Source organism: Leucoraja erinacea, chromosome 24 (genome assembly GCF_028641065.1).
Source record: "Leucoraja erinacea ecotype New England chromosome 24, Leri_hhj_1, whole genome shotgun sequence".
NCBI classification, from domain to species: domain Eukaryota; kingdom Metazoa; phylum Chordata; class Chondrichthyes; order Rajiformes; family Rajidae; genus Leucoraja; species Leucoraja erinaceus.
In genome coordinates, this window is record NC_073400.1 from 31,172,017 (window position 1) to 31,316,195 (window position 144,179).

At 47.6% G+C, this 144,179-nt stretch overlaps 3 protein-coding genes across 8 annotated transcripts in view; 2 read left to right on the forward strand and 1 right to left on the reverse strand.

The window, feature by feature from the left end:
- Window positions 1–30,534: 30,534 nt before the first annotated feature.
- On the forward strand, window positions 30,535–46,128 carry taf8 (TAF8 RNA polymerase II, TATA box binding protein (TBP)-associated factor). Its single transcript, XM_055654982.1, has 9 exons — window positions 30,535–30,681; window positions 33,201–33,292; window positions 35,391–35,550; window positions 36,820–36,918; window positions 37,458–37,520; window positions 40,236–40,360; window positions 42,019–42,166; window positions 44,088–44,230; window positions 45,534–46,128. Exons 2-9 carry the CDS (start codon window positions 33,221–33,223, stop codon window positions 45,672–45,674), a joined length of 951 nt encoding a protein of 316 aa, XP_055510957.1. The 5' UTR covers window positions 30,535–30,681; window positions 33,201–33,220; the 3' UTR covers window positions 45,675–46,128.
- A 1,779-nt stretch (window positions 46,129–47,907) lies between these two features.
- mdm4 (MDM4 regulator of p53) lies at window positions 47,908–82,198 on the forward strand. 6 transcript variants are annotated; one of them, XM_055654984.1, is made up of 11 exons: window positions 47,908–48,083; window positions 55,136–55,229; window positions 56,565–56,639; window positions 58,390–58,523; window positions 60,514–60,563; window positions 65,772–65,839; window positions 68,072–68,165; window positions 69,795–69,955; window positions 72,058–72,225; window positions 73,136–73,240; window positions 75,265–78,098. In XM_055654984.1, exons 2-11 carry the CDS (start codon window positions 55,152–55,154, stop codon window positions 75,841–75,843), a joined length of 1,512 nt encoding a protein of 503 aa, XP_055510959.1. In that variant the 5' UTR covers window positions 47,908–48,083; window positions 55,136–55,151; the 3' UTR covers window positions 75,844–78,098. The 6 variants fall into 6 exon arrangements, with proteins under 6 accessions (XP_055510959.1, XP_055510958.1, XP_055510960.1 ...); XM_055654983.1 differs by having other exon boundaries at window positions 47,908–48,079; XM_055654985.1 differs by lacking the exons at window positions 73,136–73,240; window positions 75,265–78,098 and adding an exon at window positions 81,881–82,198 and having other exon boundaries at window positions 47,908–48,079.
- A 9,777-nt stretch (window positions 82,199–91,975) lies between these two features.
- Window positions 91,976–144,179, reverse strand: part of LOC129708921 (plasma membrane calcium-transporting ATPase 1-like) — a 203,098-nt gene continuing 150,894 nt past the window's right edge. Inside the window, exons 9-23 of the mRNA XM_055654990.1 lie at window positions 142,917–143,078; window positions 141,684–141,898; window positions 137,514–137,756; window positions 134,664–134,905; window positions 131,692–131,920; window positions 125,611–125,790; window positions 122,992–123,079; window positions 118,705–118,811; window positions 117,322–117,513; window positions 116,192–116,405; window positions 111,322–111,533; window positions 110,028–110,135; window positions 107,705–107,887; window positions 105,878–105,991; window positions 91,976–92,340 (exon numbers count right to left, since the gene is read on the reverse strand). Of these exons, the coding sequence (XP_055510965.1) occupies window positions 92,020–92,340; window positions 105,878–105,991; window positions 107,705–107,887; window positions 110,028–110,135; window positions 111,322–111,533; window positions 116,192–116,405; window positions 117,322–117,513; window positions 118,705–118,811; window positions 122,992–123,079; window positions 125,611–125,790; window positions 131,692–131,920; window positions 134,664–134,905; window positions 137,514–137,756; window positions 141,684–141,898; window positions 142,917–143,078 (2,810 nt within the window). The 3' untranslated portion in view covers window positions 91,976–92,019. The remainder of the gene's footprint in view (window positions 92,341–105,877; window positions 105,992–107,704; window positions 107,888–110,027; window positions 110,136–111,321; window positions 111,534–116,191; window positions 116,406–117,321; window positions 117,514–118,704; window positions 118,812–122,991; window positions 123,080–125,610; window positions 125,791–131,691; window positions 131,921–134,663; window positions 134,906–137,513; window positions 137,757–141,683; window positions 141,899–142,916; window positions 143,079–144,179) is intronic.

The window sequence follows — 144,179 nt, forward strand, 5'->3', positions numbered from 1 at the left end:
TGCTTTCAAGAGAGAGCTAGATAGGGCTCTTAAAGATTGCGGAGTCAGGGGATATGGGGAGAAGGCAGGAACGGGGTACTGATTGGGGATGATCAGCCATGAACACATTGAATGGTGGTGCTGGCAAGAAGGGCCAAATGGCCTACTCCTGCACCTATTGTCTATTGTCTCTATGGAGTTAGTACCTTTTCCCCGTGACCAGCGTGGGTTTTTCCCCCGAGATCTCCGGTTTCCTCCCACACACCAAAGACGTACAGGTTTGTAGGTTAATTGGCTTGGTATAAATGTGTTTTTTTAATTGTGGGAGGGTCGCTGGTCAGAGCGGACGCGGTGGGCTGAAGGGCCTGCTTCTGCGCTGTAGTTCTAAACTAAACGAACAGACAGGAAGCACCATTTATGTTGCTTCCACTTGACAATCCTGACAATGCACCATCCTGACAACACAGTAGACAATAGACAATAAACATTAGGTACAGGAGTAGGCCATTCGGCCCTTCGAGCCAGCACCGCCATTCAATGTGATCATGGCTGATCATCCCCAATCAGTACCCCGTTCCTGCCTTCTCCCCATATCCCCTGACTCCGCTATCTTTAAGAGCCCTATCTAGCTCTCTCTTGAAAGTGCCCAGAGAACCGGCCTCCACTGAGGCAGAGAATTCCACAGAATAAATGTAAATACAGTTGGTCCTGCATTGTTACTTGAATCCTGGAAGTCCATCCAACAAGACCACGGAGGCTCATTCAGCCTCTTGCGCTTGCACAAGGTTCCACCATGACTGTTTGACACCACCTACTGCTGGGGATTTGTGGGGCAGGCAAGAGATACTGGCTTTGCCACTAACACCCACATCCCATGAATGAAATTTGTTTTCAACCCCCTCATATTATTCATATTCTATTTAAAGGTACGCAGCCCACACAGAGGATGTTCCACTCAATTTGCATCAGGTGCAAATCTTCAAGGTCCCTCTCTCTTATTTCCTTCTCAAATCGTCCCTCTCTTTAATTCTGTAGAAACGAAAGCATCACGATATTTGATTCCTTAAAAGGGCAGGTGATTTCTTTCATTCTTCAAAAAACCCCCCACACCTCCATGGGCGGTCACGGTGGCGCAGCGGTAGAGTCGCTGCCTCACAGCGAATGCAGCGGCGGAGACCCGGGTTCGGTCCCGACTACGGGTGCTGTCTGTACGGAGTTTGCACGTTCTCCCCGTGACCCGCGTGGGTTTTTCTCCGGGATCTCCGGTTTCCTCCCACACTCCAAAGACGTGCAGGTTTGTAGGTTCATCGTGTGCAGGAGGAACTCGGCGTGTCAGGGATGCATTTGTGGAGGGAAGGGACAGGCAACGTTCCGGGTTGGGACCCTTCTTCAGATCGTTCCTGAGACGTCCCAATGCGAAACTTTGCCTGTCCATTCCCTCCACACATGCTGCCTGTCCACAAACGTACTGCAGTAAGTAACTCAGTGGGTCAGGCAGCATCTGTGGAAGGAATGGTTAGGTGATGTTCTGGGTTGGAACACTTCTTCAGATTGAAGAAGGACCCTGACCAGAAACGTCAACTGGCCATTTCCTCCACAGATGCTGCCTGTTCTGCTGAGTTCCTCCAGCACTTTTTGTGCTTTTCTCGAAATGAACATGATGCTTTGTATTCCATTATTGGCTAATAATGAGTAACTAGACATATAATATTCACCCTAAACATTATATACAGATTTCACTTTCAATGCAGTCCTTCTGCAGTTGTATATTCTACTGCAGTTGTATAGGGCTCTGGTGAGGCCACATCTGGAGTATTGTGTACAGTTTTGGTCTCTTAATTTGAGGAAGGACATCCTTGTGATTGAGACAGTGCAGCGTAGGTTCACGAGATTGATCGCTGGGATGGCGGGACTGTCATATGAGGAAAGATTGAAAAGGCTAGGCTTGTATTCACTGGAGTTTAGAAGGATGAGGGGGGGCATCTTATAGAAACATATAAAATTATAAAAGGACTGGACAAGCTAGATGCAGGAAAAATGTTCCCAATGTTGGGCGAGTCCAGAACCAGGGGCCACACACAGTCTTAGAATAAAGGGGAGGCCATTTAAGACTGAGGTGAGAAAAAAAACGTTTTCACCCAGAGAGTTGTGTGAATTTGTGGAATTCCCTGCCACAGAGGGCAGTGGAGGCCAAATCACTCGATGGATTTAAGAGAGAGTTAGATAGAGGCTAGTGGAATCAAGGGATATGGGGAGAAGGCAGGCATGGCTTATTGATTGGGGACGATCGCAATGAATGGCGGTGCTGGCTCAAAGGGCCGAATGGCCGCCTCCTGCACCTATTTTCTATATCTATGTCTATGACTCTTCGGAAGATACAAGGTACAGGGCCTACTCCTGCACCTATTGTCTACATTTCTATGTATCTGGATCTGGATGCAACAGCTCCAGGTAGAGCATCACTCAGCACTATGATGGTGCTGGACATCTATGCATCAGGGGTTATGGGAAGAAGGGTTATTGATAGGGGACGATCAGCCATGATCACAATGAAAGGCGGTGCTGGCTCGAAGGGCTGAATGGCCTCTTCCTATTTTCTATGTTTCTAATGCAAAATGCTTATGCCTATCATATATTATAAATTAACTTTGCATGCAGTTCACACAGTTTGAGATTGGATATTCTTTTCTAGCGAGGGTTCCGGCTATTATAGGAGGATTATTGGATTCCATTGTTTGTCTTGTAGCTACAGGGTTCAGGAGGAAATATTATCTTTGAATGAAAAGGGTTAGATTTATTTTTTTGTGTTGGGAGACCAGGCAAGATGCCAAAGCCTATAGTGCGGGAGGCAACCGAGGTTGAAAACAGTACAACAGATCAAAGGGTCTGAATTTGAGAAATGTGTCCTCAGAAACATAGAAACATAGAAAATAGGTGCAGGAGGAGGCCATTCGGCCCTTCGAGCCAGCACCGCCATTCAATATGATCATGGCTGATCGTCCCCTATCAATAACCCGTGCCTGCCTTCTCCCCATATCCCTTGACTCCACTAGCCCCCAGAGCTCTATCTAACTCTCTCTTAAATCCATCCAGTGACTTGGCCTCCACTGTGGCAGGGAATTCCACAAATTCACAACTCTCGGGGCGAAAAAGTTTTTACTCACCTCAGTCTTAAATGACCTCCCCTTTATTCTAAGACTGTGTGTGGCCCTTGGTTCTGGACTCGCCCAACATTGGGAACATTGACTCCATCTACACCTCACGCTGCCTCGGCAAGGCCAGCAGCATCATCATGGGCCAGTCGCACCCCGGCCACTCCCTCTTCTCCCCATCGGGCAAGAGGTACAGAAGTGTGAAAACGCACACCTCCAGATTCAGGGACAGTTTCTTCCCGGCTGTTATCAGGCAACTGAACCATCCTACCACAAACCAGAGAGCGGTCCTGAACTACTATCTACCTCATTGGTGACCCTCGGACTATCCTTGATCGGATTTTGCTGGCTTTACCTTGCACTGAATGTGATTCCCTTATCCTGTATCTGTACACTGTGGACGGCTCGATTGTAATCATGTATTGTCTTTCCGCTGACTGGTTAGCACGCAACAAAAACGCTTTTCACTGCACCACGGCACAGAAGAAGGAGAAACCAACTGTTTAGGGTGATCAATGCACCCCCTCCCTCCACCCACAGCAAGAGTCCCATCACCCACGGCTCCCAGCCTTCACCTGCTGAATAGTGGCCATTGGTCAGTGTGGACTCGATGGACCGAAGGGTCTGCATCTCCAAATTAAACTAAACTAGTTATTTATTTATTTATTTATTTTATTTATTCCGAACAAGTAAAGACATTAAAGACATTAATAGTAACAACATCGAAATTATCAAACAGTTGGACATTACAATCAATATTTACAAGCAATGAAAAGAACAAAAAGCAAATTTCCAATGTCCAACTCTGTGTCTGTACAAGCTCGAAAAGGCGTGAGAAGAAGAATAACTTATTAAATCTCACCCCTTTCCCCCAACACTTCTACCATATTTAAAAATCAATTAATTAATAATATTACTCCAGGCAATTTCCCATAATACCTACAGACATATATGGAGAGAAGGCAGGTACGGGATACTGAGTTGGATGATCAGCCATGATCATATTGAATGGCGGTGCAGGCTCGAAGGGCCGAATGGCCTACTCCTGCACCTAATTTCTATGTTTCTATATATACATACAACTATTATACACATACAAACTTCATATATGAAGTAACCAAACATAAGTAAACAATTGTAAAGCAATAGATAAACATTGCAACAGATAAAGGAAATACTGAATATTATTCTGAATATTATACTGAATCTCTGCCTCAGAGGGCGGTGGAGGCCGGTTCTCTGGATGCTTTCAAGAGAGAGCTGGATAAGGGCTCTTAACAATAGCGGAGTCAGGGGATATGGGGGGAAGGCAGGAACGGGGTACTGATTGGGGATGATCAGCCATGATCACATCGAATGGCGGTGCTGGCTCGTAGGGCCGAATGGCCTACTCCTGCACCTATTGTCTATTGTCTATTAAATCTAGTCGACATGGTTTTGACAAAAGATAGAAACACAGACAATAGGTGCAGGAAGCCATTTGGCCCTTCGAGCCAGCACCGCCATTCAATATGATCATGGCTGATCATCCACGATCAGAACTCCGTTGGTAGACAAAAGTGCTGGAGAAACTCAGCGGGTGCAGCAGCATCTATGGAGCGAAGGAAACAGGCAACGTGTCTGAAGAAGGGTTTCGGCCCGAAACGTCACCTATTCCTTCTCTCCATAGATGCTGCCTCACCCGCTGAGTTTCTCCAGCATTTTTGTCTACCTCTGAATTACTCCAGCACTTTTGTGCCTATCTTTGGTCTAAAGCCACACCTATAGTTCCTTATTCATTGGATGTTGGTTAGTTTCCATGGCTCGTTCAAATGTAATTTTTCAGTGAACAGATGGAAATATAGTTGGTTTTCCTCTCGACCAAAGATAATCTATTAATTGCCGACAGCTTCCAATGTTATTGTCAAGTGCCGCGAAGTCAACATAATTGAATCCGCCTTTATTCCCCATTCATTCACAGGATGTGGGCTAACATTTAATACCCCATCCCGATCAGCCCCCAAGAAGCCGGCTAAGAACCACTTTGTTGATCCGATCCATTCGCCCTGGGGAGGGGTGCATTTTTACATAGAATTCTCCTCCTGGAGATTAAAAATCTGGGTACAATCCAAGTTAAGGAGGATTGTGCTTAACTTGTAGAACGGGTTTGGCGAGATGGAAGCGATTTGGTTGCGGTGCCTCGTTCAGTCACTTGGCCAGCTTTAAGTTAACGAGAACCAACTCAGCAGGATTTGTCATTTTGATCAAGAAACACCTCCTTGCAAATTTGTGCCTTTACTAACTTCACCATCGAGGCCAAGACATTGGTCCTTGTTAAAGTGGAGATGTCTGAAGAAGGGTCTCGACCCGAAACGTCACCCATTCCTTCGCTCCATAGACGCTGCCTCACCCACTGAGTTTCTCCAGCATTTTTGTCTACCTTCGATTTTTCCTGCATCTGCAGTTCCTTCTTAAACAAATGTAACTATATCTCTTTTCACTGTATTTACTAGGGACAATAGACAATAGACAACAGGTGCAGGAGTCGGCCATTCAGCCCTTCGAGCCAGCACCACCATTCAATATGCTCATGGCTGATCATCCCCAATCAGTACCCCGTTCCTGCCTTCTCCCCATGTCCCCTGACTCCGCTATCTTTAAGAGCCCTTTAAGCATCCAGAGAACTGGCCTCTACCGCCCTCCGAGGCAGAGAATTCCACAGACTCACCACTCTCTGTGTGAAAAAATGTTTCCTCGTCTCCGTTCTAAATGGCTTGCCCCTTATTCTTAAACTGCGTGGCCCCTGGTTCTGGACTCCCCCAACATCGGGAACATGTTTCCTGCCTCGAGCATGTCCAAACCCTTAACAATCTTATATGTTTTAATAAGATGCCCTCTCATCCGAAACTCCAGTGAATATAAGCCTAGTCTTTCCAATTGTTCCTCATGACAGTCCCGCCATCCCAGGAATTAACTAAGAGAGTTAGATTTAGCTCTGAGGGCTAACGGAATCAAGGGATGTGGGGAGAAAGCAGGAACGGAGTACTGATGTTTCAGAAGGAACTGCAGATGCTGGAAAATCGAAGGTAGACAAAAGTGCTGGAGAAACTCAGAGGGTGCAGCAGCATCTATGGAGCGAAGGAAATAGGCAACGTTTCGTCCCGAAACGTTGCCTATTTCCTTCGCTCCATAGATGCTGCTGCACCCGCTGAGTTTCTCCAGCACTTTTGTCTACCAACGGAGTACTGATCGTGGATGATCAGCCATGATCATATTGAATGGTGGTGCTGGCTCGAAGGGCCGAATGGCCTACTCCTGCATCTATTGTCTATTGTCCATTGTGATATCCAGGTCTGCAGACACAAAAAGCCAGAGTAACTCAGCGGGACTGGCAGCATTTCTAGAGAGAAGGAATGGGTGACGTTTCGGGTCGAGACCCTTCTTCAGACTGGGGTGAGGGACAAGAGAAAATCAGGTCTGTTTCTGTTGCACCTCCCTCATTGACAGGGGTGTTTTGCCACCTAGAGGTTCACACGCGTATATTGTTGTATATTATCTGACGGGGGGGGGGGGGGGCGGGGTCACGGCAAGAAAGTCCCTGGTACCCAGGGACAGTCCCAGTTCATCTCCGATCTCCCCTTCCGTATCTGCTGACTTATTTTTCACCATTTGAAAAAATATGAGCAATCAGATTGTTCAGATTCCATCAAAGGCAGAGCCTTCCCTCTGAACACACTTCCAGGAAGCCTGGAGTCAGATTAATCTCTAGACTCAGTGGGAGTATCGTTGACACTGTGACAAGTGATAGCAAATTATCAGGAGGTGCTGGAGAGACTCAGCGGGTGCAGCAGCATCTATGGAGCGAAGGAAATAGGCAACGTTTCGGGACGAAACCCGGAAGGGTTTCGTCCCGAAACGTTACCTATTTCCTATTTCCTTCGCCCTTGGTTTTGGCCCGTTCCAGTGAACTAGTTTCAGTCTGAAGAAGGGTTTCGGCCTATTTCCTTCGCTCCAAAGATGCTGCTGCACCCGCTGAGTTTCTCCAGCACTTTTGTCTACCTTCGATTTTCCAGCATCTGCAGTTCCTTCTTAAACAATAGCAAATTATCAGCGTCTTTTACACCTCGTCACCTCTCTATTTCCAGTAGCTGCCAGCGGAAACTGGTGTCTCCAGGAGAGGGGGAAGTCTCGGACTAGAGGACACAAAGGGGGTTTGGGAACAGCTCCATCCAAGACCGCAGGTAGACAAAAGTGCTGGAGAAACTCAGCGGGTGAGGCAGCATCTCTGGAGCGAAGGAATTACCCCTCGGGTTCCTATTAAATCTAAATTTAATAGCTTTGGTAGTTTACACCCCAGCGGTATGAACATTAATAATAACAATAATAACACATTTTATTTTTGGCCTTTCAAAAATCTCAATTCTGGACATCTTACAGAGATTAACAAGAATAATAAAACATATAGTCGGAATAAAATTACCAACTGCCTTACCAACTGCATCAACAGTGCTCTGTCTCCGACTTGAAGGCATTGCAGAGAATGGTGAAAATTGCCCAACGCATCACCGGTTCCACGCTCCCCTCCATTGAGTCTGTCCAAAGCAAGCGCTGTCTGCGGAGGGCGCTCAGCATCGCCAAGGCTGCTCTCACCCCAACCATGGACTGTTTACCCTCCTACCATCCGGGAGGCGCTACAGGTCTCTCCGTTGCCGAACCAGCAGGTCGAGGAACAGCTTCTTTCCGGCGGCTGTCACTCTACTCAACAACGTACCTCGGTGACTGCCAATCACCCCCCCCCCCCCGGACCCTTATTATTTTTTTTATTCAAATCGTTTGCTATGTCGCTCTTCCAGGGAGATGCTAAATGCATTTCGTTGTCTCTGTACTGTACACTGACAATGACAATTAAAATTGAATCTGAATCTGAATCTGAAAATAAATAATAAAGACATCACAAAAACACAAATTAAAAACAGAATTCAGTCCAAAGACAAAAAATAAAATAAAAAACACAATGTGAAGAGAGAGCAGCGGCAGCTAAAGCGCGCCAGTGTCCACTCTCCCGTCCGACAGCCATCGTGGACACAGGCTAACATGTTTACTTACAGACAAAAAAATCATCCTCCCACAATGGTCACCACTGTGGGGGAAGGCACAATGTCCAGTCCCCAGCCCCAGTTCACCCAAAGTCAGGTGTATCGAGGCCACCGCAGTTGCCTCTACGGAGACCCGATGTTCATGGCCGTTCTCCCCGGGTGCTGTTGCCCCGGCGTCGGGAGAGCCCTCTCAGCGGCTGGGCCACCTGGAACGGCCGCTTCCTGACTGGGGACCGCAGCTTCCGAAGCCGACAAGGCCGCGCCGGTTTGGAGCTCCCAGGAACATTGACTTCTCTAACTTCAGGTAGCCCTTGCACTTCCCTCTCACTCCATCCCTCCCCCTTCCCAGTTCCCCCACCAGTCTTACTGTCTCCGACTACATTCTATCTTTGTCCCGCCCTCTCCCCTGACGTCAGTTTTGAAGAAGGGTCTCGACCCAAAACGTCATCAAAGGTCAATAGACAATAGGTGCAGACCATTCGGCCCTTCGAGCCAGCACCGCCATTCAATGCGATCATGGCTGATCATCCCCAATCAGTACCCCGTTCCTGCCTTCTCCCCATATCCCCTGACACCGCTATCTTTAAGAGCCCTATCTAGCTCTCTCTTGAAAGCATCCAGAGAACCAGCCTCCACCGCCCTCTGAGGCAGAGAATTCCACAGACTCACAACTCTCTGTGAGAAAAAGTGTTTCCTCGTCTCTGTTCTAAATGGCTTATCCCTTATTCTTAAACTGTGTGGCCCCTGGTTCTGGACTCCCCCCAACATCGGGAACATGTTTCCTGCCTCTAGAGTGTCCAAGCCCTTAACAATCTTATATGTTTCAATGAGATTCCCTCTCATCCTTCTAAACTCCAGAGAGTACAAGCCCAGCTGCCCCATTCTCTCAGCATATGCAATGACAGAGAGTGGTGGACACTGCCCGGTCTGTCACGGGTACTGACTGACCTCCCCACCATCGAAGTGATCTACAGGAGTCACTGCCTCAAATAAGCAGCCAGCATCATCAGAGACCCACACCATCCTGGCCACGCTCTCATTTCACCCTGCCATCAGGAAGAAGGTACAGGAGCCTGAAAACTAACGTCCAGGTTCAGGAACAGCCACTTCCCCACAACCATCAGGTTCTTGAACACTAAGAACTCCAACTAAACTCCGAACAAACGTCATTGTTCTATCTGTGACACATGACCATAAAACACTCTTGTTTAAGAAAGAACTGCAGATGCTTGAAAAATCGAAGGTGGACAAAAATTGCTGGAGAAACTCAGCGGTTAGAAACATAGAAACATAGAAATTAGGTGCAGGAGTAGGCCATTCGGCCCTTCGAGCCTGCACCGCCATTCAATATGATCATGGCTGATCATCCAACTCAGTATCCCGTACCTGCCTTCTCTCCATACCCCCTGATCCCCTTAGCCACAAGGGCCACATCTAACTCCCTCTTAAATATAGCCAATGAACTGGCCTCAACTACCCTCTGTGGCAGAGAGTTCCAGAGATTCACCACTCTCTGTGTGAAAAAAGTTCTTCTCATCTCGGTTTTAAAGGATTTCCCCCTTATCCTTAAGCTGTGACCCCTTGTCCTGGACTTCCCCAACATCGGGAACATCGGTTCCTGCATCTAGCCTGTCCAACCATTTAAGAATTTTGTAAATTTCTATAAGATCCCCTCTCAATCTTCTAAATTCTAGAGAGTTGAGGCAGCATATCTGGAGAGAAGGGGTGGGTGACGTTTCGGGTCGAGACCCTTCTTCAGACTGAGAGCCGGGGGAGAGGGAAACTCGAGATATGGAAGGGTAAGGTGTGAAAACGACAGATCAAGGCAGGCAATGATCGGTTTCGGTACATATGACGGTAAAACACTCTTGAGGTGGAATGAATGCTCCCTCTTGTGGGAGAGTGCAGAACAAGGGGCGATCACTCCCCATTAAAGAGAGACGAGACGGTTCCTATGAGGGTTGTGAATCTTTCTCAAAGGGAAATGTTTTTAAGGCAGAGGTAGACCACAACTTGAGAGCACCTCAGTGGGGCAGGCAGCATCTCTGTAGAGAAGGAATGGACAAGGGTCACAAAAAGGTCTCAACCCGAATCGTCACCCATTCCTTCTCTCCAGAGATGCTGCCTGTCCTGATGGGTTACTCCATTCTTTGTTTCTATAGAAACATAGAAGATAAGTACAGGAGTAGGCCATTCAGCCCTTCGAGCCTGCACCGCGATTCAATATGATCATGGCTGATCATCCAACTCAGTATCCTGTACCTGCCTTCTCTCCATACCCCCTGATCCCTTTAGCCACAAGGACCACATCTAACTCCCTCTTAAATATAGCCAATGAACTGGCCTCAACTACCCTCAACTATCTGAAGAAGGGTTTCGGCCCGAAACGTTGCCTATTTCCTTCGCTCCATAGATGCTGCTGCACCCGCTGAGTCTCCATAGATGCTGCTGCACCCAGCAGATGCTGGAAAATCGAAGGTGGACGAAAGTGCTGGAGAAACTCAGCGGGTGCAGCAGCATCTATGGAGCGAAGGAAATAGGCAACGTTTCGGGACGAAACCCTTCCGGGTTTCGGCCCGAAACGTTGCCTATTTCCTTCAGGGTTTCGACCCGAAGCGTTGCCTATTCCTTTGCTCCATAGATGCTGCTGCACCCGCTGAGTTTCTCCAGCTTTTTTGTGTACCTTCGATTCTCCAGCATCTGCAGTTCCTTCTTAAATACCCTCAACTATCTTTGGTTTAAACCAGCATCCTTCCTATACAACCAGAGAGCAGCTCTGAACAACTATCTACCTCATTGGTGACCCTCAGACTATCTTTGATCGTACTTTGTGTGTAGGAGGGAACTGCAGATGCTGGTTTAAAATGAAGATAGACACAAAATGCTGGAGTAACTCAGCGGGACAGGCAGCATCTTTGATCGGACTTTACTGGCTTCACCTTGAACTAAACGTTGTTCCCATATCACGTATCCATGCATTCTAAACGGCTCGATTGTAATCACGTGTTGTCTTTCCGCTGACTGGTTTAGCACGCAACAACAGCTTTTCACTGTACCTCGGTACACCTGACAATAAACTAAACTGAAACTGGTCCTGGATAGATTCTTGTGTAGGAAGGAATTGCAGATAGAAACATAGAAACATAGAAATTAGGTGCAGGAGTAGAGGCCATTCGGTCCTTCGAGCCTGCACCGCCATTCAATATGATCATGGCTGATCATCCAACTCAGTATCCCGTACCTGCCTTCTCTCCATACCCCCTGATCCCCTTAGCCACAAGGGCCACATCTAACTCCCTCTTAAATATAGCCAATTAACTGGCCTCAACTACCCTCTGTGGCAGTGAAAAAAGTTCTTCTCATCTCGGTTTTAAAGGATTTCCCCTTTATCCTTAAGGGGGATAAGACGCTGGTTTATACCAAAGATTTAAACCAGGGTCAGGCAACATCTCAAGAGAACATGGATAGACAATAGACAATAGACAATAGACAATAGGTGCAGGAGTATGCCCTTTGTGCCAGCACCATCATTCAATGTGTTCATGGCTGATCATCCCCAATCAGTACCCCGTTCCTGCCTTCTCCCCATATCCCCTGACTCCGCTATTTTTAAGAGCCCTATCTACAGTAGCTTTCTCTTGAAAGTATCCAGAGAACCGGCCTCCACTGCCCTCACCGCGGATAGGTACAAAGTGCTGGAGTAACTCAGCAGGTCAGGCAGCATCTCTGGAGAACATGGATAGGTGACGTTTGGTGTCGAGACCCTTCTTCACACTTCCCCTATCCATGTTCTCTAGAGATGCTGCCTGAACTGTTGAGTTGCTCCAGCACTTGTGTCCTTTAGTGTATTAACCAGCATCTGCAATTCCTTGTTTCCACAGCTTCTTCCCCTCTGCTATCAGGCTTCTGAACGGCCCTTCCATAAGCTAGGGTACTGTCCGATTCACCTCTACCCCATTGCGGACATTGGACTTTGTCTCTGGAACTGATGCGCTACGATGCTGAGAACTATATTCTGCACTCTGTATCTTCCCCTTTGCTCCACCTATTTGAGTTTGTCTGCAGATCATGGATTGGTGACGTTTCAGCTTGACACCCTTCTTCACGCCAAATCCAAAGCACCCAAGCTGAAATGCCACCTTTTCATGCTCCCCAGAGATGCTGACTGCCCCAACCGAGTTACTCCGGCACTTTGTCAGGACTGTCCTATGAAGAAAGACTGGATAGACTTGCTTTATACTCTCTAGAATTTAGGAGATTGCGAGGGGATCTTATAGAAACTTACAAAATTCTTAAGGGGTTGGACAGGCTAGATGCAGGAAGATTGTTCCCGATGTTGGGGAAGTCCAGGACAAGGGGTCACAGCTTAAGGATAAGGGGGAAATCCTTTAAAACCGAGATGAGGAGAACTTTTTTCACACAGAGAGTGGTGAATCTCTGGAACTCTCTGCCACAGAGGGTAGTTGAGGCCAGTTCATTGGCTATATTAAAGAGGGAGTTAGATGTGGTCCTTGTGGCCAAGGGGATCAGAGGGTATGGAGAGAAGGCAGGTACGGGATACTGAGTTGGATGATCAGCCATGATCATATTAAATGGCGGTGCAGGCTCGAAGGGCCGAATGGCCTACTCCTGCACCTAATTTCTATGTCTATGTTTCTATGTTTGTGTCTTTGTTTGTAAACTAGGATCTGCAGTTCCTTGTACTCACATTGTACTTGAATTTGACTCGATCGTATTTATGTGTAGTATTATCTGATGTGATTGACTAGCATGCAAAACAAAACGCTTCACTGTACCTCGGTACATGTGATATCAATAAGCCTAAACCAAAACCTCATATTTGCGTACATCAGTCTGAATAAAGGTTCCGATACGATATGTGATCTAAACTAATCCCATTTGCCTGCATTTTGCCCACATTTACGTGGGTTTTCTCCGGGCGCTCCGGATTCCTCTCACATCCCAAAGACATGCGGTTTTGTAGACAGCGCCCGTAGTCGGGATCGAACCCGTGTCTGTGCCACTGGAAGCGGTGTAAGGCAGTAACTCTACCGCGCCTCGAGGTGGCTGAGAAAGTGGGATAACATACGACTAGTGTGATGGTTGGTGTGGACTCAGTGGAGATCATCTCTAACGCAAGCGATTTATTGAAGAGTGGAAAATAATTTGGAACTACCCCTCCACTAGATGGCGACCTCTGCTGCCAGAGAGCCTCACATTCTACCAAGGTTTAATTTACTAATTTTAGGTAATTAACCTACAAACAAATTCTCACCTTTACATCATTCCCTGTGCCCCACCTGAATGCGCACACATTTCTCTCCCCCCCCCCCCCCACACTAGTCCCACCTGCCCGTGTTTGGCCCTCTAAACCTGTCCTATCCATGTACAACAGTTGTGAACCTGGGTTTTAGGATGGACAGTGACTTTAAATTAGATCGCCAAATATGCGCGGTGGTTAAGTCCAGCTTCTTTCACCTAAGGAAGCTGGCGAAGGTGAAGCCCATTCTCGAGCGGCAGCATTTTGAGACAGTAATCCATGCCTTTATTACATCTAGGCTGGATTACTGTAACGCGCTCTATTTTGGTGTTGCTCGTTCTTCACTGGCTCGTCTCCAGATGGTTCAGAATGCTGCTGCTCGCCTTTTAACAGGGACTCGAAAGAGGGAGCACATATCGCCAATTCTGGCCTCCCTACACTGGCTCCCGGTGCACTTTCGGGTTCATTTTAAGATACTGTTATTTGTTTTTAAATCTCTGAATGGGCTCGCCCCGCCTTACCTCTCTGAGCTGCTCCACCCATACGCTCCTGCCCGGTCCTTCAGGTCAGCTGGACAGCTGCTCCTGGAGGTACCGAGGTCTAGTCGGAGGCTCAGAGGGGATAGAGCCTTCTCTGTTGCTGCTCCGGCACTCTGGAACACCCTGCCGTTGCACATCAGACAGGCCCCCTCACTGTCCATCTTCAAATCCAGTGTTAAAACGCATTTGTACTCCCTGGCTTTTGACCATGCCTGAGGCTTTGCTTCTGTTTGTGGTGTTTTTGATGTTTCTTTATTTTACATGTCTTTTCCTACTATTTCTTTTGATTGTTATTTTTGGTGTGTATTAACTTTTTTGTCAATGATTAGTGATGTACAGCACTTTGTTGCAGCTATGTTTGTTTTTAAAGTGCTCTATAAATAAAATTATTATTATTATTATTAATAGGATAGGATAGAATAGAATCTGTATTTGCCACGCAACCAGGGTTGGTGGTATGTGGGTACGGTACATGATGGTACACTGCTTTAGTTACATACCACTAATAACACAGATCACCGTAATAAAGTGCATCCATACCACATCACAAATCACAAATCTCACCAACAATACATAATGCAAAAGAACAAACAAAGACCATAGACAAGACACTGTATACTGTACCTGACCAAATATCCCTTAAATGCTGTTATAGTGCCAGCCTCAACTACCTCCTCTGACGGCTCGTTCCATACACCCACCACCCTCTGTGTGAAAAAGCTGCCTCTCGGATTCTCCTACTAAATTTTTCCCCTCTCATCTTAAACCGAAGTCCTCGGGTTCTTGATTCCCCCACCCTGGGTAAAAGACTCTGTCCATTCTTGATATCAATCACCTCCAGTTTAAATTCCATTTGGAATATTTTGGAGGACCAAGAAATCAAGGACCCCTCGTGATCTTATAGTGTGGCACGGTGGTGCAGCGGGTAGAGTTGCTGCCTCACAGCGCCAGAGACCCGGGTTCCATCCTGACTACGGGTGCTGTCTGTACGGAGTTTGTACGGGCATCGGACCGTGGGCAGCAGCGACTGCGGAGTGTCCAACAGCCCCGACCACGGGTGAACAAAGAGGAACATTTTCCCCTTTCCATCACAGGTGAGGATTGTGGATTCCGCTGTGGTGGATCTTTATGTGAAACTTTATTTTATGTGCGGTTGCGTGTAACTTAGTATGGCTGTATGGTAACTCAAATATCACTGTACCTCAATTGGTGCATGTGACAATAAATTTGAACTTGAACTTGAGCGCCTGGGTTTTCTTTGGGTGCTCCGGTCTCCTCCAAAGACGTGCGGGTTTGTAGGTTAATTGGCTCCTGCAAATAGTCCTGAGTATACGGGTGATTGTGGTTGGCACGGACAGGGCGGGCCGAAGGGACTGTTTCCACGCTGCATCCCATAAAAAGCCTCTATAAGATCACCTCTCATCCTCTTGCCCTCCAAATCATGATGTCCCAGCCCACCTGCTCCCTATAGCTCAGGCCATCAAGCCCTGACATCATCCTCATAAATCTTCCCCGCACTCTTAACGAGTTAATGGCATCCTTTCTGTAGCAGGGTAGAAACATAGAAATTAGGTGCAGGAGTAGGCCATTCGTCCGTTCGAGCCTGCACCGCCATTCAATATGATCATGGCTGATCATCCAGCTCAGTAGTGCAGCAGTAGCTATGGAGCGAAGGAAATAGGCAACGTTTCGGGCCGAATCCCGAAGGGGTTCGGCCCGAAACGTTACCTATTTCCTATGCCCTAGCTTTCATAGAAACATAGAAAATAGGTGCAGGAGTAGGCCATTCGGCCCATCGAGCCTGCACCATTCGCCATTCAATGTGATCACGGCTGATCATCCAACTCAGTATCCCATCCCTGCCTTCTCTCCATACCCCCTGATCCCTTTAGCCACAAGGGCCACATCTAACTCCCTCTTAAATATAGCCAATGAACTGTAGCCTCAATTACCTTCTGTGGCAGAGAATTCCACAGATTCACCACTCTCTGTGTGAAAAATATTTTCCTCATCTCGGTCCTAAAAGATTTCCCCCTTATCCTTAAACTGTGTGACCCCTTGTTCTGGACTTCCCCAACATCGGGAACAATCTTCCTGCATCTAGCCTGTCCAACCCCTTAAGAATTTTGTAAGTTTCCATAAGATCCCCCCTCAATCTTCTAAATTCATCCTCTTGCCCTCCAAATCATGAAGTCCCAGCCCACACACTGCTCCCTATAGCTCAGGCCATCAAGCCCTGACATCATCCTCATAAATCTTCCCCGCACTCTTAACGAGTTAATGGCATCCTTTCTATAGCAGGGTGTGGGTGCATCTAATGAGTCTGTCAATCTGCAGCAAGCATGAATTTAATTGTTCCCCTTCATCTCCTCAGGAACACAGCAACTCTGGCAGTATCTCGTCGTGCCATGGACCCAGATCACCTCCTCCATCCGGCTATCAGCAGAGAGCAGAGGCCACCCCGACTGAAGATTGTTAAGGATTTGGACACGCTAGAGGCAGGAAACATGTTCCCGATGTTGGACCAGGGGGTCACAGTTTAAGAATAAGGGGTAAGCCATTTAGAACGGAGACGAGGAAACACGTTTTCTCACAGAGAGTGGTGAGTCTGTGGAATTCTCTGCCTCAGAGGGCGGTGGAGGCAGATTCTCTGGATGCTTTCAAGAGAGAGCTAGATAGGGCTCTTAAAGATAGCGGAGTCAGGGGGTATGGGGAGAAGGCAGGAACGGGGTACTGATTGTGGATGATCAGCCATGATCACGTTGAATGGCGGTGCTGGCTCGAAGGGCCGAATGGTCTACTCCTGCACCTATTGTCTATTGGGTGAGTGAGTAAGTGGGTGGGTCAGTGAGTGAGTGAGTGAGTGAGTGAGTGAGGGAGTAATTGCGTGTGGGTGAGTGGGTAAGTCATCTGACGATAATTTAAATGCCCTTGTCTACAGCTGAGAAGTCAGGCTGACACATACACAAACACACACACAAACACATCCTGTTTTTGAAGATTCACCGCACACAAACATCAGATGTGCTGTGGTTCCCTCTGCTAGTTTTGCTGCATTGGATTGCTGATGACATTGCAAGAGGAAGATGTGTTTCGATACGATCAGCGGGAACCTGCGGTGCTCGGAATCTTTTGTTGACAATACTGTTGCTTTGTTTTATAGACAATAGACGATAGATGCAGGAGTCGGCCATTCGCCCCTTCGAGCCAGCACAGCCGTTCAATGTGATCATGGCTGATCATCCCCAGTCAGTACCCCGTTCCTGCCTTCTCCCCATATCCCCTGACTCCGCTATTTTCTTGGTTTCTTGGTCCTCCAAAATATTCCTCCAAATGGAATTTAAACTGGAGTGTGGGTGAGTGAGTGAGTGAGTGAGTGAGTGAGTGAGTGAACTTTAAGAGCCTCATCTAGCTCTCTCTTGAAAGCATCCAGAGAACCTGCCTCCACCGCCCTGCAGAGAATTCCACAGACTCACCACTCTCTGTGAGAAAAAGTGTTTCCTCATCTCCGTTCTAAATGACTTACCCCTTATTCTTAAACTGTGAGGGACATTGCGCCGCGCTAGGGTCTTGGGCCTGTTCCACTTTGGCCGTCAGTTACGTGACAGGCCGGTGGTACGCGAAGATTTTTTCGTGCAGGACGAAATCCACACTCCTCCACGCCACTCCATGCGGCCGTCCCGTGCTACCCACGTGCTACCCACCCACGCTAGCAGGTCGCATAGAGGGTGTGCGAATGACAGCCAAGTGGGACAGGCCGTTAATTCGCTTCTAAATCCATCCAGTAACTTGGCCTCCACTGTCCTCTGTGGCAGAGAATTCCACAAATTCACAACTCTCTGGGTGAAAACGTTTTTTCTCATCTCAGTTTTAAATGGCCTCCCCTTTATTCTTAGATTGTGGTCCCTGGTTCTGGGCTCCCCCAACATTGGGAACATTTTACCTGCATCTAGCTTGTCCAGTCCTTTTATACTTTTATATGTTTCTATAAGATCCCCTCATCCTTCTAAATTCCAGTGAATACAAGCCCAGTCTTTCCTGATATGACAGTCCCGCCATCCCGGGGATTAACCTCGTGAACCTACACGCGCCTCAATAGCAAGGATGCCCTTCCTCAAATTAGGAGACCAAAACCGTACACAATACTCCAGATGTGGTCTCACCAGGCCCCTGTACAACTGCAGAGGGACCTCTTTACTGCTCCTATACTCAAATTCTTTCTATGAAGTGCGTGGTGAGTGAGTGAGTAAGTGAGTTAATGAACGAGTCAATTTTTTCACTGCCTGCTGTACCTGCATGTTTACTTTCAGAGTGACTGGTGTACAAGGGCACCCAGGTCCCGTTGCACTTCCCTTTTTCCTAATCTGACACCATTGGGATAGTAACCTACCTCCTTGTTCTTGCTGCCAAAGTGGATAACCTCACATTTATGTACATTACAATACAATACAATACAATACCGTTTATTTGTCATTTGAACCTCACATGAAGTTCAAATGAAATGTGGTTTCTGCAGCCGTACAAGAAAAGAACCAAGACACACAACCAACACAATTTACACAAACATCCATCACAGTGAATCTCCTCCTCACTGTGATGGAAGGCAAAGTCTTGTCTCTCCCCTGCTCTCCATTCCTCTCCCGAAGTCAAAGTCAAAGCCCCCGGCGGGCGCTAGCAAGTCCCACGGCCACTTAAAGCCGCGACGGGCGATGTAAGGCCCTGCCGCGGGTCTTGATGTTGGGACCCCCGGTGGGTTGGTGGCGCGACCGCCATCGCAGCGGCCTCTGCAGTCCGTCTGTCTTTTTTAATTTTATTGTCCTGTTGAGTGTGTAGTTTGTGGTGGGTTTTTGACTGTGTATGTGTGGGGGGTGGGGGAAACTTTTAGATCTCTTCCCTGTACGGGGACCTGACCTTTACCCTGTCGGGTCTCCGTTGCCGTTGGGGCCTAGCACCGTGGAGCGGCCTGCAACCGGAAGGCACTGAGGGCTCAAGTCACGGAGCCGGCGGAGCTGCGGACCTACCATTGTGGAGCTGGCCGGCTTCGGAGCGTGGAGAGCTGCTGCGACCCGACTCCGGTGGATGGTGACACCGGGAGCTCGCCGGTCCCCGGTGGGAGACCGCTTTGCGGGGCACCGGCAACGGCGACTTCTCCCGCTCGAATTGCGGGGTTGAGAGTGACCTGGAGCGGAGCCTTACATCGCCCGGCGCGGCTTTAAATGGCCGCGGACTTGCTAGCGCCCGCCGGGGGCTCCAACATCGGGCACCGGAGCAGGGCCTTACATCGCCCGGCGCGGTTTTAAGTGGCCGTGGGACTTGCTGCATCTGCATGCATCTGCCCACTCACTCAACTTGTCCAAGTCACCCTGCAACCTCCTAGCATCCTCTTCGCAGTTCACAATACCACCAAGTTTTGTGTCATCTGCAAATTTGCTAATGTAACTTTTAATCCCATCATCTTAATCATTGATATATTAATATATTGTAAATATATATATATATGTTTAGTTTAGTTTCTGTGCTCTATAGCTCCAAGAATGACTCCTCTTACTTTACAGCATGGGAACAGACCCTTCGGCCCATCGAGTCCATGCTGACCATCGATCACCCCTTCACCCCAGTTCTACATTATCCCACTTTATCCTCCCTTATTGAAGCAACGACCAAGAATGCACACCAACGCCTCTACTTCCTAAGAAGGATTAGGAAGTCTCGACCCGAAACGTCATCTATTCCTTCGCTCCATAGAAGCTGCCTCACCCGCTGAATTTCTCCAGCATTTTTGTCTACCTTTGCTCATAATCATGTATTGTCTTTCCGCTGACTGGACAGCACGCAACAGAAGCTATTCACTGTCCCTCGGTCCATGTGACAATAAACTAAACTGAACTGAAAACTGAAACTGCCAATTAAAGGGCCAATTATCCTACAAACCCACACGTCTTTGGGACGTGGGAGGAAACTAGAGCACATGGAGGAAAGCCATGTGGTCACAGGGAGAACGTGCAAACTCCACACAGACAGCACCCGAGGTCAGGATCGAACCTGGGTCTCTGGCGCTGTGAGGCAGTGTCATTGTGTCATCTTGCATTGATTAGTCCATTTTAGGAAGGATTCCCATCGTTGTTGGAAAGGCACCAACATCATGGTTTAATGGTTTAATGGTACTTTGTTCAATTATGTACCACACGGTAAATTTCATTTTGCAAAGATCACACAAGTCATCATATTTAGCCGCCATTTTCAAAAAAAGACCAGTCCGTTATCTTGGCTTTTCCAACATTCACTGCCCCTCAGCACTACCCTACACACTGGGGACAATTTAGAATTTACAGAAGCCAATTAAGCTACAGACACGCAGGTATTTGGAATGTGGGAGGAAACTGGAGCACCCGGAGAAAACCCACGCGGTTACAGGGAGAGCGTACAAACTCAGTCGAGACAGCACCCGTAGTCAGGATCGAACTGGGGACTCTGGCGCCGTGAGGAAGCAACTCTACCGCCGCGCCACCGTGCCGCCCGGCATTCCCTGCGCCGGGAAAGGGAAATGGGATGAGCTAAAGCTTCGTCTTTTTGATCTTGTGTCCAATAAATCCAGTCTTGAGCAAGGAGGAACCGCGGATGCTGGTTTAAACCAAAGGTAGACACAAACAACTGGTGTAACTCAGCGGGACAGGCGGCATCTTTGGAGAGAAGGAATGGGTGACGTTTCGGATCTGGCCTTGTGCACGTTCCTTGGTTCTTTAGGTGCCTGTTAATGGGATGCCGGTTTGGCCATGAGGGCAGTACGTTCACAACCCCAGTTGGAGTCAGCACTCCGTTACTAGTTCACAGGTTACAGGAGTAGAATTAAGCCATTCGGCCCATCGAGTCCATTCCGCCATTCAATCATGGCTGATGGCATGTTGGCCTTTATAACACGACAAATCGAATATAGGAGCAAAGAGGTCCTTCTGCAGTTGTATAGAGCCTTAGTGAGGCCACACAAGGAGTATTGTGTGCAGTTTTGGTCCCCTAATTTGAGGAAGGACATTCTTGCTATTGAGGGAGTGCAGCGTAGGTTTACAAGGTTAATTCCCGAGATGTCGGGACTGTCATATGCTGAGAGAATGGAGCAGTTGGGCTTGTACACTCTGGAGTTTAGAAAGATGAGAGGGGATCTCATTGAAACATATAAGATTGGTAAAGGTTTGGACACACTAGAGGCAGGAAACATGTTCCCGATGTTGGGGGAGTCCAGAAACAGGGGCCACAGTTTAAGAATAAGGAGTAAGCCATTTAGAACGGAGACGAGGAAACACTTTTTCTCACAGAGAGTGGTGAGTCTGTGGAATTCTCTGCTTCAGAGGGCAGTGGAGGCCGGTTCTCTGGATGCTTTCAAAAGAGAGCTAGATAGGGCTCTTAAAAATAGCGGGGTTAGGGGATATGGGGAGAAGGCAGGAACCGGGATACTGATTGGGGATGATCAGCCGTTATTGAATGGCGGTGCTGGCTCGAAGGGCCGAATGGCCTACTCCAGCACCTATTGTCTATTGTCTATTGTCCCCATAACCCTTGACGTCCGCTCTAATCACGAACCTAATATAATCGTAGTTACCTTTAGATGCTCTACGAGGAAGCACAGAGCAGATCAGAAACCCCCCTGAAAGAGAAAGATAAGTTGTCGATAGTGCCTGTCACCTCACACACCAAGCACTCCGCAGCTTACTTGAGAGAGTTCCAGATCCACCGCCTCTTTTGATTTAGGATTGTCTTTCAAAACATGCCTGACAATGTTTCGTTTTAGTGTTTAAGAAGGAACTGCAGATGCTGGAAAATCGAAGGTGGACGAAAGTGCTGGAGAAACTCAGCGGGTGCAGCAGCATCTATGGAGCGAAGGAAATAGGCAACGTTTCGGGACGAAACCCTTCCGGGTTTCGGCCCGAAACGTTGCCTATTTCCTTCAGCGTTTCGACCCGAAGCGTTGCCTATTTCCTTTGCTCCATAGATGCTGCTGCACCCGCTGAGTTTCTCCAGCACTTTTGTCTACCTTCAATGTTTAGTTTAGTTTGGTTTAGTTTAGGCTAGAGATACAGTGTGGAAACAGGCCCTTCGGCCCGCCAAGTCCATGCCGACCAGCGATCACCCCGCACACTAGTTCTATCCTCCAGCTTTACTTTACTTTGTATTGTATTGTATTGTATTCAAATTTATTGTCATTGTCTCAATTTGAGACAACAAAATGAATTTCCCTTACAGACAGTATCATAAAAAAAAAAATCACAATCAATAAATAAATAAATAAATAAATAAATAGATAGATAGATAGATAGATAGATAGATAGATAGATAGATAGATAGATAGATAGATAGATAGATAGATAGATAGATAGTCAAGTCAAGTCAAGTTTATTTGTCACATACACATACGAGATGTGCAGTGAAATGAAAGTGGCAATGCTCGCGGAACAACAAAGCAACCAAACAAATTATAAACACAATCATAACACATATTATTTTACATAATAAATAATAGAAGGAAAAACGTTCTGTACAGTTAGTCCCTGGTGAACGTTTTTCCTTCTATTAGATAGAATAGAATTAGATTAGACTGAATTTCCTATCTATATAGATAGATAGATAGATAAATAATAAATAAATAATAAAACATATTTAAAAATAAAATTGAAATTGAATTTAAAAAAAAAAAAAAAAAAAAGCCGAGAGAGATACAGCGAGCAACCAAGCCTTTCGGCCCACCGGGTCCGCGCCGACCAGCGATCACCCCGTACACTAGCGCCATCCTACACACTTGGGATCATTTCCCGAAGCCAATTAACCTGTCAACCTGCGTGTCTCTGGATTGTGGGAGGAAACCGGAGCACCTGGAAAAAAATCCAGCAGTCACAGGTAGAACGTGCAAACTCCGTACAGACAGCACCCTTGGTCAGGATCGAACCCGGGTCTCTGGCGCTGTGAGACAACAACTCTACCACTGCGCCACCGTGCCTTGCCCATAGGATGCACCGACACTTGTTGCCCGTTCCTTAAAGCCCCCCTGAACTGAGGCCAGTTAAGTGTTGAGGAAGGTACAGGAGCCTGAAAACTACCACCACCAGGTTCCTGAACAGCTTCTTCACAACAACCATCAGTGCTCTTGAAGTATAAAATTACCTGGTCCTCCAACACGTCAGCTCCCGAGTCTCCCAGACGACTTCCATCCATTTTCTTCACAGCCTCTTGAGATTCACGAGACAAGTCAGACCACGGGGAGCTCAGTTACCAACTGCGGCCAAGGAGGTCCATTAAACAAACGGATAAAGCAATCTGTTCTCGCCCCTCACCCCCGCGCTGTTGCAGAGGTGATATCACGCTTTGTTGAGCGGGATGAGGATGAATCTTGTTCGTTCCTGGCTCGCCGATCTGCGTTGAAACCTTTAAACGCCAACGTGTTGATTGTTTACTCTCCTGGCCCCTCGATTCTCATTCGCGAGCCGCTGATGCCGGAACTGGTGCATTTCCTCTCACGCCTCTCTGGCAGTTTTATGTCAGAGCATGGCAGATTAAAACGACAGAAATGCCTTTGACAACATAATGGTGGCTTGCAACGCCAAGCTCCTGCTGCCACCAAAACTACGCAGTGTTGCCAGAGACAGGAAGTCATTAATTTCACGTGCAAAATTTTTTTTTACTGAATCTGAATTCTTCCAAAATCACCTTCTGGGCTTTACCTGAAAGGAAAAAAAAGTTGCTTTACAAACCACCTCCATTTTGTGTGTCTTACTCGATCACAGATAATGCAACAGTACAGTGGGCAGCACTGTGTGGTAGAGTTGCTGCCTCACAGCGCCAGAGACCCCGGTTCGATCCCGACTACAGGTGCTGTCTGTATGGAGTTTGCACGTTCTCCCCGTGACCTGCGTAGGTTTCCTCCGAGATCTTCGGTTTCCCCCCACGCTCCCAAGATGTACAGGTTTGTAGGTTAATTAGCTTGGTATGAGAATATATGAATGTAAGTTGTCCCTAGTGTGTGTAGGATAGTGCTATGGGCCTGTCCCACTAAGGCGATTTTTTTGGCGACTGTCATAGTCATTGCAGGTCTCCGAAAAACCGGTGACTGGACTCCCTTATGACAATGTCTACAACAACCTTCCACCTAGTCGACGGCAAGCTACCGACAACCCATTAGGACGTCAACCTACGACCACGCCTACCACAACCTGCGTCCACCCGCGACACCCTGTCGGCGACAAGTGAAGACAACTGAAGCCAATTCAGTCGCCGGTACCTGTCGCCGGTACCTGTCGCCGGTTGTCGTCGGTAGTCTCCAATGGAATTGACTGAAGCCAGCACTGGCACCAACCTATGACAGCACCTACGTCGGGAGAAGTCGAGCTACGCTCATTGGCGTCAAGCCCACCGTCGCCGAAAAGTTTTGAACATTTCAAAATCCAGCGGCGACCAGAAAAACGTTACGACTATTTGGACGACTTGAGGAGACGACTTCACGACCATACAGGCGTTACCCAGCAACCATGTGGTGACAGCCTAGTCGCCTGTAGTCACCTAATAAATCACCTAAGTGGGACATGCCCATTAACGTACAGGGATCGCTGGTCGGTGCGGACTTGGTTGGCCGAAGGGCCTGTTTCTGTGCTGTATCTGTAAACTAACCTAAAGTACAGCACAGGAACAGGCCCATCGGCACACAATGTCTGTGCCGAACATGATGCTAAGATCAACTCTCGTTAGCCCAACATGTGATCCATATCCCTCCACTGCCTGCATATCCATGTGCCTATACAAAAGTCTCTTAAATGCCACTATTGTGTCTGCCACCACCCCCGGCAGCATGTTCCAGGCACTCAGCATCCTCTGTGTAAAAAAACCCGCCCTGCACATCTCCTTCAAACTTTGCCTCTCTCACCATAAAGCAATGCCTGCTAGTACTTGATAATAGACAACAGATGCAGGAGTAGGCCATTCGGCCCTTCAAGCCAGCACCGCCATTCACTGTGATCATGGCTGACCATCCCCAATCAGGCCTTCTCCCCATATCCACGGACTCCGTTATCTTTAAGAGCTCTATATAACACTCTCTTGAAAGCATCCAGAGAATTGGTCTCCACTGCTTTCTGAGGCAGAGAATTCCACAGACTCACAACTCTCTGTATGAAAAAGTTTTTCCTCATCTCCGTTCTAAATGGCTTACTCCTTATTCTTAAACTGTGGCCCCTGGTTCTGGACTCCCCCAACATCAGGAACATGTTTCCTGCCTCTAGCGCGTCCAAACCTTTAATAATCTTATATGTTTCAATAGGATCCCCCCCATCCTTCTAAATTCCAGAGTATACAAGCCCTGCCGCTCCATTTTATCAACATATGACAGTCCCATCATCCCGGGAATTAACCTCGTGAACCTATACTGCACTCCCTCAGTAACAAGAATATTGCCACACACAAAGTGCTGGTGGATCAGGCAGCATCTCTGGAGAACATGGATAGGTGACGTTTCAGGTCTCAGTCTGAAGGGCCCCGACCCAAAATGTCATCTATCCATGATGACAATGTCTTGGATGTCTTTTGACAATCCAAAATGTCTGAAGAAGGGTTTCGGCCCGAAACGTTGCCTATTTTCTTCGCTCCATAGATGCTGCTGCACCCGCTGAGTTTCTCCAGCTTTTTTGTGTAACCTTGTCATCTATCCATGTTCTCCAGAGATGCTGCCTGATCCGCTGAGTTACTACAGCATTTTGTGCCTTTTTCTGTCAAACAACAACTGCAGTTCCTTCATTCAACATTTGATATTTCCACCCTGAGAAAAAGGTTCAGTTTAGTTAAGTCAAGTCAAGTCACTTTTATTTATATAGCACATTTAAAAAACAACTCTCGTTGGCCAAAGTGCTTTACATTGCTACAAGAATAGTATAACATTAAATACATACATCACTACATACATATAGCCCTCGCTCAGAGGAGGTCAAGAAAGGCTTGAGAGTAAAGATTAGTTTATAGTCTCGACTTAAAGGAGTCGATGGAGGGGACAGTGCTGATGGGAAGAGGGATGCTGTTCTACAGTCTAGGAGATACAGTTTAGTTTAGAGATACAACATGGAAACTGGCCCTTCGGCCCGCCGAGTCCATGCCGACCAGCAATCACCCGTTCACACTATTTCTATCCCACACACTAGGAACAACTTGCAGAAAATAAATAACATACAAACCAGGGTTAGATACATAAAGCTGGAGTAACTGAGCGGGTCAGGCAGCATCTCTGGATAAAAGAAAGCAGGCGAAAAGTGTCCTTTCTCCAGAGATGCTGACTGACCCGCTGAGTTACTCCAGCTTTTTGTGTCTAGTGCCAGGTTTAAACCAGCATCTGCCGTTCCGCCCTTCACAATTTAAAAACCTGCACGTCTTTGGAGTGCGGGAGGAAATCGGAGCACCCAGAGAAAACCCACGCAGGTCACGGGGAGAACGTACAAACTCCGTACAGACAGCACCCATAGTCAGGATCGAACCAGGGTCTCTGGCGCTGTGAGGCAGCAACTCTACCGCTGCGCCACCGTGCCACCCTAACTTGATTCCACCCTAGCTATGCCTCTCATAATTGTATGTACTTGTATTTAGTTATTTGGTTCTTCATTCCTTATTTTTATTCCTGATCATAAGGGATAGGAGCAAATTAGGCCACTTGGCCCATTAAGTCCACTCACCATTCAATCATGGCTGATCTATCTTTCCCTCTCAATCCCATTCTCCTGCCTTCTCCCCATATCCCCTGACACCCGTACTAATCAAGAATCTATCTATCTTGGCCTTTAAAAAATATCCAATTACGTAGCCTACACAGCCGTCTGTGACAATGAATTCCACAGATTCACCATCTCTGGCTCACCTCATCTCTTTCCTAAAGGAACGTCCTTTAATTCTGAGGCTGTGACCTCTAGTCCCAGACTCTCCCACTAGTGGAAACATCCTCTCCACATAGGACTCCACATGTTCCCGATGTTGGGGGAGTCCAGAGCCAGGGGCCACAGTTTATGAATAAGGAGTAAGCCATTTGGAACAGAGACAAGGAAACACTTTTTCTCACAGAGAGTGGTGAGTCTGTGAAATTCTCTGCCTCAGAGGGCAGTGGAGGCCGGTTCTCTGGATGCTTTCAAGAGAGAGCTAGATAGGGCCCTTAAAGATAGCGGAGTCAGGGGATATGGGGAGAAAGCAGGAACGGGGTACTGATTGGGGATGATCAGCCATTAGCACATTGAATGGCGGTGCTGACTCGAAGGGCCAAATGGCCTACTCCTGCACCTATTGTCTATTGTCTATTGACTCTTGCTATTGTACTATTTACCTGTGAGCGAGGATGTGCTTCAAACAAAACACCCCCCACCCCTCCGTCACTATCCCACAGGATGTGGGTGTCACTGACAAGGCAAATATCTATTGTTTGTCCGCATTTATTCTCGGATTGAACAGTTAACCTAGTAATGAAACTCGGTAAATAAACTGCAGATGCCAAAAACGTGAAACAAAAAGAGGAAATGGTAGAAGTTCTCAACTGGTCAGGCAGCATCCGTAGAGAGATGATCAGACTTAACAGTGCAGACTGAAGACCCTACATCAGAATTCACTCTACCCTGATTCTCAATGCAATCCTCAGAGTTCTTGGGGCATTTAGACAGGTACATCATTCAGGGAGTGGAGGAGTATGGATGTGTAGGAAGCAACTGCAGATGTGTGTAGGAAAGAACTGCAGATGCTGGTTTAAATTGAAGGTAAACCCAAAATGCTGGAGTAACTCTGTCCAGGAACAGAAAAGACTACAAAAAGTAGTAAACACTGCCCAGTCCATCATCGGCTCTGACCTCCCTACCATCGAGGGGATCTATCGCAGTCGCTGCCTCAAAAAGGCTGGCAGCATCATCAAGGACCCACACCATCCTGGTCACACACTCATCTCCCCGCTACCTTCGGGTAGAAGGTACAGGAGCCTGAAGACTGCAACGACCAGGTTCAGAGACAGCTTCTTCCCCACAGTCATCAGGCTACTGAACTCAACTCAAACAAAACTCTGAACATTAATAGCCCATTATATGTTTAATCGCACTTTATCTGTTTTATTTATTCATGTGTGCATATATTTGTACAATGGTATATGGACACACTGATCTGTGCCTACTATGTTCTGTTGTGCTGAAGCGAAGCAAGAATTTCATTGTCCTATCTGGGACACATGACAATAAACTCTCTTGAATCTTGAACAAAGGGTCTCGACTCGTAACGTCACCCATTCCTTCTCTCCAGAGATGCTGCCTGTCCCGCTGAGTTACTCCGGCTTTTTGTGCCTCCCAAGCAACTGCAGATGCTGGTTTAAACCAAAGATAGACACAAAATGCTGGAGTAACTCAGGGGGGCAGGCAGCATCTCTGGAGAGAAGGAATGGGTGACGTTTCGAGTCGAGACCCTTCTTCAGACTAGTTAGAGAAAGGGGAATCGAGAGGTGTAGGCGATGTTATAGAGAGACAATGAAAAATGATTGAAAGATGTGCAAAAAAGTAACGATGATAAAGGAAACAGGCCATTGTTAGTTGGGATATGGATCATGTACAGGCAGATGGGATTAGTTATAACTTCATTGTATACGAGTGGAAGTAGGCCCAGCGTACTGGTCCAATCCAAGTCCTTAGTGAACCACATTAGTTTTTGCAACAATCTGGTGGTTTTTAATGGTTGCAATTACAGAGACAGGAACATATACAGCACAAGAACAAGCCCTTTAGCACAAAATGTCATAAGTTTATAGGAGCAGAATTAGGCCATTCGGCCCATCGTGTCCACTTTGTCATTCAATCTTGGCTGACCTATCTTTCCCACCCAACCCCATTTTCCTGCTTTCTCCCCATAATCCCTGACTCCCATACTAAGCAGGTTAGATTGGCATAATTTTGGGCACAGACAGTGTGGGCCGAATGGCCTGTTTCTGAGCTGTTATGTCCTAATGTCTATATACATCGGTATTTCTCTCGACGTAAGGAACTGCTGATGCTGGTTTACAAAAAAAGACACAAAGTGCTGGAGTAACTCAGCGGGTCAGGCAGCATCTCTGGAGAACATGGACAGGTGACGTTTCAGGTCGGGACCCTCCTTCAGATGTCACCCATCCATGTTCTCCAGAGATGCCCCCAGGCCCGCTGAGTTCATAAGTCATGGGAACAGAATTAGGCCATTCGGCCCATCGATCATGGCCAATCTATCCCTCTCAACCCCATTCTCCAACGCCTTCTCTGTGGCGGAGAATCCCACAGATTCACAACTCTCTTTGAATGAAGACGTTGCTCCTCATCTAAGTTTATTCTTTATTCTTTAAACTGTGTGTGACCCCTGGTTCTGGACCCCCCCCCCCCCCCCCCCCCCCCCCCCCCCAAGATGTTTTTTTCACACAGAGAGTGGTGAATCTCTGGAGGTCTCTGCCACAGAGGGTAGTTGAGGCCACACAGTTCATTGGCTATATTTAAGAGGGAGTTAGATGTGGCCCTTGTGGCTAAAGGGATCAGGGGGTATGGAGAGAAGGCAGGTACGGGATACTGAGTTGGATGATTGGCCATGATCATAACATGATCATGGCCTAATCCTGCACCTATTTTCTATGTTTCTATGAAAGCTAGGGCATAGGAAATAGGTAACGTTTCGGGCCGAACCCCTTCGGGATTCGGCCCGAAACGTTGCCTATTTCCTTCGCTCCATAGCTACTGCTGTACTACTGAGTTGGATGATCAGCCATGATCATATTGAATGGTGGTGCAGGCTCGAAGGGCCGAATGGCCTCTACTCCTGCACCTATTTTCTATGTTTCTCCAGCACTTTTGTCTACCTTCGATTTTTCCAGCATCTGCAGTTCTTTCTTAAACAGATTATTGGTGATAGATCACCTGTTACATAATCCATATTATTCTATGTTTCTATGTTTCCTGCATCTAACCTGTACAATCCTGTGTAAAGCTGGATAAGAAGGATGACGTTTCAGGGTGGAGAGGCCTTGTTGAGAATGGGGGTTTAGATCGGCCATGATGGAATGGCGGAGTAGACTCGACTCGATGGGCCTGAATGGCCTCAGGGACCCGGAGGTGACGCAATTGAGGGGCGGCTGGCGGACCGGAAGTGACAGCATTGCGGGGAGCAGTGAGGCACGGATGACGGGTGGGCGCCTGGGGGGCCCGGAAGTGACAACATTGCGGGGCGGCTGGCGGACCGGAAGTGACAGCATTGCGGGGAGCAGTGAGGCACGCATGACGGGTGGGCGACTGGGGGGCCCGGAAGTGACAACATTGCGGGGCGGCTGGCGGACCGGAAGTGACAGCATTGCGGGGAACAGTATGACGGGTGTGCGCCTGGGGGCCCGGAAGTGACAACATTGCGGGGCGGTTGGCGGACCGGAAGTGACAGCTTTACGGGGAGCAGCGCTGCACGCATGAGGCTGGCGAGGGGCGGAAATGACGGAACATAAGGGAGGGGGAGGCGTCGGCTGGCCCGCTGGCATGCAGGAAGTGACGGTGGTGCGGGGCGGCCGGCGGGCCGGAAGTGACAACAGTGCGGGGCCTAGGAGCGGCGGCAGTGCGGGGCTTCGCCATCGCCGTGTGTGTGTGTGTGTGTGTGTGAGAGACTCTCTCCCTCTCGGACCGCCCTGGGACCCGGCCAGGGTAAGTGTGGGACCGGGGTCGGGGGCCCGGTGTTAGGCCCAGGTGTAAGGCCCAGGGCTTCCTCCCACTCCCTTCCCCCTCCCCCTGGAAGGTGGGGGTGGGGCGAGAAGAGCTGCATTCCCCTAGCGCCCCCTCCATCCCGGCCTTGGGGAGAGCACAGCAGGATCCCAGTAATGTGGACACAGGGCAGCAGGGGGAGTCCAGAACCAGGGGTCACACACAGTTTAAGAATAAGAGGTATAAGGCCATTTAGGGCTGAGATGAGGAAAAACTTTTCCACACAGAGAGTGGTGAATCTGTGGAATTCTCTGCCACAGAAGGTAGTTGAGGCCACAGTTCATTGGCTATATTTAAGAGGGAGTTAGATGTGGCCCTTGTGGCTAAAGGGATCAGAGGGTATGGAGAGAAGGCAGGTACGGGATACTGAGTTGGATGATCATATTGAATGGTGGTGCAGGCTTGAAGGGCTGAATGGCCTCTACTCCTGCACCTATTTTCTATGTTTCTATGATATGGGGGGGGAAAAGCAGGAACGGGGTACTGATTGTGGATGATCAGCCATGTTCATATAGAATGGTGGTGCTGGCTCGAAGGGCCGAATGGTGGTCATGGTGGCGCAGCGGTGGTGTTGCTGCCTTACAGCAAAATGCAGCGCCGGAGACCCGGGTTTGATCCCGTCTAAGGGTGCTGTCTGTACGGAGTTCGCACACTCTCCCCGTGACCTGCGTTTCCTCCCGCATGCCATAAGACGTGCAGGTTTGTAGGTTAATTGGCTTGGTAAATATAAAAATTGTCCCGTATAAAACTGTTCAACTTCCAGGACAGTGAAGAAAGCTAATGGAGTGTTGGCCTTCATAACAATAGGATTTCAGTATAGGAGTAGAGAGGTTCTTCTGCAGATGTATAGGGCTCTGGTAAGACCACATCTGGAGTATTGCGTACAGTTTTGATCTCTTGTGATTGAGGCAGTTCAGTGTAGGTTCACGAGATTGATCCCTGCGATGGCTCGACTGTCATATGAGGAAAGATTGTATTCACTGGAGTTTAGAAGGATGAGGGGAGGGATCTTATAGAGACATATAAAATTATAAAAGGACTGGACTAGCTAGATACAGGAAAAATGTTCCCAATGTTGGGCGAGTCCAGAACCAGGGGCCACTGTCTTAGACTAAAGGGGACGCCATTTAAAACTGAGGTGAGAAAAAACTTTTTCACCCAGAGAGTTGTGAATTTGTGGAATTCCCTGCCACAGAGGGCAGTGGAGGCCAACTCACTGGATGGATTTAAGAGAGAGTTAGATAGAGCTCAAGGGGCTAGTGGAGTCAAGGGATATGGGGAGAAGGCAGGCACGGGTTATTGATTGGGGACGATCACAATGAATGGCGGTGCTGGCTCAAAGGGCCGAATGGCCGCCTCCTGCACCTATTTTCTATATCTATGTCTATGACTCTTCGGAAGACACAAGGTACAGGGCCTACTCCTGCACCTATTGTCTACGTTTCTATGTATCTGGATCTGGATGCAACTACTCCAGGTAGAGCATCACTCAGCACTATGATGGTGCTGGACATCTATGCATCAGGGGTTACGGGAAGAAGGTATGCAAAGAGACGCCACATAAAGGATGCTGACAAAACTCACAAGTATCCCATTTTAACACAGACAATTTTTAACACCTTCTATTTGTCGTTCCTCCCCCCTTGGTTTTCTCGGTGGGTCCCATCCCTCCCCTCTCCCTCCCTCCATGCTGGACCTTCCTTAGTTCACCCCCTCAAAAGCAGATGGAGTAGCGGGCTTACGGGGAGAAGGCAGGAGAATGGGGGTTAGGAGGCAGAGATAGAACAGCCGTGATTGAATGGCGGAGTAGACTTGATGGGTCGAATGGCCTAATTCTGATCATATGAACTTTATGGAATAAGATTAAGGAATGGGGAAAATAACCAAATACTAGGACATATAATTATGAGGGGCGTGGAATCCGTGCAGGGTGGCGCAGTGGTTGAGTTGCTGCCTTATACAGAAGGCACATCAGTGACTCTACTTCCTGAGGAGTTTCGGCATGTCAAAGAGGATTCTCCTAAACTTCTACAGGTGCACGGTAGAGGGCATTCTGACTGGTTACGTCGTGGCCTGGTTCGGCAACTTGACTGTCCAAGGAGCAAAAGTTGTGACCACTGCCCAATCCATTACTGGCTTTGACCTCCCCATCGTCGAAGGGATCTATCGTAGTCGCTGCCTCAAAAAGGCAGCCAAAATCATCAAAGATCCACACCATCCTGGCCACACTCTCATCACCAATGCCATCGGGAAGAAGGTACAGGAGCCTGAAAACTGTAACGTCCAGGTTCAGGAATAGCTACTTCCCTACAGCCGTCAGGACTTTATCCTACACTGAATTATATGCCTATTACATTGTGGATGCATTGATTGTAATAATGTATAATCTTGTGGTTAGCTGCATAGTATGCAATGAAAAATGCTTTTCACTACCAATGACTGTTCATCTCTTTTTATTTCAGACAACCACCTAGTTGCCAAAATGGCGACTGTCTCTGACATATATTCATCGACTGATGCTACTTGTCGAGTCTCAGTGGAGAATGTTTCCCAGGTAAGGTGACAGGTCAGATTGCATTGGATTGTCGGCATGTTGAAAGCTGAAAGTGCTGGTGGTTATAGAGTCTTAGAGTGATACCGTGTGGAAACGGGCCCTTCGGCCCAACTTGCCCACACCGGCCAACCTGTCCCATTAAATCTTTTCCCCTTCACCTTAAACCTAAGTCCTATGGTCCTCGCTGGTGCTTCTGCTATAACACGATAGTTTGATTCCAGAAGAGGTTTACGAGAATGATTCCAGGAATGAGTGAGACAGCGTATGATGAGCGTTTGACGGCACTGGGCCTGTAGTTGCTGGAGTTTAGAAGGTTGAGGGGAGACCTCATTGAAACTTACAGAATAATGAAAGGCATACAGTGGCTTGCAAAAGTATTCATACCCCTTGAACATTTCCACATTTTGTCACGTTACAACCACAAACGTAAATGTATTTTATTGGGATTTTATGTGATAGACCAACACTAAATGGCGCATAATTGTGAAGTGGAAGGAAAATGATATATGTTTTTCAAATTTTTTTACAAATAAAAAACTGAAAAGTGTGGCGTGCAAAAGTATTCAGCCTCCCTGAGTCAATACTTTGTAGAACCACCTTTCGCTGCAATTACAGCTGCAAGTCTTTTGGGGTATGTCTCCACCAGCTTTGCCCATCTAGAGACTGAAATTTTTGCCCATTCTTTGCAAAATAGCTCGAGCTCAGTCAGATTGGATGGAGAGCGTCTGTGAACAGCAATTTTCAAGTCTTGCCAGAGATTCTCAATTGGATTTAGGTCTGGACTGTGAGGAGAAACTTCTTTAGTCAGAGCGTAGTTAATTTGTGAAATTCATTGCCACAGAGGGTTGCGGAGCCTAAGTCAGCGGATATTTTAAAGTCAGAGATAGACAGGTTCTTGATTAGAACGGGTGTCGAGAGTTATGGGGAGAAGGCCGGAAAATGGGATTAGGAGGCAGAAATCAGCCATGATTGAAGGGCGGAGTGGACTCGATGTGCTGAATGACTTAATTCTACTCCTACAACTTAAGGAAGGGGGTGGGGTGGGGGGGGGCGCAGAAACCTAAGGGGGACCACAAATGAAATGTGTTAACAATTATTTGTGTTAAAATCGGATACGTGTGACTTTATTGGCGCTCTTGATGTGGTGACCCTTTGCATACCTCTTCTGCTCCTCAAATCTAGGAATGTGGGTAAAAAAAAAAAATCTTAATTTATCTTGATTTATTTTGATTACAAAAACTTTCTTATTTAATCAAATTAGGTTTTGAAGATCTTATGGAAGCATAAATTTGTACAAAGTTTTTTGCGTTTTCATTTTTAATTGTTGCATTTAATAGTTCCTCCTTGTGGAAGAAGGGTTTCGGCCCGAAGCGTCGCCTATTTCCTTCGCTCCATAGATGCTGCCGCACCCGCTGAGTTTCTCCAGCACTTTTGTCTACCTCCTCTTTGTGGGTATTGTTTTGGCACAATTTTTAAGTTTAGATATCAAATATAGAACAGTGTAGTACAGGAACAGGCCCCTCGGTCCATAACGTCCTTTCCCATTGTTAAGATTGCTAAGGGCTTGGACACGCTAGAGGCAGGAAACATGGTCCTGATGTTGGGGGAGTCCACAACCAGGGGCCACAGTTTAAGAAGAAGGATTAAGCCATTTAGAACGGAGACGAGGAAACACTTTTTCTCACTGGGAGTGGTGAGTCTGTGGAATTCTCTGCCTCAGAGGGTGGTGGAGGCCGGTTCTCTGGGTGCTTTCAAGAGAGCTAGATAGGCCTCTTAAAGATCGCGGAGTCAGGGGATATGGGGAGAAGGCAGGAACGGGGTACTGGTTGGGGATGATCAGCCATGGTCACATTGAATGGCGGTGCTGGCTCGAAGGGCTGAATGGCCTACTCCTGCACCTATTGTCTATTGTCTGAAGAATTATCTATCAGTCTGAAGAAGGGTTTTGGCCCGAAACGTTGCCTATTCCCTGCGCTCCATAGATGCTGCCTGCACCCACTGAGTTTCTCCAGCTTTTTTGTGTAACCTATTGTCTATTGTTCTGTTTCAAACACTGGGAAACCAATGTCTGCTCATTTTGGGACGTTTTGTTTTTCAGAAGTCGTCGGGTTCGAAGGTGTCGACGTCTCCATCTGACAATTACTACCTGGCCCGCAGGCGAACACTACAGGTGGTGGTTAGTTCCCTGCTCACTGAAGCGGGCTTCGAGGCTGCTGAGAAGGCTGCCGTGGAAACGCTGACAGAAATGCTGCAGAGTTGTAAGAAATAGTTGGGTCCATTCAATAATGTTCACGTCTTGTCAATGCAGATCGGCATAGCGGTGGAGGAGTGCCCCCCCCCCCCCCCCCCCCCCCCCCCCACACCCCTTCACACGGATCAAAAATCATATTTACATTTATTAATATTGTACTTGGAATAAGTTGGTCCTTGGGGAGTCTTTCCTCTGGGGATAAACAAATTAATTTGCGGAAGAACATTTTCCAAAACATTTAAATCCAACTCAGTATCCCGTGCCATTAGACACCACATCTAACTCCCTCTTAAATATAGCCAATAATGGCACAATTTTTTTGGAATCATGTTTGGAATAAGTTGGTCCTTGGGGAGTCTTTCCTCTGGGGATAAACAAATTAATTTGCGGAAGAACATTTCCAAAACATTTAAATTGTGCCATTAGACACGTCTAATGGCACAATTTAAATGTTTTGGAAATGTTGAAAATGTCGGGTTCTTATCTGGGTAACTGCATCATTTTACAAGCAGGCACAGTTACACAGCGGTGGAGTTACTGTCTCCATACCGCCACTTTCCCGGGTTGGAGCATGACCTCGGGTGCTGTCTGTGTGGAGTTTGCTTGTTCTCCCTGTGACCACGTGGGTGCTCTCTTGGTGTTCTGGTAGCGGCATGCAGGTTTGAGGTTAATTGGTCCGAGTGTGTAAGTGAAGGTGCTTTCGTGTACTGTGGGTTAAAGAGTTTGGGGGAATTTAACAGTGGCACTGCTGGCAGAGCTGCTGCCTCCGTGCTAGAGACACGGGTTCGATCCTGACCTCGCGTGTGTGTGTGTGTGGAGTTTGTACGTTCTCCCCTTAAAACCGAGATGAGAAGAACTTTTTTCACACAGACAGTGGTGAATCTCTGGAACTCTCTGCCACAGAGGGTAGTTGAGGCCAGTTCATTGGCTATATTTAAGAGGGAGTTAGATGTGGCCCTTGTGGCTAAGGGGATCAGGGGGTATGGAGAGAAAGCAGGTACGGGATACTGAGTTGGATGATCAGCCATGATCATATTGAATGGCGGTGCAGGCTCGAAGGGCCGAATGGCCTACTCCTGCACCTAATTTCTATGTTTCTATGTTTCTAACTGTGTGTGGGTTTCCTCCGGGTGCTCCGGTTTCCTCTCACATCCCAACGACGTGTCGTCTTGAAGGTTTTGCCATTTTGCCAGCATCTGCAGTTCCTTCTTAAACGTTTCTTTAACGATATGTCATGATACTTTCCAACATAAACTTTTTTTTGTTTCCTGCCTAGATCTTTCTGAAATTGGTCGCAGTGCTAAAGTTTATTGTGAACATTCGGCAAGAACGCAGCCGACCTTGGCAGATGTGGTGGTCACTCTGGCAGAAATGGGTACGTGTCCTTTTGGGTTCATGCAAGTCAAGAAGTCGTCAAGAGAGTTTATTGTCATGTGTCCCTGATAGGACATTGAAATTCTTGCTTTGCTTCAGCACAACAGAACATAGTAGGAATGAATACAGAACAGATCAGTGTGTCCATATACCATTATATACGTAAATACACACATGAATAAATAAACTGATAAAGTGCAAATAACAGATAATGGGCTATTAATGTTCAGAGTTTTGTTCGAGCCAAGTTTAATAGCCTGATGGCTGTGGGGAAGTAGCTATTCCTGAACCTGGTCGTTGCAGTCTTCAGGCTCCTGTACCTTCTACCTGAAGGTAGCAGGGAGATGAGTGTGTGGCCAGGATGGTGTGGGTCCTTGATGATATTGCCAGCCTTTTTTGAGGCAGCGACTGCGATAGATCCCCTCGATTGAGCTGATTTAGTGGCTGCCATCCCAGAGATGTTACAACATCTATGTTGTAATGTCGATGGAGTCAAACACAGGGAAATATTTTGCTGATCATTGTGCTGCTTGTCTCTAGGTTTCAACGTGGATAATATTCAAGCTTACGCCAAGCGTTCACAGAGGATGGTGATCACTGCTCGTAAGTAATGAACATTGACTTCTCCAATTTCAGGTAGTCCCTGCTTTCTCCTTCTTTCCCCTCCCCTTCCCAGCTCCCCCACCGTCCACTGTCTCATCCTCTTCTTGGTTCTTGGTTTCTTGGTCCTCCAAAATATTCCAAATGGAATTTAAACTTCTTTCCCCCCCCCCCCCCACAGCAGTTCGAGAAGGGTCTCGACCCGAAAAGTCGCCTATTTCCTTCACTCCATAGATGCTGCCTCACCAGCTTGAGGCAGCATCTATGGAGCAAAGAAATAGGCGTCATTTCGGGTTGAGGCCTTTCTTCTGTAGACAATGCTGGAGAAACTCAGCGAGTGAGGCAGCATCTATGGAGAGAAGGAATGGGTGACGTTTCGGGTCGAGACCCTTTGGTATTTGAACGTCACTTATTCCTTCGTTCCATAGATGTTGCCTCACCCGAAACGTCACCTATTCCTTCGCTCCATAGATGCTGCCTCACCCGCTGAGTTTCTCCAGCATTTTTTGTCTACCTTCGATTTTTCCAGCATCTGCAGTTCCTTCTTAAACAAAACTGCTCGTAAGAACATCCGCACGTACGTTTTGATTTGAGAATGAAGGGACAGAAGTTTAGGGGTAAAATGAGGGGGAACTTCTTTACTCAGAGAGTGGTAGCTGTGTGGAATGAGCTTCCAGTGGTGGAGGCAGGTTCGATTTTATCATTTAAAAATAAATTGGATAGGTATATGGACGGGAAAGGAATGGAGGGTTATGGTCTGAGTGCAGGTAGATGGGACTAGGTGAGAGTAAGTGTTCGGCACGGACTAGGAGGGCCGAGATGGCCTGTTTCCGTGATGTCATGGTTATATGGTTAATTATAGAAGGCTGCTAGCATTTTACAGTAGGATGTTATAGTTATCAAGTTAAGATGCCAGGAGGGATGGGAAATGCTGCCTGGAAGTAATGAGGTGAGATATCCTGTCTGCATCCTGGCGTTACTTGGTGTGGGAAGCTCTCTCTTGACGGAGAACGAGGACGGATATTTTAATTTTCTTATGCTTTTTGGTCCAAGCATGAAATGGATTAAAGGAGATTAAGGTTGCAGACAGCAGCTGCTTTAGAATACAGGAGACAACATCTGTGTATGATAGCATTTAGATCAAGTGGACTGGAATACAATAACAAAGATGTAACGCTGAGGCTCTATAAGGCGCTGGTCAGGCTGCATTTGGAGTACTGTGAGCAAATCTGGGCCCCATATCCGAGGAAGGATGTGCGGGCTGTGGAGAGGGTCCAGAGGAGGTTTACAAGAATGATCCCAGGAATGAGTGGGTTTGACAGCACTGGGCCTGTACTCGCTGGAGTTTAGAAGGTTGGGGGGGGGGGGGGGGCTCTCATTGAAACTTACAGAATAGTGAAAGGCATAGATAGAAAGGCATGGATGTGGAGAGGATGTTTCCACTGGTGGGAGAGTCAAGGACCAGAGGTCACAGCCTCAGAATTAAAGGAGGTGAGGAGGAACTTCTTTAGTCAGAGGGTAGTTAATCTGTGGAACTCATTGCTGCAGAGGACTGTGGAGGCCAAGTCAGTGGATATTTTAAGGTAGAGATAGACAAATACTTGATTAGAACGGGCGTCAAAGGTTATGGGGTGAAGGGAGGAAAATGGGATTCAGAGGCAGAGATCAGCCAGGATTGAATGGCGGAATGGACCCGATGGGCCGAATGGCCTGATTCCACTCCCATAACAAGTGAACTCTTTGTTCCTTTCCAGAGGAACGTTCAGATGTTGTGTTGCAGAGATGATCTGCAGAAGATTCAACAGTGAGACTGGGTGAACGAGTGAAGTGTGTGTGATCAGTCAAACCAAGATTTCAGTATGTTGCACATTGTTGGCTTGCTGCTACCATACTTACCTTCTCTCCAGAGATGCTGCCTGACCCGCTGAGTTACTCCAGCATTTTGTGTCTTATCGGCTGCACCTCCTTGACCCAAGCAGTCGTTCCAGGTGCGACAGAGGTTCACCTGCATCTCCTCCAACCTCATCTATTGCATCCACTGCTCTAGGTGTCAGCTGCTCTACATCGGTGAGACCAAGCGCAGGATCGGCGATCGTTTCGCCCAACATCTCCGCTCGGTCCACATTAACCAACCCGATCTCCCGGTGGCTCAGCACTTCAACTCCCCCTCCCATTCCGAATCCGACCTTTCTGTCCTGGGCCTCCTCCATGGCCAGAGTGAGTCCCACCGGAAACTGGAGGAGCAGCACCTCATATTCCGCTTGGGCAGTCTGCACCCTGGTGGTATGAACATTCACTTCTCCAATTTCCGGAAGCCCTTGCTGTCTTCTCCCCTTCTCAGCTCTCCCTCGGCCCTCTGGCTCCTCCTCTTCCTTTCTCCTTTCTTCTTCCCGCCAACCCGCCCACCCTACATCAGTCTCAAGAAGGGTCTCAGCCCGAAACATTGCCTATTTCCTTCGCTCCATAGATGCTGCCGCACCCGCTGAGTTTCTCCAGCATTGTTGTCTACCTCTGGGGAAACTCAGCAGGTCAGATTGCATCTGTAGAGGGAATGTTCAAAAGATGCTGTGGGTTGGGATCCTTTAGAATTTAGAGAAGGGTCTCGACCCAAAACATCACCTGTTCCTTTTCTCCAGAGATGCTGCCTGACCCGCTGAGTTACTCCAGCTTTTTGCGTCTTTAGTTGCGCTAAATCATTTCTTTTTTTCATTCTCCAAGCTCCTGTTACAAATACTCCAGCGACTCCCAGGGCACTATCTACAGGACAGAAACGAATCCATCCTTCCTACATCCCAGGGCACTTTCCAGAATTCCCAGATCCTCACACCTACATTAAGACACCGGTAAGTATAACACCTCTTTCTCTTCATATCGTCTTAATTTTCTCTTCAGATTTCAGGCGTGTAAATTCAAATTCCTGGGCGTGTACATCTCTGAAGATCTTTCCTGGTCCGAGAACACTAACGCAATTATCAAAAAAGCTCATCAGCGCCTCTACTTCCTGAGAAGATTACGGAGAGTCGGTTTGTCAAGGAAGACTCTCTCTAACTTCTACAGGTGCACAGTAGAGAGCATGCTGACCGGTTGCATCGTGGCTTGGTTTGGCAATTTGAGCGCCCTGGAGAGGAAAAGACTACAGAAAGTAGTAAACACTGCCCAGTCCGTCATCGGCTCTGACCTTCCTTCCATCGAGGGGATTTATCGCAGTCGCTGCCTCAAAAAGGCTGGCAGTATCATCAAAGACCCACACCATCCTGGCCACACACTCATCTCCCTGCTACCTTCAGGTAGAAGGTACAGGAGCCTGAAGACTGCAACAACCAGGTTCAGGAATAGCTACTTCCCCACAGACATCAGGCTATTAAACCTGGCTCGGACAAAACTCTGATTATTAATAACCACTTTCTGTTATTTGCACTTTATCAGTTTATTTATTCATGTGTGTATATATTTATATCATGGTATATGGACACATTTATCTGTTTTGTAATAAATGACTACTATTTTCTGTGTACTTAAGCAAAACAAGAATTTCATTGTCCTATACAGGGACACATGACAATAAACTCACTTGAACTTAAATAAAGTTCAAGCTTGGCCGAAGAGCCTGTTTGCATGTTGTATGGAAAGCATATTGTTCCATTAGTTGTCTAAATCTGCCAGCGAACTCTTAAAGATAAAAACATAGAAAAATAGGTGCAGGGGTAGGCACCTCGAGCCAGCAGCGCCATTCAATATGATCATGGCTGATCATCTAAAATCAGTTCCCCGTTCTTGCTTTTACCTCCATATCCCTTGATTCCTTTAGCCTGAAGAGCTAAATCGAACTCTCTCTTGAAAAGAACCAGTGAATTGGCTTCCGCTGCCTTCTGTGGCAGAGAATTCCAGAGAAGGTGGATGTCCTGCCAGCAGTGCAAGCTGGCTTTGGCCTACAGCTCGGCATGGTTCAGTTTAGTTTATTGTCGCGTGTACCGAGGTGAAGTGAAACGCCTTGTTGTTTGTGCACAACCTGGTAAAACCATACAGGAGATCTCACCTGGGCCGTACACACAGAGCTGCCACGTTTTTGGCGCCAACACAGTTGCATGGAGTTCATCGAACAGGCTTGTCTTCTGCTTGCAGGCCTCCTGCTGCACATGCCCCCCGCCAAGTCCCCAGGTTCCACAGCGTTTCCATTGCTGTATCTCGTTTACATATATTCAGCTTAGTTTAGTTTATTGTCACGTGTACCGAGGTACAGTAAAAAGCTTTTGTTGCGTGCTATCCAGTCGGCGGAAAGACTGTAACCGATTATAATCTATAAGGGGATATCATAGTTAAAGTAAAAACATTGCTGTAGGAGTATAGATTTAAGTGTGGAGCGATTGTAATATGTGAGTGTAGATCTGCTTCTGTGGCTAGCGCGCAAATGGTCGCCTGGGTTGGGCGCCATCTTGGGAAGTGTAGTGTACTTTCCCGCCTATCGTATGAACATTCAAGTGTGTGCTTTCCCTCCTGGTAGACGATCAGAGAGCCCATGTCCGACTACCAGGTGTTGCGGGAGAAAGCTGCCTCCCAGAGACGAGATGTGGAGCGAGCACTCACCAGATTCATGGCCAAAACGGGAGAAACCGAGAGCCTGTTCAAAGATGACGTCTCAACCTTCCCTTGTAAGCCTGCCACATTTGTTTCCATCTATATATATAATAACTAAAATGTGCAGTAGCAAGTTTCGTTCCATTTGACAAAGTATTTCCTTTTGTAAACTTTAAAAATAGAGCTAAAAAGTGTTATTTTTTTATGCATGCCTGTAAATGCCTGAAATACAGCAAAAACGGTACACGATAGCACTACAATTTTCGGGGCGCCTGCAATTTTTGTTCAATTTGACAAAGTAATTCCCAAGTTATTCCCTTAACAAACTTTTATTTACTTTATTTAGTTTGTAGTGGGTTTTTAGTTGTGTATGTGTGGGGGACGGGGGGGGTTGGGTGGGAGAAACTTTAAAATCCCTTCCCTGTACGGGGACCCGACCTTTTCCCTGTCGGGTCTCCATTGTTGTTGGGGCCTAGCACCGTGGAGCGGCCTCTAACCTGAACGACCTGGGGGTTCAAGTCACGGAGCCGGCGGAGCTGTGGAGCTGGCCGGCTTCGGAGCGTGGAGAGCTGCGGTGGAGCGCTGCTGCGACCCGACTCCGGTGGATGGTGACACCGGTAGCTCGCGGGTCCCTGGTGGGAGACCGCTTCACGGAGCACCAGCAACGGCAACTTCTCCCGCCCGAGTTGTGGGGTTGAAAGTGACCTAGAGCGGGGCTTACATCGCCCAGCGCGGCTTAAACAGCCGCGGGACTTGCTACCGCCTGTCGGAGGCTCCAACGTCAAGACCCAGAGCAGGGCCTTACATCGCCCGGTGCGGCTTTAAATGGCCGCGGGACTTGCTAGCGCCTGCCGGGGCCTCCAAAATCAAGACCCGGAGCAGGGCCTTACATCGCCCGGCGTTGCTTTAATGGCCGCTGGACTTATTTACCATCGCCCGCCGGGGGCTTTGACTTTGACATCGGGAGAAGAATGGAGAGCAGGGGAGAGACAAGACTTTGCCTTCCATCACAGAGAGGAGGAGATTCACTGTGATGTATGTTTGTGTGGATTGTGTTGGTGTGTGTCTTGGTTCTTTTCTTGTTGTATGACCAAATTCCGTTTGAACTTCATGTGAGGTTCAAATGACAAATAAACGGTATTGTATTGTATATAAAAAAAAAAAAAATGCTGGAGCAACTCAGCGGACCAGGCAGCATCTCAGGAGAAAAGGAATCGGCAACCTTTCGGGTCGGAAACTTTCTTCGGACTCCTGAAGTCTGAAGAAGGGTTCCGATCCCAAACGTCACCCATTCCTTCTCTCCATAGATGTTGCCAGTCCCGCTGAGTTGCTCCAGCATTTGGTGCATATTCTATGTCCAGTCCCTGCACACCAGGATCAATTTACAGAGGGCCAATTAACCTACAAACTCAAACTAGGCCCTCTGTAAATTGCAGTTCCTCTGGCCCATGTGGGGGGGGGGGGGGGGGGGGGACCAGAGCACCCTGAGGAAACCCACGTGGTCACAGGGAGAACATGCAAATTCCGCACAGCTCGGGATTGAACCCGGGTGCCCAGCACTGAGGCAGCAGGCCTACCCGCTGCGCCACTGCGCCTAGGTCTGCAATTCCATTATTATGCCAGAGTTCTGGTGACTATATATAAATGAGATTCCTGAACTTGTTGGCTGCTGTCAACAGTTCTAAAGTTTATTGTAAATGGAAGTAAGATGTTATTGCAATTACCAAAGTAGTTCCAGATTTAGAAAGCTTTGGCTTTGATGTTATGACTCTGTGCAATATGTTACTGTTTTTATTCACAGGTTTTTCGAATGCCTATTTAAAAAGTGTTGTTTTTCTAATTTGTAGACAATATCTGCTCCAAATTATTGATTTAGAAACATTTTAAATTGTGCAATTATCATTCTATAAAGGTGCTTACACTTAGCTTGAGCTGCTATCTGCTTTCTTTCAAATAATTTTTTTAATTTTTTAATTAAAACATTTTTTTCCCCAGTGATTGCTGCACAGACGACCACTATTCCTTATCTAAACGCCTTGCTCCCATCGGAACTTGAACTCCAACAGATGGAGGAGACGGATTCGTCTGAACAGGATGATCCGGCTGACACTGAGAATGTTCCTCTAAATATGAATGCCGTATGTTTCCCAGTTCGTTCCTTTGCAATATTCCGCCTTCTAAATCTTGTCAACTAACAAGCCCGGCAAAAGTCCCAGATTGGCCCCAGTCTGAGGAAGGGTCCGACCCGAAACCTCGCCTGTCCGTGTTCTCCAGAGATGCTGCCTGACCCACTGAGTTGCTCCGTTGTGTTTCAAAAAGAACTGCAGATGCTGGAAAAATCGAAGGTAGACAAAAATACTGGAGAAACTCAGCATGTGAGGCAGTGTCTATGGAACGAAGGAGAAGTTTCTCTACCTGAAACGTCACCTACTTCCTTCGCTCCATAGATGCTGCCTCACCCGCTGAGTTTCTCCAGCAATTTTGTCTATCTTAGGTTTAAGACATTGGCTGTTGGAAACTATTTTATTTATTTTTTTTCTCTCTCCCATTTATTTATTTATTTTTTTAAATTTTATTTATTAGAAGTGAGTTCAATGCATTGGTACAAAAATTATGTTAACATATTACATTCTCTGTACAACTTCCTTTGGAAACTATTTTAAACTTGTTTATTTGACTAGATCTTTGAATGTCTTCCTTAATATCTCCATTTGAAATTCATTCATGCTTGAAGTACATCTTATCATATTAAAGATGATATACAGATGTAGCATTTACCCCCATCTGATTTTAAACAACAGGTTATATACGGGTGATGTAAAGAGGGAGCCAGTGTTCTTGTGCATGAATCACACAAAAAAACAAGCAGCATATAGTTAACATGGCACAAGGCACATTGGCGATTAAAGAGGCTGAATATGGAAGGAAATAAGGCTGATTTGTTGCATTTGTAGAGGGCAGTGCTTCCTTTTGCAAACAACATGGTGTTTGTACACAGAGTCAGGAGTTGTTGGGTCAGCTTGATTATTGGAAGTATTTTTAGAAGAGGGAGATACACTTTATTTATCGGAAAAGGTGTTCCGACTCAAAGTCCCTTATTCTTTTTCTCCAGAGATGCTGCCTGTCCCACTGAGTTACTCCAGCATTTTGTGTCTATCTTCGGTGTAAACCAGTATCTGTAGTTCCTTCCTTCACATTAAACTCGTCTCTCTGGTCTTGTATAGGTAGATAGCAGTCTTTAAACTGTTGCACGTATAAAATTATATCTTACTGGGAATTTTGTGTCTATCTTCGTTATAAACCGGCATCTGCAGTTCCTTCCTATACACTTTTTTTAAAATGTTGCAAGGGGTAGACTGACTCCTGCTGCCTCACCCGCTGAGTTTCTGCAGAATTTTTGTTGTCTACCTTGTGTTTTAAGTGCCCTGTTTTCTTTCCTAGGATGAATTATCTGCTGAAAAGGAAAACTCCATATTGCAGCAGAATTCGGGTTTATCCAACAATAAGATCATCGAAGAGCCCATGATCGATAACCCGTACCTTAGACCGGTTAAAAAGCCCAAGGTCCGGAGGAAGAAGTGAGGAGCGAGGAAACCCGAAGATCACTTGGTGGAACACTGTGCGTTGAAAGGATGCGGAAAGTTTAAGCCATCCTCCAACGCATTATGAACTGTGGACTGCAAGCCCAATGAAATGGTGGCCCTAAAATATATTCTCAACAAGGCTGTTCAAATTCAGTTCAGCTGTGTCGAATCTGAATAGCCAATATATCAAACCAGAATTTTCTGCACCACCTTTCTGGTGAAATAAAACGTTCTCTTGTTGTCCATTAAAAAAAAACTGCTTGAAATATGTTGCAGAACAACTCATGGATGTGTTTGATCTTTGTATGGGGATCATTTGCAACATGTAAGCCCACATGGTTTACCAATGTGGCTTAATAATGACATTGCCTGTCCAACGCCAACTATATTTTTCCTGCTGTTCATCACAGGTTATTGTACCTCCAAATAAATTAAAGTTTTTTTTTAGAACCGCTTTGTGTGCTGTTGACATGTTTTTAAGAGTATACTCCTCACTCAGCCATTTCAGGTCCTTATAAAGGGTGGTATGTCTGAACATTGACTATTTTCCTCCCTCCACAGATGCGGCTCTCTTCTTCTTATCGAGTCCACACACAAGAATAGAAGTTGTTCGGCCAGAGCTGAACACACATGTCGGCATCTGCATACAATGGTGTCCGTCTTGCGCGTGGGTGGTGGGAAGATTGGTGGAAACAGGGTCGCGACGTGAACGCTCTTTCCTTGACCCCAGATGCTGCCTGACCTGCTGAATGTTTCCAGCGTTTTCTATTATTTTAGATTTCCAACATCTGCACTTGTTTGATTTTCATTTGAGGGACGTGGCGACCAGTAGGGAATGGTGCAAAGCCCACAAATGAAGGACTTGTTAGTGACATTGTGAACTCATGCAGGCAACTAGGCAGCCAGAGTTAGAAGAAAACACAAAGTTCTGGAGAAACACAGCGGATCAGGCAGCTTCTCTGGAGTGAATCGGTAGGCAACGTCCATTTATTTTTGGATCGGATGTTGGTCTGAAAAAGGGTCCGGACCCAAAACGTGCTTTGTCCATTCTTGCCACAGATGCTCCCTGTCCTGCTGGATCGTTCCAACACTTTGTGCTTTATTTAATAACTGCAGTTCCTTATGGCCCTTGTGGCTAAAGGGGTCAGGGGGTATGGAGAGAAGGCAGGTACAGGATACTGAGTTGGATGATCAGCCATGATCATATTGAATGGCGGTGCAGGCTCGAGGGGCCGAATGGCCTACTCCTGCGCCTATTTTCTATGTTATGTCTCCAAGCTTGGCCTGAAGATATAGAAACTTCAAATGTAGTCTGAAGAAGGGCCCCGACTGCAAATATCACCTGTCAACGTTCTCCAGAGATGCTGCCTGACCCGCTGAGTTACTCCACCACTATGTATCTACCCATGTTCTCCAGAGATGCTGCCTGACCCGCTGAGTTACTCCACCACTATGTATCTACCCATGTTCTCCAGAGATGCTGCCTGACCTGCTGAGTTACTCCAGCACTCTGTACCCTTCTGTGTTCTCCAGAGATGCTGCCTGACCTGCTGAGTTACTCCACCACTATGTATCTACCCATGTTCTCCAGAGATGCTGCCTGACCTGCTGGATTACTCCACCACTCTATACCTCTCTGTGTTCTCCAGACCTGACCTGCTGAGTTACTCCAGCAATCTGCACCCTTCTATGTTCTGCAGACCTGACCTGCTGAGTTACTCCAGCAATCTGTACCCCTCTGTGTTCTCTAGAAATGCTGCCTGACCTGTTGAGTTACTCCAGCACTCTGTACCCCTCTGTGTTCTCCAGAAATGCTGCCTGACCTGCTGGATTACTCCACCACTATGTATCTACCCATGTTCTCCAGAAATGCTGCCTGACCTGCTGAGTTACTCCAGCAATCTGTACCCCTCTGTGTTCTCCAGAGATGCTGCCTGACCTGCTGAGTTACTCCAGCAATCTGTACCCCTCTGTGTTCTCCAGAATCTGAATCTGAATCTGAGTTACTCCAGCACTCTGTACCCCTCTGTGTTCTCCAGAAATGCTGCCTGACCTGCTGAGTTACTCCAGCACTCTGCACCCTTCTGTGTTCTCCAGACCTGACCTGTTGAGTTACTCCAGCACTCTGTGTCTATATGCATGTTCTAAAAGATGTCCCTGTCAGTCATGGGCAGTGGGGGCGGGACCGGATGTGTGTGGGGGCGGGGGGGGAGGGGGAAGAAGCCGGAAGTGGAGTGGGCGGGAGCTTCCGAGGAGGGTTCAACATGGCGGCAAGACGGCGGGCGCCCGTCACCGACTGATGGTTGTCCCCGCCGCCTCCAGCGGCTAGACTATCCGGCTATCTGGCGCGGCCCGGCCCGGCCCGTGTGTGAGCAGCAGCAGCGATGGACACCGGGCGTTAGTGTGAGTGAGGGAGTGAGGAGGGAGAGACGAGGAGCGCGAGAGCGCGGGACGCCAGCGCGTGCAAAATGGCGGCGGGGCCCAGCGCTTGCAAAACCCGTCCCCTTCCCCCGGCCCCCTGCCCCCTCCCGCAGCGTGCACCAACCCACCCGCACTCACAATCCCGCTCACACCGCTGCATTCCCCTCCGTGCAAAGCGTCGCGGGTGCAGAAACGCTGGGGATGAGGACAGAAAATGCGTGGGGGTTATTCCGAGGGCTAGCAGGGGCACGACGGGCCGAACGGTCCTTCCATGGATGGAATGCTCCATGGATGCTGCTGCACCCGCTGAGTTTATCCAGCTTTTTTGTGTAACCTTCCATGGATGGCATTGGGTTACATCCCAGTGAAATATTCAATTTAGAGTGCAGGATAGAACTGCAGATGCTTGTATAAATCGAATGCAGACACAAAATGCTGGAGTAACTCAGCGGGTGAGGCAGCATCTCTGGAGCGAAGATTCGGGTCGAGACCCTTCTTCAGTCATGGATGACACTGGTTTACAGTGAAATATTCAATTTAGGGTGCAGGAAAGAACTGCGGATGCTGGTTTAAATCGAATGCAGACACAAAATGCTGGAGTAACTCAGCGGGTGAGGCAGTATCTATGGAGCGAAGGAATAGGCAACGTTTCGGGCCGAGACCCTTCTTCAGCCATGGATGACACTGGTTTACAGTGAAATATTCAATTTAGGGTGTAGGAAAGTCAAGTCAAGTGAGTTTATTGTCATGTGTCCCTGATAGGACAATGAAATGATAGGACAGAACTGCAGATGCTGGTTTAAATCGAAGGTAGACACAAAATACTGGAGTAACTCAGCGGGACAGGCAACATCTCTGGAGAGAAGATTCTTGTCGAGACCCTTCTTCAGATTTAATTTAGGGCATTGTGTTCAGTGCTCCTTCATGAGCACAAGTGATAGTACAACTAGTCAATCAAGTCTACTCCAACGTTCAATCATGGCTGATCTATCTCTCCCTCTCAACCCCATTCTCCAGCCTTCTCCCCATAACCCATGACACCTGTACTAATCGTGAATCTATCTATCTCTGCCTTTAAAACACCCATTGACTCCACAGCCTTGCAGGCAATTAATTCCACAGATTCACCAACTACCCCGGTCTCTGATGCTGTGAGGCACCAACTCTACTGCTGTGCTACCGAGAGTCATAGGGTCTCTAATGAGCTAGATGGTAGGTCAGGACCGCTCTCTAGCTGGTGAGAGGACAGGGCAGTTGCCTGATAAAAGCTGGGGCGAAACTGTCCCTGAATCTGAGGTGTGCTGTTTTACACTTCTGTACCTCTTGTTTGATGGGCGAGGGAAGAAGAGGGAGTGGCCAGGGTGCGACTGGCACTTGATTATGCTGCTGGCCTTGCCGAGGCTGATGAGTTATAAATGGAGTCAATGGAGGGGAGGTTGGTTTGTGTAATGGTCTGGGCTGCATCCACAATTCTCTGCAATCTTGCAGTCTTGGACGGAGCTGTTCCCAAACCGAGCTGTGATGCATCCCGATAAAATGCTTTTCGCGGCACATCTGTAGAAGACGGTGAGAGTTGTTGGGGACATGCCGAACTTCCTAAAGGGCTTGTCCCACCTGCGATTTTTTTCTACGACAAAAAAATGTTGCGACACTTGAAAAAAACACAGCTTGTCTAACGTCTTCACGGCGCATCACGCCGCAAATTTTTCGGTGACCTGTTATGTCAGTCAATGATGCTGGCATTCGCCGAAAAAAATCGCCAAGTGGGACAGGCCCTTAAGCCTTCTAAGGAAGTTGTGGCTTTGATGTGATTTCCTGGCCGTTGCTTCAATATGGGTGGTGCTGGAGAGGTTGTTGGTGATATTTACTCCTAGGAATTTGAAGTTTTCAACCATCTCTACTGGTCTGTGCTCTTCATACAGGTATCTGTCGATAGTCTGTTCCCCATGATGGATGCAGGGTGATTATTAAAGGGGACAGCGGTTCAGAGATCATCCAGATCAATTTGAGGTGGGCAGTTCGTGGTAAAGTTGATGAAAGTCAACTTTTTGACAGTCGTCGATGTAGCGGAGAAAGAATTGGGGAATGATGCCGGTTGGAACATGGGCTTTGTGTTTTGTTCAAGATTCCAGCGTCTGTAGTTCTTCATGTCACCAAGTAATAATGGCCAGTGATATGATTTGTTTTAATAGTGTTAGTGGAACAAAATTGAACAGTGCACTAGGATCTGGATACAAAAATTAGTTATACATTTGCAGGAGATATACACAAAAAGCTGGAATAACTCAGCGGGACAGGCAGTATCTCTGGAGAGAAGGAATGGATGACGTTTCGAGTCGAGACCCGTCACCCATTCCTTCTCTCCACAGATGTTGCTGAGTTACTCCAACTTTTTGTGTCTATCTTCTGCAAATGCAAATGCTTCAGCTTTTTGTGCCTATCCAACAGCATCTGCAGTTCCCAGCACCCATCATAGTCATAGAAACATAGAAAATAGGTGCAGGAGTAGGCCATTCGGCCCTTCGAGCCTGCACCGCCATTCAATATGATCATGGTTGATCATCCAACTCAGTATCCTGTACCTGCCTTCTCTCCATACCCCCTGATCCCTTTAGCCACAAGGGCCACATCTAACTCCCTCTTAAATATAGCCAAGCAGGTCCCAAGCAGGTCGTCTTTCTTACAGTTTGACTTTCTTCCCAACCAATTGTTCAAGCGCTTTTGATTGCAACATGCGCCTTAATTTAGTTCAACAAAGAAACTGACAAGTTACTAAAGAACCTGTCGAAGATGTCGCAGGGTGATGTCTCTATGGTCGTGAGTAGTCATACCTTTTTCTGGTCGCCGCTGGATTTTCAACATGTTGAACATTTTCGGCGACCTGCTGCGGCTATGAATGGTGCCAGCAGTCGCCGAAAAAAATCCCGTAAGTGGGACAGGCCCTTTATACATTTGCAGATATGTAATCAGCATAAACACTGCAAATGTAAAAAAATGTATCAACTGTTTTCAAAGTTGTGGTTGTTCTTTTAAGGAAGTGAATGCACCTGGCATTAAAATATGTTCATAAATATTTCACAAACACTTTGAGTCTTTTACGGATCTGTTGCTTTATTGTAGTGGTATGGTTTGACTCTTTTGTGAATCAGTTATACAGAAAAATATTCTCGTTCACAAATATACTAATTAATTTTGTTATGATTTATTCAGTCAGGCAGAGTATGATTATGTTGATTAGTTGGTAAATTCTGCAGAAGTTGCTAGCAAATGAATTGCATTGTTTTGTGTTCCTGCGTGCAGCTGTGCATTTGTCACTATTTTAGGGTCTGATGAACCAGTAAATGAAACGTGTGCGTTGAATGCAAGTTGAGTGGTGTTTTGTTCATCTGTATTTGTATTGGGACTCAGGGTTTTAAAGCAAGATTAGAAACATCGAAAAATTGTTGCAGGAGTAGACCATTCGGCTCTTTGAGCCAGCACCGGCATTCAAAATGATCGTGGCTGATCATCCAAAATCAGTACTCCGTTCCTGCTTTTTTCCCTATATCCCTTGATTCCATTAGCCCTAAGAGCTATATCTAACTATCTCTTAAAAACATCCAGTGAATTGTCTCCACTGCCTTCTGTGGCGGAAAAAATGTTGAGTAGATGCTGGAGAAATGCTGGAGAAACGCAGACAGGCAGCAACTGAAGAAGGGTCTCGACCCGAATCGTCACCCATTCCTTCTCTCCAGCGATGCTGCCTGTCCCGCTGAGTTCCTACAGCATTTTGTGTCTATGACTTAAATTACCATCTGCAGTTCTTTCCTCCACAAGATGTTTCCCCGCTGTATCTCTAAACTAAAGAAGGCGGCAATATCTTGAGGCATCCCCGCCATCTCTTCTTGCGCATGCCTGAGGTCCCTCCCTGCCAGGTGCAAGAACAGTTGCTTTCCAACAACTGTCAGGTTCATTGAACCAACTATCATTACCTCAATTCTACCTCAAACACGGAACATTGCCGACTACTTCTTGCACCCAGGGACTTTTTTTGTCTAATTGTATCTTAGATTGGTGATAGAACAGAGAACAAATGGAATGGTAGCTTTGGTCTTGGCATTCTGTGCTTTTAGATTTTTCAAGGAATGGGAATCAAGGAAAAGTTTAGTGTAGGAAGGAACGACAGATGCTGGTCTAAACCAAAGATAGACACAAAAAGCTGGAGTAACACAGCGGGACAGGCAGCATCTGTGGAGAGAAGGAATGGGTGACGTTTTGGGTCGAGACCCTTCGGATCACCCGTTCCTTCTCTCCAGAGTTGCTGCCTGTCCCGCTGTGTTACTCCAACTTTTTGTGTCTACAAAGGTAAAGTTGTTCTGTATCCTTAACATTGATGATTGGTGTTGATTGCAAGGTAGATAAAAATGCTGGAGAAACTCAGCGGGTGAGGCAGCATCTATGGAGGAAAGGAATAGGTGAGTTTTTGGGTCAAGACCCTTCTTCAGACTGATGTGGGGGGGGGGGGGGGGGGAGAAGAAAGGAAGAGGCAGAGACAGTGGGCTGTGGGAGAGCTGGGAAGGGGAGGGGAAAGAGGGAGAAAGCAAGGACTACCTGAAATTGGAGAAGTCAATGTTCATACCGCTGGGGTGTAAACTAACGAAATATGAGGTGCTGCTCCTCCAATTTGCGGTGGGACTCACTCTGGCCATGGAGGAGGCCCAGGACATGAAAGGTCGGATTTGGCATGGGAGGGGAAGTTGAAGTGCTGAGCCACCGGGAGATCAGGTTGGTTATTGCGAACTGAGCGAAGGTGGTGGGCGAAGTGATCGCCAAGCCTGCGCTTGGTCTCACCGATGTAGAGCAGCTGACACCTAGAGCAGCGGATGCAATAGATGAGGTGCAGGTGAATCTCTGCCACACCTGGAACGACTGCTTGGGTCCTTGGATGGAGTCAAGGGGGGAGGTAAAGTGACAAGTGCAGCATCTCCTGCGGTTGCAAGGGAAAGTACCAGGGGAGGGGGTGGTTTGGGTGGGAAGGGACAAATTAACCCGGAAGTTACGGAAGGAGTGGTCTCTGCGGAAAAAGTGGTTGCAATGCGGGACGAGCAGTTACTGAGTGCATGCCCGAACTTGCCCAGTACCTGCTAGTTCTCCTTTTGTTGGCTTTCAGTCAGCAGTTTTATGAAATAAAGACAAGGTGTAAAGTGTGGCGAATGTCAGGGATAACAAAGACAGTGGCCATTCTTATGTTAAAAATTTAATTGTTTCTCTTGCCCTGAAATATTATTGGCCTGTGGTATTTTAATTTTCAAAAACATTTAGTTTTACTGCTAGTTAAGCTTTAAGATTTATCTAGAAACAAGGAAACTGCAGATTTACGAAGTGCTGGAGCAACTCAACGGGTCAGGCAGCATTTCTGGAGAATATGGATAGGTGACATATCTGGCCACAGCCCTTCTTCAGACTAGTTAAGGGAGGGGAGAGAGCTGAACGATAGGTGGCACAGGACAAAGCCTGGCAAGTAATAGGTTGAATTATTAATTTTTTTCTGACCCGTGTTCCTTAATAGATTCGAAGAGGCTTCAAAAATCTTTTAATTCACCACTACTGACTTTGCTGAAATGGGAGTGATCCAATATTGATTGTATTGCTTGCTTATGTTCTCCATTTTCCTGGGCACCCTCTTGGGATTTAGGATGACTTGGTTCCTCTTCTGTTTGGTGGATTCTGAGGTACCTCATAAGTAACTATGGACGGGGGAGATGGTGCCCGATGCAGTTTGTGTGTTGGTGTGCTCCTGTATAGACAATAGGTGCAGGAGTAGGCCATTTGGCCCTTCGAGCCAACATCGTGAGGTGGAAGATTGCAACCTTCACGTGGTCCGCCCTGTTTCGACGAATGCAATCAACCCGGCATGCACAATCAAATAAGATCAAATAGAACAAGTTGTCCTACAACTTTAGGCTGTGCACACCATATGCAAGAAGAAGAAGAAGAGCCAGCACCGCCATTCAATGTGATCATGGCTGATCATCCACAATCAGTACAACATTCCCGCCTTCTCCCCATATCCCTTGACTCTGCTATCTTTAAGAGCTCTATCTAACTCTCTTGAAAGCTTCCAGAGAACCGGCCTCCATCGCCCTCTGAGGCAGAGAATTCCACAGATTCACAATTCTCTGGGTGAAAAAGTATTTCCTCATCTCCGTTCTAAATGGCTTACCCCTTATTCTTAAACTGTGGCCCCTGGTTCGGGACTCCCCCAACATCGGGAACATGTTTCCTGCCTCTAGCGTGTCCAAACCCTTAGTAATTGTATATGTTTCAATAAGATATCCTCTCATCCTCTAAATTCCACAAACCCAGTCGCTCCATTCTATCAACTATCAACATATGGTCACACAGAAACCTAGTGTCCACTGGGTTCCTGTGTCGCCTTGCATTTCTCATACCATCCCAAATGTTCCTTCTCTGCTTTCAATGACCACGGATCAGGAATGTCCTTGATTCCCTGAGAATGTTGCATTTCACTGGGGAAGCTTTGTAGCAACAAAGAACTCCAGAAGCAACTCCAGATACCAAACACAGACACAAAGTGGTGGAGTAACTCAGCAGTTCAGGCAGTATCTCTGGAGAAAAAGGATGGGTGGTGTTTTGGGTCAGCTTTGTAGCACATGGTTTAATCATTTTAATTTATGATTTGTTTTGTAATTCCAAATATTTCATTTTGGGTTGCATTATATGTTTACGCTTGGCACATATTGCTACTCAAACTATTTTTGGCATCATCCATTGATATACATTGGGAATGTAGTTGTAGTAAATATTCTTTGATTTGGTTGTTGAGGCAGGTTCTATAACAACATTTAAAAGACACTTGGACAGGTTCATGGATAGGAAAGGTTTAGAGGGCTATGGGCCAAACGAGGGCAGGTGGGACCAGTGTAGATTGGGTATCTTGGCAGGAGAAAGTTCGGCTGAAGGCCCCGTTTCTGTGCAGTGTGACTTGTATGTTAAATATGTTTATAATTAATTTCACTCCTCTTTCCTTACCTGCAGACAAAACCCTGTCAACATGACAACAGCATCCACATCTAAACCATATACATCATCTGATAATCCATGCAGTATATCAGCAGAGAAGGTTGGCCAGGTAACGTCTATAAAAACTACAGATTCTCCATTGTAAACATGGCTTAACATTGACACTTATTGTCGTTTGTGAAGGAGGGTTTGTGCAAGGCAATGTTAGGTTTGGTCATTATTGCCATGAGTATCGAATTACAGTTTTGCCTGCTATCCAGGCAAATTATTACCAAACGTGAATACATCAGGCAGTGCTAAAAAGAGAAAATATAGAGCAAAATATAGTGTTACATCTTCAGAGAGTACAAGGGGCTTAATAAGGAAGATTGTGAACGAATCCTTAGCATCTGAGACGTTGAATCCAGCGTCTAATAAAAGTGGGGAAGAGGCTGCTCCTGAATCTGGTAGTACGCGGTTTCAAACATTTGTCTTCTGCCTGATGGGAGAGGGGAGAAGCGGGAACGGCTGAGGAGGGAGTGGTCCATGATTATGTTGGCTTTCTTGAGGTAACATGACGTTTAGATGCAGTCAATGGATTGAATACTGATTTATGTGATGGACTGGGCTGTATTCACAGTTGTATGCAATTTCTTTTCTGTCTCTTAGTTGAGCAGTTTCCATATTAAGATGTAATCATCCGGAGAGGACACTTTCCACAATGCATCTGTAGAAATTAGTATACCCTGTGCTTATTACAACACATGCAGGGAATGGAGGGATATGGGCTATCTGCAGGCAGAGAAGATGAGTTTTTATCTTGGCATAGTGTTTAGTGCGGGCATTGTGGGTAGAAGGACTACTATACAATTTCTCAACCCAAATTATGAATAAACTTGAATCTGGAGTTTCATTATGATTTGCATTATTAGTGTGTGTTGCTTGCAAGACTAAATTGAATAGTGAAAGACCTGGATGGAGTGGATATGGAGAGGATGTTTCCACTCATTGGATACTCTAGGACCAGAGGGCACGGCTTCAGAATAAAAGGTCGGAAAGAAGACAAGGAGGAATTTCTTGAGTCAGAGGGTGGTGAATCATTGGGATTCTTTGCCACAGGCGGCTGTGGAGGCCAAGTCAATGGATATTTTTAAGACGGGAGATTGACAGATTCTTGATTAGTACGGGTGTCAGGGGTTATGGGGAGAAGGCAGGAAAATGGGGTTGAGAGGGAAAGATAGATCTGCCATGATGGACAGATAAATGGCAGAGTAGACTTGGTGGGCCGAATGCCCTTATTCTGTTCCCAGAACGTATAAACATGAAATAAATGCTTCTTTGTTGAAAATAATTCTGTTCTGTTTTCCTGACTAAGTATAAAAGTGCATGTAGGTGACTGATGTGAATTAAAACGTTTTGTAAATTCTAAATCTAGTGTGTGGTTCTGTTTTGTTTTGCTCTTTAGATAAGGCCAAAGGTGCCTCTGCTGACCATTCTACATGAAGCAGGTGCGTCCGGGGAAACCTTCACATTGAAGGAGGTAAAACAGTAGTGCAATGTTTTCATGATATGAACAAAGCTTCCAAAAAGTATGTGCAAATTATAGATAGATATAATGTTGACTACTGTTCAGGAAGTCACAGTGGATGCATCGGTAGAGCTATTGCAGTGCAGTGCCAGAGACCCAGATTGCTCCATGTTATGGGTGTTGTTTGTCTGGAGTTTGCACGTTCTCCCAGTGGGTTTTCCCCAGGTGCTCCGATTTTCTCCAACGTTCCAAAAACATGCAAGTTTGTAGGTTAATTGGCTTCTGTAAATTGTCTCTCGTGTGTAGGATAGAACTAGTGGACGGGGTGACTGTTGGCTGGTGTGGTCTCGGTGGGCTGAAGGGCCTGTTTCCACGCTGTATCTCTAAACTAAACTAAACCAAAATGCAGAATCATTATCCTTTCTTTTGATCATGATCTCATCTCTTATTGGGCAAAGATAATTTGTTGAGGAAATGTTTCAGAATCGTGAAGTGTATTTTCCAGCCACTGTAGTTGCATTGGTTATCGTTCATACAACATTGAAAGAGGCCTTTCGGCCCAAATAGCCCATTCTGATCAAGATGCTGATCTCAACTAGTCCCGTTTGGCTAATAATGGGTGAATGGTAGCCAGTTGCATTGCTTACCGAGTACCTCTAGTGTTAAAAAAGGGTTACTGCTGCACTACAGCAGGATATTAGTCAACTAGGTATGTGGGACGAGGATAGGGAAATGATATGGTGCGATGATGCATTCTGGAAATCCAACCAGCGTAGTAGGGCTTGCACAATGAACATTAGGACTGGAGAGCTTGGGGAACTGTAGAACAGAGGAGTATAAGTATACAGTAGACAATTCAAAATCAAACATTACAATTTAAAAATGTGAAGAATGAAATAAAATACCAGAGCACAAGGAGGCTACAGACTTTTTGTTATTGAGTGGAGCTACCGTCCGTGGGGGAAAAATCTGTTTTTATGTCTGACTGTGGCGGCTTTGACAGTCTGGAGTTGCCTTCCAGAGGGAAGTGATTCAAAGAGTTTCTGACCCCTGTCACCCTGGCCACAAACTTTTTCCCAGGGAAGGAGCATCAGAAACTCGAGGGCATTGGTTTAGGGTAAGAGCAGAAAGTTTAAAAGGGAAGGTACATAAAAAAGCTGGAGAAACTCAGCGGGTGCAGCAGCATCTACGGAGCGAAGGAAATAGGCAACGTTTCGGGCCGAAACCCTTCTTCAGACGTTCAGACTTCCGAAACGTTGCCCATTTCCTTCGCTCCATAGATGCTGCTGCACCCGCTGAGTTTCTCCAGCTTTTTTATGTACCCTCGATTTTCCAGCATCTGCAGTTCCTTCTTAAACAAGTTTAAAAGGAACTTGAGACAATAGACAATAGGTGTAGGAGTAGGTCATTTGGCCCTTCAAGCCAGCACCACCATTCAAAGTGATCATGGCTGATCATCCCCAATCAGTACCCAGTTCCTGCCTTCTCCCCATATCCCCTGACTCCGCTATTTTTAAGAGCCCTATCTAGCTCTATTTTGAAAGCATCCAGAGAACCTGCCTCCACCACCATCTGAGGCAGAGACTTGTGTGGCTTGGAATGTTTGACTCCTATTGATACAACCTATTATTATGCAATTTGTCATTATACGACCTGTGAATGACAACAGTATTGCCAACAATGTTCTTTTCCTGAATAACCATTATAAGAAATCTCCCAGTATTTGAAGCTCACCTTGATCTGTGATGTTTTCTTTCTGCAGGTGATGTATTATCTCGGTCAGTATATCATGTTAAAGCAACTCTACGATCAACAACAGCAACACATTGTGTATTGTGGAAACGATGCACTTGGAAAAGTATTTGGAGTCCAAAGTTTCTCTGTCAAAGATCCAAGGTAAAGGCAGTTGATTTTATTTATTTTATTCTCTGGACAGCACAAAGACGGTATTGAAAGGGAGACGAGGGAGTAACTCAGCAAGCCGGGCAGCATCTCTGGAGAACATGGATAGGCGACATTTCAAGTTCGGACCATTCAGAGGTGCTGCCTGACCCACTGAGTCACTGCAGCATTTTATGTAAAGTAGCATCTTCAATTCCTTGTGTATGGCATTGAAAGAGAGTGCATGAAGGATGTGACAAACCTGAAGAAGGATGTGGAGAGGATGATTCCACTAGTGGGAGAGTCCAGAACTGGAGGTTACAGCCTCAGAATTAAAGGATGTTCTTTTAGGAAGGAGATGAGAAGAAATTTCTTTAGTCAAGAGGGTGGTGAATCTGTGGGATTCTTTGCTGCAGAAAGCTGTAGAGGCCAAGTCAGTGGATATTTTTAAGGCGAAGATAAATAGATTATTCGATCAGTTCGAGTGGCAAAGTTTATGGGGAGAAAGCAGGAGAATGGGGTTAGGAGTGAGCGATAGATCAGCCATGATTGGATGGGCTGAATGGCCTAATTCTACTCCTATTCCTTATGATTTTTGACGAAGGGTCTCGTCCCGAAACATCACCTATTCCTTTTTCCAGAGATGCTGTCTGACCCGCTGAGTTACTCCAGCTGTTTGTGTCTATCTTCGGGTTTAAACCAGCATCTACAGTTCCGTGCTGTGCACACAGGCTTCAGTTTCATTTCAAAAGCTTTTGTTTTAACTGACAGGCGACTGCAAAATATATAAACAGATTAATCCTAATCTTGACTGCTGTTCTGACTTTGGGTTTCAGCCTGGGTTTACACTTTCAGAAAAAAAGACACAAAGTGCTGGAGTAACTCAGTGGCATCTCTGGAGAACATGGATAGTTGACATTTCGGGTCAGGACGCTTCTTCAGGCTGATCGTGTGTATGTGGAGGGGGTTCAGTCTTGACTGACCATTGCAGACATGTTATTTTGGGGAAGAAGGGTCCAACCCTTGACCAGAAACGTCACCTATCCATTTTCTCTGGGGATGCTGCTTTAATTACTTACTGTGTTTCTCCAGCACTTTGTGTCTTTCCTTGGTAAATCAGCATCCGTTCTTCTTTCTTTCCACATGCTATTTTGCAGTGAGTTTTTTGTTTCACCAAGTTATGAATTCAAGTCAACGCAAAACTTATACATTTTTAAAAAGATTAGCTACACCTGTTACATTTTGAGATTTATGCTTTATCTTTTAAATTCTAAGCAACGTTGAAGAGGGCAGTGTGATTCATTAGGGATTTATCATATGCTATTACAGTCTGACAGGATGTTGATTTAAAATAGACAAAAATGCTGGAGAAACTCAGCGGGTGCGGCAGCATCTAGGGAGCGAAGGAAATAGGCGACGTTCAGTCTGAAGAAGGGTTTTGGCCCGAAACGTTGCCTATTTCCTTCCCTCCATAGATGCTGCCGCACCCGCTGAGTTTCTCCAGCACTTTTGTCTACCATAAATGCCAAAATGGATGCTTAGGAATGTTTAATCGAAGGTAGATTAAAAATGCTGGAGAAACTCAGCGGGTGAGGCAGCATCTATGGAGCGAAGGAATAGGTGACGTTTCAGGTAGAGACCCTTAAGGGTGAGGCAGCATCTGTGGAGCAAAGGAATAGGTGACGTTTCGGGTCGAGACCCTTAAGGGTGCGGCAGCACCTGTGGAGCAAAGGAATAGGTAACGTTTCAAGTCGAGACCGTTAAGGGTGAGGCAGCATCTATGGAGCGAAGGAATAGGTGACGTTTCGGGTCGAGACCCTTACGGGTCTCGACCCTAAACGCCACCTATTCCTTCGCTCCATAGATGCTGCCTCACCTGCTGAGTTTCTCCAGCCTTTTTATCTACCTTGGATGCTGAGGAAGGGTCATTCTTTTAAACTGTTACCTACTGACTGAAGCAATGATGTGACTTGCTGCATTTAACTGTGGACCTATTCTCTTACAGCCAGTTGTATGACATGCTTTCGAGGAACCTGATAGCTGCCAACTTCCAAGGTGCGTATATGACTTGGTACCTTGTCATTGAACTGAAGCATACAATTGCTGTTGAAGAATAGATCAATGGGGGGGGGTGTCTTGTAGAAATATGTGGTACATCAACCCTGTCGTGGCAAAAGTGTGATGGTGGATTAACAGCGCGCAATGATTAAGATCACTCCAGTCTTGTAGGACCGTTACCGATTAGAAAGAAGGAAATGGCGAATAAAAGGTTCGAAAGAATACGCGTGCCGAATGCCTGCAGCTTGATGACTATTCGCGCACACTTGCCTATCGTGTTGCTGTGCATGGGCTGAACTTGTGTGAATGGGCTGCTGTTTGACGGGAAAGGGAATCAGCATCTGAACGATGGTCACGGCTATTGACGTGAGCGTCTGCTAGCACACCTTGTTGAGAGGGAGAAAGACCTGCTGTGGATTGAACAGAGAACAAGTCAAGTTTATTCGTCACATACACATACGAGATGTGCAGTGAAATGAAAAGTGGCAATGCTCGCGGACTTTGTGCAAAAAAACAAACTACAAGCAGAATGGAACAGAATCCCATATTCTTTTACATATTACATATTGTGTGCGGAAGTAAAAGGAAAAAAAAAACAGCAATTAAAAAAAAGACTAGAAAGGTTCAGTAAAGTTAGTCCCTGGTGAGGTAGGAGTTTACAGTCCTAATGGCCCCTGGGAACGTAGATCAGTGGTACAGTACAGCACAGGAATAGGCCCTTTGTGCCGACATGATTCCAGGTTAAATTATCTCCTCTGTCTGCACGTGATTATATCCATTCCCTGCGTATTAAAATCCCACGGTCATATCTACCTCCGCCATCACTCCTGGCAGCGCGTTCCAGGTTACTGCTCTGTGTGTTACAAAAACCTGCTCCGCTCATCTCCTTTAAACTTTGCTCCTCTCCCCTTAAAGCTACAGTGCCCTCTATAATGTTTGGGACAAAGACCTATCAATTATTTATTTACCTCTCTACTCCACTATTTGTGATTTGTAATAGAAAAAAATCACATGTGGTTAAAAGTGCACATTGTCAGATTTTAATGAAGGGTTTCGGCCTATTTCCTTTGCTCCATAGATGCTGCTGCACCCGCTGAGCTTCTCCAGCTTTTTTGTGTACCGCCAATTTTATACATTTTGGTTTCACCATGTGGAAACATTACAGCTGTGTTTATACATAGTCCCCCCATTTCAGGGCAAAATGATGGGTCTTTGTCCCAAACATTATGGAGGGCACTGTATGTCCTCTAGTCTTTGAAATCCACCCTGTGGAAAAAAAAAATGTTTTGACTGTCTACTCTATCTATGTCTCTCTTTATTTTATACACTTGAAATTTGATATATTTAGGTTGAAGATCCTCACAAGTTGCAGTATTTTAGTAGAAGGTTTGCAAAACGGATTCTCAGTCACAACCTCCTGTGAGCTGCTATGTTTGTTTCCCATTAAACTTGCTGCAGAAATCAAAGAGTTTGTTCCTTTAGTCCGTAAATTGTTGGAAACAAGACCCAACAGTTATTTTATTTTCTCCCACGTGCCTTTTTAAAAAAAAATTCTCGACTCAGAATGCGTTTCCCTTTTTTGAGCTGGCTCGGGCGTTAAATTCACGCACTCTTAATTTATCTTCCACTGTTTTACACAAACCTTAAATCTCATCGTCCAAGGTGATGTATTGCAGAGTTTTCGTTTTTATTGTTACGTGTACCAAGGGGCAGTGAAACGCTTTCGACAGGTTAGCACGCAACAAAAGCTTTTCACAGTACCTCGGCACACGTGCCAATAAACTAATTGTTTTAGAAAGAACTGCAGATTCTGGAAAATCGAAGGCAGACAAAAGTGCTGGAGAAACTCAGCGGGTGCGGCAGCATCTATGGAGCGAAGGAAATGGGCAACGTTTCGGGCCGAAACCAAGGGCGAGGGAAATAGGAAACGTTGCCTATTTCCTTCGCTCCATAGATGCTGCTGCACCTGTTGAGTTTCTCCAGCACTTTTGTCTACCTTCAATGTTCAGTTTAGTGTGGTTTAGTTTAGGTTAGAGATGCAGTGTGAAAACAGGCCCTTCGGCCCGCCGAGTCCATGCCGACCAGCGATCACCCCGCACACTAGTTCTATTTCCTTCGCTCCATTGATGCTGCTGCACCCGCTGAGTTTCTCCAGCACTTTTGTCTACCAATAAACTAAACTAAACTGAATTAACAAAGTCTAACTAATAATAAACTAAGTCTGAAGAAGGGTCTCCACCCGAAACATCACCGGAAACTTCTCTTCAGAGATGCTGCCTGTCCCGCTGAGTTACTCCAGCTTTTTTGTGTCTTATCTTAAACTAAAACTAAACTGAATTTCTATTGTGCACTTACTGGCAGCAGCTTATAGGGCAAAGTCATTCTAACGTTCGAAGAGCATGACAAAACCTTTAACTAATTGGGCACACAGCCTGATTCCCTTTGTTACAGAGTCTCAGCCGGTATATTTTTTGCAAATAATTTATGTGTATCAATGTTATAAACTAGTGATGAATGTAATGGGATAGTTTCCAACTAGAAAATAATTAAATTGAAGAGGAATTAATTGCTGTAGTGTATGGCTGAAGGGCCTGTCCGATTTTTTTCGGCGACTTGCTGGCACCCGTCATAGTCGCAGCAGCCGGTCTCCGAAAGTTTTCAACATGTTGAAAATCCAGCGCGACCTGTAAAATGTACCACTCTTTGGGCGACTACTCGCCACAAAAAGGTACGACTCTTTGGACGACTACTCACCAGAAAAAGGTACGACTTTTTGGGCGACTACCCACGGCCATACAGGCGTCACCCCGCGACCGCGGGGTGACACCTGTATGGTCGTGAGTAGTCGCCCAAAGAGTCGTACCTTTTTCTGGCCGCCTCTGGATTTTCGACATGTTGAAAATTTTCCATGACCTGCTGCTGCGACTATGCAAGCCGCCGAAAAAAAAAAATCACGCAAGTGGGACAGGCCCTTCAGAGACCGGATCAGGAGACGAAACTGAAAGTTCTGAAGTAGATCTGGTCTAATTTCATCGCATTGGTTTTACAGTGCAGTTCTGAAGCTGATAAACTAATGCCAAATAACTGCTGCTGCATGCTTCCCAGCAGCATGCAATTTATTCTCCTGATTCGCCCGAATTTAAAACCGACCGTGCCATTAGTTTGTTTTGATTTAAAAAAATCTGTATGTGTGAGTGGTCGCCTGTACGGTCGTGAGTAGTCGCCCAAAGAGTCGTACCTTTTTCTGGCCGCCTCTGGATTTTCAACATGTTTCCCCACTCCCCACCACCCCCCACCAAAGAATTACTTTGCGCAAGATCCTTGTGCCGTGCATGCTCTGGTATTTTTAACTGGGGGTCAGGTGGTAGTTTGGAAAAGCAAGTTGCCACCTGAGGATTTAGAATAGGTAAGTACATACCTAGCACATGAATCAGCGGCAAGGATCGACCCACCATTGTGGCAGCAATCTCTGACATGATTGTGGTTGATTAAAACAATGAAAATAGAAATGTATAGAATATACTCATTCTTAGAACGACATTTTTTACAAATGAACTTTTTTTTTTTTAAGAGAACTAACATAACGTGCAACATTATTTATATGTGCATTTCCCCCATCCCCTTGCCTCTGTTTTATTGCCCTTATAGGTGGTCCCTGCTGCCGCTGTGCTTCCTTCAGCCAGCATGTTTTTGGTTGCAGACTTCAATGACTGCTTTCAGCTTTGCTTGCTGACCAGCTGACAGAAGCTGCACTTCTGTCGGGTGGGACTGGTGCTGCCAGTTCACCCCCCCCTCCCCAAATCGAGAGTGAGTGAGTGAGCACTCCACTGCAAAGTGCTCCGTCTGGCAGTCTGGCCAAGAATTGATGAGATTTCGCCTGCGGTAGTCTGAAGAAGGGTCTCGACCCGAGACGTCACCTCTTCCTTTCCTCCAGGGATGCTGTCTGACCCGCTGAGTTACTCCAGCTTTTTATGTCTATCATCAAGAGTTGATGAGGCTCCCCTCCTGTGGGGGCAGGTGAGTTGGAATGTCAGTCGATGCCTGAATTAGAACTCCAACCTCCTGGTGTATACTCCATATGTGCCTTGTTCCTGATCTGCCCCCTTTTACAGAATCTTCTCTATTGTCTCCCTTACTGAGGTACGGTGAAAGGCTTTAGTTTGCATGCTAAGCTGGTAAAGAATAGACTGCATGAATACAATCAAGCCATCCACAGTGCACAGATAAAGGACAAAGGGTAGAACATCATTTAGTGCAAAGATTTTAGACTGCTGAGGAATTAAAACAATGTTCTTTTCAATCTATAGCTACATCCTCTGATCTGCATTTCTGCTAGATGCTCCATAAAACTAAAGCATCAATAAGTTTGCATCTGTTGTCATTTGGAACAAGGTGTACCATAAGGCAGAATGGCTGCTTGAGTTACATTGTGCACAGCAAGGCGTATTTTTTGTTGTTGCCTTTTTATGCCACCAGATGTGCAATCATAATTCATTGGAGTGTGTACATAAAGAACCTCAAATAGACATTGAAGCATAAAATGAGTACTTCATCCATATAATTGTATTATGCAGTAGGCCAAAGCTGAAGAACTTTGCTCAACTGGAAGATGAGTAAAGTTTAGGATTTCAACATTTCCGTTTAAAATAGAGCAAAAAAAAGAGTTTGCAAATCGATTTAGCACAGTAGTTAAACGATGGGAAAACCAAGTTTAAATGCAGAGAGAAATGTGTAGGAAGGAACTGCAGACGCTGGTTTACACTGAAGAAAGGACTCGACCCGAAACATCGCCCATTCCTTCGACCCTGAGATGCTGCCTGTCCTGCTAAGTTACTCCAGCATTTTGTGTCAATCTTTAGATGCAGAAAGGTTATATTATAAAGCTGCAACATGATGAATGTAAAGTACAAAATGAATTGTCGAAAGAATTGGGAGTCTCTTTCTCCCCTTGCACTAAAGAAATATCATTTAAATCCCCATATTAATTGCAGATCTGCAGCTCTGCTGCTTGGAAGGATGGTGTGTTATTGAGCATTGGAATGAGAGAAGAATATTAATAAGGGAAACTAATCTTTCTTCCTTTTTTTTTTTTTAAATCAGTGATCATGGTTGAGTGGTAATGCGCACTGAATTCCTAATGCTTGTTGTGAGAATGGTTAATACTGGGGAAGGTGTTTTTCCTTCTTTGTTTTGCCTGCAATGCAGATGCTGCACAGACCTGCACACTTGTAAAGGATACGAAATGCCTGCCTATGAGGGAAGACCAGCCGAAGGTAAACGACTGTGTGCTTTGTTTTCGTACAGAGTGGCCCCGTCTCTGTACTTCCCGCCTGGGCTCAGGCGGGTGGGACAGAGCCACCTTCTCTGTTTTATTTTATCAGAGTTCCCTTCTCTGCCGTTTTGTAGGATGCAGCATCTCTCTCCCTGTTCACCTGGCCTCAATTTGTGAAAGATGGCAGAAACACGAAGACTCCTTGTCAACTCGAAAAATAAAAAAACATTGTCGATGTTTGAGAGGGGAGTGAGGGGGAAGCTCGGACTGTAAATTGGGCGGCGCTTAACTGCGTTCCACGCTTTCATTACCTAGAGTAATTTTAACGCGGTCGTGGGAAAGCCTATGTTTGTGCAGGCTCCTTAACGTTAAGAACACTGCATTATAATTTGACTTTCAAATAGCAATGGGTTTGACTTTTCATGATTGTCATCAAAAATGATAAGAGAGGATCAGACAACGAGGGGAAAAAGTCCCCCCAAAATTCTGGAGTAACTCAGAGGGTCAGGCAGCGTCTCTGAAAGACATAGACAGACGTATAACTCCGTACAGGCAGCAGCCGTAGCCAGGATCGAACCCAATGTCTACAGCACCAGAGACCTGGCTTCGATCCAAGCTACAGGTGCTATCTATACGGAGTATGTTCTCCCCGTGACCCGCGCGGGTTTTCTCAGAGAACCTCGGTTTCCCCCAACACTCCAAAGACATGCCGGTTTGTAGGTTAATTGGCTTGGTATAAAGGCAATTATGGTCCCTAGTGTAGGATAGAGTTGGTGTGCGGGGATCGCTGGTCGGTGTGGACTAGGTGGGCTGAAGGGCCTGTTTCCACACTATCTCTAAACTAAACTAAAGATGACAATTCGTGAAGGGACCAGACCTGAAACATCACCTATCCTTGTCCTCCAGAAATGTTGCCTAACCTGCTGCATTGCTGCAGCACTTGGCAGTGAACCCAGCTTCCCTCGACTAATTTACCTACCGTATCCCCTCTGGATTCAGGACATCCTGTACAAAACATTTCCAGCCTGTATGATTCTATGAATCTTATCAGGTGAGATTAGTGCGGATGGGCATCTTGCTCGGCAAGGGCAAGTTGGGCCCAAGTGCCTGTTTCTGTGCTATGGGATCCTAACTTAGCATGTCACAGCTGGAATGGCATTTATTAGGTTTGTACGCTTTACAACAACATAGCAACAGGCCACAATGTCCACTCCGAACATGACGCCAATGTTACTCTAATCTCCGAAGATAGACACAAAATGCTGGAGCAACTCAGAGGGACAGGCAGCATCTCTGGAGTGAAGGAATGGGTGAAGTTTCAACCCGAAACGTCACTCATCCCTTCTCTCCAGAGAAGCTGCCTGTCCCGCTGAGTTACTCCAGCATTTTGTGTCTTATCGTCGGTTTAAACCAGCATCTGCAGTTCCTTCTTACACATTTACTCTAATCTCCTCTGCCTGCACGTGATCCATATCCCTCTCCATTCCCTGCATATCCACGTGCCTATCTAAAAGCCACACGTTCACCTGTCCTAATACACTTGGAAACATTAATCAACATAATATCAGGGTCTCGACCCGAAACGTCACCTATTCCTTTTCTCCAGAGATGCTGCCTGACCCGCTGAGTTACTCCAGCTTATTGTGTCGATCTTCATAATTGAACGAGTAGTGGAAATTGCCCTGCTGTCGATTTTTTGCCTTTTGGAAACTGGCAATGAATTATTGTGACAGTGTGTTTAAACCCAGCTAGATGAGGTGGGTTTGTTTGAATCGTAATTTGGCGGGTCAAACTGAATGGTAAACGTTTAAACGATTATGTGTTCATGTACGGGACTATCGTGTGTGGATCTACACTGCACCACGATGGCCTGCTTTTACACCTCATTATATATTATATATACTCGTGCTCCCTCACTAATTTACAGAAACAGCTTCCCCACCATCCCTCCCGCAGTTGGATTTGACACGACTGTGGAAAAGCCTGCGTTTGTACAGACCCTTTAACGCAAAGAACATGGCATTATAATTTGGCTTTCAATCTATGACGGGTGTGACTTTTCCCTCAGGAATTTCAACTGACAGATAACTCTGAACCTCCAATTTTCAAGGGGTTGGATTCTGCCTTTCTATATGCACAAAGGCCGGTGATGGATTGGAACTGCTACATCCTATTCCCAATCAAAGATACTCATGTAAACATTGGGCTTCGAACCTTTGTCTTCCCCACACAGTGCTCTGCATCAGGAGAACGCGAAGAAGAACCAACTGCCTGGAACAAACCCACTTCCGCTACCTCACACTTAAAAAGGAAGAGCTCCGAATCAGGTCTGTGGCTTCCTATCGTCTCTTACTCTGACGTTCCACAACATATGTTTATTTCCAGGCTGTCAGAGTCACACAGCACGTAGACAGACTCCTTGGCCCCGCTCAACCAAGTTGAATCAGATGCCCAGTCAGAGCGGCTCCCATTTGCCTGCCTTTGGCCCATATCCCTTTAACCCTTTGCTATGCATGTACTTGAAAAACGCGTTCTCAAGAGAGTGTTAGATATAGCTCTTAGGGCTAACAGAATCAAGGCATGTGGGGAGAAAGCAGGAACAGGATAGACAGAGTTGACGTGGACAAGCTTTTTCCATTGAGAGTAGGGAAGATTCAAACAAGATGACATGATTTGAGAATTAAGGAACAAATGTTTAGGGGTAACATGAGGGGGAACTTCTTTACTCAGAGAGTGGCAGTTGTGTGGAATGAGCTTCCAGTGGAAGTGGTGGAGGCAGGTTCGATTTTATCATTTAAAAATAAATTGGATAGGTAAATGGACTGGAAAGGAATGAAGGGTTATGGTCTGAGTGCAGGTAGATGGGACTAGGTGAGAGTAAGTGTTCGGCACGGACTAGAAGGGCCGAGATGGCCTGTTTCCGTGCTGTAATTGTTATATGTTATGGTTATAAGGTACTGATTGTGGATGATCAGCCATGATCACAGTGGATGGCAGTACTGGCTCGAAAGGCTGAATGGCCTACTCCTGCACCTATTGTCTATTGTCAATGTTTATTTGCCTGCACCGTACCCATATCCTTCCATTCTCTGCATATCCATATGCCCATCCAAAGGCCATCCATGCATGTTTCCCCATGACCACTGGCTCCCTCTTTGCACACCTGCTCGCCGGTGAGATTGTTGTTTAGATGTGGGTGGATTTTAAAAGCTCCATTAAGCCTTTTTATTTCGTTCCATTCTTGTCATTTAAAGATTCTTTGTACGACATTGATTTATTGAAGAGCTATGATACTTCAATCTGGAACTTTGCAACATTTTGAACCCAATGGGTGGGTGGCAGCACGGTGGTGCAGCGGTAGAGTTGCTGCCTCACAGCGCCAAAGACCCAGGTTCGATCCTGACTACAGGTGCTGTCTACGGAGTTTGTACGTTTTCCCCGTGACCTGCGTGGGTTACCTCTGGGAGTTCCGGATTACTCCCACACCTCAAAGACATACATGTTTGTAGGTTAATTGGCTTGGGAAAATTGTCCCTAGTGTGTGTACGATAGTGTTAGTGTGCGGGGATCGCTGGTCAATAGACAATAGGTGCAGGAGTAGGCCATTCTGCCCTTCGAGCCAGCAACGCCATTCAATGTGATCATGGCTGATCATCCCCAATCAGTACCCTGTTCCTGCCTTCTCCCAATATCCCCTGACTCCGCTATCTTTAAGAGCCCTATCTAGCTCTCTCTGAAAGTATCCAGAGAATTGGCCTCCACCGCCCTCTGAGGCAGAGAATTCCACAGACTCGCAACTCCCTGCGTGAAAAAGTGTTTCCTCGTCTCCGTTCTAAATGGCCTACCCCATGCCACGGGATCGGCGGGCCAGAGGGCCTGTTTCCGCGCTGTATCGCTAAACTAAACTTAAACGATGAGCAGAGTTTGGGATAAAAGTAATGTGTTCAACTTTGTAGATGAGTCTCTAACAGATGAAAACCTTGAAGCTAAGAGGCTCAAAGCGGATAATGTTTCTGATCTCTGGGACACTGCCGGACTGCCGTGGTGGTTCATTAAAACCTTGCGCACCAATTATGGAAGCATGAAAAGCGGATCAACAGATATTCATAGCAACCAGGTGAAGTGGTTTCTATTTTCACGTACTCTGTAACAAAGATCCTATAGCGGAGCAAGATAGACCACTCCTGCTAAATGCAATGGGGCTGACGTGTAGTACGCAACGGAGCGGAACGTGGGCCTTTTTTTCATCCAGGACCCGACCCGACCCGACTCGCAGTGTAATCAACGTTGCGAGGGATCAGTTTGTGTTAATAAATTAAAATTCTGAAAATGAGAAGATTTCCACCAAATAACTTTTATTTTTACGAGGATGTTTCCGTAATCGGCTTCCGTCTCCGCACTATTTTCCTACGGGATAATTGGTACGGAGACGGAAGCCGGTTACGGAAATGGGGCCTTAAATTACCCATGAATCTGCCCATGACCGTACTACGTCTTTTTCGTCGAGTGATCTGTCTTGCTCGCTGTAGGGTCTTTGCTCTGTAGCTTGTTTTTGTTTGTACATTGCACTCTTCTTGTGAACGGCCCCTAATTACAACTCTTTCTCCCGGGTGTGACAGCAGAAGCAGAAATGAGGCAACGTCAAACTTAGGGGGGGGTTTGAGGCACGGAACTGGTGAAGAAGGTTCTGTCGATTAATAGGCGCGTGGTCCCCCACCCATCCCTAATCAGAATTAAGGGCCTGTCCCACTTAAGCGGTTTTCTTCGGCGACTTGCCGGCACCCGTCATAGTCGCAGCAGCAGGTCTCCGAAAATTTTGAACATGTTGAAAATCCAGCGGCGACCAGAAAACGGTACGACTCTTTTGGCGACTACTCACGACCATACATCATCCCCAATCAGTACCCTGTTCCCTGCCTTCTCCCCATATCCCCATACTCCGCTATCTTTAAGAGCCCTATCTAACTCTCTCTTGAAAGCATCCAGAGAACCGGCCTCCACCGCAGATTCTCTGGAGAGAAGGCAGGTGCGGGATACTGAGTTGGATGATCAGCCATGATCATATTGAATGGCGGTGCAGGCTCGAAGGGCCGAATGGCCTACTCCTGCACCTATTTTCTATGTATGTATCTATCTGGCGTCCACTGCCCTCTGAGGCAGAGAATTCCACAGACTCACAACTCTCTGTGTGTCTCTCCGTTCTAAATGTCTTACCCCTTATTCTTAAACTGTGTGGCCCCTGGTTCTGGATTCCCCCAACATCAGGAACATGTTTCCTGCCTCTTGCATGTCCAAACATATTTCTACGTGGGAAAGTATTCCTTCTGCCACCACTGTTTCAGGTAACGAGGTCCACACTCTTCCTGGTATTTAAACATTATAGTGAGTTTTTGTGCCTCATTCCTACCCCAAATTACTTTAATTTAATCACTTAATTGCGAGTTGACGACAATCACTTCCAAACTTCCCCGATATTTAATTCAAGCACCACTGCATTCCACATCAACAACATCTGTTTGCATGGTGCCACTTAAGTGCCACCTCCATTTTGTTGTGCTCGGTAAGTCTGTCTCCTTCACGGGCAGCTGTCAAGGATGTAGTGGTGAGAAGCAGCAACACTTGAGATGCAAGGATTTAATGCAACACTATTCATGTTTAATTGTCTACATAGAGGCATGGTGCGTGCCTGAAGACCGCCTCTAACGGCCCTGTGGCTGGGCTTGTACACTCTGGAGTTTAGAAGGATGAGAGGGAATCTTATTGAAACATATAAGATTATTAAGGGTTTGGACACGCGAGAGGCAGGAAACATAGAAATTAGGTGCAGGAGTAGGCCATTCGGCCCTTCGAGCCGAAACATGTTCCTGATGTTGGGGGAGACCAGAACCAGGGGCAACAGTTTAAGAATAGGGGGTAAGCCATTTAGAACGGAGACGAGGAAACACTTGTTCACCCAGAGAGTTGCGAGTTGCCAGGGATTATGGGGAGAAGGCAGGAGAATGGGGTTGAGAGGGAGGGATAGAACAGCCACGATTGAGTGGCGGAGTAGGCATAATTCTGTTCCTATCACTTCTCCGTGATGAGCCAGGCGGCCTGCCTTTGCCCTTGTATTCTCCATGTGAAGATGTCAAGGGTCGTGTACAGAAGGATCACTCACCAGACCAGCCTCACTGTAGTCGAGTAAGACTTCATCCGTAACGTTGCGTTTTCCCTCCACAGGATATAGACACCGCCATTGTCTCCGACTCCACCGATGACCTGTGGTTTCTCAATGAACCAGCTGCTGACCCGGCCAACGTGGACGCCAAGTTGGACAATACTGAGTTGAAAGGGAAAGATGATTATGAGGGTGAGGTGGAGGAAGGCAAAGACACCGATCACAAGGAGGTAGGCAGAATCTAATCCCAGACAGAAATGAACCTGGACAAATCGCCCGAATGTCACCCTTCTCTCTGGCCCCCAACTTGCAAAGACTTGAGCTGTTGAATGGTGGGGCGGCTATTTAAATCTGCGCCCGTGCATCAACTTTAAAGATGTTTCAGTGTAACACATCGTTGAGAACCTATGGATTTGATCATCACTGACTAAGATTGTTCATTTATATTATTTCAAAAAAAAAAAAATTTGCACCCTGTATTTTAAACAAAATGAATGAATGAACCGTGCATGCATTTTTGGAAAGTGTTTGTGTTGGCAGTAATGACAGCAGGTGGTTGAAGATGTTTTTATCTTGGTCGTTGTTTGTCTCAGGTTAAAAAAGTGCTCATTTCCTGAACGGAGAGGAACCTTGCAATGGGAGTGGAAACTAAATCCAAATAGATGCCTTAAAGGTCTCTTCTCCGAAGGCTCTATAATTTCCCAAGAGGAAAATGAGCTTGTGGGCAACTAACTCCGTTAAATGCCCTGAATTTTAGCATAAACTGCTTGCAATTCAACAAGCTCGGGTCCCAGAACACACAAGGATGAAATGTCTGGGAGCGTTTTACTCTGGTGCGGTATGGCGGCACTTCACTGAAGTTGATATAGCACCAGTTGCGTGTAGACGTCTTTGCATCTAACCTCTGGCATATCACTCGGAAGTGCTCGATACTCGCACCAGGTATAAAAAAAAAAAAAAATCCCAAAACCATTATCATCCTTCACCCGTCAAAGTGAAAAGTGGGTAACCCTAAACTCAGAGCAGCCAAGGTAAGAATTGCCATGCACCTCATCGCCGTTCAGCCACTCGCACTTTCAGCTTAGCAGCAGTTATCTTGGTACGAGCCTGCTTGTGATTTCCCCACCTCCCTTTCAAAAGGTTATTGGAGTTACAGTATTTGAGGGGGTGAAGGACCCGCTAGGCTCGGGAGACGATACTGACACTGAGGTATCCGAAGAGGCCGACGACTCCCAAGATTCAAAGGTACGGGCTTTGCGGCTTTTCTTTCCTTTCTTTCCCCCCCTCCCTTATTCCCCTTTTCTTTCATTTATTTATTTGTGTTTTTATTAGAAGCCGTGTACAAAAGTATAAACCGCGGCATATGACATAATACGTTTATTGTACAGCTTCCATTTTAATCTTAGCAAAGATGAAATAGAAAAAGAGAGAAAGAGCAAGAAAGATAGAGAAAGTGAATGTGCAAGAATAGAGCCCATAAACTACCGAATGAGTGTAGTCAAAGAGTAAGTCAAAACTTAAAGAAATAAAGAGACAAAAACGAAAAAAGAAAAAAAACAAAAAAGTGTTTTTATACCTGCTTCATTTCTCACCTCTTTTTTAAAAAATATATATTTATTTATTAGAAGCTTAATGTACAAAAATAGAACCAAGGGCGTATAAAGTTATACAGTTATCGTACAGCTTCAATTTTAGCTTTGAGTTAGAGGAAAAGAAAGGAGAAAAAGCAAGAGAGAGACAAAGTGAGATGTGCAAGGATAGAACCCCTAGACTACCAAAGTGGTGTAGACGGCCAAAGAATGAATAAATGAAAGAAAGAAGAGAGGAATAGGGAAAAAAAGGACAAAAAGAGAAAGAATGAAAAAAGTGGTGATGTACCTGCCTCGTATCCCCACCCACCCACCTCACCCAACCCAACCCGTAATTAGATTTAAATCCAAAGTTGTGTTGTGCCAAACTATCCTTGTAATAAATCAATCAATGGTGTCCCCCGTGTCTTTGAAAAATGCGTTTTGACCAGCTCGAGAGCTTTGCAATGCATGTTGCCATCTCTATATATGCGCCAAAAAAGGTCACCCACCAGACTCGTAAACAGCATCTTTCCCTCTGGAAAGCAGCCAACATACTCAATGGTCCTGTTTAAGAAAGGACTGCAGATGCTGGTAAAATCAAAGGTAGACACAAAATGCTGGAGAAACTCAGCGGGTGAGGCAGTATCTATGAGGAGAAGGAATTTGCAACGTTTCGGGGTCGAGACCCTTCTTCGAAGAAATGAAATGTTGCAAATTCCTTCTCCATAGATTCTGCCTCACCCGCTGTGTTTCTCCAGCATTTTGTGTCAACTCAAAGGTCTTGTCCCTGTCCCACCCCGGTCATTCCCTCTTCTCCCCGCTCCCATCCGGCAGAAGGTACAGAAGCTTGAAAGCGCGCACCACCAGACTCGGGAACAGCTCCTTCCCCTCTGCTATCAGTCTTCTGAATGGTCCTTCCACAAGCTAGGGTACTGTCCGATTCACCTCTACCCCATTGCAGACATTGGACTTTGTCTCTGGAACTGATGCGCTACAATGCTGAGAACTATATTCTGCACTCTGTATCTTCCCCTTTGCTCCACCTATTGTACTTTATTGTATTGATGGATAGTATTATCTGTAGGAAAAAACTGCAGGTAGACACAAAATGCTGCAGTAACTCAAGTCAAGAGTTAAGAGAGTTTTATAGTCATGTGTCCCAGATAGGACAATGACATTCTTGCTAGCTGCAGCACAACAGAATATGTAAACATAATACATAATGGGAGATAAAAGTTCAGTGTGTTTATAGACCATAGACCGTTTATATATATACAATAAACAGATAAAGTGCAATAGGCTGTTATGGTTCAGAGTTTGTTTGATGTCGTGTTTAATAGTCAGTGCGTGAGGCAGCATCTATGGAGAGAAGGAATGAGCGACGTTTCGGGTCGAGACCCTTCTTCAGACTTCTTCATTTTGCTTCCCTGCTTGGTATAAAATGTTTTATGTTTTGTCATAAACCATCGATTAAATATATGGTTTGTAAGTTAGTGTAACTTGCAACTTAATATGGTTTGCAAGTTACACTAACTTGCAAACCATATATCTATTCAATATATATATATACATAATAATAATGTTATGCCAGGTATTTGTTTAATGTAACACTGTGTTGTGGTATTTTGGCAAGTCTGCTCTGTTTCCATGTGGCTCCAAGGATTTGTGATGCCTTACGATACTTGCTTTTCCTTCCAGGTCTCTTGGAAATGCACCAAATGTGGTCGGTGTAACCCCTCTCAGAAGCAGTACTGCCTCCAGTGCTGGGCTCTCCGTAAAGGCTGGCACCTCAATTGCCCCAAGTTTGTACCTTGCGCTTCTGAGCCCTCCATTGTTGGTTTTGTGGAAATCGAGGAAGGCGAAGGGATCGACGTTCCCGACTGCCGGCGCTCCATCTCGGAGCCGCTGCCTCAGACCGAGGAAGCCAGACGCAAGGACAAGGGGAAGCACCCCCAGTGTCGCTCCTCCGCCTTCCCCGCGGGACGTCGCCTGCAAGCCTCCACCTCGAGCATCAGCTTAGGCGGGAGTAAAGAGGAGCTGGGATCTTCGGGTGAAGAAATGAGGCTGAAATCGGAGGGGTCCTTGCAGCAGCAGAGTAGCCGCTTGGGGCCATGCATTCTGTGCGGCCTGCGTCCCAGGACCGGTAATATCATTCACGGGAAGACGGGACACCTCGTGGCGTGCTACGCCTGTGCCAAAACGCTGCACAAGCGCAAACTGCCCTGCCCTGTCTGTGTGCAGCCAATCAGTACTGTCATTAAAACCTTCGTAGGATGAGCATCTTGCTTGGATAGATTCCAGGAGGACGTGTAGGACCCAACGTGAAGATAACCACACTGCTTGCAGTCTCCCGGAGCAGAGCTACCCAGACCCGAAACATCACCAGTGATGCTGCCTGTCCCGCTGTGTTCCATGAGACATGCAATGTGTGTCTTGTCTCCGGTTTAAACCAGCATCTGCAGTTCCTTCCTACGCAAACTCAGATTCCAGATCCACCCTGTGGTGGCCAGCCTCCTGCGGATGTAATGAAATACCCATTCCTTCAGACAAGCTGCCTATTTGGATCATTACCAGGCAGTGTTTTGCCATGAACTAACTGCCCTGGTTTCTCAACCTAGCTTTTTAAAACAAACACTGCCCAGACACGCACCTTTCCAAGCTCCTGTACGTAAATACTTAATTAACCGTGACACTCAACGGGGTAAATGTGATCGCATTACCGAGACCATCGGTTTGTTTTTGCTGCTTGAGTGGGTGACATTTAACGTTAATTTGCCAGTTCAGCCAAACTGCCACACAGGTGATATGAAAGTCAAAGTATTTTGAGGATTTCACACGATGGGATGCTCCCAACGTAACGGAACTCAGTGAGGAATTGACGGCGTTATTTATTTGCACAATTTTTGGAGCAGTGTCCAGCTCTTTGTGAATAGTACAGATATAAAAAAAGTTTGCCACTTTTTCTTTTGGTTTTTTAAAGTTCGGTTTGTTAAATAAAGTCGGCTAGGGTGATACTTGGATTTCCGTTCAAAGATACATATATATATATAATTATACCTTCGCTGAAGACCCAGAATATTTTTCTCTCGCGCTGGCTAGAAGGATTGTCTTGTCTAGGATTGTACATCTGGCTAAGTTAAGTGCCCCCATCGCATTCGTTAACTAACCAGTGTCATCCAGAATGGAGAAGACGTTGTCGTTATTGAATTGTAAAAACACTAATGTCGTAATCAGTATTAAGCTATCAGTAGCGAGGGAATTCCATGTATATAAAGCTGCTTAGAAACAAGTGTGTTCATAAGAGCAGATTTAGGTTATAGAAACATAGAAAAACAGGTGCAGAAGTAGGCCATTCAGCCCTTCGAGCCAGCACACGATATGACCATGGCTGATTGTCCAAAATCAGTACCCCGTTTCTGCTTTCTCCCCATATCCCTCGATTCCATTAGCCCTAAGAGCTAAATCTAACTCGCTAGAAAACATCCAGAGAATTGGCCTCCACTGCCTTCTGTGGCCGAGAATTCCACAGATTCACAACTCTCTGGATGAAAAGGTTTTTCCTCATCTCCGTCCTAAATGGCCGACCACTTATTCTTAAACTGTGTGACCCATTTGGCCCATCAAGTCTACTCTGCCATTTTAATCGTGGCTGATCTATCTTTCCCTCTCGGTCCCATTCTCCTGCCTTCTCCCCATAACCCTTGACAACCTGCACTACCCTCTGACTAAAGAAATCCCCGCCATCTCCTTTCTAAAGGTACGCCTTTCCAGTTTCCCTTCTGAGGCTGTGGCCTCTGGTCCAAAGCTCTCCCACTAGTGGAAATATTCTCCCCACATTCACTCTATCCAGTGTGTGAAGATACCCGTGCATTTTAGTGCAAAATCTTCACCAGTAAAGGGCCCGTCCCACTTACGCAATTTTTTGTCGGCGACTTGCCGGCACCCGTCATGATCGCTTGCAGCAGGTGGCCAGAAATCTTCAATGTGTTGAAAATCCAGCGGTGACCAGAAATAGGTACGACTCTGGGCGACTACTCGTGACAATACAGGCGTGTAAGTGGAACGGGACCTTAAGGGGCCTCTTTATCCTGACATTGTGAAGCCAGCAAGCACTATGATGGCGGAGATGCCATCAAATGCAATTCTGGTTTGCAATGAGAATGAATAATCTTATTATATATTTTGAACACATCAGAATTTGAGTTGATGTCCTAGCATAAGTGTTGGGATTGTGCTAACACCAAAGGGAATATTGTCCCGTACATCTTACAACGGATGTGGAGCCAGTTCACAGTTTTATCTGTGTTTTGACATGGTATTGAAATAGAGCTTTGCGAAGAATTATTTTTGGAGAATGATAAAGTCTGCACTGCCGTTGTATCTGACAGTAGGGCCAGCGCCAACATCCTTCTCATTACGCTCCCGGCCAAAACCTGTCACATTTAAATGTTCGATTTACCTGCTAACTGTGCAAATTCAGTGAAAGAAAATGTACAGCTCAACGTTAATAAAATATTTGACTATTTATTATCAAATCTCACTGCCTCTTATTTAACCATTCATCAGTTTTTTTTTTGACAATGTGGAATTTGTCATTTAGAAATTAAAATTCGGGCAAGACACCACAGTGTCACGGTGTCACAGCAGTAGAGTTGCTGCCTCACAGCGCCGGAGACCCGGGTTCCATCCTGACTACGGGTGCTGTCTGTACAGAGTTGGGCTCTTAAAGATAGGGTCGGGGGATATGGGGAGAAGGCAGGAATGGGGTAACGATTGTGGATGATCAGCCATGACCACATTGACTGGCGGTGCTGGCTCAAAGGGCCGAATGGCCTACTCCTGCACCTATTGTCTATTGCAGTTGAGGCTGGGACTATCCCAACATAGAAAATAGGTCCAGGAGTAGGCCATTCGACCCTTCGAGCCTGCACCGCCATTCAATATGATCATGGCTGATCATCCAACTCAGTAGTGCAGCAGTAGCTATGGAGTGAAGGAAATAGGCAACGTTTCGGGCCGAATCCCGAAGGGGTTCGGCCCGAAACGTTACCTAATTCCTATGCCCTAGCTTTCATAGAAACATAGAAAATAGGTGCAGGAGTAGGCCATTCGACCCTTCGAGCCTGCACCGCCATTCATTATGATCATGGGTGATCATCCAACTCAGTATTCCGTACCTGCCTTCTCTCCATACCCCGTGATCCCTTTAGCCACATCTAACCTCCTCTTAAATATAGCCAATGAATTGGCCACAACTACCTTCTGTGGCAGAGAATTCCAGTTAAGAAGCAGACAGGTACATGGATAGGTAGACAAAAATGCTGGAGAAACTCAGAGAGTGCAGCAGCATCTATGGAGCGAAGGAAATAGGCAACGTTTTGGCACGAAATGTTGCCTATTTCCTTCGCTCCATAGATGCTGCTGCACCCACTGAGTTTCTCCAGCATTTTTGTCTACCTTCGATTTTCCAGCATCTGCAGTTCCTTCTGAAACACAGGTAAGTCAAGTCAAGTCAAGTTTATTTGTCATACACATACGAGATGTGCAGTGAAATGAAAGTGGCAATGCTCACGGACTTTTGTGCAAAAGACAAACAACCAAACAAACTATAAACACAATCATAACACACATATTCTTTTACATAATAAATAATGGAAGGAAAAACGTTCAGTAGAGTTAGTCCCTGGTGAGATAGGTGTTTACAGTCCGAGTGGCCTCTGGGAAGAAACTCCTTCTCAACCTCTCCGTTCTCACCGCATGGCAACGGAGGCGTTTGCCTGACCGTAGCAGCTGGAACAGTCCGTTGCAGGGGTGGAAGGGGTCTCTCATGATATTGTTGGCTCTGGAGTTGCACCTTCTGATGTATAGTTCTTGCAGGGGGGCAAGTGAAGTTCCCATAGTGCGTTCGGCCGAACGCACTACTCTCTGCAGAGCCGCCTTGTCCTTGGCAGAGCAATTCCCAAACCAGATGGTAATGTTCCCAGACAAGATGCTTTCCACCGCCGCTGCGTAGAAGCACTGGAGGATCCTCGGAGACACTCTGAATTTCCTCAATTGCCTGAGGTGGTAAAGGCGCTGCCTTGCCTTACTCACGAGTGCTGAGGCGTGTGATGCCCATGTCACCCTCGGAGATGTGGACTCCCAGATATTTAAAACAGTTCACCCTATCCACAGGATCCCCATTTATCCTCAATGGAGTGTACGTCCTCGGATGATGTGCCCTCCTAAAGTCCATGATCAGCTCCTTCGTTTTTTTGATGTTCAAGAGGAGGCTGTTATCCTGGCACCAGAGTGCTAGATCAGCCACCTCCTCCCGGTAGGCCTTCTCATCATTGTCTGAGATCAGGCCCACCACCACAGTGTCATCAGCAAACTTAATTATTGAGGTTGAGCTGAACCTAGCCACACAGTCATGTGTGTACAGGGAGTACAATAGGGGGCTGAGGACGCAACCCTGGGGCGATCCTGTGCTCAGGGTGAGGGACTTTGATGTATTCCCTCCCATCTTGACTACCTGGGGCCTGGCGGTGAGAAAGTCCAGGACCCAGGCACACAGGGAGGTGTTGAGCCCCAATTCCATTAGCTTCCCAGCCAGTCTGGTGGGGACTATCGTGTTGAAGGCTGAACTGTAGTCTTATGAACAGCATCCTCACGTAGCCCCCATTCTGGCTGTCCAGATGGGAGAGAGCGGTGTGCAAGACCTGGGAGACCACATCGTCCGTGGATCTGTTCGGACGGTAAGCGAACTGCAACGGGTCCATGTTCCGAGGGAGGAAGGTACATGGATAGGACAGGTTTGGAGGGATACGGACCAAACGCAGGCAGGTGGGACTGGTATAGATGGGACTTATTGGCCGGTGTGGGCAAGTTGGGCCGAAGGGCCTCTTTCCATGCTGTACGACTGACTGGCTAAAATTAAGGACACATTTCACATACTTAAAGATATACAGGACAAAATGCTCAGAAACTGCTTAAAAATAATACAATTTCCTTTAAATGTCACCAGGAATAAAATGAACAATTTGTGTAATTGTTCAGAAACCGTGTATTTTCAATGTGCACAGTAAAGCCATTTAGCTCACATTAAGAATTCTATTCACTGCAACATTCAGATAGGGACGAACTTGAAGAGCAATGTTACTCTAGTCCACTTGGTGGCACCTTTGTAAAGGAAAGTATTTGGAGCAATATCAAAGACCAAAGACTCATGAGTTGCCTCCAGTTAAAGACTACATTTCTTAGGGCGGCACGGTGGTGCAGCAGTAGAGTTGCTGCCTCACAGCGAGCGCCAGGAATCCGAGTTCGATCCTGACTACAGGTTGCTGTCTGTACGGAGTTTGCACGTTCTCCCTGTGACCCGCCTGGGTTTTCTCCGGGATCTCTGGTTTTCCTCCCACACTCCAAAGACGTACAGGTTTGTAGGTTAATTGGCTTGGTGTATGTGTAAACTGTCCCGAGTGTGTGTAGGATAGTGTTAAGTGTGCGGGGATCGCTGGTCGGCATGGACTCGGTGGGCCGAAGGGCCTGAGTTTCCGCGCTGTGTCTCCAAACTTAACTAAATTAAATAGAAAGTGCAATAACTACCGAGCAAAGCACACAATGAATAAATATTTCCTCCTCTCACATTGGACAATGGACTACTATCCTCTAAAGCTAATATCCTCTAGTTTAGTTTGGAGATACAGTGCGGAAACAGGCCCTTCGGCCCACCAAGTCTGTGCCAACAAATAATGAATTAATAAATAAATACCAAGTGATGTGCTGGAGGAGCTCAGCGGGTCAGTCGGCATCTATGGCGAGTGACCCGCTGACCAGGAATGGACAGGCGATGTTTCGGGCCGGGACCCTTGTTCGGTTTGCTTGTAGTCGGGGGGAGCAGGACTATGACTGGCGAGTGATAGGTGGATACAGGTGAGGGGGTGGGCGTGTGGGTGGAGTATGTGACGAAGGATGGGGGTGAGCAGGAGACAAAAGGTTGTCGGATAAGGGGAAGCGAAATGTGAAGCTGGAGGGATTGATATGCGTGGAGGCAGGAGTGGTGGGATAGTGGGCTAAATGGGTGTACACCAGGGTGTGGGGCAAAGGAAAGAGGGGGGGGGGTGTAACTTAACATTGTCAATACTGTTGGGGTGCAAGCAGCCCTAGTGGAATCTAATGTCCTGTTTCTCCAGTTTGCGTGTGGCCTCATTCTGCCACATGCAAACTGCCCGTCTGAAGTAGGGTTTCTGATCCGATACCTTGCCTGTCCATTCCCTCCACCGATGGATGCTGCCCGACCAGCTGATTTACTCCAGCATTTTGCCTTTTGCTCAAGATTCCAGCATCTGCAGCATCTTGTGCCTCTGTGATAAACACTGACTGGGCCAAAGACATTACGCATCACAGCAGGCGCGGTTCGGGAACAGCTCCGTCCGAGACGGCGAGAAATCACAGGGAGTTGTGGACGCAGCCCAGACCATCACGCACAAACCAACCTCCCTTCCGTCGACTCCATCTACACCTCACGCTGCCTCGGCAAGGCCAGCAGCATCATCAAGGACCAGTCTCACCCCCGGCCACTCCCTCTTCTCCCCTCTCCCATCGGCCAAGAGGGACAGAAGTGTGAAAACGCTCACCTCCAGATTCAGGGAGTTTCTTCAATACAATACAATACAATACAAATTTATTATCATTTGAGCCCCAGTGAGACTCAAACGAAATGTTGTTTCCACAGCCATACAAACAAAGACACTGTCTTACAGACATACACATAATTAAATTCACACAAACATCCATCACAGTGAAGCCACTGTGATGGAAGGCAAGTCTTTTCTCTCCCCTGTTCTCCGTGTCTCTCCCGATGTCCAAGCCCCAGGCGGGCGATGATGAGTCCCACGGCCATTTTAGGCCGCGCGGGGCGATTTACGGCCCCGCTCCCGGTCTGAAAGTCCAAGGTTGGAACCCCCACGGGCGATGGTGAGTCCCACGGCCATGAAGCCGTGCCGGGTGATGTACTGTCCCGGTCCGGGTTGTTCCAACCCCGTGACACCGGCTGGAGAAGTCGCGTTGCGGGTGCTCCGGGAAGCGGTCTCTCTCTCTCTCTCTCTCTCCTCCCAGACCCGCGAGCTCCCGATGTCGCGGTCCACCGGACCTGCGGCTGCGGCTGCGTTGCTGGAGCCTCCGAGCCCCAGGAGTCGAGTCGCAGCAGCGAGTCACCGCCGCTCCCCACGCTCCGAGGCCGGCCACCCCCGACGATGGTGAGTCCGCAGCTCCGCAGCTCCGCAGTCTCCCGAGCCCCCGGGTCGTTCAGGCTGGAGGCCGCTCCACGGTGCTAGGCCCCAACGACAGCCGAGACCCGACAGGGAAAAAGTCGGGTCTCCCGGACAGGGAAGAGATCCAAAACAGTTTCCCCCCCCCCCCCCCCCCGCCCCCCACATTTACACATTTAAAAATACTATTAAAAAACAGCAAACACTACATTTAACTAGACAAAAAATAAAAAAAAAGACAGACAGGCTGTAGGGGCCGCTGCAACGGGTGAGTCGCGCCGCCTTCCCGGCTGTTATCAGGCAACTGAACCATCCTACCACAACCAGAGAGCGGTCCTGAACTACTATCTACCTCATTGGTGATCCTTGGACTATCTTTGATCAGACTTTACCTTGCACTAAATGTGATTCAGATGCTGGCAGTAGCGACTCCACTCCACTCCATTTGTGGAAACGGGTTCCCTTAATCTCATACCTCCAGCAGGATCCCCCACCCACCCACTCCAGCCAGACTCTCGAAACATAGACAATAGGTGCAGGAGTAGGCCCTTCGAGCCAGCACCGCCATTCAATATGATCACGGCTGATCATCCAGAATCAGTACCCCGTTCCTGCTTTCTCCCCATATCCCTTGATTCCGTTAGCCTTAAGAGCTAAATCTAACTCTCTCTTGAAAACATCCAGTGATTTGGCCTCCACTGACCTCTGTGAAAGAGAATTCCACAGATTCACAACTCACCGGGTGAAAAAGCTTGTCCTCATCTCTGCTGAGAGCTCTCTTGTACCTGCGTTAAGGAGGCAATTCAACACACCTGTGAAGCCATGTGTCCCAAACATCATCGTGCCCCGAAATGGGGGGGGACTATGTATAAACACAGCTGTAATTTCTATGTGGTGAAAGCAAAATGTATAAAAATGGCCTTTTTTATTAAAATCTGACAATGTGCACTTTAACCACATGTGATTTTTTTCTATTACAAATCTCAAATTGTGGAGTACAGAGGCAAATAAATAAATGATGGGTCTTTGTCCCAAACATTATGGAAGGCACTGTACTATCTACCTCATTGGTGACCCTTGGACTATCTTTGATGGGACTTTGCTGACTTTACCTTGCATTAAACGTCATTCCCTCATCATGTATCTGTGCACTGTAAACGGCTCGGTTGTAATCATGTCTTGTCTTTCCGCTGACTGGTTAGCACGCAACAAAAAGCCTTTCACTGTACCTCGGTACACGTGACAATAAACTCACCTAATTATGTGTTGGAAGGAACTGCAGATGCTGGTTTAAACCGAAAAGAGAGACATAAAGCTGGAGTAACTCAGCGGGGCAGGGCAGCGTCTCCGGAGAGAAGGGATGGGTGGAGTTTTGACAAATTAAATAGATTCCTTACACGCGACGGACCAATTTCACTCCCATAATTATCTCATAAGGTCCAGTGCTGAGCCACCAGTAACAGAGACACACACACAGTTTCCATTCCTCCAGATTCTTTATTGGTATTTACTCAATTGACATTGTTGTCCGAACTTTGCTTGACAGGAAGAGGAGAGATAGAGAGAGAGATAGAGAGAGAGAGAGAGACTGCACCTTGATTTACTACAATCTTCCATAACAAAACACATTCCATCTAAGCTTGAAAATTAGAGTCCACAATCACAGAGCTATTTGCATAATTCAAAATAAACAAAGAAATTAATTTATTTACAACAGGATAAGAAGGTTATCCATAAACTGATGGAGAAGTATTTATTCTTTTTAATACAAGAAGATTGCAGGATACATTATTTGATTCACAAATGCAGGCTTTTGTAAAAAAATACTCTTGACTTTCCTCCATTCGCGCTTTCCGAAGTCTCAGGAAACACTGCCAATTTTCTTAGATCTTTAGAGTTTTTCTTCCCAGCTGAATGTACTCGCCATTGGATGTCGTGTGTTTCCGGAAGAAGCTGTTTTGACTAATTCATTCCATCACAAGAACCATATAAATACATGCAGAACATTTTACACAGAGGTTATATTACTGGTAGTAGGAGGAGAAATATCAAAATGCAGGATACAGCGTTAGCACTCCAAGCTGAGTACACATTGCTCAGACCCACCACAGTACACCATGCATACCACATCATTATTTCAGTCGTTTCCTAACATTTTTCAAAGTTTTAATTTTTAATTTTTTTTTATTACAAAAGTGTTGACTGCACTGGCTGAGTGGATGCTGCAAACTTGCTCTTCATCTGCTGCGCTTCAAACAAACGGTTTAGCATCGGCTAGTGAGTTTTATTGAAGGATGGATTTGTTCAAAAAAGATATCTATACATTCACTTTTTGCAATGGAGCCAGCATTCACAGTAAATCCCTTCCCTGACCGACCGACCGCCTCGAATAGCAACTCCCCAAACTCAGCGTTGATCCGCTCACCCAGGCAGACCAAAGTTGCCCATTGCTATTCCCCCAAATCAGCATTGTATTTATTTAACAAAAAAACACCTTAGGAGGGAGACTGTCTTATCGTTTAAATTTATTTCACTGAACTGTGGTGGCAGAATTGAGAGCCAGGCGCATCTATTTAATAATTTACACACAAAAAAAACCGTTCCCTTAGTTCCTATGTGAAGAGTGAAGAGAGGCAGACTTTTCCCCACAGTTCCTGAGCAACGTGACATTGCACTGATCGTCTGCTGTCTTGATTTGTGGAGGAGCCCGCGTGTAAGACGCACACATTAGAGTCAATACGTTTCCCGTCTTCCCAAAGAGTTAAGTTAGCAAAGCGGCACTATTTGTTTAAATGCTTATTGAACGTAATATACACCTTTAAGCTACAGCACCGGACAGTTTGTTTAATTCAATAGTGTGCGTTTTTTATTGATTTTTTTGTTTAGTGTCGATCACTTTTAAATTAAGCCCAAAGGAGAGAATATATTTATACACAGAGAGAGAATTGTACAAAGAGCAAAAAAAAAAAATTCTCAGACCAATTTAATATCAACAAAATGTATATAAAAATACTTCAAAAAAAAAAAAAAATGAGCACAATTTTAGAAGCAAAAAGGTGTTCCAAATGACAGGCAGTAGATGGGAAGTTAAAATACCTACACTGGACGGTGTGGATGTGGGTGAAGGGGCTGTGGGCTGCTCTGAAATTTCCTTCAAAATCATATCAAGGTGGAACAGCTTTGTGGCGTTTACATGCATATATTCCACTGCATCACCTCTGCTCTCAGTTTCTTTATTTATAAGTTGCTTTTTTTCCCCCATAATTAAAACTGGTGCTTCATAAAGGAAAAAAAAAAACAAGGGTTTGCTGAAGTGAATAAGTTAGTTATTTACACTGAGTTCACAAAATGAACCTGCTTACAGTCGACTCCAGAATCTCGCACTATTGTTTCTTCTCTGCTGTCTGAGAGGTGAAAGGTTTTTGGATTTCTCGGGAGATGCTTCACCGATGGGTTGGTTTGACGTTTCAAGATCAGAGAGTTGGTGAAGCAACGGGTAAACCAGGAAGACAACAAAATAAATCGGCTTTGGGGAACACCAGCCAAAACCGGCGACATTGAGATATATTTGAAACAACGACAATTTGACAAATCCACACACACACACACACACACAAACACGCACTTCTAGGCCAGGACAAAGATGTTTGGAGAACTCTACAAAAAAAATCATTCAGGAAACTGGCAGCCCCCTCCCCCAACACACCACCATTGTGTTTTAAGGGCCTGTCCCACTTAGGTGATTTTTTGGGCAACTATCGCAAAATTTTGAACGTGTTGGAGATTTTCCGGGGACAATTGTTGCTGCTGTAGGTTGTCGCCAGGTGTAGTGGGTGGAATTCCATTATAACTAGTCCTCGGTAGTCGCACTGTCCCACTTAGGCAACTCTTTAGGCGACTAGTTTTCTTGGAATTCACCAACGATGGCACCTACACGACAGCAAGAATTGTTGCCTCTGTCACTGAAAATGTTTCGACATGCTGAAAATTATGCCCCAGAAAATCGCCTAAGTGGGACAGGCCCATTAACTGATTCTATCATCACTTACAGCCACAGAGCTAGTCAGGCAGGCATTGAATGCAGAAGGATATACCTTTAGGAAGCTAGGGATTAAAATGTACACTCCTTAAAAGGCTGTGCTGGTCAGGTTGACGGTGTGGATGTGGGTGAAGGGGCTGTGTGTGGGCTGCTCTGAAATTTCCTTCAAAATTGAAAAACATTTAAAACACTATTGGTCCCAAAAAACCCTGTGTGTAAACACGTCCCTCATTCCACATCAATCAATCAATCACCACCTCCAGAAGAGACATCAAATTAGGTTCTAGACTCATCAAAGCACTCTCTCCAAACCACTCACCAAGCCAACATTGGCCATGCGGGCAGCAGATGTTATACCTACTTAACATGAAACCCTTTTGTAAGGCAGATATTATGTGTAGGAAGGAACTGCAGATGCTGGTTTACACCGAAGATAAGACACAAAATGCTGGAGTAACTCAGCGGGACAGGCAGCATCTCTGTTTCGTTCAGTTTAGTTTAGAGATACAGCGCGGAAACAGGCCCTTCAGCCCACCAGGTCTGCACTGCCCAGCGATCCTCAACACTATCCTACACACACACACTAGGGACAATTTACACTTAGACCAAGCGACAAGCCTGTACGGCTTTGGAGTGTGGGAGGAGACGGAAGATCTTGGACAAATCCCACGGGGAGAACGTTCAAACTCCGCACAGACAGCGCCCGTAGTCGGGATCGAACCCGGGTCTCCGGCGCTGTGGGAGGCAGCAACTCTACCCGCTGCGCCACGAAGATGAGAAGGAATGGGTGACGTTTGGGGCTGTGACTCTTCTTCAGACTGAGAGTCAGGGGAGATGGAGCAAACAGAGATATGGAAGGTTCAGGCGTGAAAATGAGACATCTTAGGGGACAGAGATCGAGGCAAATGTAGAACAGATCATTGTTCGCTGGGGGGAAGTTGACAACGAAGTATACAGAGATAAAATTTAATCAGGAGGGCAGTCAGACCGTTGGAGAACTACGATGGGGGAGGGATGGAGAGAGAGAGAGAGAGAGAAATCAAGGGTCGCTGGAAGTTAGCAAAGTCAATATTCACATTGCATAGACACAAAATGCTGGAGTCACTCTGCGGGACAGGCAGCATCTCTGGAGAGAAGGAACGGGTCGAGACCCTTCAAGGATAAGGGATAAGAAATAGTTTAGGACCGAGATGAGAAAAACATTTTTCACACAGAGAGTGGTGAATCTCTGGAATTCTCTGCCACAGAAGGTAGTTGAGGCCACACAGTTCATTGGCTATATTTAAGAGGGAGTTAGATGTGGCCCTTGTGGCTAAAGGGATCAGGGGGTATGGAGAGAAGGCAGGTACGGGATACTGAGTTGGATGATCAGCCATGATCATATTGAATGGCGAATGGTGCAGGCTCGAAGGGCTGAATGGCCTCTACTCCTGCACCTATTTTCTATGTTTCTATGAAAGCTAGGGCATAGGAAATAGGTAACGTTTCGGGCCGAACCCCTTCGGGATTCGGCCCGAAACGTTGCCTATTTCCTTCACTCCATAGCTACTGCTGCACTACTGAGTTGGATGATCAGCCATGATCATATTGAATGGCGGTGCTGGTTCGAGGGGCCGAATGGCCTCTACTCCTGCTCCTATTGTCTATAGACCTCAGCAAAATGACTCAAGAGTTGAAATGACTTGCTCGTGATTTCAGTCATTTGAAGAAAAAGAGCTGTTTGTTACACATCTGTGGGAAACCAGGACAAGATCAGGGGACAGTGACTCGGAGTCGTTTGCACATGACCCCATTGGTGAATTTCCCCCGTCGATAATAAGCTGGGGATGTGCGCTATTGTTTAGTGCGGGTGTCAGGGATTCACGGGGAGAAGGCAGGAGAATGGGCTTGAGAGTTAATCTCACTGTGTACGTGATGAGTAAATAAATTGATTAATTGATTGATTGATTGAGAGATAGATCAGCCACACAGTTTAAGAATAAGGAGTAAGCCATTTAGAACGGAGACGAGGAAACACTTTTTCACACAGAGAGTGGTGAGTCTGTGGAATTCGCTGTGTGGTGGAGGCAGGTTCTCTGGATGTTTTCAAGAGAGAGCTAGATAGGGCTCTTAAAAATAGTGGAGTCAGGGGATATGGGGAGAAGGCAGGAACGGGGTACTGATTGGGGATGATCAGATTGAATGGCGGTGCTGGTGCTGGCTCGAAGGGCCGAATGGCCTCTACTCCTGCACCTATTGTCTATGTTTCTAACTATTCCTTTGGTTCACGTTTCACTGGCAATGGGACTTGCAGACTGAGGTCTTCCCTGGTTCTACCGCCAGACTGCCTGGAGGAGAGAACCGCCAGTCCGCATACCCTCGCTCCAGGGGCGAATAAACTCCTATCCGGTCGTATACAGGTGGCGGTAATAAACTAATGGCCCATCGCGCGCGGGGATATATTCCCCATGAAGATAAATGGCTGATCAACAGCGTGCAAAGGCCATCCTGCAGCTTGTGGCAAGTGTACAGGCATCCCAGCCACAACTCCTGTCTACAATGAGGTCTGCGGCATCCTGCCAACAACTTCTGCCAACATGCATCCTTTTGTCCCCCCCCCCCCCCCCCCCCCCCCCCCACCCCCCGCCCCTAAACATTTAGTGTCAGGCTCACAACATGCAGTTAGCTGTCCTCCGCTCTCAAGTCATCATGGATTGTCTTTCCGCTGACTGGATAGCAGGCGACAAAACAAAAAGCTTCTCCCTCTACCTTGGTCCACGTGACAATAAACTTAAACTGAAACCAAGAAAGGACATAGACCTGAAATTTATCTCTCTCTCTCTGTAGATGCTGCCCGACCTGCTGAGTATTTCCAGCAAACACCACCTGGTTCCAGAACAGCCTCTTCCCCTTCTTTAGATATTCGGGACAAATTTCCCCATCTTCCAACCTACCCCTTTGTAGCCCTTGCACTTTTTTCTTCGCTGCACTTTCTCTATGGCTGCAACACTGTATTCAGCACTCTGTTTATTTTCTCCTTTGCACAATCTGACGGACTCTTGTGGGACAAAAATAGCTTTTCTTCGCTACATCATGATGCAGGTGATAATAATGAAACCATTATTTTAGATATCCTTCTTCTATACAATGTTGTGTCTGCAGATACCAAAAAAAACTGCAGATGTCGGTTTGTACCAAAGATAGACACAAAGTGCTGGAGTAACTCAGTGGGCCAGGCAGCATCTGTGGAGAAAGAGTCTGGGACATATGGCAACAAAATACTCTTGGCTCTTGAGAAGAGTCCTGAAATGTCACCCATCCCCCTCTCTCCGCAGATGCTGCCTGACCTGCTGAGTTACTCCAGCATTTTGTGCCTTATCTTTGGTGTCATGTGTCTGTTTTGATTGCAAGAGTGCGGGCCAGTTTACGGGACTGACATATGATGAAAGAACGGGGTCGACTGGGCTTGAATTCACCGGAATTTAGACGGACGGGAGGGGATCTTACAGAAACATATAACATTCTTAAATGATCGGACAGGCTCAATGCAGGAAAAATGGGGGGCGCAGTCCAGAACCAGGGGTCACACACAGTGGTAGGCAATTTAGGACTGAGATGAGGAAACACTTTTTCACCCAGAAAGTTGTGAACCTGTGCAATTCTCTGCCACAGAAGGCAGTGGAGGCCAATTCACTGGATGTTTTCAAGAGAGAGTTAGATTTAGCTCTTAGGGTTAACGGAATCAAGGGATATGGGGAGAAAGCAGGAACAGGGTACTGATTGTGGATGATCGGCCATGATCATATTGACACTAGACAATTGCCTGACCCGCTGAGTTACTCCAGCACTCTTGTGAAACGTCACCTATCCATGTTCTCCACAGGTGCTGCCTGACCCACTGAGTTATGGTGCAGCAGCATCTATGGAGCTAAGGAAATAGGCAACGTTTCGGGCCGAAACCCTTCTGGAAATAGGCAAAGTTTCGGGCCGAAACCCTTCTGGAAATAGGCAACGTTTCGGGCCGAAACCCAGAAGGGTTTCGGCCCGAAACGTTGCCTATTTCCTTAGCTCCATCGATGTTGCTGCACCCGCTGAGTTACTCCAGCACTCTGTGAAACGTCACCTATCTATGTTCTCCACAGATGCTGCCTGACCCGCTGAGTTACTCCAGCACTTTGTTTTTATCTTCTGTTTAAACCAGCGTCTGCAGTTCCTTCCTACACGTTAAACCCTTCTCCCTGGTCTTGTAGTGGGGGGGCAGCAGTCTTTAAACTGTTCTACGTATACAATGATATCTTACTGGGAATGAACGCCTTTCGAATCTTCAGCCTGAAGAAGTCTCTCGACCCGAAACGTCGCCCATTCCTTCTCTCCAGAGATGCTGCTGCCTGTCCCGCTGAGTTACTCCAGCACTCTGTGTCTTTTCACTGTTAGCGCCTCTGGTCTTAGGGTTGTTCTGGGACTTCACCCGCCGGATCTACAGTATAACATTTGGCCTGACAACACCTTGCCTGAGCTGGGAAGAAATTTTTAGTGTCCGACACAGACTGGAATCCAAGAGACTTTGCCATCTTACCACAATACAAGTTTTTGCCCCCCGATAATAACAATGGAATCTAATTAAATGAAGAAAAGAAAAAAAAAAAAAAAAAAAGGATCGCCCGGAAATTTGAGGCAAATAAGAGTCGGACATGCAGACGTCTAGACTGGTCCGTCACCCCCCCAACCCAGCTGGAAGCACCATCACGCCAGACGCCCCGATTACCCCCCCCCCCCCCCCCCCCGACTAAACCTGATGTGTTGCACGCTGCATTGATGTTGGTGACATTAAGTAAAAGCCTTAATATAAACGACACTTATCTTGGAGAGCGAGTCGCATTCTGTCGATGGCAGATTGGTCGATTCTCAAACCTCAGACGACATTTTGCGTATAATCGGCAAGAATCATTCCCTCTTTTCACCCCATACACAGGGTGGTTTAGGATTCCCCTCCCCTCCCCTCCCCCCCCCCCCCCCCCCCCCTCCCCCCTCCCCTGACTATTTGCCAACTAAAATATTTTTTTTTTTCCGTTTTAGATTTCCTGCAAAGACCAGCGGAGGGGGGGGGGGGGGGGGGGGGGGGGGGTGGGGGGGAGCTGCGAGTCCAGGGGGTGTGGGGGGCGAGCGAGAGGGGGGGGTGTTCAATGGTCAGACGGACGTCTCCAGGCTGTGCAGGGGGCTCCCGGGCGGAGAAGAGGCGAGCCGGTGAGCGTCTGAGAGGGGCAGGGAGACGCCGCTGTCGACAGCATTGTTGTTCTGGTTGGGCGAGGGGGAGGGGCTGGGGGGGCTCCCGCAGTTGGCCAGTCCGTTGTTGATCTCCACGTCGGTCTCGTCGATGAGCGGGATGCGAGGCTCGTCGTCGTCCATTTCGAATCCTGGGTGGGTCATGAAGTTGTGGATGGAACTACGCGACTCTGGCTTCTCGATGCCCTCGTACAGCGAGCTACGGAACGCATTCACCACTTTGATCTGCGTGGGGGGTGGGAGAGAAGCCAAAGAACAAAAGGCAAAGTTAGAGAAACTCTCGGCAGAGGAGAAGAGAGATGGGGTTTGGCTTTCGATTAAAAACAACTTTTTTTTTTTTTTTTTTTTTTTTCCCGGGCAAACACGTGTGTGCGTGTGTGTGTGTGTGTGTGTGTGTGTGTGGGCGGGCTGTGACAATGGAGACTTGTACAAATTGCCAATGTTATAGGCGATCAACAAGGCGCAGTGGAAGCTGTAAAAAAAATAAATCATAACACAAGACTGGAAATGTAACTATGACAAATGGAGAGAAATTAAAATTAGTCGTTCAGCCGAAATTTCCCGAATGCAGAACACGGCACGTATGTGGAGGCAATGCCTGGTTCAAATGACAACACACTGTTTTTTTAAAGCAATCTCTAATCCTTCAAGGCTACAACACTTGAAGCAAAATTCTCAGCAATGGCAGAAAGGCAAGAATACAACAGTTTCGGTTTAGTTTATTGTCACGTGTACCGAGGTACAGTGAAAAGCTTTTGTTGCGTGCTAACCAGTCAGCGGAAAGACAATACATGATCACAATCGAGCCATCCACAGTGTACAGATACATGATAAGGGAATAACGTTTAGTGCAAGGTAAAGCCAGCAAAATCCGATCGAGGATAGTCCGAGGGTCTCCAATGAGGTAGATAGTAGTTCAGCACCGCTCTCTGGTTGTGGTAGGATGGTTCAGTTGCCTGATAACAGCCGGGAAGAAACTGTTTCTGAATCTGGAGGTGTCAGCAGGAGGGAGAAGGGAGCTTCCTCGTAAACCCAAATTGGTCTTTGGGACAGTGAGATGGGACAGACAAAAAGAGGTGTGTAGTTTGGTTTAGAGATACAGCATGGAAACCGGCCCTTCGGCCCACCGAGTCCGTGCCGACCATCGATCACCCGTTCACACACTAGTTCTAAGTTATCCCACTTTCTCATCCACTCCCTACAGTCTCCCTAGAGACAATTTACAGAGAGCCGATTAACCTACAACCTTTGGGATAGAATCAGAGTCATACAGGCCCTTCGGCCCAACCTGCCAACACCAACCAACATGCCTCATCTGCACTCGTCGCACCCGCCTGCGTTTGGCCCGTATCCCCCTAAACCTGGATCCTACGGGTGTGGGAGGAAACTCATGTGGCAACGGCGAAGGGAACATGCAAACTTCACACAGGCAGCACCCGAGGTCGGGACTAAACCCGGGTCTTTGGCCTGGAGAGGCAGCAGCTCCACCCGCTGCACCTCTGTGCTGTCCGAGGTGTAAAAGTTGCAGGGCTCTTGGGAGCGGGGAAAATCTGGAGTGGTAGAAATGATTTTGTTTGGACAAGGCAGCAACACTGGCGAATCAGCCATGATCACGTTGAATGGCGGTGCTGGCTCGAAGGGCTGAATGGCCTACTCCTGCACCTATTGTCTATTGTTGGTGCCAGGAATGTATGGCCCGCTGCTTGTAAACATGTTTGCCTCCAAATGCCGGCATAAACGTCAACTGCCTGACAAGAATTTTTTATTCAGACAAAAGGTATATGGACACACTGATCTGTTCTGTAGTCAATGCCTACTATGTTCTGTTGTGCTGAAGCAAAGCAAGAATTTCATTGTCCTATCAGGGACACATGACAATAAACTCACTTGAATCTTGAGGTACAGAAGTGTGAAAACGAACGCACACACACCTCCAGATTCAGGGACAGTTTCTTCCCGGCTGTTATCAGGCAACTGAACCATCCTACCACAACCAGAGAGCAGTCCTGAACTACTATCTACCTCATTGGTGACCCTCGGACTATCCTTGATCGGACTCTGCTGGCTTTACCTTGCACTGAACGTTATTCCCTTATCCTGTATCTGTACACTGTAAACGGGTCGATTGTAATCACATATTGTCTTTCCGTTGACTGGTTTAGCACGCAGCAAAAAGCTTTTCACTGTACCTCGGTACACGTGACAATAAACTCAACTGAAATGAACTGAATCGGGAGGGGGAAAAAGAATCCCCCTGCTTGTCACCAACTTATTCAGTGGAATGGCAAGATGCAGATGGAACATTATCAAACGGCACTCTGGTTTACACACCAGCAAAAGGCAAGGCAATGCGTGGGACATGTGTATGGAACGCAACACGGAATCCCAGGGACATAGATAGGATGAAACTCCACCAGACTTGATTCAGGTGTTGGATTCACTAATAAACTGACACACACACGCACGCACGCACACACACAAATGGCATCAATGATTTGCCCCAAAGCCCAGCAACAACTGAAATGGATGTATGATTGTGAGGATGTCGGTCTCGACACAACTAGCGCCCTCGTCCCTGCCAACCACCGACTGCTGATGCAATATGTCAATGTGAAGGACAAAGACAAAATAAATGACGGCCATTTCGACAAGCAACACAACAGGCGGGGGGGTGGGGGGAACACACACACACAAGGCGTCGATTGTCACCGTGCTGGGTGGGGGTCAGAAGGAGTTATTTTTCACACAGAGGGGGGAGGGGAGGGGAGGGTATTTTTCACACAGGGAGGGGCGACCCTCTTGGTCAAACTGGGCAGATTAAGACATGGGACCTGCTGAGTCAGGCAGCAACACACACACACACACATAACAGCCGGGAAGAAACTGTTTCTGAATCTGGAGGTGTCGGCAGGAGGGAGAAGGGAGCTTCCTCGTAAACCCAAGTTGGTCTTTGGGACAGTGAGATGGGACAGACAAAAAGAGGTGTGTAGTTTGGTTTAGAGATATGGCGGCATAAACGTCAACTGCCTGACAAGAATTCTTTATTCAGACAAAAGGTATATGGTATATGGACACACTGATCTGTTCTGTAGTCAATGCCTACTATGTTCTGTTGTGCTGAAGCAAAGCAAGAATTTCATTGTCCTATCAGGGACACATGACAATAAACTCACTTGAATCTTGAGGTACAGAAGTGTGAAAACGAACGCACACACACCTCCAGATTCAGGGACAGTTTCTTCCCAGCTGTTATCAGGCAATCACACACATGCTGGTGGCCCGGGTGCACATATACATCGGCGCAATATTCCATTCCGTGGTGCGCCAAGCGGGATCAGGGCGAACCTTCGGAGGCTGGTCACACACTGAAGGCTCAGCGGGCCACAACCAATGCGGGCGTTCCGTCCCCGATCCCACCCCCCCTTGCCTTGTGCCTGACGGGGGAACAGCAGTCCCAAGCCAGGCTAACAACCTCAGCAAACTAGAAACATAGACAACAGGTGGAGGAGTAGAGGCCATTCGGCCCTTCGAGCCTGCACCATTCGCCATTCAATATGATCATGGCTGATCATCCAACTCAGTAGTGCAGCAGTAGCCATGGAGTGAAGGAAATAGGCAACGTTTCGGGCCGAATCCCGAAGGGGTTCGGCCCAAAACGTTACCTATTTCCTATGCCCTAGCTTTCATAGAAACATAGACAATAGGTGCAGGAGTAGGCCATTCGGCCCTTCGAGCCTGCACCATTCGCCATTCAATATGATCATGGCTGATCATCCAACTCAGTATCCCATACCTGCCTTCTCTCCATACCCCCTGATCCCTTTAGCCACAAGGGCCACATCTAACTCCCTCTTAAATATAGCCAATGAACTGTGTGGCCTCAACTACCTTCTGTGGCAGAGAATTCCACAGATTCACCACTCTCTGTGAAAAAAAAAATGTTCTTCTCATCTCGGTCCTAAAAGACTTCCCTCTTATCCTTAAACTGTGACCCCTTGTTCTGGACTTCCCCAACATCGGGAACAATCTTCCTGCATCTAGCCTGTCCAACCCCTTAAGAATTTTGTACGTTTCTATAAGATCCCCCCCTCAATCTCCTAAATTCTAGCGAGTACAAGCTGACTAGGTACCATTAGAACGATTTAAGGATTGGGGGGAAGGGGGGGAAGTCAAGGTGCATTTTCTAAGAACAAATCAATAGAAGATCAGCAAAAAAAAGTAAATGTCCATCTCTGCCCGATGTAGATAGAATAACTGTTCAGTTTAGTTTAGAGATACAGCGCGGAAACAGGCCCTTCAGCCCACCGGGTCCGCGCCGACCAGCGATCCCCGCACACTAACACTATCCTACACACACCAGGGACTCTTCTAACAATTACCAAGCCAATTTACATACAAACCTGTACATCTCTGCCTCTGCCTCAGAGGGAGGTGGAGGCCGGTTCTCTGGATGCTTACATAGAAACATAGAAATTAGGTGCAGGAGTAGGCCATTCGGCCCTTCGAGCCTGCACCGCCATTCAATATGATCATGGCTGATCATCCAACTCAGTGTCCTGTACCTGCCTTCTCTCCATACCCCCTGATCCCCTTAGCCACAAGGGCCACATCTAACTCCCTCTTAAATATAGCCAATTAACTGTGGCCTCGACTACCCTCTGTGGCAGAGAGTTCCAGAGATTCACCACTCTCTGGGTGAAAAAAGTTCCCCCTTATCCTTAAACTGTGACCCCTTGTCCTGGACTTCCCCAACATCGGGAACAATCTTCCTGCATCTAGCCTGTCCAACCCCTTAAGAATTTTGTAAGTTTCTATAAGATCCCCTCTCAATCTCCTAAATTCTAGAGAGTATAAACCAAGTCTATCCAGTCCTTCTTCATAAGACAGTCCTGACATCCCAGGAATCAGTCTGGTGAACCTAGGGCTCTTAAAGATAGCGGACGGACTCAGGGGATATGGGGGAGAAGGCAGGAACGGGGTACTGATTGTGGATGATCAGCCATGATCACATTGAATGGCGGTGCTGGCTCGAAGGGCCGAATGGCCTCTACTCCTGCACCTATTGTCTATTGTCTTTTGGAGTGGGGGAGGAAAGTGAAGATCTTGCAGGAAAGCCGTGTAGGTCACGGGGATGAGGTCCAAGCGCCCGTGGTCGGGATCGAAGCCAGCAAGCGCTGTAAGGCAGCAACTCTACCGCTGCGCCTCCGTGCCAAATGAAGGCCAAATTAACGCGCGGCTCAGTCCAACTGCAAACGCATTTGGAACGACAGTTTCTGCACTTCCATAAGATTCCTCTGAGATGAGTCTGTGTGGAATTCTCTGCCACAGAAGGCAGCGGAGGCCAATTCACCAGATGTTTTCACGGGGGAGAGTTGGATTTAGTTCTTAGGGGCTAACGGAATCAATGGGGAAATGGGGAGAAGGCAGGAACGGGGGTAGGGTACTGATTGTGGATGATCAGCCACGATCACAATGAATGGCGGCGCTGGCTCGAAGGGCCGAATGGCCTCCTCCAGCACCACATTTCCACGTTTCTATGTAGGAGTGAGGTAATATCAGTTTAACAACACAGCATCATTTTTTAACCGAACACGGCGCAGATTCTTAAGCTAGGAACCGTTGTTTTGCAAACATGTCCGAGAGTCTAGGCCAGTGGTTCCCAACCCCCCCCATGGCAAATTTCCGGGGTAGACAAAAATGCTGGAGAAACTCAGCGGGTGCAGCAGCATCTACGGAGCGAAGGAAATAGGCGACGTTTCGGGACGAAACCCAAAGGGCGAAGGAAATAGGAAATAGGTAACGTTTCGGGCCGAAACCCGGAAGGGTTTCGTCCCGAAACGTTGCCTATTTCCTTCGCTCCATAGATCAAGTCAAGTCAAGTTTATTTGTCACACACACATACGAGATGTACAGTGAAATGAAAGATGCTGCTGCACCCGCTGAGTTTCTGCAGCACTTTTATCTACCCGGCGAACATTATTCCCCATGCAAGCCCTTAGACCCGTGATTCCCAACCTGGGGGGCAAATGGAAAATTTCAGGGGGGGGGGGGGGGGGGGGGGGGGGGCACAGAACAATGTTGGGATTAAGGGGGCCACAGGTTCAATGAAGCTACCTCCTAGATTTCAGTTCTAATCAATTTAAATCTTTGTAGTTGAAATATTTTTTGATGTTTGTGGAATAGAATAAAAGAGAATATTATGCGCAATTAATCTGCATAATTGTTTATGCAATTATGTTTTTACGGAAGGCATTATAATAGTGAAATACTTTTTTTTTCCGCTCATAATATCAGGAGGTGGGGAAAATTAAAAGTTCCCTAGGGGGGCCATGAGCTAAACAAGGTTGGGAATCACGGATCGAGGGGTCCTATCTTCCCACATCTCACATTTTCTCCCTTTCCTGTTCTTTTTTCTTTTCCTCTATTTTAAAGCTATCATCAAAGACCCCTCACGTAGAAACATAGAAACATAGAAATTAGGTGCAGGAGTAGAGGCCATTCAGCCCTTCGAGCCTGCACCGCCATTCAATATGATCATGGCTGATCATCCAACTCAGTATCCCGTACCTGCCTTCTCTCCATACCCTCTGATCCCTTTAGCCACAAGGGCCACATCTAACTCCCTCTTAAATATAGCCAATGAACTGGGCCTCAACTACCCTCTGTGGCAGAGAGTTCCAGAGATTCACCACTCTCTGTGTGAAAAAAAAGTCCTTCTCATCTCGGTTCTAAAGGATTTCCCCCTTATCCTTAAGCTGTGACCCCTTGTCCTGGACTTCCCCAACATCGGGAACAATCTTCCTGCATCTAGCCTGTCCAACCCCTTAAGAATTTTGTAAGTTTCTATAAGATCCCCTCTCAATCTCCTAAATTCTAGAGAGTATAAACCAAGTCTATCCAGTCTTTCTTCATAAGACAGTCCTGACATCCCAGGATGTTTGCCCTCCTCCCATCAGGGAGGCGGTTACTAGTAGGATGAGGAACAGCTTCTACAACAATATAATTACATTGCTGAACTCGGAGTCCCACCGATAGATTTCTCCGGTCCCTCCATCCCCATTGTTTAATTATTCTGTATTTTTTGATTATTCTGTATCTTCTCTCTTTCTATTTATTTTTTTATTTCTTTATGTACAACTACTACGGACTGACGCAAAACTGCATTTTGTTGTACGGACACATTATTTTTTTATTCAAATCGTTTGCTATGTCGCTCTTCAAGGGAGATGCTAAATGCATTTCGTTGTCTCTGTACTGTACACTGACAATGACAATTAAAATTGAATCTGAATCGGTATTTGCGCAATGACATTAAAGTTGAATTGAATTGAATTGAAAAAGTCAAATCTGAAGCTGTACATTAACTGTATAATTTTACACGCCGATTGTTCTAGATTGTTCTACATTTGCTTGTAATAAATTAAAAAAACAAAAAAGAAATTGTTGTTTGTTTAAAAATTGGTTGTGATTTAGTGGCAGGCGAGATCTGGGATTGAACCCTCATCCCTTTTCTGCCCCTGTCCCACTTAGGAAACCTGAACGGAAACCTCTGGAGACTTTGCGCCCCGCCCAAGGTTTCCGTGCGGTTGCCGGAGGTTGCAGATGGTTGCAGGTGGTTGCAGGTAGTGGAAGCAGGTAGGGAAGACTGACGAAAACCTCCGGGAACCGCACGGAAACCTTGGGTGGGGCGCAAAGTCTCCAGGGGTTTCACTTCGGGGTTTCCTAAGTGGGACAGGGGCCACTACCTCTCCCATCGGAACGGCACTAAAACACGTCAAACGGCCATTTGTCCTCCTGTTAAGACGGGGAGAGATGTACACGGTAAAGGTTGACTCCTTCCCATCCTGAGCCGTGACTGAGCGCAGGAACAAATGTAGATCGCAGGGCTACTGCTATTCAGTGGTTTAATGCCGCCAACTGCTGGAGACCGGAGACGTGAGATGGTTCAGTTAAGGCACTCCTCCAGGCAGGGATTGTGTTTTGGTTTAAAAATGAAAAAGTAAAATTAGTCGATAAGGCAAGTTGGCAAAACAAAAATCTCTCTTTTTCCCTCACAGAGAGAGTTGTGAGTCTGTGGAATTCTCTGCCTCAGAGGCCGTTTCTCTGGATGCTTTCAAGGCAGGGCTCTTAAAGATGGCGGAGTCAGGGGATAGGGGGGAGAAGGCAGGAACGGGGCACTGATTGGGGATGATCAGCCAATGATCACATTGAATGGCGGTGTTGGCTCGAAAGGGCCGAATGGCCTACTCCTGCACCTGTTGTCTGTTGCCCAGTGGACTATGACGTGTGGGAAGGAACTGCAGATGCTGGTTTACAACCGAAGATAGGCGCAAAGTGCTGGAGTAACTCAGAGGGTCAGGCAGCATCTCTGGGGAGACACTCAGCGGGTGAGGCAGCATCTATGGAGCGAAGGAATAGGTGACGTTTCGGGTCGAGGCCCTTAAGGGTGAGGCAGCATCTATGGAGCGAAGGAATAGGTAACGTTTCGGGTCGAGACCCTTATGGGTCTCGACCCGAAACGTCACCTATTCCTTCGCTCCATAGATGCTGCCTCACCCACTGAGTTCCTCCAGCATTTTTGTCCACCTTCGTATATTTTCCAGCATCTGCAGTTCTTTCTTAAACAAACTCTCATCTGGTCTGTCTGTGCAATGGGACACCCACTCATCCCGTGTAGACTTGCGGGGTTTGGGTTTTGAAGAAGACTGTGCCTCAAATGTGTCATAGAAACATAGAAAAATAGAAATTAGGTGCAGGAGTAGGCCATTCGGCCCTTCGAGCCTGCACCGCCATTCAATATGATCATGGCTGATCATCCAACTCAGTATCCCGTACCTGCCTTCTCTCCATACCCCCTGATCCCCTTAGCCACAAGGGCCACATCTAACTCCCTCTTAAATATAGCCAATGAACTGGCCTCAACTACCCTCTGTGGCAGAGAGTTCCAGAGATTCACCACTCTCTGCGTGAAAAAAGTTCTTCTCATCTCTGTTTTAAAGGATTTCCCCTTTATCCTAAGCTGTGACCCCTTGTCCTGGACTTCCCTAACATCGGGAACAATCTTCCTGCATCTAGCCTGTCCAACCCCTTAAGAATTTTGTAAGTTTCTATAAGATCCCCTCTCAATCTTCTAAATTCTAGAGAGTATAAACCAAGTCTATCCAGTCTTTCTTCATAAGACAGTCCTGACATCCCAGGAATCAGTCTGGTGTCGGACTTCTTGACCCGGCAATGTCGCAACCTGCCCCAGTCCTCGCGCCCCTCAAATCACCCGTTCTACTCTAATCAAGGGCCCCCCACCCCCCAACACACCGGAACGTTACCTCAGACGTCTGGAGGAGGGACCCCCAAAGTACAGGTCGTCAGTTTGTGTGTCCATAAGTGACGGGAGCAGAATGAGGTCATTCGACCCATCAAGTCGACTCCGCCATTCAATCATGGCTGATCTATCTCTCCCTCTCCTAACCCCATTCTCCTGCCTTCTCCCCATAACCCCTGACACCCGCACTAATCAAGAATCTATCTATCTCTGCCGTAGAAATATCCACGAACGTGGCAAAGAATTCCACAGATTCACCACCCTCCGACTAAAGAAATTCCCTCTCGTCTCTTTCCTAAAGGAAAGCCCTTTAATTCTGAGGCTGTGTGTGCCCTCTGGTCCTAGACTCTCCCACTAGTGGAAACATCCTCTCCACATCCACTCTATCCGGGTCTTTGGCCCAACTCACCCTACTAACCAAGTTGCACATCTACCAAGTCCATCGACCCATAGTTGACCCAGATCCCTCTCAACATTTCCTATCCATGTACCCATCCAAATGTCCCTTCAATGTCTTTATGGTGCCTGCCTCAACTGCTCGTTCCATATATGCAACACCCTCTGAGTGGAAAAGTTGACCATCAAGTTTCCCTATTAACAGAAACCCAATCAGTTGCACTCTCCTATGCTGGTGGGATCTCTCCCCAACTCAGCCCATCGAGTCTACTCCGCCATTCACTCATGGCTGATCTATCTCTCCCTCCCAACCCCATTCTCCTGCCTTCTCCCCGTAACCCCCCGACTCCCTCCCCATCATTAACGCAAACCTACTTCCGTCTCCAAAGCAAAAAAAAAAAAATATCCGACAAAGTCTTCATAGCACGTCACACATGCCGACTAAATTGGAGATTGCTGGCGTTACCTTGTACTAAAAGTTATTCCCTTATCATAGAGTCATAGAGTGATACAGCATGGAAACAGGCCCTTTGGCCCAACGTGCCCAGACCAGCCAACAATGTCCCAGGTGCACTAGTCCCACCTGCCCGCGTTTGGTCCATATCCCTCCAAACCTGTCCTATCCGTAACAATCTGTACACTACTCTTACCCGAAGTAACGAGCGGTCCTGATCTACTATTTACCTCTTTGGTGACCCTGGGACTATCTTTGATCGGACTTTGCTGGCTTTACCTTGCGCTAAACGCCATTCCCTCACCATGTATCTGTACACTGGACTGTAATCACGTATTGTCTTTCCGCTGACACCAGCTTTTCACTGTACCTCGGTACACGTGACAATAAGCTGAACTGAACTCAAACCGAGAGGTGGATCTCATTTCGGGTCGAGACCTTTCTTCTGTTAAAGTCAAGCTGGCTGAGTCCACGTGACAATAAACTAAACTGCAAACAGATCGGAAAAGGGGGGGGGGGGGGGGGGGGGGAGAGGGGGGAACAGCTCCAGAGTGACTATATGGCTTAGAATTCCAGACAACATCCATGCTCTACGACCTGGAGGTGAAGCACACATGGAAGACAAGGACGAGAGATACGGTCTCTACAGGAAGGCACCGCCACATACACTGGACATACGATTCACAGACGCCATCCTCGGGCTGGAATAGAGGGATTAGTCTCCGCTGGGCGGGGGGGGGGAGGTTGGTTCCCAGCGATGAGCTGCCACGGGTTGCGAATGGATAAATATGCGTCACAAATAAGCTGGTAGCGTTCCGTAATCATCATCGTTCGAGAAGATTGAACGCCCACCTCTGACTGGGTTTAGTTTAGTTTCAGTTTCAGTTTGCCTGGCTTGGTTTCGTTTAGAGATACAGCGGAGGAAACAGGCCTCCCACCCACCAAGCCCACCGCAAACACTCGGCCCGCTAGTTCGACACTATCCCGCTTTTAGTGGCAATTTAGACAGGGCCAAATGATTGAAAGATACAGCATGGAAACAGGCCCTTCGGCCCGCTGAGTCCGTCCGCATCACAGGGAGAACGTGCAAACTCCGTACAGACAGCACCCGTAGTCGGGATCGAACCCGGGTCTCTGGCGTTGTGAGGCAGCAGCTCTACCCGCTGCGCCACCGTGCTGTGATTACTGGAATTACAATCTCTGATGCACTGGCACAAATCTGATCTAGCATTGGTTGTCTAAACTTCTGAAGAAGGATCCCAACCAAAATATCGTCTATCCACGTTACCCAGAGATGCTGCCTGTCCCGCTGAGTTACTCCAGCACTCTGTGTCTTTTTATGCAGTAAAACCGTTTAGAAGGACGTCTGCAGAAAGGAACTGCAGATGCTGGTTTACAACCAAGATAGACACAGAGTCCTGGAGTAACTCAGCGGGACTGGCAGCATCTCTGGAGAGAAGGAGTGGGAGACGTTTCGGGTCGAGACCCTTCTTCAGACTGAGGATATAACACTGGACAAAGGTGCAGTTACCAGCTGTGTATAAATGTATATTGTGGCAATCCCAGCGCTGCATGAAGTGACCTGACCTCATCTCTGACAAACTCTGGACTTTGTGTTTCATGGATGACAATAACATGTTGTGGCTGAATTAGAGGTGGCAACAGGTAGCAACTGATTGTCACTGCACTGGCCAACCATGTCAGCGGTGTGTGTGTGTGTGTGTGTGTGTACATGTGCTTGTGCATGCGAGCATATGCATGTGTGCATACTAGCATGTGCACGCTTGCATGCGTGTGCGTGCATGTGATTGTGTCCACATGTAGGTGCATGCACATGCATGTGTGTGCATTTGCATGTTGCGTGTGTGTGCATGCATGTTGCGTGTGTGCGCGTGCATGTGTGCCTGCGTGTGTATGTGTGTGTGCATTTGCATGTATACATGTGTGCCTGAGTGTGCGCACGTGCGTGTGCGTTGACGTGCGTGTGCGTGTGTGCGTGGACGTGCGTGTGTGCGTGCATGTGTGCGTGGACGTGTGTGTGTACATGCATGCCTGAGTGTGCATGTGTGCGTGCACGTGCGTGTGTGCCTGCCTGTGCATGCATGAGTGCATGTGCGTGTGCATGTGTGTGTGCATGTGACCCCTACATCTCCCACCAACACATCATAGCTGGAGCAACACAATCCTCATTACGCACCACTGCAGCGATCACCGCACACTCACCGCTGGGTGTTGGGACTTTGGGGAACTGCCGTGGCTGGGAGACACAGTGGGGATACAACAGAGCTGGGGATCAGGCTGGAGGGCAAGAGGGGAGGTTGAATTTCAACAATGAGCTTCTAGTACCAGCAGGCCACTTCAATGGGCCGAACGGCCTCCTCCTGCACCTGCTTCCCAATAATACAGGAGCACTAAAAGCAAATTGCTCTGTGAGGCAAAGTGCACCATCTATGAGGATTTTACGGTGGAGTTTTGGGGAACAAACGGCTCCCTAAATGTGGCCAAAGGTCGATAGGTTTGCAAGGATTAAACTGTCTCTAATGCACGAAGGTTCGTGATATAACTAGACAAAAACGCTGGAGAAACTCAGCGGGTGAGGCAGCATCTATGGAGCGAAGGAATAGGTGACGTTTCGGGTCGAGACCCTTCCGGGTCTCGACCCGAAACGTCACCTATTCCTTCGCTCCATAGATGCTGCCTCACCCTTAAGGGTCTCGACTGATGTGGGGTGGGGGTGGGAAGGAGAAAGGAAGAGGCGGAGACAGTGGGCTGTGTGGGGGAGCTGGGGAGGGGAGGGGAAGGAGGGAGAAAGCAGGGACTACCTGAAATTGGAGAAGTCAATGTTCAATGTTCATACCCCTGGGGTGTAAACTACCCAAGCGGAATATGAGGTGCTGCTCCTCCAATTTGTGCGGTGGGACACACTCTGCCCATGCAGGAGACCCAGGACAGAAAGGTCGGATTGGGAATGGGAGGGGGAGTTGAAGCGCTGAGCCACCAGGAGATCAGGTTGGTTATTGCGGACCGAGCGGAGGTGTTGGGCGAAACGATCGCCAAGCCTGGGATTATTAACCTCAACAGGCGAACTCGTGCTAAACCTCTCAGCTTAAATGTCTATAAAATTGCAATTTAATCTGGAAAAGAAAGGTTATGGCGTCATTGTGATGTCCGCGGTCTTAGTTCATTCAATGCATTGTGGAAAGGTCACGGCACCTCGTAAAACAGGCATGTAATGGTATGTAACAGGCATGTGATGTAACCACATTCAATAGTCGCTGCTGCCCTAGTTTGAGGGTCTTTTTTAAGAGAAGTAAGAGTGACTCACACCCCTCTCTTATCTGAAACGCGTCACTCCCCTGTGGAAGAAGGAAATCGCGTTTAGATGCGGCGACCTTTGAACTCAAAACAGGAACGAAAAAAAGGCTGAAATGAGAACATTCAGAAACTAAAAAGGGAAAAAAAGGATAGTTTAAAGGGTTAAAGTGCATGGGACAGAGATGGTTTTAAATATCATGCAGTTTGTTAAGAAACCAGCACTCACGCCCCACTGTGGTGGAAGTAGCAGTAGTAGAATTGCCCGTAGAAAGGACTACATGGGTTGGGGTAGAAAGTGTTTTTACATCATGATGCTGGCTGACTATAGAGGGCTGACGGCGCAGCACTCCCTGTAACGAGGGTCCACCTTGGAAGGTGTTGACAACGCCCATCTGTAAAGAACCAGAGAATAAAACAGCTTTGCTCCACATTGCAGAGAGAGAGAGAGAGAGAGAGAGAGGGGGAGGGGGGGGGGAGAGAGGGGGAGGGGGGAGAGAGAGACAGAGGGACGGAAGGAGAGGTAGGGAGGGAGAGGAAGAGAGGAGGGAGAGAGGGGGAGGGGAGAGAGAGGGGGAGAGAGTGATGGGAGAGAGAGAGGGGGGAAAGGGGATAGAGAGAGAGGGGGAGAGAGGGGGTGAGAGAGAGGGGGAGAGAGAGGGAGGGAGAGAGGGAGAGAGAGAGGGAGAGACAGGGGGGGGGGGGGAGAGGGGGGGAGAGGAGAGGGAGAAGGGGGGGGAGGGGAGGGGGGGGAGAGGAGGGGTAGGGGAGAGAGAGGGGGGGAGAGGGGGGGGAGGAGAGAGGAGGAGGGGGAGGGGAGAGGGGGGGGGTGGTGGGGGGAGAGACAGACGGGTGAGAGAGAGGAGGAGGGAAAGGGGGTTTGAGAGAGGGGAGGGGAGGAGGAGAGAGACGGAGGAGGGAGGGGGGAGTGATGGAGAGAAAAAGCAGGTTGGGGGGGGGGAGGGGGAGAGAGACATGGGGAATGGCGGGGAGGGGCAGGTGAAGGAAGAGAGGGGAAGTGGGGGGAGGGAGACATGAGGAGGAGGGGAGGTGCAGAGACTCGGGAGGGGAGGGGGGGGGGTGGGGGAGGGGTTGAGAGTCGGAGGAAAGAAGAGGAGGCAGCCAGAGAGAAGTGGAGGGGGGGGGGGGATTGGGGGGGGGAGAGGAACGGTCCGATAGAGACAACAGGAGTGAGAGGGAGGGGGTAGAGTTAGAGTGGGGAAGAGCAAAAAGGGGGGGTGTCGAGAGAGCAGGAGGTGTTTGGGTGAAAACAGCAGGTGGGTTGGAGAGGGGTGGGTGTGGAAGGGAGTCAGGGGCCAGACAGAGAGACAAGGAATAGATGGGGGGGGGGGGAGGGAAGGGGGGGGGGGTGTAGACAGGAGCGAGACAGAGAATGGAAAAAAAAACCAACAACAAAGGGGTGAATGTGAAAGGAGAGAATGGAGGGAGAGAGAGAGAGAGAGAGTGTGGGCAAAATGGAAAATAGAATAGAAAGCAAAACATTTTTGAAATGAAATAGAGTCCCAGTCATTGCGGAAAATACCAATCACCCCCACAGCAAGAATAAAAACAGCAAACGGGTAAAGGCAACATGGAGACTATGTGAAGAGAGAGGGAAAGACAGAAGAACAGGATTCCAGGAGGATATCTTTGACCAGGTGGACAACAGTTTGTATCTAGAGGCAGGACCGGTGACTTTACCTGGAGGATGGACCTTCTATATCAATACTGACTTATTTAAAACAAAACAAGACATCAGCGGGTGCAGCAGCATCTATGGAGCGAAGGAAATAGGCAACGTTTCGGGCCGAAACCCTTACGGGTTTCGGCCCGAAACGTTGCCTATTTCCTTCGCTCCATAGATGCTGCTGCACCCGCTGAGTTTCTCCAGCTTTTCTGTGTAACCTTCGATTCTCCAGCATCTGCAGTTCCCTCTTAAAAACAAGACATCAGTTGTGCGAACGACATTGGCAAAGAGGGGAGGGGGGAGGGGGGGGGGGGGGGGGGGATGGCAGCCTTTGGGGGGGTGAGGGGCAAGTGGTCTCGAGCTTCCTTTCGAGCCTCCAGTGTCGGGCGGGTGGCCCCACTGCTGTGTGATGTCAGCATACCTGAGTCTGGATTCTATTCAGGCCTCTGAACCAGAGGATCTGCCCCCGTCGCAGCTCCATCTCGGCGTGGTCAATCTCATCGTTGTCCTCCATCAGCTCGCCCTCCGGAATGTCGTCCTTGGTCGTGCCGTGACCGGCCTCCTTCAGGAACTTCAGACGGCTGGTGGGGATCGAGGAGATCAGCTGTAGAGGGAGGGGGAAGGAGGAATGTTCAACGTGGGGAATTCAAGGTGGGCTCATAGCACCAGTGGCAACATTGTAACAATAGACAATAGGTGCAGGAGTAGAGGCCTTTCGGCCCTTCGAGCCAGCACCAGCACCAGCACCGCCATTCAATGTGATCATGGCTGATCATCCCCAATCAGTACCCCGTTCCTGCCTTCTCCCCCCGACTCCGCTATCTTTAAGAGCCCTCTCTAGCTCTCTCTTGAAAGCATCCAGAGAACCGGCCTCCACCGCCCTCTGAGGCAGAGAATTCCACAGGCTCACCACTCTCTGTGAGAAAAAGTGTCTCCTCGTCTCCGTTCTAAATGGCTTACTCCTTATTCTTAAACTGTGTGGCAACGTTGTAACATGGCACTATTGGTGAAACCAAGCGCAGGATCGGCGATCGTTTCGCCAACACCTCCGCACAGTTCGCATTAACCAACCCGATCTCCCGGTGGCTCGGCACTTCAACTCCCCCTCCCATTCCCAATCCGACCTCTCTGTCCTGGGCCTCCTCCATGGCCAGAGTGAGCACCACCGGATATTGGAGGAGCAGCACCTCATATTCCGCTTGGGCAGTCTGCACCCTAGCGGCATAAACATTGACTTCTCCAATTTCCGGTAGCCCTTGCTGTCTCCTCCCCTTCTCAGCTCTCCCTCAGCCCTCGGGCTCCTCCTTTTCCTTTCTCCTTTCTTCTCCTCACCCCCCTCCCCCCACCCTACATCAGTCTGAAGAAGGGTTTCGACCCGAAACGTTGCCTATTTCCTTCGCTCCATGCAAAGAGTTGAACAATCTCCACTATAGGAAATAGGCAAAGTTTCGGGCCGAAACCCGGAAGGGTTTCGGCCCGAAACGTTGCCTATTTCCTTCGCTCCATAGATGCTGCTGCACCCGCTGAGTTTCTCCAGCATTTTTGTCTACCTTCGATTATCCAGCATCTGCAGTTCCTTCTTAAACACCAGGTGGCAACATTGTACCAGGTGGCAACATTGTACCAGGTGGCAACATTGTACCAGGGGCAACATTGTACCAGGTGGCAACATTGTACCAGGTGGCAACATTGTAACATTGTATCAGGGGCAACATTGTACCAGGGGGCAACATTGTACCAGGGGCAACATTGTACCAGGGGCCACATTGTACCAGGTGGCAACATTGTACCAGGTGGCAACATTGTACCAGGTGGCAACATTGTACCAGGGGCAACATTGTACCAGGGGCAACATTGTACCAGGGGCAACATTGTACTAGGGGCAACATTGTACCAGGTGGCAACATTGTACCAGGGGGCAACATTGTACCAGGGGCAACATTGTACCAGGGGCAACATTGTACTAGGTGGCAACATTGTACCAGGGGGCAACATTGTACCAGGGGGCAACATTGTACCAGGGGCAACATTGTAACATTGTACCAGGGGCAACATTGTACCAGGGGCAACATTGTACCAGGTGGCAACATTGTACCAGGGGGGCACATTGTACATTGTACCAGGGGCAACATTATACCAGGTGCAACATTGTACCAGGGGGCAACATTGTACCAGGGGGCAACATTGTACCAGGTGCAACATTGTACCAGGGGGCAACATTGTACCAGGGGCAACATTGTACCAGGGGCAACATTGTACCAGGGGCAACATTGTACCAGGTGGCAAACATTGTACCAGGGGGCAACATTGTACCAGGGGGCAACATTGTACCAGGTGCAACATTGTACCAGGGGGCAACATTGTACCAGGGGCAACATTGTACCAGGGGGCAACATTGTACCAGGTGCAACATTGTACCAGGTGCAACATTGTACCAGGGGACAACATTGTACCAGGGGGCAACATTGCAACATTGCACCAGGGGGCAACATTGTACCAGGAGAAACATTGCAACATTGTACCAGGGGGCAACATTGTACCAGGGGCAACATTGCAACATTGTACCAGGGGCAACATTGCAACATTGTACCAGGTGGCAACATTGTACCAGGGGCAACATTGTACCAGGGGGGCAACATTGTACCAGGTGGTAACATTGTACCAGGGGCAACATTGTACCAGGTGGCAACATTGTAACATGGCACCAGGTGTTAACGCTGTAGAAGATAAACAGTTGAACTAACCTGTCCCCACAATAGCTCTCCGACTCCAATGAAGACGCACCACAGCCACTGGTGCAGAGTTAGTCCCGTGCAGCTGAAGGGCTTCCCACCAAGCTCCACAATGACGATCTGTAGCAACGACAAAAGGAAAACATTAGACGGCCATTTGATGGAGGAGTGTCTTAGTCACAGAGTGATAGTGATACAGCGTGGAAACAGACCCTTCAGTTCCAACTTGCCCACGGCGACCAACAATGTCCCAGCTACACTAGTCCCACCTGCCCGCGTTTGGCCCAGATCCCTCCAAACCTGTCCTCTCCGTGTACCTGTCTAACTGTCTCTTAAATCTGTTTCACCTGCCGTTCCTCCCCACACACCTGCCGGCCCTCCCTACATTGTACCAGACCTGGAGTATTGCGTACAGTTTTGGTCTCCAAATCTGAGGAAGGACATTACTGCCATAGAGGGAGCACAGAGACGGTTCACCAGACTGATTCCTGGGATGTCAGGACTGTCTTATGAAGAAAGACTGGATAGACTTGGTTTTATACTCTCTAGAATTTAGAAGATTGAGAGGGGATCTTATAGAAACTTACAAAATTCTTAAGGGGTTGGACAGGCTAGATGCAGGAAGATTGTTCCCGATGTTGGGGAAGTCCAGGACAAGGGGTCACAGCTTAAGGATAAGGGGGAAATCCTTTAAAACCGAGATGAGAAGAAACTTTTTTCACACAGAGAGTGGTGAATCTCTGGAACTCTCTGCCACAGAGGGTAGTCGAGGCCACAGTTCATTGGCTATATTTAAGAGGGGGTTAGATGTGGCCCTTGTGGCTAAGGGGATCAGGGGGTATGGAGAGAAGGCAGGTACGGGATACTGAGTTGGATGATCAGCCATGATCATATTGAATGGCGGTGCAGGCTCGAAGGGCCGAATGGCCTACTCCTGCACCTATTGTCTATGTTTCTGCATTTCGTTGTCTCTGTACTGTACACTGACAATGGCAATAAATTGAATCATTTCATTTCATTTCATTTCATTTCTATGAAAGCTAGGGCATAGGAAATAGGTAACTAGGGCATAGGAAATAGGTAACGTTTCGGGCCGAACCCCTTCGGGATTCGGCCCGAAACGTTGCCTATTTCCTTCGCTCCATAGCTACTGCTGCACTACTGAGTTGGATGATCAGCCATGATCATATTGAATGGCGGTGCAGGCTCGAAGGGCCGAATGGCCTCTACTCCTGCACCTAATTTCTATGTTTCTATGTTTACACACCTGCCGTTCCTCCCCACACACCTAATGGCAACACCGTACCTGGATGAGAAACGTTCCCACCACAATGCTGCAGAAAATCGGGTTTCGGAAGATCGCCTCAAACACGTTGCGTTCCCCGTGGATTTTGCGGGCGTTGATCTCGTTGAAGAGCTGCATCATCACGAAGGTGTTGAAGACGATGGTGTAATGTTCCGACGGGGGCGAGTGAAGGGGGCTGTCCCGCCCATTGTCAATGTCGAAAATCTTCTCGCCTGCCCGGGAAACAAAATGCTGTAAGTTAACGTCCGCGAGAAACGCGGTGGTGGGTCTAACGCACGAGGATCGACCGCCAACCAGTTCCGACCGATCTCGGCGCGCAAAATCATGATGGGGAATAAATCAGGTAGGTTTCTCCAGCCATGCCCCCTGAGACCACGTCTGGAGTATTGCGTACAGTTTTGGTCTCCTAATTTGAGGAAGGACATCCTTGTGATTGAGGCAGTGCAGCGTAGGTTCACCAGGTTGAACCCTGGGATGGCGGGACTGTCATATGAGGAAAGATTGAAAAGACTAGGCTTGTATTCACTGGAGTTTTGAAGGATGAGGGGAGATCTTATAGAAACATATAACATTATAAAAGGACTGGACAAGCTAGATGCAGGAAAAATGTTCTGGGCGAGTCCAGAACCAGGGGCCACAGACTTAGAATAAAGGGGAGGTCATTTAAGACTGAGGTGAGGAAAAACGTTTTCACCCAGAGAGTTGTGAATGTATGGAATTCCCTGCCACAGAGGGCAGTGGAGGCCAAGTCACTGGATGGATTTAAGAGAGAGTTAGATAGAGCTCTAGGGGCTAGTGGAGTCAAGGGATATGGGGAGAAGGTAGGCAAGGGTTATTGATAGGGGACGATCAGCCATGATCACAATGAATGGCCTCCTCCTGCACCTATTTTCTATGTTTCTATGACCCGCTGAGTTACTCCAGCATTTTGTGTTTATCTTTGTTATAAAGCAGCATCTGCAGTTCCTCGTGTGTCTAACATACGTAATGGGAGAAGGCAGGAGAATGGGGTTAGGAGGGTGAGATAGAACAGCTATGATTGAATGACGGAGTAGACTTGATGGGCTGAATGGCCTAATTCTACTCCTATCACTTATGACCTTATACCGGGAGGTGGTAGAGTTACTGCCTCACAGCCCCAGAGATCTGAATTCAATCCTGACTACGGGTGCTGTCTGTACGGAGTTTGCACGTTCTCCCCGTGACCTGCGTGGGTTTTCTCCGAGACCTTTGGTTTCCTCCAAAGACGTGCAGGCTTGAAGGTTAATTGGCTTGGTGAAAATGTAAATTGTACCTAGTATATGTAGGATAGTGTTAGTGTGCGGGGATCGCTGGTCGGCACGGACTCGGTGGGCCGAAGGGCCTGTTTCCGTGCTATATCTCTAAACTAAATTAAATTTCTCAGAACCACAGTGGAAAGACCCTGCAGGTGGAATCAAACCTTTCTTCTTGCATTGAATTGTTACCAAATCATGAGAGGAATAGATCGGGTAGACGCACTGAAGCTCTTGCCCAGAGTAGGTGAATCGAGGACCAGAGGACACAGGTTTACGGTGAAGGGGAAAAGATTTAATAGGAATCTGAGGGGAATCTTATTACGTAAAAGAATATGTGTGTTATGATTGTGTTTATAATTTGGTTGTTTTGTTGTTTGTCTTTTGCACAAAAGTCCGCGAGCATTGCCACTTTCACTGCACATCTCGTATGTGTATGTGACAAATAAACTTGACTTGACTTGACTTGACTTGGTAACCTTCTCACACAGAAGGTGGTGGGTGTATGGAACGAGCTGCTGGGGGAGGTAGTTGAGGCTGGGACTATCGCAATGTTTAAGAAACAGTTAGACAGGTACATGGACAAGTCAGGTATGGAGGGATATGGACCAAACGCAGGCAGGTGGGACTAGTGTAGCTGGGACATGTTGGCCGGTGTGGGCAAGATGGGCCGAAGGGCCTGTTTCCATGCTGTATCACTCCGTGACTCTGTGAGTGGGGAAACTGCGGGCAAGGTGGCAGGAGGCTCAACGTGATGGTGACAGGGAGGGTGTTAATGCCACCATCGCCCCATGCACAAACGGGCACTGTAGATATCGGGGGTTATGGGGAGAAGGCAGGAGTATGGGGTTGAGTGGGAAAGATAGATCAGCCACGATTCAATGGCAGAGTAGACGTGATGGGCCGAATAATTCTGCTCCTAGAACCTTTGAGCCATCTACCCAGTCACGGTGCCAATTCTTTTGTACAAGGTTCATTCCCGGGATGGCGGGACTGTCATACGCTGAGAGAATGGAGCGGCTGGGCTTGTACACGCTGGAGTACTGTTCATTACGAGGTGGCCAATCGGAACACGGCGCGGGTCCACCACACACACCCCAAAGACGTGCAGGATCGTAGCTCAGTTGGCCCCATGGAAATTATCCCGAGTGCATGGGATAGAAGTAGTGTATTGGTGAGCACTGTTTGGCCCGGACTCGGTGGGATAAAGGGCCCCGGATACTATCAAGAGAGAGCTAGACAGAGCTCTTAAAGATAGCGGAGTCAAGGGATATGGGGAGAAGGCAGGAACGGGGAACCGAATGTGGACGATCAGCCATTCCCAGTGAACGGCGGTGCTGTCTCGAAGGGCCGAATGGCCTCCTCCTGCACCCATCGTCTATCGTCAGTTTTGTCATCCGTGCAATTAATAAAAACATAAATAAATAATTACCAGTTAAAAATTATCATCTCAAAAATAGAACTAAAACAGACATGAGAAGAAGGAGTAAGCCATTTAGAACGGAGACGAGGAAACACTTTTTCTCACAGAGAGCGGTGAGTCTGTGGAATTCTCTGATGCAGTGCCGGAGTAGTGGTGGATGGGCAAGGTTTCTCTGGGGAAATCCTTTCCCTTAGAGAGATAGATAGGGCTGGTTGAGTTATAGCCTGAGAGAGAGTCAGGGATATGAATTCAATCCTGACTACGGGTGCTGTCTAATACGGAGTTTGCACGTTCTCCCAGTGACCTGCGTGGGTTTTCTCCGAGACCTTTGGTTTCCTCCAAAGACGTGCAGGCTTGAAGGTTAATTGGCTTGGTGAAAATGTAAATTGTTCCTAGTGTGTGTAGGATAGTGTTAGTGTGCGGGGATCGCTGGTCGGCACGGACTCAGTGGAACGAAGGGCCTGTTTCCGTGCTATATCTCTAAACTAAATTAAATTTCTCAGAACCACAGTGGAAAGACCCTGCAGGTGGAATCAAACCTTTCTTCTTGCATTGAATTGTTACCAAATCATGAGAGGAATAGATCGGGTAGACGCACTGAAGCTCTTGCCCAGAGTAGGGGAATCGAGGACCAGAGGGCACAGGTTTATGGTGACGGGGGAAAAGATTTAATAGGAATCTGAGGGGAATCTTATTATGTAAAAGAATATGTGTGTTATGATTGTGTTTATAATTTGGTTGTTTTGTTGTTTGTCTTTTGCACAAAAGTCCGCGAGCATTGCCACTTTCATTTCACTGCACATCTCGTATGTGTATGTGACAAATAAACTTGGCTTGACTTGGTAACCTTCTCACACAGAGGGCGGTGGGTGTATGGAACAAGCTGCCGGAGGAGGTAGTTGAGGCTGGGACTATCGCAATGTTTAAGAAACAGTTAGACAGGTACATGGACAGGTCAGGTGTGGAGGGATATGGGCCAAACGCAGGCAGGTGGGACTAGTGTAGCTGGGACATGTTGGCCGGTGTGGGCAAGATGGGCCGAAGGGCCTGTTTCCATGCTGTATCACTCCGTGACTCTGTGAGTGGGGAAACTGCGGGCAAGGTGGCAGGAGGCTCAACGTGATGGTGACAGGGAGGGTGTTAATGCCACCATCGCCCCATGCACAAACGGGCACTGTAGATATCGGGGGTTATGGGGAGAAGGCAGGAGTATGGGGTTGAGTGGGAAAGATAGATCAGCCACGATTCAATGGCAGAGTAGACGTGATGGGCCGAATAATTCTGCTCCTAGAACCTTTGAGCCATCTACCCAGTCACGGTGCCAATTCTTTTGTACAAGGTTCATTCCCGGGATGGCGGGACTGTCATACGCTGAGAGAATGGAGCGGCTGGGCTTGTACACGCTGGAGTACTGTTCATTACGAGGTGGCCAATCGGAACACGGCGCGGGTCCACCACACACACCCCAAAGACGTGCAGGATCGTAGCTCAGTTGGCCCCATGGAAATTATCCCGAGTGCATGGGATAGAAGTAGTGTATTGGTGAGCACTGTTTGGCCCGGACTCGGTGGGATAAAGGGCCCCGGATACTATCAAGAGAGAGCTAGACAGAGCTCTTAAAGATAGCGGAGTCAAGGGATATGGGGAGAAGGCAGGAACGGGGAACCGAATGTGGATGATCAGCCATGATCACATTGAATGGCGATGCTGCCTCGAAGGGCCGAATGGCCTACTCCTGCACCTATCGTCTATCGTCAGTTTTGTCATCCGTGCAATTAATAAAAACATAAATAAATAATTACCAGTTAAAAATTATCATCTCAAAAATAGAACTAAAACAGACATGAGGATAAGGTGTAAGCCATTTAGAACGGAGACGAGGAAACACTTTTTCTCACAGAGAGCGGTGAGTCTGTGGAATTCTCTGCCTCAGAGGGTGGTGGAGGCAGGTTCTCTGGGGAGAATTCTTTCAAGAGAGAGCTAGATAGGGCTCTTAAAGATAGTGAGAGAGAGTCAGGGGATATGGGGAGAAGGCAGGAACGGGGAACTGATTGGGGATGATCAGCCATGATCACATTGAATGGCGAAAGGAGCTGGCTCGAAGGGCCGTCTATCGTCTATCGAAAGAACTGAAAACCCGATCGCAAAGCGCAAACCGGGCGAGCAGACTGACCAGCAAAGAGGAGGGTGAAGATGATGGTGAGCTGGTAGACCCCATGGCCGAGGATATTCTTCATCATGGTACGGGAGATGAGCGGCTTGTTCCTGCCGTAGGGCCTGCGCAGCAGAAGCGACTCGGTGGGTGGTTCTGTCGCCAGGGCCAAGGAGGCAAAGGTGTCCATGATCAGGTTGACCCACAACATCTGAACCGCTTTCAGAGGGGAATCCTGGTGTGGGAAGCAAATTGGTAGCTTAGTTCAGAGATAACAGCACGCAAATCAGGCCCTTCAGCCCACCCACAACGCACACTATACTATCCCACGCACACTAGCGACAATTTTACAGTTATTCATCTATTCCTTCGCTCCATAAATGCTTGTCCAAAGCAAGCGTTGTCTGCGGAGGGCGCTCAGCATCGCCAAGGACTGCTCTCACCCCAACCATGGACTGTTTACCCTCCTACCATCCGGGAGGCGCTACAGGTCGCTCCGTTGCCGAACCAGCAGGTCCAGGAACAGCTTCTTCCCGGCGGCTGTCACTCTACTCAACAACGTACCTCGGTGACTGCCAATCACCACCCCCCCGCCCCACCCCCCGGACACTTATCATTATTTATTCAAATCGTTTGCTATGTCGCTCTTCCAGGGAGATGCTAAATGCATTTCGTTGTCTCTGTACTGTACACTGACAATGACAACTAAAATTGAATCTGAATCTGAATCTGAATCAGAAATTCAGCAGGTGAGGCAGCATCTATAGAGCGAAGGAATAGGTGACGTTTCATACTCAGGAAATGACAATAAAGATATACAATACAATACAGGATACTGAGTTGGATGATCAGCCATGATCATATTGAATGGCGAATGGTGCAGGCTCGAAGGGCCGAATGGCCTCTACTCCTGCACCTATTTTCTATGTTTCTATGAAAGCTAGGGCATAGGAAATAGGTAACGTTTCGGGCCGAACCCCTTCGGGATTCGGCCCGAAACGTTGCCTATTTCCTTCACTCCATAGCTACTGCTGCACTACTGAGTTGGATGATCAGCCATGATCATATTGAATGGCGAATGGTGCAGGCTCGAAGGGCCGAATGGCCTCTACTCCTGCACCTATTGTCTATGTTTCCATGTTTCTATGTACCTGCGTGATGCAGGCACCAGTAAAGGCCACAATGACAGCCACCACATTGACGGTCAACTGGAACTGCAGGAACTTGGAGATGCTGTCGTAGACATTCCGCCCCCACATCACGGCCTTGACGATACTGTTGAAGTTGTCGTCGGTCAGGATGATGTCCGACGCCTCTTTGGCCACGTCCGTCCCTGCAATCCCCTGTGGAAGCACAAGCACAACACGCGCTCGTCACATGCTCCTCCTTGCAGTCCCTTCCACACCCTGTATCACAATGAATGGCGGTGCAGGCTCGATGGGCCGAATGGCCTACTCCTGCACCTACTGTCTAAATGTCTATTGTAGGTCTTGGAGAGAGAATGGAACAGAGAATGGACCCTGACCTCTGATGCTGATACAAGGTTAATTGGAGGGTTATGGTACGAGTGCAGGCAGGTGGGACTAAGGGAAAAATGTTGTTCAGCACGGACTTGTAGGGCCGAGATGGCCTGTTTCCGTGCTGTAATTGTTATATGGTTATATGGTTAATTCCCGGGATGGCGGGACTGTCATATGTTGAGAGAATGGGGCAGCTGGGCTTGTACATTCTGGAGTTTAGAAGGATGTGAGGGGATCTCATTGAAACATATAAGATTGTTAAGGGCTTGGACACGCTAGAGGCAGTAAACATATTCCTGATGCTGGGGGTGTCCAGAACCCGGAGCCACACATACAGTTTAAGAATAAGGGGTCGGCCATTTAGAGCGGAGATGAGGAAACACTTTTTCTCACAGAGAGTTGTGAGTCTGTGGGGGTGATGCCTGTATGTTCGAATCATATTGAATGGCGAATGGTGCAGGCTCGAAGGGCCGAATGGCCTCTACTCCTGCACCTATTTTCTATGTTTCTATGAAAGCTAGGGCATAGGAAATAGGTAACGTTTCGGGCCGAACCCCTTCGGGATTCGGCCCGAAACGTTGCCTATTTCCTTCGCTCCATAGCTACTGCTGCACTACTGAGTTGGATGATCAGCCTGGTTTTGGACCCCCCCAACATCGTTCCTCAGAGGGCGGTGGAGGCCGGTTCTCTGGATGCTTTCAAGAGAGAGCTATATAGGGCTCTTAAAGATAGCGGAGTCAGGGGATATGGGGAGAAGGCAGGAACGGGGTACTGATTGGGGATGATCAGCCGTGATCACATTGAATGGCGGTGCTGGCTCGAAGGGCCGAATGGCCTCCTCCTGCACCTTTTGTTTATTGAAACTGAAGATCTTCGAGGAAACCCACGCGGGGGTCACGGGGAGAACGTACAAACTCTGCGCGGACAGCGCCAGTGGTCGGGATCGAGACCTGTGTCTCTGCCGCTGAGAGCGCTGCCGATCCGGTAACGTGGCGAGGGGAAGGGGGAGCGTACCATGGCGAAGCCGACATCCGCCTTCTTCAGCGCCGGTCCATCGTTCGTCCCGTCGCCTGTCACCGCCACCACCTGCCGCATCTCGCCGATGGTGCTGTCAATAATACCTGCGGTAAACAAAAGACGGCCGTTCAAACTCCGGCACGAAACGGCGCCTAATCGGAAAGACATTATTTTGCCCGCTGGACAGCAAACAAAATGTTACATAGAAACATAGAAGTTAGGTGCAGGAGTAGGCCATTCGGCCCTTCGAGCCTGCACCGCCATTCAATATGATCATGGCTGATCATCCAACTCAGTATCCCGTACCTGCCTTCTCTCCATATCCCCTGATCCCCTTAGCCAAAGGATTTCCCCTTTATCCTTAAGCTGTGACCCCTTGTCCTGGACTTCCCTAACATCGGGAACAATCTTCCTGCATCTAGCCTGTCCAACCCCTTAAGAATTTTGTAAGTTTCTATAAGATCCCCTCTCAATCTTCTAAATTCTAGAGTATAAACCAAGTCCATCCAGTCTTTCTTCATAAGACAGTCCTGACATCCCAGGAATCAGTCTGGTGAACCGTCTCTGCACTCCCTCTACGGCAATAATGTCCTTCCTCAGATTTGGAGACCAAAACTGTACGCAATACTCCAGGTGTGGTCTCACCAAGACCCTGTACAACTGCAGTAGAACCTCTCTGCTCCTATACTCAAATCCTTACGCAAGTCGACCAAAAATAGCAACAGTATCACAAAAGCACAATGACGCAAGGGGCTGTCCCACTTACGCAAGTTTTTTTCAGCGACTGCCGGTACCCGTCACAGGTGGCCGAAGATTTCAAACATGTTGAAAATCCAGAAAAAGGTACGACTCTTTGGGCGACTACTCACGACCATACAGGCTTCACCCCCCCCCCACGACTTGAACACAGGACCTTTGGCCCACTTAGTCCACGCCGACCAGCGATCACCCATTCACGTTGGTTAGAAACATAGGAAAAAGGTGCAAGAGGAGGCCATTCAGCCCTTCAAGCCAATATGATCATCCAGAAAGTGGGGGGGGGGAGAGGGGGGACTGAGCGATCACTGATCACCGGCCTCTTGTTATGAAGGCCAACCTGCCATTCTCTTTCTTCACTACCTGCTGTACCTGCAAATTTACCTTCAGTGACTGATGTACAAGGACCCCCAGGTCTTGTTGCATCTCCCCTTTTCCTAATCTGACAAACATTCAGATAATAATTTGCCTTTTGTTCTTGCCACCAAAGTGGACAATCTCCAGCATTATGTGTCTTAGGTTTAGAGGGATATGGGCCAAACGTTGGTATGTGGGACTAGTGTGGATGGGGCATCTTGGTTGGCATGGGTAAGGTGGGCCGAAGGGCCTGTTTCCGTGCTGTGTGACTATTTCAAACCCCTCCCTTCCTCCATTGACTCCATCTACACCTCACACTGCCTCGGCAAGGCCAGCAGCATCATCAAGGACCAGTCTCACCCCCGGCCACTCCCTCTTCTCCCCTCTCCCATCGGGCAAGAGGTATAGAAGTGTGAAAACAAACGCACACACACCTCCAGATTCAGGGGCAGTTTCTTCCCGGCTGTTATCAGGCAACTGAACCGTCCTCTCACCAACTAGAGAGCGGTCCTGAGCTGCGATCTACCTCACTGGAGACCCTGGGACTATCTCTGATCGGGCCTTGACCTTGCAGTAAACATTATTCCGATTATTCCCTTTGTCCTGTATCTGTACACTGTGGACGGCTCGATTGTAATCATGTGTTGTCTTTCCACTGACTGGTTAGCACGCAACAAAAAGCTTTTCCCTGTACCTTGATACACAGGACAATAAACACAACTCAGAAAATAAACTCAACTCAAACTAAACTCAGTCAGAAACAGGGACTCAGCGGGACAGGCAGCATCTCTGGAAAGAAGGAATGGGTGACGTTTCGGGTCGAGACCCTTCTTCAGGCCCGACCCGAAACGTCACCCATTCCTTCTCTCCAGAGATGCTGCCTGTCCCGCTGAGTTACTCCAGCATTTTGTGTCTACCTTCGAATTAGACAATAGACAATAGGCTCAGGAGTCGGCCATTCGGCCGTTCGAGCCAGCACTGCCATTCAATGTGATCATGGCTGATCATCCATAATCAGTACCCCGTTCCTGCCTTCTCCCCATATAGAAACATAGAAAATAGGTGCAGGAGTAGGCCATTCGGCCCTTCGAGCCTGCACCGCCATTCAATATGATCATGGCTGATCATCCAACTCAGTATGCTGTACCTGCCTTCTCTCCATACCCCCTGATCTCTTTAGCCACAAGGGCCACATCTAACTCCCTCTTAAATATAGCCAATGAACTGGCCTCAACTACTTTCTGTGGCAGAGAATTCCACAGACTCACCACTCTCTGTGTGTGAATTTTGTTTTTTCTCATCTCGGTCCTAAAAGATTTCCCCCTTATCCTTAAACTGTGACCCCTTGTTCTGGACTTCCCCAATATCCCCTGACTCCGCTATCTTTAAGAGCTCTTATCTAACTCTCTCATGAAAGCATCCAGAGAACCGGCCTCCACCGCCTTCTGAGGCAGGGAATTCCACAGACTCACAACTCTCTGCCTGTGAAAAGGTTTTTCCTCATCTCCGTTCTAAATGGGCCTACCCCTTATAAACCAGCATCTGCAGTTCCTTCCTACAGACACAGCGACTGTTTCATTAAAGGAGTTGAGAGATCTCTCATCTCTCATCCTCCCCCTCTTTCAAAGCCATTCGTAATCTGAATTACAATCCAAAATAGAAACTGTGACCTTTGCACTGTAGATCCAGTTACACAGATGAGCAGGAAACAAAACAGTGGTTAATACACCGTGCTTCTTTAGAAGAACTGATATTTTGATCTGGGTGAGGTGTACATGATCTTATAGAGGGTGTACAAAGCCATGTGAGGAATAGCTAGACAAAAGTGCTGGAGAAACTCAGCGGGTGCAGCAGCATCTATGGAGCGAAGGAAATAGGCAACGTTTCGGGCCGAAATCCTACTGGAAATAGGCAACGTTTCGGGCCGAAACCCGGAAGGGTTTCGTCCCGAAACGTTGCCTATTTCCTTCGCTCCATAGATGCTGCTGCACGCACTGAGTTTCTCCAGCACTTTTGGGCCGAAACCCTACTGGAAATAGGCAACGTTTCGGGCCGAAACCCGGAAGGGTTTCGTCCCGAAACGTTGCCTATTTCCTTCGCTCCATAGATGCTGCTGCACCCACTGAGTTTCTCCAGCACTTTTGGGCCGAAACCCTACTGGAAATAGGCAACGTTTCGGGCCGAAACCCGGAAGGGTTTCGTCCCGAAACGTTACCTATTTCCTTCGCTCCATAGATGCTGCTGCACCCGCTGAGTTTCTCCAGCACTTTTGTCCACCTTCGATTTTCCAGCATCTGCAGTTCCTTCTTAAACGCATGTGAGGGATTTGGGGTGAATGCAGATCTTTTGCCCAGAGTACAGGAATCGAGGACCAGAGGACATAGGTTTAAGGTGAGGAGGGAGGGGAGGAGGGGGGAAATTCAATGGGTATCTGAGGGGTAACATTTTTTTACACAAAGGGTGGTGGGTGTATGGAACGAGCTGCCGGAGGAGGTAGTTGAGGCAGGGGCTGTTGCAATGTTTGGAAACATAGGAAATAGGTGCAGGAGTAGAGGCCATTCGGCCCTTCGAGCCTGCACCGCCATTCAATATGATCACGGCTGATCATCCAACTCAGTATCCCGTACCCTCGCCTTCTCTCCATACCCCCTGATCCCTTTAGGCACAAGGGCCACATCTAACTCCCTCCTAAATATAGCCAATGAACTGTTGCCTCAACTACCTTCTGTGGCAGAGAATTCCACAGATTCACCCCTCTCTGTGTGAAAAATGTTTTTCTCATCTCAGTCCTAAAAGATTTCCCCCTTATCCTTAAACTGTGACCCCTTGTTCTGGACTTCCCCAACATTGGGAACAGTCTTCCTGCATCTAGCTAGTCCAACCCCTTAAGAATTTTGTAAGTTTCTATAAGATCCCCCCTCAATCTTCTAAATTCTAGCGCGTACAAGCCGAGTCTGGCCTCAACTACTTTCTGTGGCAGAGAATTCCACAGATTCACCACTCTCTGTGTAGGAGACATTCAGACAGGTACATGGATAGGACAGGTTTGGAGGGATGTGGGGCCAAACGCAGGCAGGTGGGACTGGTGTAGATGGGGCATGTTGGTGAGCATGGGGGAGTTGGGCCGAAGGGCCTGTTTGCACGCTGTATCACTCCGTCTACGACTAATACCTTTGACCAGCGTGTGTTTATCAGTCGGGGACGATCGTGCGAGGACACGGAGATTTGGCCAGACCTTGTCCAGACGTTCTTGCTCCACCTGCAGAGAGAACAAAGCGAGATTCATGAAGCAAATCGCTGATTACATGTTTACACAAGCGGTTAAACGTTGCAAATGAACTGGGTTAGGCATCGTGGTTAGCATGGCCAAGTTGGGCCGAAGGGCCAGCTTCCGTGGGCAGCTGGCAACCCAGCAGACAGACACAAAACGCCGGAGTAACTCAGCGGGACAGACAGCATCTCTGGAGAGAAGGAACGGGTGACGTTTCGGGTCGAGACCCTTCTTCAGATTCAACCCTAATTTATCTAACTTCGTCACCCTTGCTTCCCCCCCCCCCTAATTTGAGGAAGGACATTCGTGCTATTGGGGGAGTGCAGCGTAGGTTCACCAGGTTAATTCCCGGGATGGCGGGACTCTCGTATGCTGAGAGAATGGAGCAGCTGGGCTTGTACACTCTGGAGTTTAGAAGGATGAGAGGCTATCTCAATGAAACCAGAACACCATGAATGATGTTATGAAGTGCCGGAGTAACTGAGTGGATCGGGCAGCATCTCTGGAGAACATGGATTGGTGATGTTTCAGGCCGGGACCCTTGGTTCTACATTTTTTGCGAGAATGATGCCTGGATTCGAGGGCATTACCTAGAAGGAGTGATGGGACATACTTGGATTGTTTTCCATGGAGACTCGGTGGCTGACAGCAGACCTGATAGAAGTGTGTAAAATTATGACTCAACACCGCAAATATGTAAGAGGTTTAAAAGAGTCAGGAACTGCTAGAGGACGGGACAATTGGGACATTAATGAGGAGGAATTTCTTTAGTCAGAGGGTTGTGAATCTGCGGGATTCATTGCCACAGACGGCTGTGGAGGCCACAAGTCAGTGGATATTTTTAAGGCAGAGATAGATAGATTAGTTCGGGTGTCAGGGGTTATGGGAAGAAAGTGGAGAATGCGGTTAGGAGGGAGAGATAGAGCAGCCATGATTCAATGGCGGACTAGACTCGATGGGCCGAATGGTCTTATTCTGCTCCTATAAGTTATGAACTTATGAATAATATTGGACATTGTTCCTGTTCCTGTTCCTGCGATGTTCTAGGAGGGATGTCCCCGCACCACAGCAGACCTCTGCTATGTTATAAGGTCATAAGTGATAGGAGCAGAATTAGACCATTCGGCCCATCAAGTCTACTCCGCCATTCAATCATGGCTGATCTATCTCTCCCTCCTAACTCCATTCTCCTGCCTTCTCCCCATAACCCCTGACACCCGTACTAATCAAGAATCTATCTATCTCTGCCTTAAATATATCCACTGACTTGTGGCCTCCACAGCCGTCTGTGGCAAAGAATTCCGCAGATTCACCGCCCTCTGTCTAAAGACATTTCTCCTCATCTCCTTCCTAAAAGAACATCCTTTAATTCTGAGGCTGTGACCTCTGGTCCTAGACTCTCCCACTAGTGGAAACATCCTCTCCACATCCACTCTATCCAGGCCTTTCACTATTCTGTACGTTTCCCTGAGGCCCCCCCCCTCATCCTTCTAAACTCGGTTATACTTAGTGTTGCCAACTGTCCCGTATTAGCCGGGACATCCCGTATATTGGGGCTAAATTGGTTTGTCCCGTACGGGACCGCCCTTGTCCCGTATTTGACCGCTACTACTCGGGTCGAGGGGACTGTCGGGTCGTCCGGCCCCCGACTCACCCGTCCCGACGTAGTGCAGCCCGTGGAGTGCAGCAGCAGCGCCTCGCCCGTGGCCCCGTCGGTCGGTCAGTCGGCAGCCCGGTCAGCTGTCCGACCTTCGGACCTTCGCTGACCACCGACACCACCACCACCACATCCCCTTCTTCTCATGGAGCGCCGGACTTGGCGCGCGATATCGCACGGCCCCCGGGCCAAAACTCCTCAGCTGGCCCCGCCGGCTGGGCTTTGTGTGCAGTCCAGCACCCGGGGCCAACTCATCATTTACCCAGCCACGGCCGAGTGGGTCAACAAATTGCCGTGAGGAATCCTGGGCCTGGCCAAGCTAAGCCATCCGCAAGTCACGGCGCCAGGCGGAAGAAGGCTCTGCCCGAGCCGGCTGCCTGACTGCCCCTTTTCCGGGGTTACGTCTGCGCCCGGGTGCTACTAGAAAGATACTACCCGCTGGGGGATTTCCGGGACCATTGGGCACCGCGGGGCGTGGAATGTATCCTGGACAAGAATTGTAATATATATACTCTCAAGCCTTTCTTGACGTCCTCTAAGCGAGGGCTATATGTATGTAGTGATGTTTGTATTTCATCTATGAACCACTGTTGTCTGTTATACTATTCTTATAACAAATATAAAGCACTTTGGCCAACGAGAGTTGTTTTTTAAATGTGCTATATAAATAAAAGTGACTTGACTTGAATTTTGTTTAGTAAACATAGAAAATAGGTGCAGGAGGAGGCCATTCAGCCCTTCGAGTAGTATATTTGTTTTGTCGTGTGCTATGGCGGTGGGTTCTGGTTTGTTTTATTGTGTTGCAAATACTATTTGTATGTTTGAATCAATACTTTTGATTTTTAAAAAACACACCACACACCTCGCCCTTTTCGTTGCGGATCAGCCGGTTGAACTCCTTGCCTTCAATACACAGGAAGTCCTCGCCGGGGCTGATGATGCCGCACTTGGTGGCGATGGCCCGCGCGGTGTTAATATTGTCGCCCGTCACCATCCGCACTGTGATCCCAGCCCGCTGGCACTTGGTTATAGCATCTGGGACCTGCAACGGCAAACACACACACACACACACACAAGTTACACAATGGGCAGTCACAGTGGCACAGCGTTAGAGTTGCTGCCTTACAGAAAAATGCAGCGCTCCCGACCACCCGTGCTGACTGTACGGAGTTTGCACGTTCTCCCCGTGGGGTTTTCTCCGGGATCTTCGGTTTCCTCCCACACTCCAAAGACGTGCAGGTTTGTAGGTTAAATGGCTTGATAAAAATGTTAAATTGCCCAAGTTGGCGATATGCAGAGTACTGAACTGCCGACTACTACAAGATTCAGAAGGTTCAGAATGGATAGACAGCCAGGGCATAACTGCAAACATCAGCACCAAACACCGCACAAGAAACGTCAAACCAAGATTATTCACACTATTTTGCTAATAATAGACAATAGGTGCAGGAGTAGAGGCCATTCGGCCCTTCGAGCCAGCACCGCCATTCAATGTGATCATGGCTGATCATCCCCAATCAGTACCCCGTTCCTGCCTTCTCCCCATATCCCCTGACTCCCGCTATCTTCAAGAGCCCTATCTAGCTCTCTCTTGAAAGCATCTAAAAAGAACCTGCCTCCACCGCCCTCTGAGGCAGAGAATTCCACAGACTTACAACTCTCTGGGTGAAAAAGTGTTTCCTCGTCTCCGTTCCAAATGGCTTACTCCTTATTCTTAAACTGTGGCCCCTGGTTCTGGACTCCCCCAACATCAGGAATATGTTTCCTGCCTCTAGCGTGTCCAAACCCCTAATAGTCTTATATGTTTCAATAAGATCCCCTCTCATCCTTCTAAACTCCAGAGTGTACAAGCCCAGAGAATACCACAGACTCACAACTCTCTGGGTGAAAAAGTCTTTCCTCATCTCCGTTCTAAATGGCTTACCCCTTATTCTTAAACTGTGGCCCCTGGTTCTGGGGGAATTTTACACAATTATATGAATTTTCATCAGACAAAATAGTGCCAGGTTTGTTATTATCACCTGTACATAGATGCAGTAAAAAGCTATGTTTTATGTTTAGTGTCGATTATTACTGCCATGTGTACTGGTACAGTGAAAAGTCTTGTCCAAAGAAGGGTCTCGACCTGAAACATCACCTCATATGTTGAGAGAATGGAGCGGCTGGGCTTGTATAGAAGGATGAGAGGCGATTTTATTGAAACTAATATTATAAGATTAGTAAGGGTTTGGACACGCTGGAGGCAGGAAACATGTTCCCGATGTTGGGGGAGTCCAGAACCAGGGGCCACAGTTTAAGAGTAAAGGGTAAGCCATTTAGAACGGAGATGAGGACAAAACTTTTTCACACAGAGAGTGGTGAGTCTGTGGAATTCTTTGCCTCAGGAGGCTGGTTCTCTGGATGCTTTCAATGGAGAGCTAGACAGAGCTCTTAAAGATAGTGGAGTCAGGGGATGTGGGGAGAAGGCAGGAACGGGGTACTGATTGGGGATGATATTATTCTTAAACTTAAAAAAAACCATTTAGACAGGTACATGGATGGGACGGGATTGGAGGGGCTGTGGGCCAAATGCAGGCAGGTGGGCCTCGTGTAGATGGGACACGTTGGCCGGTGTGGGCAAAAGTTGGGCCGAAGGTCCTGTTTCCAGGCTTGTATCACTCTTTGACAGACTATGTTTCAGGTGGGGGGATTCTGAAGCAGGGTCCCGACCCAAAACGTCGCCTGGCCACTCGTCTCTCCGGCAGCGAAACGGTTAAAGGGGAATAAACAGGAACATAGGTCGACGTGAAATAATAAACACCTTTCATCCAGGAATAAAGTTATTTGACAGAGGTGTAATTATCTTCCACGGGATAATGGAACCAAACAGTTTGTGGACCTGTTTATTTATAGTTAATAAGCATTTCTGTCCGTGCTGTGAGCAAGTTCAGCATGTGACTTGAAAAGAATTTAAATTAGGAACAAAGACATCAGGCAAGGTATCAGGTACATGGCGATATATATATTATTTAGACCAATTGGCATCGATTCATAAATTATCAATTCGCCAGGCTCGTAATTATCGTTGTTCACTACTTCAATTAAAAAAAAAACCATTTAAGAAGACTTCAACTCCAGCCCGATCAGAAAAGACAGGACAAAAATCCCACCCGTGCGAGGAAAGGAACTGCAGATGTTGGTTGAAATCGAAGATCGACACAAAATGCTGGAGTAACTCATAGAAACAAAGAAACATAGAAAATAGGTGCAGGAGTAGGCCATTCGGCCCTTCGAGCCAGCACCGCCATTCAATATGATCATAGCTGATCATCCAACTCAGTAGTGCAGCAGTAGCTATGGAGCGAAGGAAATAGGCAACGTTTCGGGCCGAATCCCGAAGGGGTTCGGCCCGAAACGTTACCTATTTCCTATGCCCTAGCTTTCATAGAAACATAGAAAATAGGTGCAGGAGGAGGCCATTCGGCCCTTCGAGCCTGCACCGCCATTCATTGTGATCATGGCTGATCGTCCCCAATCAATAACCCGTGCCTGCCTTCTCCCCATATCCCTTGACTCCACTAGCCCCGAGAGCTCTATCTAACTCTCTCTTAAATCCATCCAGTGACTTGGCCTCCACTGCCCTCTGTGGCAGGGAATTCCACAAATCCGCAACTCTCTGGGTGAAAACGTTTTTTCTCACCTCAGTCTTAAATGACCTCCCCTTTATTCTAAGAACTCAGCGGGGAAAATCCCACCTGATTGGTTTAGTTCAATTTGGCGATACAGCCCTTCAGCCCACCGAGTCCAGCCATCACTCCTATCCTACACACACTGGGGACTGACTCCCTAGGGACCAGGACATCCACCCTCCCCATTCCCATACTGACCTGGGACTCCCGTCCTGGGCCTCCTCCACTGTCAGAGTGAGGCCCAGCGCAAATTGGAGGAACGGCACCTCATATTTCACTTGGGCAGCTTACACCCCAGCGGTGTGAACATTGACTTCTCTAACTTCAAGTAGCCCTTGCTTTCCCTCTCTCTCTGCCCCTTCCCATCCTAGTTCTCCCACCAGTCTGATTCTCCTGATTAAATATTACTTTGTGTGCCTCGTTGCCACCTTCACCCCCCAGCTAACAATGATCCATTCTACATTTATCCCCCTTGATCTCTCATTTTCACACCTTACCCTTCTATATCTCTGTGTCTCCCTCTCCCCTCACCCTCAGGCTGAAGAAGGGTCTGGACCAGTTGCTTCTCTCCAGAGATGCTGCCTGTCCCGCTGAGTTTCTCCAGCACATTTTGTCTACCATTAATGTAACCCTGATCCTTATGTATATATTTATATGGACACACTGATCTGTTCTGTCGTCAATGCCTACTATGTTCTGTGTGCTGAAGCAAAGCAAGAATTTCATTGTCCTATACAGGGACACATGACAATAAATTCTCTTGAATCTTGAATCTTGAATGTATCAATATCACCGTTATGTTTATAATTATTCTTTTTGATTTTTGCTTTTGAAAAAAAATGAATAAATAGATTTTAAAAGATAGAAAGAACCTTCTCTCCAGGAGGGAAATTTCAAAGCCACAGAGATAACCGGACAAGGAGAGGAGAGGGATATCGGTTTACGGGAACCGCTCCAGTACAGCGGACTTTGGGCTATGAATAACGGCGCCAAAAATCGCGCAATCTATGTAAAACGTATTTCACTTCGCGGTCACATACGTGACCAATCAAGCACTACAGTGTTGAACTATTGGGCAGCACGGTGGCGCAGCGGTAGAGTTGCTGCCTCACAGCGCCAGAGACCCGGGTTCCATCCCGACTACGGGCGCTGTCCGTGCCCGAGTTTGTTCGTGCTGACTGGGTTTTCTCCGGGCGCTCCGGTTTCCTCCCACACTCCGAAGACGTGCAGGTTTGTCCCTAAAATGGTAAAATTGTCCCTAGTGTGTGTGTGTGGGATAATGTTAGTGTGCGGGGATCGCCATTCGGCGGGCTGGAGAAGTGCCTGTTTCCGCGATGCATCTCTAAAACTAAAAACGAACGGGCCAGTCCCACTTGGCGATGATTTTCGGCGACTGCCGGTATCATATCGGTGTCGCCAAAAGAGTTTGAACATTTATTTCAAAATCCAGTGGCGACAAAGAAAAATGTTTACGACACTTGAGGAAATACCGCGCGTCAAATATCACGCCGCTAATTTTTCGGACGCGTCAAAGATCCCAGTCGCAGAAAATAAACGCCGTGGGACTTAAGTTTTTCCGGGTCTCGACCCAAAACGTCACCCATCGGTCAAGGGATGCCGCCTGTCCCGCAGAGTCGCAGCATTTTTGTGTCTAAAGAAAACATAGAAATAACGGCAGGTGTAGGCATTCGGCCCTTAAGCCTCACCGAAGAAATATGATCTCGATCATCCAACTCAACGCAGCAGTAGCTATGGAGCGAAGGAAATAGGCAACGTTTCGGGCCGAATCCCGAAGGGGTTCGGCCCGAAACGTTACCTATTTCCTATGCCCTAGCTTTCATAGAAACATAGACAATAGGTGCAGGAGTAGAGGCCATTCGGCCCTTCGAGCCTGCACCGCCATTCAATATGATCATGGCTGATCATCCAACTCAGTATCCCGTACCTGCCTTCTCTCCATACCCTATGATCCCCTTGGCCACAAGGGCCACATCTAACTCCCTCTTAAATATAGCCAATGAACTATAGAGAGTGGTGAATCTCTGGAACTCTCTGCCACAGAGGGTAGTTGAGGCCACAGTTCGTTGGCTATATTTAAGAGGGAGTTAGATGTGGCCCTTGTGGCTAAGGGGATCAAGGGGTATGGAGAGAAGGCAGGTACGGGATACTGAGTTGGATGATCAGCCATGATCATATTGAATGGCGGTGCAGGCTCGAAGGGCCGAATGGCCTACTCCTGTACCTAATTTCTATGTTTCTATGTTTCTAACTGGCCTCAACTACCCTCTGTGGAAGAGAGTTCCAGAGATTCACCACTCTCTGTGTGAAAAAACCTATCTTCGACTAGAACGATGGTGTCGGGCTGAAGGGCCTGTTTCCTTCCATGCGGTGAGACTCTGTGACTGCTCTCTGCCATTTGCTGTTGACACCTTATACTTTGCAGACTAATAAAAGAATTGTGTGTCTCTTCCACTAACTCTGTCCTTTCTAAATTTAACTGAGACATTACAACCTATGATTTCCCTCGGTATTAATGCTGGCAAGCTGTTATTTTATTTACCATCACTGGCAGGCTCTTTCCTAAATTGGAGGTTTCAAAACCGCTACTTGCAAACCAGAAAATTACTAACTTAACTTTGAAGGGCATCTGTGTGACCCTGGACTCTCGGTTGGAATGCTAGTTTGATTCATATTTATTTGTAAGCAGGATTAGAATGTCTCTGTCAGTGCCCAGAGGCTCTTGCCCAGAGGAGGTGAGTCGAGGACCAGAGGACATAGGTTCAAGGTGAAGGGGAAAAGAAGGGGTAACTTTTCCACACAGAGGGTGGTGGGTGTATGGAACGAGCTGCCAGAGGAGGTAGTTGAGGCTGGGACTATCCCAACGTTTAAGGAACAGTTAGACAGGTACATGGATAGGACAGGTTTGGAGGGATAATGGGTCAAATTCGAGCAGGTGGGACTAGTGTAGCCGGTGTGGGCAAGTCGGGCCTGTTTCCGCACTGTATCTCTCTATGACCCTTAATTCCCCCTGTACTGAATGGCCACTATCCTTCAAAGAGAGAGATATACTGCAGAACTAATGAATAGGCGACGTTTCGGGTCGAGAACCATCTTCAGTCTGACCCGAAACGTCACCCATTCCTTCGCTCCACAGATGCTGCCTCACCCGCTGAGTTTCTCCAGCATTTTTTGTCTACCCTACCTCCGTGTGCGATGCAGTCTCTCCCCCCAGTGGAAACCTCCTCCCCACATCCACTGGAGTCCCAGTTATTTACCTCAGGCCTGACTGGGTCTTCGATGCCGACCACCGTAAGGCATGTCAGGTCGTTGAGAATCTCGTTCTCGTTGTCCCACTCCGGCTCTTTGACAAAGTCCCTGAAGGCCAGGCAGATGGTGCGTAGACCTTCGCAAGCCATGGGCTCGATTACTTTCTTCACCATCTCGTCGCGGTCTCTCGCCTTGAACGCCACAACGTCCCCGCTCTTGTTCACTAGTTTAGTGCACCTGAAAAAAAATAACGTGACAGCGTTTTATTTTTTAGCGCGAGATCGGCCGCACGCACGATATCCGTCCGGCACCTTTGACCATCGGTCTGAGGAAGGGCTCCGACCTGAAACGCCATCCACCCACAATAGACAATAGACAATAGGTGCAGGAGTAGAGGCCATTCGGCCCTTCGAGCCAGCACCGCCATTCAATGCGATCATGGCTGATCATCCCCAATCAGTACCCCGTTCCTGCCTTCTCCCCATATCCCCTGACTCCGCTATTTATAAGAGCCCTATCTAGCTCTCTCTTGAAAGCCTCCAGGGAACCGGCCTCCACCGCCCTCTGAGGCAGAGAATTCCACAGACTCACAACTCTCTGTGTGAAAAAGTGTTTCCTCGTCTCAGTTCTAAATGGCTTGCCCCTTATTCTTAAACTGTGCGTGGCCCTTGGTTCTGGACTCCCCCAACATCGGGAACATGTTTCCTGCCTCTATAGTGTCCAAACCCTTAACAATCTCCTCCCCACACATGCTGCCTGACCCACTTGAGTTTTCCTCCAGCACTGCGCTTGGCTCAAGATTGTACTATCTGGGTGGCGCGGTGGCTCAGCGGTAGAGTTGCTGCCTCACAGCGCCAGAGACCCGGGTTCGATCCTGACCTCTGATGCTGATACAAGGTTAATTCCCGGGATGGCGGGACTGCCATATGCTGAGAGAATGGAGCGGCTGGGCTTGTACACTCTGGAGTTCAGGAGGATGAGAGGGCATCTCATTGAAACATATAAGATTGTTAAGGGGCTTGGACACACTAGAGGCAAGAAACATGTTCCCGATGTTGGGGGTGTCCAGTTGGGGGAATCCAGAACCAGGGGCCACACACACACAGTTTAAGAATAAGGGGTAAGCCATTTAGAATGGAGATGAGGAAACACTTTTTCCACACAGAGAGTGGTGAGTGTGGGAATTCCCTGCCTCAGAGGGTGGTGGAGGCCGGTTCTCTGGAGGCCTACCTCTGGAGTGCAGCTACCTGTCGACTCCTGGTCTCAAGGTGAGATCTGCTTATGCAGCAGGGCACTCCCCTTAACTCAGGACGTCCTAGTAAGCGATAGTCCTAGTAACCGCTGACGAGGGTTCGGCCGTGAGATGCCTGACCCCCTTTGCTGCCAACCAGCTTATTGATGCCGTAACAACATTGTCTAAACTATCTTTGTCCGAAGTGTTTGGTCATTCTGCGTCCATCCCAGTATTTGGTTGGATTGCGTCAACTTGCACTGAAAAGTCATTTCAAGACCAGGGCGGCACGGTGGCGCAGCGGGTAGCGTTGCTGCCTCACAGCGCCAGAGACCCGGGTTCAATCCCGACTGCGGAGTTTGCACGATCTCCCAGTGACCTGGGTGGATTTTCTCCGAGATCTTCGGTTTCCTCCCACACTCCAAAGACGTGCAGGTTTGTAGGTTAATTGGCTTCTGGAAATTGGAAATAGTCCCTGGCGTGTGTAGGATAGTGTTAGTGTGCGGGGCTCGCTGCTCAGGGCCTGTTTCCGCGCTGTATCTCTAAACTCTAACGGAGGCCCAGTATAGCTCGTATCAACAATGAATGCAAGGTAACAAATCACAGTTCTGGCTGGATCGGAACAAGACGTAAATAACAAGGATTTAACAGTAAATGTGGTCATTAAATCTCTAAAATTAAACACTGTTGATGTTAGGTGTAAACACCCAGCTTGTGGAACCTTGCAAATGGAACACTTTACTGTGGGAAACTTTAGACTTCAAGATACAGCGCCCAAACAGGCCCTTCGGCCCACCGAGTCCGTGCCGACCAGCCCTCACCCCGCACACTAACACTAGGATTCCACAGACTCACCACTCCCTGTGAGAAAAATTGTTTCCTCGTCTCCGTTCTAAATGGTTTACTCCTTATTCTTAAACTGTGTGTGTGGCCCCTGGTTCTGGACTCCCCCAACATCGGGAACATGTTTCCTGCCTCTAGCGTGTCCAAACCCTTAACAATCTTATACGTTTCAATGAGATGCCCTCTCATCCTTCTAAACTCCAGAGTGTGTACAAGCCCAGCCGCTCCATTCTCTCGGCATATGACAGTCCCGCCATCCCGGGAATTAACCTTGTAAAACCTACGCTGCACTCCCTCAATAGCAAGAATGTCCTTCCACAAATTAGGGGACCAAAACTGCACACAATACTTCAGGTGTGGTCTCACTAGGGCTCTGTACAACCGCAGAAGGACCTCTTTGCTCCTATACTCGACTTCTCTTGTTATAAAGGCCAATATGCCATTCGCTTTCTTCACTGCCTGCTGTACCTGCATGCTTACTTTCATAGACTGATGTATAAGGACCCCCAGATCCCGTTGTACTTCCCCTTTTCCCAACTTGACGCCATTTAGATAGTAATCTGCCTTCCTGTTTTTGCCACCAAAGTGGAAAACACCCTTGTTCAGCAGCAGCAGCAGCAGCAGCAGTGACAAATGTTAAGAGGCTCAAACTTACATGGATACCAACCATGCAATGTCTAAATAAAACAACTGCTTGTTCACTGCAACAACCTCTTGATAGAACCTTTCAGTGCAAGGTGCTGCAATCACCGTTCTGATTTTGTTTTATTGTGCTATTAAAATACTATTTCAATGTTTGAATTCATATTTTTGATTTGAAAAAAACCCCAAAAAGTGCTGCTATCGAAGCAAACACTGCGATGGGCACGGAATTCTCTGAACGTAAACGAAGCGAAGAGTGCTCACTTGCGCAGGATGATCTCGGACGCTCCCTTGCTGTACATGCGGAAGGTGCCGTCGGCGTTCTTCAGCACCGTGCTCATGGACTTGCGCGCGGAGTTGAAGGTGTACACCTTGTAGAGCTTCTCCTCCGGGATCTCGTTGCGCACGGCTTGGTAATCCTGCTTCAGGTCCAGCACGAAGCCCAGCAGAGCGCACTCCGTCTTGTTGCCCACGTGGCGCGCACGCCCGCCTTCCTTCTCGGGGGGCTGTCGGGGACCAAGCACACGCCAACAACCAGGGTCAAGCAAGGTCAACACATGGAAACATAGACATAGAAACATAGAAACATAGAAATTAGGTGCAGGAGTAGGCCATTCGGCCCTTCGAGCCTGCACCGCCATTCAATATGATCATGGCTGATCATCCAACTCAGTAGTGCAGCAGTAGCTATGTGGAGCGAAGGAAATAGGCAACGTTTCGGGCCGAATCCCGAAGGGGTTCGGCCCGAAACGTTACCTATTTCCTATGCCCTAGCTTTCATAGAAACACAGAAAATAGGTGCAGGAGTAGAGGCCATTCGGCCCTTCGAGCCTGCACCGCCACTCAATATGATCATGGCTGATCATCCAACTCAGTATCCCGTACCTGCCTTCTCTCCATACCCTCTGATCCCCTTGGCCACAAGGGCCACATCTAACTCCCTCTTAAATATAACCAATGAACTGGCCTCAACTACATGGAGCCAAACATGATATTTAACCCGACCAGAAACGTCTATCAAGTCAAGTCAAGTCAAGTTTATTTGTCACATACACATACGAGATGTGCAGTGAAATGAAAGTGGCAATGCTCGCGGACTTTTGTGCAAAGGACAAACAACAAAACAACCAAACAAATTATAAACACAATCATAACACACATATTCTTTTATATAATAAATAATGGAAGGAAAAACGTTCAGTAGAGTTAGTCCCTGGTGAGATAGGCGTTTACAGTCCGAATTGCCTCTGGGAAACTTGCCTCTTATAGAAACTTAGAAGATTGAGGGGGGATCTTATAGAAACTTACAAAATTCTTAAGGGGTTGGACAGGCTAGATGCAGGAAGATTATTTCCAATGTTGGGGAAGTCCAGAACAAGGGGTCACAGTTTAAGTATAGAGGGGAAATATTTTAGGACCGAGATGAGAAAAACATTTTTCACACAGAGAGTGGTGAATCTCTGGAATTCTCTGCCACAGAAGGTAGTTGAGGCCACACAGTTCATTGGCTATATTTAAGAGGGAGTTAGATGTGGCCCTTTTGGCTAAAGGGATCAGGGGGTATGGAGAGAAGGCAGGTACAGGATACTGAGTTGGATGATCAGCCATGATCATATTGAATGGTGGTGCAGGCTCGAAGGGCCGAATGGCCTACTCCTGTACCTATTTTCTATGTTTCTATGTCACCTGTTCCTTCTCTCCAGAGATGCTGCCTGACCCGCTGAGTTACTCCAGCACTCTGTGCCTATCTTCGGTGTACACCAGCATCTGCAGTTCCATCCTACACAATTAAATTCTTAAGATAAGACACAAGAGTGCTGGAGTAACTCAGCGGGTCAGGCAGAATCTCTGGAGAAAATGGATAGATGATGTTTTGGGTCAGAAATCTTCCTCAGATTGGAAAACTGAAACCCCTTTCTGTCTGAGGTAGGGTTCCAACACGAAACGTCACCCATCCCCTCTCTCCACAGATGCTGCCTGACCTGCTGAGTTACTCCAGCACTCTGTGAGACGTCACCTATCCATTCTCCACAGATGCTGCCTGACCCACTCAGTTATGGTGCAACAGCATCTATGGAGCTAAGGAAATATGCAACGTTTCGGGCCGAAATCCTTCTGGAAATAGGCAACGTTTCGGGCCGAAACCCTTGTGGGTTTCGGCCCGAAACATTGCCTATTTCCTTAGCTCCATAGATGCTGCCTGACCTGCTGAGTTACTCCAGCACTTTGTACCTGTCCACGTTCTCCACAGAGATGCTGCCTGACCCACTGAGTTACTCCAGCACTCTGTGAAACGTCACCTATCCATGTTCTCCACAGATGCTGCCTGACCCGCTGAGTTACTCCAGCACTCTGTGAAACGTCACCTATCCATGTTCTCCACAGATGCTGCCTGACCCGCTGAGTTACTCCAGCACTCTGTGAAACGTCACCTATCCATGTTCTCCACAGATGCTGCCTGACCCACTCAGTTATGGTGCAGCAGCATCTATGGAGCTAAGGAAATAGGCAACGTTTCGGGCCGAAATCCTTCTGGAAATAGGCAACGTTTCGGGCCGAAATCCTTCTGGAAATAGGCAACGTTTCGGGCCGAAATCCTTCTGGAAATAGGCAACGTTTCGGGCCGAAACCCTTCCGGGTTTCGGCCCGAAACGTTGCCTATTTCCTTAGCTCCATAGATGCTGCTGCACCCGCTGAGTTACTCCAGCACTCTGTGAAACGTCACCTATCCATGTTCCCCACAGATGCTGCCTGACCCGCTGAGTTACTCCAGCACTCTGTGTCCTTTTAAACAAATTCAGCGCGATATATTATACTAATCGCCCACACATTTTACATGATTTACAAACCAGTGAAAAGTGGACTTACGGCCATTTGTCTTGTTCATGAGACAATCTTGTATATACTGTTTATGCCAGGCTGGTTGGCCTGATATTACAGATGACCATAAAAGGCCACTTGCACTGGAGGATACAAGGATACCACTTTGGGAAAAAACTGAACGCTCAACTCCTTCCAAAACGAACAGATTTGTCATTAGCTCTCGACCGCTGGACAAACATTTCAAGTCGACACTCCAGAACAAGGAGCTCATTCCAGCCGGCAGTCACTCACCAGTATTTTGGTGGTGTAGGCAGAGTTGACGGCTATCCCGTTGACGAGGCGTTCCAACACCTTGGGCAAGATGGCATCGGGGGCTGGGACCTGCCGGTAGTGAGTCTCCCCGATGTACGACTGGACCACTGTCATTCTGTTCATGGTGAGGGTGCCCGTCTTGTCAGAGCAGATGGCCGTCGCGTTCCCCATTGTTTCACATGCGTCCAAGTGCCTGACCAAGTTGTTGTCCTTCATCATTTTCTAGGAAAACAGAAAGATGAAAGATTACCCGCTGCACAGCTGTTCAATTGTCGTTATTTTTATTTTTTTTTATTTTTTTAAATTTTATTAGAAGTTAATACAGCACAAAACAGTACAGTGGAACCTAATTTTAGGTGCCAACTATGTAATACCGTAATCCATTCTATGTACAACCTCTAGTTTTATGTTATAAGAAGGAAGTAAGCAGAACAAGAAAAAGAAAACAATAGAAAGGGGAAAAAGTGGAAAAATAGATGGTAGAGAGTAGAAAAACGTGAAGTGTGTATATAAAAAATAAAAAAAGGAAGAGAGAAAGTGGAAAGTAGAAATAGAAGAGAAGGCCCCTTAAAAGAGAATTTTTCAAATCTGTATTCGGAGATGTAGCTCTATCCACGTCATGAACTGAAATCAATTGTCGTTATTAATAACCATATAACAATTACAGCAATAACGGAAACAGGCCATCTCGACCCTTCTAGTCCGTGCCGAACACATATTCTCCCCTAGTCCCATACACCTGCGTTCAGACCATAACCCACCATTCCTTTCCCGTCCATATAACCATCCAATTTATTTTTAAATGATAAAAACGAACCTGCCTCCACCACCTTCACTGGAAGCTCATTCCACACAGCTACCACTCTCTGAGTAAAGAAGTTCCCCCTCATGTTACCCCTAAACCTCTGTCCCTTAATTCTCAAGTCATGTCCCCTTAATAATAATAGTTTTTATTGTCATTGAAACATAGAAAATATAGAAAATAGGTGCAGGAGGAGGCCATTCGGCCCTTCGAGCCAGCACCGCCATTGCACATAGGTGCGACGAGATTTGGTTTGCGACTGATAGTCATAACTAATAATATTTAGATATCCCGAGAAACATGATTTATAATTTTTTTTTTAACCCAGTAAAACAGTCTAAAATGTAAATATGTCTGTGCCGGGTCGATGTGCGTGAATACAGTTCATGTGGGGTGGGGACACTCAGCAGGGCCGGTTCAGAGCAGCGATAGCTCTGGGGATGAAGCTGTTCCTGAGTCTGGAGGTTCGGGCGTAGAAGGCCTTGTAACGTCTGCCGGAAGGTAGGAGTTCGTACAGACGATTACAAGGGTGTGAGGAGTCTTTGTGGATGCTGACGGCCTTCCTGAGGCACTGTGTGCAGTGGGTGCCCTCCAAGGCTGAATGGATGAATGAATGATCGAAACGTGATCGCCGCGGTGACATTCCTTGTTTTGCGCACCGTAGCCACGGTATGCGAAGAGCCGCTACCTAAAGGGCGCTGACGGGGCTACAAATGATTCCGTTTTAACACGAACCATTTTTAATGTGTTCTATTTGTGGTACCCCTTAGATCTTGCCCCCCTCCCCCCCCCACGCTGGGCCTCGCGGGGAGAACGGACAAACACCGTACAGACCGTCGCCATAGTCAGGATCGAACCCGTGTGTCCGGCGCTGTGTGGCAGCAACTCTACCGCTGTCCCTTGAAACATATCAGATTGTTAAGGGCTTGGACACACTGGAGGCAGGAAACATGAGTGAATGGAGCAGCTGGGCTTGTTTACTCTGGGGTTTAGCAGGATGAGAGGGATTCTTATTGAAACATATAAGATTATTAAAGGTTTGGACACGCTAGAGGCAGGAAACATGTTCCCGATATTGGGGGAGTCCAGAACCAGGGGCCACACACAGTTTAAGAATAAGGGGCAAGCCATTTAGAACGGAGTTGAGGAAAGACTTTTTCACCCAGAGAGTTGTGAGTCTGTGGAATTCTCTGCCTCAGAGGGCGGTGGAGGCCGGTTGTCTGGATACTTTCAAGTGAGAGTTAGATAGAGCTCTTAGGGATAGTGGAGTCAGGGGATATGGAGAGAAGGCAGGAACGGGGTACTGATTGGGGATGATCAGCCGTGATCACATTGAATGGCGGTGGTGGCTCGAAGGGCTGAATGGCCTCTACTCCTGCACCTGTTGTCTATTGTCGACTGTCCTGCGAAAGTTCCGATATGAATGAATGCATCGCTTGGACAAGGACGGTAGTTGGTTGGGAGGGTGGGAGTTGGAGAGACATTTATCACACATGTCAGTGCAGTGACTAATGTCCCACAATCATTGCACCAAAGAAAAAGGAAACGAAAGGCCAGGAGATCTAATGCATTCCCGGCCGAGTTAATGACACCAAGAAGCAGATCATCAGTCTTAAGGAAACGGGAAAGTCCCTGGAGATCTATCAAACTCTACTCTTGTGTTGGAAGTGTGTCAAAGACTTCCGTCAACTGAGGCGGGTGGCACGGTGGCGCAGCGGTAGAGTTTCCGCCTCACAGAAACCCGGGTTCGATCCCGACTACGGGTGCTGCTGTCTGTACGGAGTTTGCACGTTCTCCTCGTGACCTGCGTGGGTTTTCTCCGGGATCTTCGGTTTCCTCCCACCCTCCAAAGGCGTGCAGGTTTGTCGGTTCATCGGGTTGCAGCTCCTAGACTATGGAACAGCAGCGTCCCTCTGCCCATCAGAACTGCCCCCTCCATCGACTCCTTTAAGTCGAGACTAAAAACTCATCTTTACTCTCAAACCTTTCTTGACGTCCTCTGAGCGAGGGCTACATGTATGTAGTGATGTATGTACTTAATCTATGAACCACTGGTGTATAACATTAGTACCTCCATCAATGTGAAGCACTTTGGCCAACGAGAGATGCTTTTTAAATGTGCTGTAGAAATAACAATGACTTGGTATAAGTGTAAATTGTCCCTCGTGGGCGTAGGATGGTCTTAGTGTGCGGGGGTCACTGGGCAGCACGGACTTGGTGGGCCGAAGGGCCTGTTTCCGCACTGTATCCACTTAACTAAACTAAACTAAAGATGAATTAAAGCCACAGATTCTTCTTCCCTGTGGCTATCAAACTGTACAACTCCTCCCCCTTCTGTCGTGGGGTTTACTGACTCCCCCCCAAATCTTTGCACCCCCCCCCCAATCCTGGACTTTCCACTCCCACGTCTTAATCTTGCGTATATGAACTCCCGGAATAGAAACCGTATAGAAGCATTAGAAAATAGGTGCAGGAGTAGGCCATTCGGCCCTTCGAGCCTGCACCGCCATTCAATATGATCATGGCTGATCATCCAACTCAGTATCCCGTACCTGCCTTCTCTCCATACCCCCTGATCCCCTTAGCCACAAGGGCCACATCTAACTCCCTCTTAAATATAGCCAATGAACTGGCCTGAACTACCCTCTGTGGCAGAGAATTCCACAGATTCACCACTCTCTGTGTGAAAAACACTGCATCGATCTGCAAGTGAAGGACAAAGGAAACTGAACCAAGGTTTGAGTTTCCCTCGCCCCCTTCCCATCAGCAGAACCAAAGTCAGCCAGAAATAATAGTCAGGCCGAGAAATACAAAGTAAATTGGAAAATTTACCATCTCCTAATTGTAGAGTGATACAGCGTGACCTCAATAGACAATAGACAACAGGTGCAGGAGTAGAGGCCATTCGGCCCTTCGAGCCAGCACCAGCACCGCCACTCAATGTGATCATGGCTGATCATCCCCAATCAGTTCCCCGTTCCTGCCTTCTCCCCTGACTCCGCTATTTTTAAGAGCCCTATCTAGCTCTCTCTTGAAAGCAACCGGCCTCCACCGCCCTCTGAGGCAGAGAATTCCACAGACTCACAACGCTCTGTGAGAAAAAGTGTTTCCTCATCTCCGTTCTAAATGGCTTACTCCTTATTCTTAAACTGTGCGTGGCCCCTGGTTCTGGACTCCCCCAACATCGGGAACATGTTTCCTGCCTCTAGCGTGTCCAAACCCTTGATAATCTTGTATGTTTCATCTGCCCCGACCAGTGATTCCCACACACTAACCGGCCTCCACCGCCCTCTGAGGCAGAGAATTCCACAGACTCACCCTGGAGTCCACCACACAAGAGGTCTCACCTTTACGGAGTAAGCGAGTGAGATGGTGACGGCCAGTGGCAGCCCCTCTGGGACAGCTACCACCAGTACAGTCACCCCGATGATGAAGAACTTGACAAAGTACTGGATGTAGATGGGCGTGCAGTCTGCCAGCCACGGGCGGCCCTGAATTCCAAAGGTATCGATGACAAAGTACAACACGAGGATGATGACTGTGATGGCCGACATCAGCAAACCTAGGAGGGGAGGAGAATACAATCGGAATTAAGTTGAGAGACACAGAAAATAGCTGCAGGAGTAGGCCATTCAGCCCTTCCAGCCAGCACCGCCATTCAATATAATCATGGCTGATCATCCAAAATCAGAAATCATGCACAAAAATGCTGGGGAAACTCAGCGGGTATAGCAGCATCTATGGAGCGAAGGAAATAGGCAACGTTTCGGGTCGAGACCCTTCTTCAGAACTGCAGATGCTGGTTTAAATCGAAGGTAGACACAAAATGCTGGAGTAACTCAGCGGGACAGGCAGCGTTTCTGGTGAGAAGCAAGGAAAGGGTCGAGACCCTTCTTCAGACTGATGCCAGGGGGAGAGGGAGGTACAGAGATAAGGAAGTGTGAGGTGTGAAAATTGTTCAAAGGGGATGGAGATCAAGGAAGATGCAGAATAGTCGGTGTTGGCTTTGAGATGGTGACAGGACAGCAGAGATAGAATGTCAGACTGGTGGGGGAACTGGGAAGGGGGAGAGGATGGAGAGAGGCAATCTTCATTGTCACGTGTGTCAATGGCCTAATTCTGCTCCAATACCTCATGAGCTCATGAATACATAGGAAACATAGAAATTAGAGGAGTAGGCCATTCGGCCCTTCGAGCCTGCACCGCCAGAATATGATCAGGCTGCATCCAACTCAGTATCCCGTACCTGCCTTCTCTCCATACCCCCTGATCCCCTTATCCACAAGGGCCACATCTAACTCCCTCTTAAATATAGCCAATGAACTGGCCTCAACTACCCTCTGTGGCAGAGAGTTCCAGAGATTCACCACTCTCTGCGTGAAAAAAGTTCTTCTCATCTCGGTTTTTAAAGGATTCCCCCTTTATCCTTAAGCTGTGACCCCTTGTCCTGGACTTCCCCAACATCGGGAACAATCTTCCTGCATCTAGCCTGTCCAACCCCTTAAGAATTTTGTAATACATCACGGGCTTGAGACGACAATACATTTATGCGCGATTTGCCGGAGTCGGATTCACCGTACCTGCTTTGCCGATCTGCACGGCCAGTTTGGTGAGCTTCCCCTGCAGGACCGACTTCTCCTTCTTCGTGATGTTCGACTTCTTCTTCTCCTTCTCCTCCGGGTCGGCGCCATCTTCGCTCTTCAGCGGCTGTATCTCGAGCGCCACGCCGTCCTGGGCCTTAGCTGGTGCCAACACACCGGGAGAAAAACACACACAGTTGCAAACAATTGCGGCCAACGGCCAAACCTTTTTTTACCGACAAAGGCGAAACGCCTGGCCCGTGCCCGTGCGTGAGCGCGTGCGTGCGTGCGCGGGCAGAACGTCAAGGAGCGGGATTTTAACCGTTATAGGAAAGCCACGTTTCTCCAACAGAATGACCAGTTATGGAAACATAGATAATGATTCATTCCCTGTCACGCTGGAATTAAAATTAAGCCTCCCATTTTCTCTCAAGTGCAAGATATTTCCTACCATGTCGCTGAGACAATCTATCTCAATTTTTCTCTAATTTGGTCTTCGTTCTATTCAAAGTTTCAATTGTAAAGTCGTCTGCAAGGAATAAATTAATCCGCCTCTATAGCAAATCTCATTGATCGAAATTGCTCCATTTGAATGGCGCTAATGTCTAGAGCTACAATCTATATCCAAATGATGACTTGAATCGAGATTTAGAAACATCTCCAAATAAGTATTGCATTGAGAAGGGGGTGCCTAGGTAATTTGACTCCTGATTGGGTTAGGCCAGGGCAACTATTTATAAAAAAAATAACGCCTCTAAGGCTTTGTAATTTTATCTGTGTCCTTGGATTCGTTCATTGATGCAGATCGCAAGTCACCACAGTGTACCCGCACCGCGGAACAAAATGGCGTCATTGCGTTTATGATTTTGACTGCGAACGCTACACGTCAGCGAGGTCACATTTCGTTCGCAGTCGAGGGTCGAGGGTCGGGGGACACACACACACACACACGGGGGAACTTTCTAAACCGGAAACGTTCACAGATCAAACTCCCACTTTAATGGTCAAACGCGAGGGGCGGAAGATCGAGGTAGAGGTAGAGAGAGAGAGAGAGCGAGAGAGATAGAGAGAGAAGATCGACACCCAAGTTTGCCACAGATGCAAATGATGTTACGGTTACAAGAATCATTCTGAAGACAGCAAAGACACACAAAAACCACGGATATTTAGCGCGCGTCTGCGAATGGAACATGTAGCACAGAGTAAAACATGAAGAAAGGGAACGGCGTTAAAATGGCCGCAACCTCCTCGCGAAGAGAAGGA

Coding starts and splice junctions, on each gene's coding strand:
- mdm4 (XM_055654984.1), top strand. CDS start 55,152: ATGACAACAGCATCCACATCTAAACCATATACATCATCTGATAATCCA. Junction 72,226..73,135: donor AAGACACCGATCACAAGGAG/GTAGGCAGAATC, acceptor CCCTTTCAAAAG/GTTATTGGAGTTACAGTATT. Junction 73,241..75,264: donor ACGACTCCCAAGATTCAAAG/GTACGGGCTTTG, acceptor TTTTCCTTCCAG/GTCTCTTGGAAATGCACCAA.
- taf8 (XM_055654982.1), top strand. CDS start 33,221: ATGGCGACTGTCTCTGACATATATTCATCGACTGATGCTACTTGTCGA. Junction 33,293..35,390: donor CAGTGGAGAATGTTTCCCAG/GTAAGGTGACAG, acceptor TTTGTTTTTCAG/AAGTCGTCGGGTTCGAAGGT. Junction 37,521..40,235: donor GAGGATGGTGATCACTGCTC/GTAAGTAATGAA, acceptor TCATTCTCCAAG/CTCCTGTTACAAATACTCCA.